Below are 144,179 nucleotides of genomic sequence, written 5' to 3'. Positions count from 1 at the left end.
GCCAAAATATCCATCGACATTCAGCTTGAAGTAGCATAGACTCTATATCACCGCCTCTAATGTCTGGTCTAATAACTTGTAATACACATATTTTCAGTTGTGGTTTTGTGCCATGTCAACATAGATAATGTCGTGCCACAGGAGTCAGCTTTTTATCATTCTTTTTGTCCGATTCGCAATTTTTGATGCTATTAACATGTTCTCCCACTCTTACCCGGAGTTCACGTGTTGTGATACCAATGTATCTTTTTCCACAAATACATAATAAACAGTACACTACATTTTTGGTTCTGCAGTTTGCAAAGCCTTACATGTACTTTAGTCCGGTTGTGGTATTAAACTCCCTTTCATTGTCGATATATTTGCAAAAACTGCATCCCCCACAGGGGTAAGTACCACATATATTTTTATTACTAGGTCTTTTTCTCACAAAATGACTTTGTATCAATTGGTTTCCAATAGTCGGTGCCCTTCTCCAGCTGGTTTTGATTTTACCACCAATGTAATTGGACAGTACAGTATCTGATTTTAGAACATCCACATGTCTATTGAGTATTTTATCAATTATATTGTGCTCCACATTAAACGTAGTGACAAATCTCACTGATTTTTCCATCCCTCTGGGTTTAATTTTTGGTGTTAGAAGTGTGTCACGAGATGTTCTCTTTGCTCTTTGGAATGCTGTACGTAATATCTTACGAGTATAACCTCTTTCTTTTAGTCGTTTCTTAAGCTCCTTTGCTCTCTTATAGAAAATAGTATCATCCGTACAGTTCCTTCTGGGCCTTAGAAATTCCCCAATAGGGATACCTCTCTTTGTTTGTTAAGTGTGACAGCTGTCAAATTGTAGTATGGAATTTGTGGTGGTGTCCTTCCTGTATAAATCGGTTTTTAGTTTGTACTCTTCATCCTTGTAAATGATCACATCAAGGAATTCAACCTGTTTGATACTTGTATTATAGGTTAATTTCAAATTTAGATCATTTGTGTTCAGGATTTTACATCACGTCTTTCCAATCTCAATACTACTACTAGTGTTATTTTGACATCAATAATCCTATATGAAATCATATATATTTCTGAACAGATTTCTCGCTTACCGAGATGAATTCTGAGTATCACACCATTTCGATTTGCATGTAGGCAGTCACTGCAGCGCATCCATGAGTAGTATATAATGAGATCCTAGAATGATATGCCATTTACTATCTGGCTGTTTCCTGTGTATTACGATATCGTATGGTTTGTTTATAGCCTGTGATATAATATTCTATGTAGGAGAATCGGGTATTTTATTCAGATGCCCTTTGCAGGGATAATATGTAACACCACCTTTTACCCCCAAACGATCCTGTGTCTGACATATGCTTACATGTAGCTAACCATATGTTGTTATCGTGGAAGTTTCAGTAGCAACGGACCATTTGTTTATTTCAGCCAATATGACAGGATGACGTTCCATCACATATGATGGTTCTTAACCAATGGGAAATAACCATATGCTGTGATCGTGGAGGTAGTAACGGACTATTTGTTTATTGTAGTCAATCTGACAGGATGACGTTCTATCACACATGACGATTGTTAACCAATGGGAAGCAAGTCAACCTGATAGGTTAAATTAGTGGGTGTATACTCATACTCCACTATGATTGGTTTAATAATCATTTAAAGGCTAGGAGTTGAACCCGGATCGGGTTAGCCTTTGAGGAAGCCGGGAGACGGCGAAATGCGCATCAGGCGTACCTAGGGGACAATATCCACTTTCATAGCTGTTATAATTTTGTTTCTTTGAGCTGATAATTTGGCCGCATTGTACCCACACAGACCGGTGCTTACTCTTTGCTCTGCACTGCCTTATTTAGTTAAACTTGTTGTTGGGGTCAATCCCCTTTATAGATTAATTTACTGCAGTTTTGAGCTACTCCAAGTTTGCACTGAGACTGTGTGGTATTTTGAATCTTAGACTAATTACGTATTATTGTGGATATTTGTCTCCTTCATACACTTTATAAGTTTTAGTAACACTACATACATTAACTTGTATATATTAACTTTATTGAATAAAAGTTACTTTTTATTTATACCCAGTCCAGGTGACTCTCCATACAATTCCTACTATCTACAATTGACACTTACAAGAGTGCTGATAATCTGTCACCTTTCCTCTTCCTTTTTTCTTTAGTTTAAATAAATTGCCTATGCAACCTAAACTTGTTTATTGAACGATAAATATACCCACAACTCATTTATGTTGAAAAATTGTACCATGTTTCATGTATATGGAATCATTGTTATTACACTGTTGCATATGTAACTGTTTCTATTCTGCATTGTATGCAGCGATTATATGTTATTTAATAAAGCTTTTGAAAACCAAAAAAAATAATAATAAAAAAAAAATGGCTGCAAGTAGAAATTCAAGTTGAATTTGTGGCAAATAAATATCCTGTTCTAGATAATGCTTGACTGCTTCAAGACCCAATGAATGTGTAATATTAGACTATATTGACGTAACTCTAATGCTCGTGGGATATCTCTCTATCAGACCAAACTTGGCCAGTAGTCTTCTTATTGCGGGGTCAAGTGGAATGATAGGAAATATCCCAGAGCAGAGTAAGTTAGTGAAATGAGGTAAGCAGTACTCACGGTAGACAAAATAGTCCTTCAGGGCAATAAGAAGAAGACAGAGAATGGTCAAGACAGGCTGAGTCCGGCAACAGGAAGGCAATCCAGCAGTAAAGCAGTTCAGGGGTGAACCAATAGAAAGAGCAGGAACAGGCGGGTATCACCATCAAAGGAAATCCAGCAGTGTAACAGTTCAGGGGTAAACCAATAGACTGGTCAGACAGGCAGAGTTCGGCAACAATATGGCAATCCAGTAGTTCAGGGGTTAAGCAAGCAGAGTGGTCAGACAGGCAGAGTTCAATAACATATACGAAATGGTAGACAATGTGCACTGTATATTAAAACATTTCTGTTTAAAAATGTTATCACCAGAATTACTGTAATGTATAAATGTTAATTAGATTTCATCTAAATGTCAAAATGATGGTATAAAATTAATTAATATGCATAAAATAAAATAGATTAAAAATGTGAGATTATCATACAAAAAATTTTTGCCGATAATTCTGCTAAGCGCGGAAATTTATTTTATTTTTATTCATATTTAATAGTATCTTTGAAAAAAAGAATGGATAAGATCATAATTAATTTTGGTATTATGAAATAATAATGCCCTTTACGGTTATTTCATCATTACATATAACTAGTATGGGATCATCATACAAAATATATAGCTGGTATTTCTGCTAATCAATGGTATTCAAAATTTTGGGGTCTCTCTGGAATGGAGAATAAATAGGATCATAATTAATAAATTGTTTTGATTAGTATAGGGAGCATTATACAGTAGTAAGACCCTTCATGCTTCTCTTAAACTTCACATGTATATGTGAGCTAATACGATGACACAGTTGTCCTATTGCCAACCAATATGTCCATTGGAACTGTACTCCAAAAGATGAAAAATATATATGACTATCTGTATGATACCAAATCCATTTTCATGTATCATATCTCGTACCATATTATTGATAATCATATAGTGTTGTTAGGAATAAAGGGGATCATGGTTAATGAATTATTCAGATTAGTATAGAGGACATTATTATATAGTAGAGTCCTTTACAGTTCTATTAATCATCACTCATATATGTGAGATAATAACATGACACAGTTATCTCATGGCTAAATAATATGTAAATAAGAACTATATGCCAAGGATGAAAAGTATACAGGACCATCAATATAATACCACATATGTATCATATCTCATAACCTAACATATAGTTAGTGCTGATACAATGTTGTCACGGTTTAGATTTTGTCAGAATTTTATAGGAATTAACCAAAACCATCTTGTTAATTTATTCCATGTGGTACAAGTGTATTTAGCCAAAATATCCATCGACATTCAGCTTGAAGTAGCATAGACTCTATATCACCGCCTCTAATGTCTGGTCTAATAACTTGTAATACACATATTTTCAGTTGTGGTTTTGTGCCATGTCAACATAGATAATGTCGTGCCACAGGAGTCAGCTTTTTATCATTCTTTTTGTCCGATTCGCAATTTTTGATGCTATTAACATGTTCTCCCACTCTTACCCGGAGTTCACGTGTTGTGATACCAATGTATCTTTTTCCACAAATACATAATAAACAGTACACTACATTTTTGGTTCTGCAGTTTGCAAAGCCTTACATGTACTTTAGTCCGGTTGTGGTATTAAACTCCCTTTCATTGTCGATATATTTGCAAAAACTGCATCCCCCACAGGGGTAAGTACCACATATATTTTTATTACTAGGTCTTTTTCTCACAAAATGACTTTGTATCAATTGGTTTCCAATAGTCGGTGCCCTTCTCCAGCTGGTTTTGATTTTACCACCAATGTAATTGGACAGTACAGTATCTGATTTTAGAACATCCACATGTCTATTGAGTATTTTATCAATTATATTGTGCTCCACATTAAACGTAGTGACAAATCTCACTGATTTTTCCATCCCTCTGGGTTTAATTTTTGGTGTTAGAAGTGTGTCACGAGATGTTCTCTTTGCTCTTTGGAATGCTGTACGTAATATCTTACGAGTATAACCTCTTTCTTTTAGTCGTTTCTTAAGCTCCTTTGCTCTCTTATAGAAAATAGTATCATCCGTACAGTTCCTTCTGGGCCTTAGAAATTCCCCAATAGGGATACCTCTCTTTGTTTGTTAAGTGTGACAGCTGTCAAATTGTAGTATGGAATTTGTGGTGGTGTCCTTCCTGTATAAATCGGTTTTTAGTTTGTACTCTTCATCCTTGTAAATGATCACATCAAGGAATTCAACCTGTTTGATACTTGTATTATAGGTTAATTTCAAATTTAGATCATTTGTGTTCAGGATTTTACATCACGTCTTTCCAATCTCAATACTACTACTAGTGTTATTTTGACATCAATAATCCTATATGAAATCATATATATTTCTGAACAGATTTCTCGTTTACCGAGATGAATTCTGAGTATCACACCATTTCGATTTGCATGTAGGCAGTCACTGCAGCCCATCCATGAGTAGTATATAATGAGATCCTAGAATGATATGCCATTTACTATCTGGCTGTTTCCTGTGTATTACGATATCGTATGGTTTGTTTATAGCCTGTGATATAATATTCTATGTAGGAGAATCGGGTATTTTATTCAGATGCCCTTTGCAGGGATAATATGTAACACCACCTTTTACCCCCAAACGATCCTGTGTCTGACATATGCTTACATGTAGCTAACCATATGTTGTTATCGTGGAAGTTTCAGTAGCAACGGACCATTTGTTTATTTCAGCCAATATGACAGGATGACGTTCCATCACATATGATGGTTCTTAACCAATGGGAAATAACCATATGCTGTGATCGTGGAGGTAGTAACGGACTATTTGTTTATTGTAGTCAATCTGACAGGATGACGTTCTATCACACATGACGATTGTTAACCAATGGGAAGCAAGTCAACCTGATAGGTTAAATTAGTGGGTGTATACTCATACTCCACTATGATTGGTTTAATAATCATTTAAAGGCTAGGAGTTGAACCCGGATCGGGTTAGCCTTTGAGGAAGCCGGGAGACGGCGAAATGCGCATCAGGCGTACCTAGGGGACAATATCCACTTTCATAGCTGTTATAATTTTGTTTCTTTGAGCTGATAATTTGGCCGCATTGTACCCACACAGACCGGTGCTTACTCTTTGCTCTGCACTGCCTTATTTAGTTAAACTTGTTGTTGGGGTCAATCCCCTTTATAGATTAATTTACTGCAGTTTTGAGCTACTCCAAGTTTGCACTGAGACTGTGTGGTATTTTGAATCTTAGACTAATTACGTATTATTGTGGATATTTGTCTCCTTCATACACTTTTAATCTAAGTTTTAGTAACACTACATACATTAACTTGTATATATTAACTTTATTGAATAAAAGTTACTTTTTATTTATACCCAGTCCAGGTGACTCTCCATACCATTCCTACTATCTACAATTGACACTTACAAGAGTGCTGATAATCTGTCACCTTTCCTCTTCCTTTTTTCTTTAGTTTAAATAAATTGCCTATGCAACCTAAACTTGTTTATTGAACGATAAATATACCCACAACTCATTTATGTTGAAAAATTGTACCATGTTTCATGTATATGGAATCATTGTTATTACACTGTTGCATATGTAACTGTTTCTATTCTGCATTGTATGCAGCGATTATATGTTATTTAATAAAGCTTTTGAAAACCAAAAAAAATAATAATAAAAAAAAAATGGCTGCAAGTAGAAATTCAAGTTGAATTTGTGGCAAATAAATATCCTGTTCTAGATAATGCTTGACTGCTTCAAGACCCAATGAATGTGTAATATTAGACTATATTGACGTAACTCTAATGCTCGTGGGATATCTCTCTATCAGACCAAACTTGGCCAGTAGTCTTCTTATCGCGGGGTCAAGTGGAATGATAGGAAATATCCCAGAGCAGAGTAAGTTAGTGAAATGAGGTAAGCAGTACTCACGGTAGACAAAATAGTCCTTCAGGGCAATAAGAAGAAGACAGAGAATGGTCAAGACAGGCTGAGTCCGGCAACAGGAAGGCAATCCAGCAGTAAAGCAGTTCAGGGGTGAACCAATAGAAAGAGCAGGAACAGGCGGGTATCACCATCAAAGGAAATCCAGCAGTGTAACAGTTCAGGGGTAAACCAATAGACTGGTCAGACAGGCAGAGTTCGGCAACAATATGGCAATCCAGTAGTTCAGGGGTTAAGCAAGCAGAGTGGTCAGACAGGCAGAGTTCAATAACATATACGAAATGGTATTAGCAGAATAAGTAAGCAGCGCTATTGAGATTTAATAAATGATAATATGAACAAAACAGTCTTACTGCTCTGTTGCCTCCTAACTAGCAGGAGGAGGATGCAAATACAAACAGTGGGCACATTGAGTAAGTTTCAAGTGCTGCTTCTTTAGCTCCCGAACAGTCCAGCTGCCGCCGTTCTCTGTCCCTGTGTGTTTCTCCCCACACCGGAAGTACAAAAATGGCCAAACAATCTGTGTGAAAGAGGACAGCGCAAAGGGACACGATTCAAGGTAGTTGTATTGACAAATGTAGCAGTTCAATACAAGTTCTACTTACAAACAGTTAGTGCATTCAGGCTTTTTTACAAATTATGCAAAACTTGAGGAAGAAACCTCACAAAAGACTGCACGTATAGCACTCTGTGCCTGGACTAAAGTGGAGAAATTGGGAATGATAAAATATAACTTTTATTACATTATTTTAAAATAAGAATCTCAAATTAAAAACAACCAAAAAACTGAGGGCCTTTTCCTTGATTTTGAATGAAATTCAAATTATGTTGTGAACATATGGGGTCTCTGTCCGCCGATACAGGTCACCACGGCTAACCGATAGTTCTGACAAGGGATGTTCTCCTCCCGAATTCAGCCTCCAGCAGCAGGGCACCTTCTCCGACAGCGGACTTGACCGGTAATCTCAACGCGTTTCCCCCCGGAGTATGCCCGGGCTTTTTCAAGAGCAGAATAACAGAGTTCAATAACAGTATAGAAATCCAGCAATTCAGGGGTTATGCAAGCAGAGTGGTCAGACAGACAGAGTTCAATAACAGTATAGCAATCCAACAATTCAGGGGTTAAGCAAGCAGAGTGGTCAGACAGGCAGAGTTCAATAACAGAATCCAGCATACAGTAACACAGCACCCAGGAGTACACAAAGCAACACCTATACTTGGGCAGTGTAAGTAAGCACTGCAGGTACTTACATAGGCGCCAATTTGCGCCAAGCAACTCAAAGGAACCGGCTTCAGAGGAAGAGACGTGCGGCGATGATGTCATTGCTGCATGCTCACAGGAACCGCTGCATCCCTGGCAACAGCCAGAGCAGCAACCGCCGCGTCCTTGGCAACAGCCAGGGTGGCACAGGAAGCGGCGTTACATAGCCCCCCCCTCATGGGTTCCCTCCGGGAACCAGAGTCGGCTTCAGAGGATGAGCAGCATGGAATCTGGAGACCAAAGATAGAGCATGCACATCACGGGCAGGAACCCAGGAACTATCTACCACAGAGTAACCCTTCCAATGCACATGGTACTGTAGTTGCCTACGCCTGTATCTAGAGTCTAGGATCTTAGCAACCTCATACTCAGGGTCACCATGAATCAAGAGCGGAGGAGGAGGTCGGAACTGAGTGTATCTGTTCTTGATGTAGGGCTTGAGTAGTGAGATGTGGAAGACTGGGTGTATGCGCAGGGTTCTGGGCAAGGCCACTTAGTATACAACAGGAGACAGTCTTTTAAGGACTTTGTAAGGGACGATAAACCTAGGCCCTAATTTGTGACTGGATTGACGTAGACAAATATGTCGAGTAGAGACCCAAACATGTTCACCTACTTAAAAGGCACAAACAGAAGCTCTATGATGATCAGCAAACCTCTTGTATCTGGAGACAGATGAACGTAACTGAGAGCGAATACGTTGTCAATGAGTAGTGAGGTTAGTAACGTGTCGGTCTGCAGCAGGAACCCCTGTGGACTGAGCGGAAAGAGGAAAGACACGAGGCTGGTAGCCTGCTGCAGCTTGAAATGGAGAACATCATAGAGAAGAGTGCCAATGAGTGTTCTTTGCCTAGTTCTTTGCTCAGCTAGGGGCAACAATTCAGACCAATTGGTATGAAGAGAGTTAACAAAAGCTCTAAGATAGGTTCTGAGATCTTGATTAACACTCTCTCTGTCAGCCCATAAGTCTGGGGATGGTAGCCAGAAGATAAGGAAACAGTGGTTCCAATCAATTTGTAAAAGGCTTTCCAAAAGGTAGAGATGAATTGAGGACCTCTGTCGGAAACAATGTTCCCGAGAATGCCATGAAGTCGTACAACATGTAACAGAAAAAGAGATGACAATTCTTGGGCAAATGGTAGTTTCTTTAAAGGGTATAAAATGAGCAAGTCTGGAGAATCGATCCACCACAACCCAGATGGCTGTATGATGGTCAGAAGGAGGGAGGTCTACAATGAAATCCATTGTAATGTGTTTGCAAGGTTATTTGGGAATGGACAATGGTTGGTGTAAGCCAGGAGGCAAGGATCAGGGAGTCTTATTGGCAGCACAAGTCATGCAGGCTTTTACATAATCCTGAGCGTCAGACTTCATGGTAGGCCACCATACATGTTGGGAAAGAAGCATAAAGGGATACTGAACCCAATTTTTTTCTTTCATGATCCAGATAGAGCATGACATTTTAAGCAACTTTCTAATTTACTCCTATTATCAATTTTTCTTTATTCTCTTGCAATCTTTATTTTAAAAGCAGAAATGTAAATCTTAGCAGCCAGTCCATTTTAGGTTCAGCACCAGGAATAGCGCATGCTTATTAGAGGTTTACATTTACCCACCAATAAGCAAGCATAACCCAGGTTCTCAACCAAAAATGGTCTGGCTCCTATGCATCACATTCCTGCTTTTTAAAATAAAGATAGCAAGAGAACGAAGAAAATTTGCTAATAGGAGTACATTAGAATGTTGCTAAAAATTGTATGCTCTATCTGAATCATGAAAGAAAAAAATTGGGTTTAGTGTCCCTTTACCAGTTCTTGTCAAACCAGGATGTCCTGATAAAAAAAAAAAAAAAAAAAAAGCAAAAACTTCCGGCGCACCCGGCAGCAGTGAGACTTAATCACAAATAAAACACCCAGCAAGGTAGAAGTAAGTAAATATTAATACCTGTTTATTTGGAAATTCCTTCACATATACAATTAGGCATAACAATATCCAACAGGTAGGATTGAAAAACAGCAATAGACAGGCCGCAAGGTAGAAAAATATAGAGACTGGTCAGACGCGTTTCCTTGTATTACATCCTCAGTGACCATACTTACTACCCATGATACACTGCCTTAAATACAGGTCAGCTGTTAACTCACAGCAATCAATTAGTTAATTAAAGTAAACTTAATCCTTTAAGGCAGGTTAGCATGAGCAAAGTATGTGTTTTTAACTACAAATTTTTGTCCTGACATAAATACTCAAACTAACACAAAAAATAAAAGACATAATAAACATCCTAAATGTAAAAATATGACACTATTAATTAAATACAAATGTAAATAATAAACTGAATAATAACAGTAATAAAAATAAATTATTTAATTATTAAATAATGTCTTTTAATCATTATCAAAAAATATAAAAAAATGTTTTTCAACAATTATGTTGAATTTAGTGAACACTGTAAAAATACACTTAAATTATACTATTGATCTACAAATAGTTTTACATCCCAATCAAAGTTTAAACCTGCTGGCACCCTAGTGCCCAACTGAAAAATCCAGTAAACTTCTCTTTTACTGAGAGCAATACCTCTATTGCCACCTCTTGGGTGCCTAGGAATCAGTTGGATCGCCTGGAATGTCAGCAGTGAACTGTCAGAGTGGTGATGTTTTTTGAAATGCAGGGAAATAGGCGTAGTGGACTCTGGATCATCAATTGAGCGTAAGTGCTCTAAAAAGCGATCTTTTAACGCACGAGTCGTTTGTCCTACATACTGCCTATAGCACCCCCTACAGGTCAAAAGGTATATAACGTAACAAGAATTGCACGTCATATGTTCCCGAATTTCAAATGTCTTTTGATAATTCGTAGATGTAAAAGTAGTGCCAAAAGATGCAAAAGCACAAGACTTACACCGTTTACTTCCACATTTGTAAAAACCAGGTTTAATAGAGAGCCAGTTTTTTTGAGTCTGTTGACGTGGTAACATAGAGGGAGACAACATGTTCCCTAAGGTTTGTGCCTTGTGGGACACGAAGCAAATGCCCTCCCTAACAATATCTACCAAACTTTCATCAGTGGTCAATATGGGGAGAGCTTTCCTGATTATGTCACAAATCTTACCATATTCCATACTGTAGGAAGTGATGAATTTTAATTTGTTAAATTTATCTGAAGCCTTAGATTTGCCTGACACAAATAAGTCTGTTCTGTCTAACTGATCAACATCACTTTTAGTTTGGAGTAAGGCTATGCGTGAATAACCTCTCATGACTAATCTGTCAGTCAAATCACTAGAATGTTTTTCATAACTTGTAGAGCTTGTACAGTTACGTTTAATTCTCATGTATTGACTTTTGGGAATGGATTTAATAGTATGATGTGGATGACATGATTTGGCATTCAAAATTGTATTTCCAGCCATTGGTTTTCTGAACAACTCAATTTCTATACAGGATTTTTGAACATTTGAATGTAATTCAATATCCAAAAAAGGAATTGAATGTGGATTAATTTCCATGGTAAACTGTAAATTAAGTGAGTTGTTCTGTAAGTAATTGAGAAACGGGTCAAGGAGGTCTCTAGGACCTTTCCAAATCAACAAAATATCGTCGATATAGCGACCAAAAAAATGTATATAATCTCTGAAGGGGTTTCCATCTCCATAGACGTGGGACAGCTCCCACCAACCCAAATATAGGTTGGCATAGGAGGGGGCAAATTTGGCCCCCATCGCCGTCCCACGCCTCTGGAGATAGAAATCCCCCTCAAACAGAAAATAATTATGGGTCAGCAAATAGTCAACTGAGACCTCAATGAACCGCTTCAATGCAATATCATATGTAGAAAAATTGTCCAAAAAGAATTTGATTGCCAAAGCTCCCTTGTCGTGAGGAATACAAGTATACAAAGAGACCACGTCAATTGTAACGAACATATAGTCCTCCTGCCAAACTAGTCTCTCAATTTGTCTGATAACATCAGACGTGTCTCTTATATAACTCATAAGGCTCAAGACCAAAGGTTTTAAATACCCATCTATCAATTCAGAAAGTGGCTCATTCAATGAGCCTATTCCTGCCACTATGGGTCTGCCAGGTGGACTGGTGGCGTGTTTGTGAACCTTCGGCAAATAATGAAATATAGCCGAAACTGGGTGCTCAGTATATAAGAAGTCAAAATTAGCCTGTTTAATAATGCCATCACTCATGGCTTGCTCCAAAATAATCTTCAATGCTGATTTAAAATAAAATACAGGATTACTTTTGAGTTTCTCATATACTGTGACATCCAAAAGTTGTCTGTAAGCTTCACTTAAATAATCTTGACGATTAAGAACCACCACCTTACCACCTTTATCAGAATTACGTATGACAAGTTTATGCTTATTTTTTAATTCTTGAATAGATTGAAATTGTGCTTTAGACAGATTAGCTCTATGATGTTGTTTATCACTTTCAGTTAAACTTAGTTTTTTCAATTCTTGTTCAACAGTTTTTTGAAAGACTTCTATGGAATTGGATCTAGATTTAACTGGATAAAACTTTGATTTACCCTTCATTTTTGTTATATCCTGGGTAACCCCAATAGGATAAGGGTTAAATTCCAAGTTTTCTCTATCCAATTCCATTAAATCCAAAATAGAACATTCCTCAGAAAATCTAAACCACATCTAATGGGAACTGGTCTTTCCTCGCCCACCACACCTTGACTATTTTCAGTCACTCCCAAAAAATGTTTTTTGAGAACAAGCGATCTCACAAATCTATTGAGATCTATTACTGTATTAAAAAGATCAAAGTGTGTGGTTGGAGAAAAACCTAGACCCAAAGATAAAACCTCAATTTGTGTTTTAGTTAGAACACAAGAAGAAAGATTAATAACATTATTAAGATTCATGCATATTTCTGGAACTGTGTTGCTCTCCTCCTCTGTGGGTAACGCCTGGGCTTGGGTATCTGATCCTGACTTAAACTTCCCTGATCTTCCTCGTCCCCCTCTGCGTATTTTTTTCGGCGTGCAGTGGACTTCTGTTGGCCCTTCCCGTTTTTTGACTGTGATAATTTGCTTGTATTTAATGCAAAAGATGATAGTCCTTCCGTAACAGTAGAGGTTTCAACAGATGTCTCAATGTCAGAGGAGTCATAGTCATATTCAGTGTCAGTATCTGCAAACCTCACTTTCTTATTATCAGAACCTCTGCCTTTATAGGAACTTCTGTATCTCCTTCTTGTGTTTGTCACTGTCCATTTGTATACTTTATTTAACTCATAGTCCTGTTTATCTCTCATGATTTTCTGTTTTTTAAAATTCCAAAGGTTAATCTTAAAATCAGAAATGACCTGTTGCAATTTGGTATCATATTTTGCAAAATCTGGATTATCAGAAAGTGGACGCAAATAAGACTGTAATTTCTGCTTTTCATCACTCAATTCTTGACGCAAAGATTTTTTATATTCTATGAGTAGATCAATGAGTGCTAAAGAACACTCTGTAAGAATATTATTCCATTTATCAATGAAACCTTGATCTGACACTTGGAAAGAGGGGAATTTTCTGATTCTAAGACCACGTGGTATTCACATTGCTTTTTTATACATCTGGAAGCTTTTAATATCCATCTGAATTCTTGTGTCATTTTTCAATAGAGAATCCATTTTGAAAAAAAGACTGTCCAGATTAGAATTTGCCTCCTTTTCCATAGTGTCAGAATTAAAAAGGTCTTCAGTGTCACTTATTTCTTCAGCAAATTGCTGCAAGACAAATCCCCCTGCTGCCATGTCTAGCTGTATAAATCCTTATATCATAAATATACTTGCTTAGTGTTTGTATATTTAAATCCTTCTTATGGTGTGCTGTTACTTATAGCATGAGCTCACATGAGATTATAAGCTGTAATGTCTGTATTAATGTACAAAGGCACTCGTAGACTGCTATGTGTAATGCAGCTAGTACTTGGGTGAACACCTCTTCAGTGTGTACTACGACTTAATGCGCTATTGGTACTTAATATTTTTATATTACCAGACAGTTAGGAAATAGCACAGTAAAATCCGTGCAGCTTACCCCTTAAAAGTGATGGAGATCCAAACCAGTTCAACTTGGGAAAGCGCTCAGACTGTATCTGTGTCCGTTCACACTCACGTGACACTCTTCACGCTCTTCACGTAGTAAACACACACTAGACGTCTGATGACGTATCCTCTTTCACTCACAATGCTCCGGTGCAAGGGAAGCTGAGCGCTCCATCAACGCTCAAATGACAATACAAAAAGCAAAAACTTCCGGCGCACCCGGCAGCAGTGAGACTTAATCACAAATAAAACACCCAGCAAGGTAGAAGTAAGTAAATATTAATACCTGTTTATTTGGAAATTCCTTCACATATACAATTAGGCATAACGATATCCAACAGGTAGGATTGAAAAACAGCAAATTCTAATCTGGACAGTCTTTTTTTCAAAATGGATTCTCTATTGAAAAATGACACAAGAATTCAGATGGATATTAAAAGCTTCCAGATGTATAAAAAAGCAATGCGAATACCACGTGGTCTTAGAATCAGAAAATTCCCCTCTTTCCAAGTGTCAGATCAAGGTTTCATTGATAAATGGAATAATATTCTTACAGAGTGTTCTTTAGCACTCATTGATCTACTCATAGAATATAAAAAATCTTTGCGTCAAGAATTGAGTGATGAAAAGCAGAAATTACAGTCTTATTTGCGTCCACTTTCTGATAATCCAGATTTTGCAAAATATGATACCAAATTGCAACAGGTCATTTCTGATTTTAAGATTAACCTTTGGAATTTTAAAAAACAGAAAATCATGAGAGATAAACAGGACTATGAGTTAAATAAAGTATACAAATGGACAGTGACAAACACAAGAAAGAGATACAGAAGTTCCTATAAAGGCAGAGGTTCTGATAATAAGAAAGTGAGGTTTGCAGATACTGACACTGAATATGACTATGACTCCTCTGACATTGAGACATCTGTTGAAACCTCTACTGTTACGGAAGGACTATCATCTTTTGCATTAAATACAAGCAATGTATCACAGTCAAAAAACGGGAAGGGCCAACAGAAGTCCACTGCACGCCGAAAAAAATACGCAGAGGGGGACGAGGAAGATCAGGGAAGTTTAAGTCAGGATCAGATACCCAAGCCCAGGCGTTACCCACAGAGGAGGAGAGCAACACAGTTCCAGAAATATGCATGAATCTTAATAATGTTATTAATCTTTCTTCTTGTGTTCTAACTAAAACACAAATTGAGGTTTTATCTTTGGGTCTAGGTTTTTCTCCAACCACACACTTTGATCTTTTTAATACAGTGATAGATCTCAATAGATTTGTGAGATCGCTTGTTCTCAAAAAACATTTTTTGGGAGTGACTGAAAATAGTCAAGGTGTGGTGGGCGAGGAAAGACCAGTTCCCATTAGATGTGGTTTAGATTTTCTGAGGAATGTTCTATTTTGGATTTAATGGAATTGGATAGAGAAAACTTGGAATGTAACCCTTATCCTATTGGGGTTACCCAGGATATAACAAAAATGAAGGGTAAATCAAAGTTTTATCCAGTTAAATCTAGATCCAATTCCATAGAAGTCTTTCAAAAAACTGTTGAACAAGAATTGAAAAAACTAAGTTTAACTGAAAGTGATAAACAACATCATAGAGCTAATCTGTCTAAAGCACAATTTCAATCTATTCAAGAATTAAAAAATAAGCATGAACTTGTCATACGTAATTCTGATAAAGGTGGTAAGGTGGTGGTTCTTAATCGTGAAGATTATTTAAGTGAAGCTTACAGACAACTTTTGGATGTCACAGTATATGAGAAACTCAAAAGTAATCCTGTATTTTATTTTAAATCAGCATTGAAGATTATTTTGGAGCAAGCCATGAGTGATGGCATTATTAAACAGGCTAATTTTGACTTCTTATATACTGAGCACCCAGTTTCGGCTATATTTCATTATTTGCCAAAGGTTCACAAACACGCCACCAGTCCACCTGGCAGACCCATAGTGGCAGGAATAGGCTCATTGAATGAGCCACTTTCTGAATTGATAGATGGGTATTTAAAACCTTTGGTCTTGAGCCTTATGAGTTATATAAGAGACACGTCTGATGTTATCAGACAAATTGAGAGACTAGTTTGGCAGGAGGACTATATGTTCGTTACAATTGACGTGGTCTCTTTGTATACTTGTATTCCTCACGACAAGGGAGCTTTGGCAATCAAATTCTTTTTGGACAATTTTTCTACATATGATATTGCATTGAAGCGGTTCATTGAGGTCTCAGTTGACTATTTGCTGACCCATAATTATTTTCTGTTTGAGGGGGATTTCTATCTCCAGAGGCGTGGGACGGCGATGGGGGCCAAATTTGCCCCCTCCTATGCCAACCTATATTTGGGTTGGTGGGAGCTGTCCCACGTCTATGGAGATGGAAACCCCTTCAGAGATTATATACATTTTTTTGGTCGCTATATCGACGATATTTTGTTGATTTGGAAAGGTCCTAGAGACCTCCTTGACCCGTTTCTCAAATACTTACAGAACAACTCACTTAATTTACAGTTTACCATGGAAATTAATCCACATTCAATTCCTTTTTTGGATATTGAATTACATTCAAATGTTCAAAAATCCTGTATAGAAATTGAGTTGTTCAGAAAACCAATGGCTGGAAATACAATTTTGAATGCCAAATCATGTCATCCACATCATACTATTAAATCCATTCCCAAAAGTCAATACATGAGAATTAAACGTAACTGTACAAGCTCTACAAGTTATGAAAAACATTCTAGTGATTTGACTGACAGATTAGTCATGAGAGGTTATTCACGCATAGCCTTACTCCAAACTAAAAGTGATGTTGATCAGTTAGACAGAACAGACTTATTTGTGTCAGGCAAATCTAAGGCTTCAGATAAATTTAACAAATTAAAATTCATCACTTCCTACAGTATGGAATATGGTAAGATTTGTGACATAATCAGGAAAGCTCTCCCCATATTGACCACTGATGAAAGTTTGGTAGATATTGTTAGGGAGGGCATTTGCTTCGTGTCCCGCAAGGCACAAACCTTAGGGAACATGTTGTCTCCCTCTATGTTACCACGTCAACAGACTCAAAAAAACTGGCTCTCTATTAAACCTGGTTTTTACAAATGTGGAAGTAAACGGTGTAAGTCTTGTGCTTTTGCATCTTTTGGCACTACTTTTACATCTACGAATTATCAAAAGACATTTGAAATTCGGGAACATATGACGTGCAATTCTTCTTACGTTATATACCTTTTGACCTGTAGGGGGTGCTATAGGCAGTATGTAGGACAAACGACTCGTGCGTTAAAAGATCGCTTTTTAGAGCACTTACGCTCAATTGATGATCCAGAGTCCACTACGCCTATTTCCCTGCATTTCAAAAAACATCACCACTCTGACAGTTCACTGCTGACATTCCAGGCGATCCAACTGATTCCTAGGCACCCAAGAGGTGGCAATAGAGGTATTGCTCTCAGTAAAAGAGAAGTTTACTGGATTTTTCAGTTGGGCACTAGGGTGCCAGCAGGTTTAAACTTTGATTGGGATGTAAAACTATTTGTAGATCAATAGTATAATTTAAGTGTATTTTTACAGTGTTCACTAAATTCAACATAATTGTTGAAAAACATTTTTTTATATTTTTTGATAATGATTAAAAGACATTATTTAATAATTAAATAATTTATTTTTATTACTGTTATTATTCAGTTTATTATTTACATTTGTATTTAATTAATAGTGTCATATTTTTACATTTAGGATGTTTATTATGTCTTTTATTTTTTGTGTTAGTTTGAGTATTTATGTCAGGACAAAAATTTGTAGTTAAAAACACATACTTTGCTCATGCTAACCTGCCTTAAAGGATTAAGTTTACTTTAATTAACTAATTGATTGCTGTGAGTTAACAGCTGACCTGTATTTAAGGCAGTGTATCATGGGTAGTAAGTATGGTCACTGAGGATGTAATACAAGGAAACGCGTCTGACCAGTCTCTATATTTTTCTACCTTGCGGCCTGTCTATTGCTGTTTTTCAATCCTACCTGTTGGATATCGTTATGCCTAATTGTATATGTGAAGGAATTTCCAAATAAACAGGTATTAATATTTACTTACTTCTACCTTGCTGGGTGTTTTATTTGTGATTAAGTCTCACTGCTGCCGGGTGCGCCGGAAGTTTTTGCTTTTTGTATTGTCATTTGAGCGTTGATGGAGCGCTCAGCTTCCCTTGCACCGGAGCATTGTGAGTGAAAGAGGATACATCATCAGACGTCTAGTGTGTGTTTACTACGTGAAGAGCGTGAAGAGTGTAATGTGAGTGTGAACGGACACAGATACAGTCTGAGCGCTTTCCCAAGTTGAACTGGTCAGGATGTCCTGATAGTTTGCTATCATGAGCGCAGGATAGCAAAGGGGTGCGCAGGTTCAGAGTTATAAAGAAGATATCAGGAGCCGTGCAGTATTTGAAGTAGAGAGGTGTTAAGTTGAGCAACCACACAGGAAGGGGGTATGATGTGTTCAATAGGAGCTTCAGAAGAGTAGGTAGACTGAGGAAACTGACGGGAAAGGGTGTCAGCTTTTTTATTTTTGGTCCCAGGAAGATAAGAGACCACAAAGACCACAAAGTTAAAACGGGAAAAGAATAAGGCCCACTTGGCCTGTCGAGGATTGATTTTTTTGCTCACTGTTGGTTTCACCTCTATTATCTGCTCTCCATTTTAACATACAAACAGGCCTTTCTAGTGATATATCCTATATGGATATATAAAATAACAATAAATATTAATTTAATAATTAAAAAATGTTCTACTAGTGGTAGTGTAGCTAAAGAAAAATACCTCCAAATAAATTCACTATGTTGTCCTGATTTTAGGAATAACCTATATGTCTGTTTCCAAGTAATTTATAGCAAATATAGGCCAATATCTACAAAGATTAAATTATTGGTTTAACAGTAAAATGTGCTTTTGCTGGCATTGTAAGCTAAATAGCGGTCATCCAGTTCAAAACTGCTACACAAAAGTATAAATTTCTAAAATTTAGACACCCCAGGGTATTTATCTAAAGGTATTTTTTTTTATTAGATATTTTTATTACATTTTAAGAAACAATAACAATAAATCAGAGAAGAGGAAAACAGGATAAGTCTATAATCATTAGCGAAAAACAAAGATACAAAACAATTACTAGATTACTCATTGTACAGTCTTACGTTGGCTCTCTCCCATTGGGGTAGGAAAGAAGGAGGGAAGGAAAAGAAAAACTTGTCAGATAAAGGATGGAATCTCGCACTGGTTACATGTTGGAATAATGGTAGGATATAAGGGTAGAGTAATGGTGTTAGTAGCGTTAGTTTCTGGCTATCTAAGGAAATTGGGTTTCATACCCAGGTAGGGGTGTTTGGGTTGTGTAATTTCCTATATGGGTGTTTTCTGTTCCCATTTAAATATTATATCTAGAATAAAATCTTGTTTTCCTGAGGTGTAGTGTATTTTTTCCATAGCTAGGACGTGATCAACCTCTCGCAACCATAAAGAGTATGTGGGAACCTCATTTTTTCCCCAATACCTTGGAATTAACCTTTGTAGCACAGTTCAGCATGCACTAGAGGAGTGTTAAATGAGTTCTTTGGGATATTGTTGAGTAGTATCATGGTAGGAGAGAGTTCAAGATTAACCCCTAATGAGTTTTTGATACATTTACAGATGTCCCTCCAGTAAGCTCGGCTCAGGGGGCAGGACCACCAAATGTGGACAAGGTACCTATCTTTACAGTGTCTCTAGCAGAGGGGGGGATGTATTTGGGGATATACTATGTAATCTTTGTGTGAAATACCATATTGAGAGAAGTTTGTAATTATTTTCCATAATGACCTGTGAAAATGATGATTTTTTGACTGTAGTAAAGGCCCTGCTCCATTGCTCGGTGAGTGTAGTGTTTAGTTCCCTATCCCCTTTCATGATATAAGTCAACCTTTTATCAGGGAAAGCGTTATTGAGCAGTTTGTGGATTAGGGAGACATGCAATCTAGTTATATTAGGATTCATACAGAGTTTCTCAAAAGATGTGAAGGATCTTGTAAGGTCCAATCTGACCGGACTGGTTAAAATTGCATGGTGAGTCTGAAAGTAGGGGTACCAGTTTTGGAAAGGTGGGCCTTTATCTTGGGAGATATCTGCTTGAGAGCAAATCTGACCTTCAAATAAGAATAAGTGTGCTGGAATATTCGTAGGTCTGTCATTTATGTTGAGTGTCTCTGGGAATTTGAGTTGGCCGAAGAGTTGATTGCCTAGAATGGTTGTAAGGGGGGGGGGGGGGAGAATGGGGTGGAAATGTTTGTAGTTGTAGATAGTAATTTGTCCCAAACTTCTAAGGTGCTTGCTATGTAGTAGTTTGTGGACATGTCTCTCTGTCTGCATTTAGCTGTATTTAGAGGTATTTTGACAGATATTTAAAGGGACACTGAACCCAAATTTTTTCGTTCGGGATTCAGATAGAGCATGCAATTATTTTTTTTATAATCATTTTTATTATATATTTCAACACGTTTATACATTTTCATATGATTTCAAAGGAACAAGTAAAAAGAATAAGCAAACAATTGAAAACCAGACATCCATACATATAAGCAAAAAGAAAAGAAAAAAAGCCCTCTGATATTTTATGAGCTTTTCCGATCCATATTAACCTGATTAATAAGTTTAAATCTGTTAATCCTTGATCTTTAAAGTTTTTCTGTTGAAATATTTTTATTTTTATTTTTTTCTTCCTCCTATGTTATCTCAAATTCAAAAAATTAGGGAAGTCAATTTTCCCCCTCTCTCCCCTTTCCCTCTTTAACATATATATACAATCAACAGGAACATTCTGATATATTATTTATATTCTAAACAGCCCAATAGTACTCCTGAATTATCTTCATGTTATTATGGTGTTAATACACTTAAGAACAATCTTCTTAGTAACTCCACATTAAATCAATTTTGTACTATCATTATTGCAGTTAATGTTCGCAGCTGTTACCTTTCAACATACCAACCAAGAGGAAAAAGAAGGAAAAAAAAAAAAAGGGGGGGGGGAAAGAAAAAAGAAGAAAGAAAGAAAGGGGGAATTTCCTCAATCTTCCTCTCTCTCCCCCCCCCCCCAACAGCTCCCCTGAGTCTTATCCAGTTACCATATCTCCAATAAAACCAGCTCTGTATTTTGAAAGGGAAATATAATATAGTCTATCTCTGTAGTCGGGAGGGATTTAATAAATGGTGCCCATTTACCAAAGAATTTTCTAATGTCAGATTCATTATTAATATTCGTGTCACGTTGTTCTAAGATACATTGTTTTTGAGGTAGTTTTTTATTTCTGCCACACTGGGTATTTCTTTCGTCTTCCATTTTTTAAATATTAAGTATCTAGCTGCCAAGATAGAGACACTTATTATCTTTTCATTTAATTGTTGTTCTATCTGATTGTCAAAACAAAATATAATTAAGCTTGCTGACAGCTACAGAGGGGAAATCTTAAGAGAAGTATTGATCCAAAATTCAAGTTTGCGCCAGAATTGCCTGATCAAGGGACAGTTAAACATCATGTGTGTAAGATCCGCCACGACCAAAGAACATTTAGGACATTTAAAAAAATTTGTGTTCTGAAGCTTATGGCCTTTTTCTGGTGTATAGTGAAATTTATGTAATAACTTAAGATGCGCTTCTCTCCATGTCGCTGAAAGAGTGGCCTGTGCCACTTTGTGAATAGATTTTTGGATAAATTTACAATCAATATGTTCCTGAGCCATAATTAGTCTCCAATCTTGGGCAATTTTCTCTAATGTGTGTTTCCCTTCTCCGGCTCCTAAAAGATAATAACAATAAGAAATAGACATACGACCCTTCTTAACTAACGTGAGCCAGTCCTCTAGATCTCCCAATTCCCATTGCCACTCTCCCTCCTTCATTAGCTCCAATGCATAATGCCTTACTTGCAGAAATGCAAAAAACTCCTTATTAGAGAGATTAAAACTATTTTTAATTTCTTCAAATGTTTTGATACATTTATTCTCTTTATCGATAAATTGTATAATCGTATTCAGTCCAGCTGATTGCTAGTTTTTAAAAATTGCAGAGTCTAATCCGGCTTGGAATAATGGGTTCCCCATTAGGGGGAGATATTTAGAGACCTTACAGTTGAAAGAAAGAAGCTTCCCTATCCTCCACCAAGCCTTTAATGGATTAAAGATCGTTTTAATTTTCTTGATTCTGGATGGCATACCTTTTGGATCGCAGTGCAGCAATGCACGTGGGAGATATGGATCGCAGATACTTTCTTCCAATGCATTGTTCAAGACATAATTGTTGCAGGAGATCCAGTCTGCCGCCATTCGTGCTAGAAAAGCGAGATTGTAAAGCCGCAGGTCAGGTAGTGCAAAACCTGCAAATATTTTGGCGTGTGTTCATTTATTCAGGGCTATCCTGGATTTTCTCTTCTGCCAAATGAAACTTCTAAGCCAGCTATTTAGGCCTCGGATGTCCCTATCATAAAGTATTAATGCTGTGTTTTGAAATATGTACAATAGTTTGGGAAGAAGGACCATTTTGAACCAGACTATCCATCCTGAAATAGAGAAGGGTAAGTTTTCCCAACATCTAAGTTTATCTTTAATTATTGTCAGAATTGGGGGGATATTAAAGTTATATAAATCAAGTGGGTTCGTAGGTATTGCTATGCCTAAATACTTAAATGACTCCTTGACTGTTCTAAAAGGGCTATTCAGAAAAGAATCTTTATTCTTTCGGAGCCAATAGATCTCTGATTTCGTAACATTTATTTTGTAGCCAGAAAATAACTTAAATTGGTTAATAATTTGTAAGAGCTTAGGTATATTAACCTTAGTATTTGACAGATAGACAAGGATGTCATCAGCGTATAAAGCTAATTTCATCTCCTGTCTACCTATCACAACACCTTCCAACTGTGACCTAATCCTGATGGCCAATGATTCGATACACAAATTAAAAAGGAGAGGAGAGAGGGGACACCCCTGCCTAGTTCCTCTACTGAGCACGATTTGTGAAGAGACAATGTTATTGACAATTATACTAGTAGAAGGAAGGTTGTACAGATTTAAGATAAATTTAGGAAAATTTCCTTTAAACCCAAATTGACCCAGAGAAGTGAAAAGATGATCATGCTGTATCGAATCAAATGCCTTCTCCGCGTCGATTGTCACAATGGCTAAGTCTGGAGTTTGTTCCCCTTCCCCCCTCTCCTTCCTTTCATCATTATAGAAATGTTCTGTTACCACTAAGACCTCTCTGATTTTTGCTGAGGAATTCCGTGAATTTAAGAAGCCTGCTTGATCTTTGTTTATAATATTCAGCAATATCCCCTGTAATCTTTTGGCCAGAATTGACATAAAAACCTTGTAGTCAACATTTAATAGGGCTATCGGTCTGTATGACTCCCTTTGCACTGGATCTTTTCCGCCTTTGAGAATGAGAGTTGTAAAGGAAGCTGAGAAAGCTTTCGGCACCAATTCTCCTTTAATATACATAGCATTATATAAATTATTAAGATGGGGCGCAATCTCTAATGACAAAATCTTATAAAATTCACTTGGTAAACCATCCGGCCCTGCGGCCTTATTAGTAGCAGATTCAGAAATCACTTTCTCTACTTCCTCCACCCTTATCGGAGCATTAAGAGTCTCTATTGCTTCTACAGATACCTTGGGGCAGCCAATTTTATTCCAGAAATCCTCTGCCTGCATTGAGTCAGATTTTCTCAGGGAGTATACCTCTTGATAATATTTGGCCATTTCCTTATGTATATCTGTAATCTCCGTAAGAAGCTTCCCGTCTACAAGAAGTTTTTCGATAAATGATAACTTTTTGTCATTCTTAACCAAGTTAGCGAGTAGTTTACCAGATTTATTTCCGTATCTGTATAGTTTAGATTGTAGTTTTAAATCTGACTGGGTTTCTCTATAAATTGCAAATGTGTCTTTGTCATTTTTAGCCCGAATATAGCTTGCCCAGTTGGCCGGATTTTTAGTCAGAAGAAGGCGATTATATGAGTTAATCACAGCATTATTTAATTATTTTTCTCTGGATCTTATTTTTTTGCTTATCATTGCACTATAAGCAATGATTTCACCTCTCATAACCGCTTTAGCCGCTTCCCAAAGAATCAAGGGGCGTTCCCAGTATTCCCTATTACACTGAATATATTCCTCAAATTTGATCTTCAACTGTGCTTTAAATTTTGTATCTGATGCTAAGAAGGAGGGAAAGTGAAACCGCAAGGAACCCGATCTAGAGACTGCCAATTGAAAGTTCAGAGAAATTGGTCCATGGTCGGAAAGAAAAATAGGTAATATCTTTGCTCTTACTTTGGCTGTGCACAGCCTTTCATCGATTAGAAAAAAGTCAATTATTGACATGGTCTTATGTGCTTTAGATAGGCACGTGAATTCCCGAACATCGGGATTCTGAATCCTCCATATATCTCTGATATTCAAATTTTGTTTAATTTTCGCCAGCAATTTAGATTCTAAATTATCCTTTTTATTCTTTTTATGTTTCCCATTTTCCCTTAATCTATCCAGAGGGCAATGAGGGGCCATGTTAAAATCTCCTCCGAGAATTAGATATCCTTCCCTAAAGGAGAGGATTTTAGCTTGTAGCTGGTTCCAGAATTCTAGATCAATAATATTGGGTGCATATATATTACAAAGTGAAAAAATAACCTTATCAATTTTTATCTTTAAAAATAGGTATCTCCCCTCTGGGTCTGCCAAGACCCGAAGAGTTTCTGCCTTTAACCTTTTCCCCATCAGTATGGCCACCCCTCTTCTCCTGCCAGTGCCTGGTGAGGCGTAGACTTCTTTTACCCATCCCTGTTTGAGCTTCAGGGTTTCCTCCAGAGTTAGGTGAGTTTCCTGTAGGAAGACTATATCAGATTCAAGCCGTCTTGCGTGAGTTGAGATCGCTTTCCTTTTGATGGGAGTTGAAATGCCCCCCACGTTCCAGGAAATTACCTTAAAATTGGCGACTGGATTGCTCATTCACCTGAAGGGGGGGAGATGAGAAAGGAGAACAAGAGAGGAGGGAGGGAGAGGAGAGAGACATGAAGAAAGGGAAGAGTAAGGAGAGAAAGGAAAAAAAAAAAAAAAAAAAGAAAAAAAAAAAGAAAAGGGGAAAAAGGAACAGAAAGGATTCTGCCCATTCTAACAAGCTCTTATATCTGTATTTGCAAACCTTATCCATAATAAATTTTTACAGGGAGTGCAGAATTATTAGGCAAATGAGTATTTTGACCACATCATCCTCTTTATGCATTGGGGCCAAATTTCTTCTTTTAGTGGCTGTTTCAGCTGAATAATCTTGGAATAGAAGGATTTTGTTTTCCTTATAGGTTATGGGCTGATTTTTGCGAAAATGCTGGAGTATTGTGACCTTATCTTGGAAGTTAAGTAGCTTCGCTATTATAGGTCTAGGTCTGCTATCTTCCTGTCTATCTGCTATTCGTCTCCCCATTCTGTGTATCCTCTCTACTACTATCTGTGGATGATTGGGAGGGATCTTAAGCAGCTGTGCTAATACTTCAGGAATGAATGTGTTTAGCTCTTCAGATTGGCCCCCCTCAGGAACCCCTATGATGCGAATATTATTGCGCCTGGAGCGGTTTTCCAGGTCTTCAATTTTATTCTGCATTTTAGAAATAATTGCATTATTAGATTCAAGATTAGACCCCTGGGCTGAGGTGAGATCTTCCAAGTCAGATACTCTCTGTTCGGCTTCTTCTAATCTGTTAGAAAATAATTTTATCTCATGTCTAAGAAAATTAATATCTTGTTTGATCTCAGACCTTAATGCATCAAATTTAGGGGTTAATGCCTCGGAGATACTAGATACTAGGGCCTGTACATTAGTTAATTCATTTATAGCCGGGATAAAAGCTGCGGATATAGATGACTCCGAAGGTACTTCAACAGTGGCCTTTGTCCTCCTTTCTCTCTGCTTAGCTGCCATGACTGGTGAGGGAGTCCGGGAAGGGAGTGAAGGAATTTATCCATGTGCCGTGAAAATTTGTGAATAGGCCAATTTCGTGAGCGCTTACACCACGTGCTTTATCATGCAATCTTAATAATATAAGTGGGAAAAAAAAAAAAAAGGAGGGGACCCAACACCCAATCGAGTGCTAGTGACGTGACCCTGAGGTAATAAAATTAAGCCCAGGGAAAATCAGCGTGAATAAGACCTGGAGCAAAAGAAAGAATAGGGAGAAATAACCATCAAGGAAATCAAGGAAACAGGAGAAGAAAGGGGAGAAAAAAATAAAGAGAGGAGTTTTTGCTCAAGGATTAATCCTTAAAGAAAGTGAATGGGAATCACTTGACCAGCCAAGGCGTAGCATCTGAGGAGGACAAAATCAAATGAGAAAAGTAACTAAGGCGTATCAAGAGGAGCCCAGCTCCAGACTCCAAAGATGGGCTAAGATTAAGCTATATATACACAATATCGGGGTGAGGGAGGACTCAGTCAATCAGTACAGGAGATGGAGAGGGGGGGAGAGACCCTATGTTTCACTCCCTTCTTCCCTTCTCCTCCCTACTAGGGCAAAAAAAAATACAACCTTTAATTTATAGTGAAGGTAAGACTATATAGAGACAAAGATATTTGGTTCTATTAATTCACCTTTTAGTCAGGGTTAATGTTAAGACTTCTGAAATCATCCACCATGAACAAATTGGCTTTATGTAGCTAATTCTCTAATACCCCCAGAAAGTTTTATTGAATCTTAATAATGTTAACGTTTTGTATTTGGGTTGCAGTAAATATAAATTTTATATCAGTCTTATTTTTTTCTTTTTTTTTTTCCTTCTCCTTTAAGATAAGCAGAAAAATATAGTGTGAGGGCCTTTAAGCCTAACGCATTTAGGTATTACTATCTGTAGATAATTTAGAATGAGCTATATCTTAGTTTAATATAGAACTTTTCCAGTAATAGATTCTACAACCCCTTCGTCATACTCAATGTACTAGGGAGAGGAAAAAAAAAAAAAGAGTAAGATACTAAGGAACCTTTAAATACTATATGCATATAAATCCTTGAGCAAAGAACAATTTAGCATGTTATAAGCACTTCTCTAAAGAGCCCAGAATATTATGTTAGACCATTTATACCTTGTTAAACATAACCTCTTGTATCCAAACATAAAATATAATTTATATCAATTTTGTAACATTCTCATATGTTGCTATTAAGAAGCGAATGATTCTGAGATGCACGGTTTTTAAACCAGTGGATTTTGCCCAATTTTTATGCAAAATCTCATAGGTTTATTTAAACCAATATTAAGCAAAGTTTTTTTTTTTCTCTCTCTCTTTTCCCCTTCAAATGAAAAGAGTGGAAGTCCAGGATCCGGGGAAAAAAGAAGATAGGTTTTCCCTGTTAAATTAAACAATAAACGTTGCACATTTAAAGACCTCTCTTCTTCTTTCTTGCCCCCTTCTTTCCCTTTCCTTTTATAAAACAGCTAAACAATGTTTGTCCCAGCTCTCTTCTATGTCTTTTGAAACAGATTTTTTCTTCTTTTATAACTCCTGTTATTGAGGGTAAGGTGCCCCAGTAATGGCCTTCAGGTAAAAAGTCTCTTCCTGTGCCCCTTCCCGAGACCAAGTCTCAGACTCACCTCCTCCTCCAGCTCGCCACTGTCAGGAATTTTGTCGCCTTTGGCCTCTGCGGTGAGACTTGCCTGGTTGCTAAGGGATTCCCCCATTCCGCTCTGTCTTGGCGTCTATACCTCAGCCACCAGCCTACCTTCTCTCACGCAGCATCGGTGGGAGAGAAGGAGGTGGGGCCCGAACAAGAGGTCCGTCAGACGGGTGCACAATCCAAGTCGTATTCCTCCGCTCAGCCCCCGGTCTTCTTCTCCCCTACACCCCCTTTCGCGCAGCACCGGTGGGAGGGGGGGGGAGCTCCGCCAGAAGCCGGGTCAGATTCCACAAGGATCCCGGAACAGGGGGAACCGGCTCTTCTCAGTCAGCTACAGCTTCGCAGCAGGGAGTCTCCGCCGTCGCTAGAGGTAGGAGGGAGGAGGCAAGTGGAGGAAGCCAAAGTCTCTCAGGTGTGAAAAAAACAGTGAGATTTTTCCAGGAATCACAGGGAGTGCCGTAACTTTCACCTCTGTGTCAGTCCACTTTAGACCAATTCTTTCTCTGCCTCTTTGTTATAAGGGAAAAAGGTAATCGCTGTATTACGAGTCCTTGAAATAGTTAGGTATAAAGGACAATGCTGATATCCCCATGTATATTCTGATTGTAGGGTATATCTAACAGCTTGTTTGCTTAAGCAGCGGGGTGTAATGCCGCTACATGGGTTCCGTGAGTGGTGAAATTAGCTATCCAGAGAGCAGCCTCCCAGGCTTGGGAGAGACGCGAGAATCACCGCCAACAGCTGTGGGACTGGAGATCAGAGCTCAGCTTCACCTGCTTGCTCCTCCTCCACCGGAACCAGAACCTAGAGCATGCAATTTTAAGCAACTTTCTAATGTACTCCTATTATCAAATTTTCTTCATTCTCTTGGTATGTTTATTTGAAAAGCAAGAATGTAAGTTTAGATGCCGGCCCATTTTTGGTGAACAACCTGGGTTGTCCTTGCTGATTGGACAGCACCAATAAACAAGTGCTGTCCATGGTCCTGAACCAAACATTTGCTGGCTCCTTAGCTTAGATGCCTTCTTTTTCAAATAAAGATAGCAAGAGAACGAAGAAAAATTGATAATAGAAGTAAATTAGAAAGTTGCTTAAAATTGCATGCTCTATTTGAATCATGAAAGAAAAAATTTGGGTTCAGTGTCCCTTTAACCCTTTTATCACCAAGGGCAGAAAATCAAATTTAGGGGCTAAAAAACATACAAAAAAAACACTTCATTAAAATAAAATTATAAAAAATAAACTTTATTAAAATTAAATGTATTAAAAAAACACATAAAAAACACTTTATTAAAATAGATATTAAACTTTTTTGACTGTATGTGTTTACTGGGAGAGGAAGGGCCAAGACAAGCTATTGTTAACATACACTCTTTCAGCAACAGCATGAGACACACATTGAAAGCAGCGTGTATCTCATGAATGGAGGCACCCCACTGACAGGCATGGGATCACAGGGACATGCTCTCATTGTGATCACTAGCCTAGGGTGTCCTCCATTATGCTATTTCTGCAATGCCTCACTACTGAGCAATGCAGAAATTGTGCAGTTGCGCCGACAGAGGAGAGACAGGCAAGCTATCAGGGTTACGGAGCTGGTCCTTAAGGACTAACCGACCAGGTTGTTAAGGGGTTAAAGGGACATTATACACTTATTTTTTCTTTGCATAAATGTTTTGTAGATGATCTATTTATATAGCCCATGAAGTTTTTTTTTTAAATAAATGTATAGTTTTGCTTATTTTTAAATAACATTGCTCTGATTTTCAGACTCCTAACCAAGCCCCAAAGTTTTATGAGAATACTGTCAGCTACCTTCTCCAGCTTGCTCCTGTTTGTGTAAAGGGTCTTTTCATATGCAAAAGAAGGGGGAGGGGGGGGGAGTGTCTTATTTGCCACTTGCAGTGGGCTTTCCAACTACCTTTTCAACAGAGCCAAACTGACAGCTTCTAAGTAAGTTTTTAAACATTTTTATACTGGACTTTTATATCAGTATCTGTGCATCTTATTCTTTATAGTAGTGTCTATTACATGCAGTTATATGAAAATGAGTGTATACTATCCCTTTAAGGCTAGCTCTGATTTTATCTGTTTCTAATTGGCTTTAACTGACAACAACTGAAAACAATTCAATCTATACTAACTTCATGACAGTGGTTAACCTTGTTGCCTGTAGACTAAAACACAGACTGGCTCCTCCAAATAAGGCAAATGGTGGGCGGAGTTTAGCTATTAAAAATAATTGCAGTAAAACGTATGTTAATTAATTTGTTTTAAAAACGTTAAGACATGGGTGATATATTATCCTATAGCAACACAACAGAAATGTATTTTAATTAGAAGGTGTTTAATGTCTCTTTAAAATGACTTTACTGTGCCTTTAACAATCTGGCATGAGCAATGATTATACATATAATATATGAATATGAATATAACAAAATCAGAAGTAATCTTCATAAAGTATACTTGTGTACCATCATAATAATCAATATGGTAAAATTAAATTAAAAAGAAAAACAATAAACCTTAAATAAATCAAAACAAATAAACCAAAAACATTCACATTCTCCACTAAAGTTTAAGTACTATAGGGACGATTTATCAAGTGTCTGGCGGACATGATCCGCTGTAGCGAATCATGTCCGCCAGACATCGATAAATGCTGACAGCATACGCTGTCGGCATTTATCAATGAACAACCAGTTCTGATAAATGCCCCCCTCCCCTGCAGATTTGCGGTCAATCGGCCAACCAGATTTGCGGTCAATCAGCCAATCAGATCATATGTGATATGGGCGGATTGATGCCTGCCGCCTCAGAGGAGGCGTATGAGTTAAGGAGCAGTGGTCTTAAGACCACTGCGTCTTAACTCCTGTTTCCGGCGAGCCTGAAGGCTCGCACGGAAACAGGGGTATACGTAGGGTTACCACCTCAGCCATGTTTTCCTGGACACTTATGAGTTACACATGCTGCAGGGTGTGCAGGGAGGAACATGTATTGTGTTTCTGGACAGCACTATTCATATTCCTCCCTGCACACCCTGCAGCATGTGTAACGTATACGTGTTCTGTATTTTAAGGGACGGGTGGCAACCCTAGGTATACGGCCCAATTTGGGCCATGATAAATCGGCCCCTATGTCTCTAATATCCTGGTAATATTAGTAGTGGGTTCTGGAGTCTAAAGAATATATTTATCTTTCCCGTATTTATTCTCCTTCTAGGTACATATTAGGCTTAGAAAGAGAAGGACCACCTCTCCCCTGAATGTTTTGGTCCCATACAAATCATAATTTATTTTACCAAAATAACCAAAACACAGATGACATTACAAATTTGGTTATGCTTGCAAGTAACAGTTGAAAACATTAAAAAAACTTCTGATTAGTTTTTGGACACTTTCCCAGAATCAGACTGTTGCAGCTGATGCACCCAGAGCATCTATTACAAACAGCTATTGGTTTACTTATGTCCTTGACATGATCATGTGTCCCTCAAATTCCTGCCACAATAACAACCCACTCTAGGAGGATCAGATTTAGCAAAATGCAGAGTAAGATCCGTTTAAAAAAATATGCCAATGCCAGCCAGTATTCCCTTCTCCCTACTCTATGTAATAGTAAATGTGAGTCTATTACTTTTATTACATTTTTTTTTCTTCCAGAAGCTCTTTCTGGATATGTAAAGTTACTTCACATTTCACTCTGTTTAGGTTGCCACATAGGGGCCGATTTATCAAATGTCAGGCGGAGCAGACATGATTTGCTGTAGCGAATCATGTCCGCCCAACATCGCTAAATGCCGACAGCATACACTGTCATTGCACAAGCATTTCTGGTGCAATACCACCCCTTGCACATTCACTGCCAATCGGCCTCTAGCAGGGGGTGTCAATCATTCTGAATGTTTCTGATTGGTATGATTGCAGTCCACTGCTTCTTAAATCCTGTTTCCACAACATCTGCTGCTTGATAAATCGGCGCCATACTCTCAACCTTTAATCTAAAACTACCCATTCAGTGTTTAGGATTAGCCCTAAGAAGGGCTGGTGGATGAGTATTTATTATATGCACAAGCATATTCTTGTCTGTGTCCTTCTTAAAAATCTTCCATCCCATTTGTAGATTATCATGCCTAGAATATTTATAGCGCCTATACTATAGTTCATTTTAAAGCGTAGGGTCCATGGCATACCATTAAAGGAACAGTTAAGTCAAAATTAAACTTCTATGATTCATATAGTGCATGCAATTTTAAACAACTTTCCAGTTTACTTCTGTTATTAAATTTGCTTTGTGCTCATGGTATCTTTGATTGAAGAGTAAAACTAGTTAGGCTCATAAGTGCTCAGGAGTGTGCACGTGTCTTTAGTACTCTATGGCAGCAGTGTTGTGCAACATTATTTGTAGCTTTGTTATACAATGTTGCAAAACACTGCTGCTATAGGTACTAAAGACACGTGCACTCTCCTGAGCCTACCTTATTTGATAACAGAAGAAGTAAATTGGAAATTAGTTTAAAATTGCATGCTCTATCTGAATCATGAAAGTTTAATTTCGAATGTACTGTCCCTTTCAATGAGGACATATGTAAGTGCTAGTAGTAGTACTCTTGAGTCTTTATATGGCACTAAAGATTGAAGCAGGGTTCCAACTACATATTGCAGTCTGCTGGATTCTTTAAATATGAAGCACAGGGAGTACATCGTAAACTGCTCAAGTAAATAGCGTTTTAATATTTGATATATGTCCTTAACCTAAGCAGAGATTTTTTCACCATTATACAACACGTAGATCATACGCAGCGTTTTAACAACACTTGCATTGCATGATACATTATTATCATTGATGACCAGGAACTACCAGCATTCTTTGCTTTTCTTTGGTGAAGTGAAGGCTTTTGGGAGTTGAAGTCAATTATTTTCTATAACCATTCCTTACTCCAAGTGCAGCGATCCAAAATAAACTACATTTCCCACCATTCGTTAGGTCCGCCTAAAGTGAGGTCACTGTTGTGTAATTCTGCCTTGGTAAATAAACCCGAAGTTCACTGCGATCAGCTGATTCGAGCTTTGGGAAGTCGGTAGGGAACCGGCTGGGCAGCGCAGTGACTGTATTTTATTTCCCTCCGATTGTCTGCCCGGTCTCCTGCTATGTCTTTTAGGGGCGCCGCGAGAGGTGACGTTGTAACCGGCTTCTAGGAGGAGCTGCTATTATTCCTGAGTCACTACCGGGTGCTGGGTTCAGTTTGTAAACAATAGGTCTCTACTGTGCTTACCGTGTCCTGGTCTCAATTAATCTATCCAAGACTCCGCTGGCTTTCTGTGTCTTTGCCTACTAGGCCCTGGGTCCAGGTCAACAGTCTTCCAGACTCCTACTGGAGCGATCAGTAGTCTCCGTATATGGGTTTGAGTACCTGCTATTAATTTGCTTTCGTTATATGCTTTCTCTGTTTAAATTTACCGATAACGAGACTATCCAACAAGTAGATGCTGTTTCAATATTTATAGCAACTTGAACGTATCTTTGTACAGATACTTTTTATACGTAATCTTCATTTAATAATGACATCACCTATCCAATGTCATGCCACTCCAATCTTATTTTAAAATTTATCTTATCACTTTATAATACACGTTTACCCCTAGTGACCCTAAGGGCACCTTACTGAAATAGAATGTTGTTTTTTGTAGGTAGATTCACCTAGATGGTTCCTTTTCCCTGGAATTGTTAGGACGATTTCTCCACATCAGTTGTCAACAGGATATAAATATCTCAGGTGGAAAGGCTTTTACACACTTTATTTTATTCGTCACAAATTACATTTGGCCTTCTAATAACAATATTTTGCATTATGTTTTAATCAAGTATATTTCTGCTACATACATTTTTATTAACCCCCTTATATTTTTATATGCATATTTAACAAACTTGCAAATGCAGCCCTTCTGTTAATATTTCCTTTAGGATATAATACTTTATTTTGAAAGGCAGCTGTTTGCTATTTTGTTATAGTCTGATAATCCAGTTTGCCTATTTATATTTCTATATAAATATATTTTTAGCTAAAAATTAAACTAGAGGATCTCCTATTCTGAGACGGTGTAAATCTATCATTATCTATCCACCTGTCCTTAATCTGCTTGTGTTTGTTCTCTTGATATATTTGTAAAATGAGTGCTCATGGGCCAGCAGCAAATAAATGTGGGGTCCCTGGCATTATGTGTCAGGAAAATTTTGCCTGTGGTGGTAATGAAGAAGCGGTTTTTGAATGTGATGAATGTAATAGTATGCAATGCCAGCAGTGTGAAGAAGGACTGCACAAACAAGAGAGGCTACAAAACCATGAAAGGACCCACATAACCCCCGGCTATGTCCCTTTCTGTGGAGCTTGCAAAGTCACTAGTGGGACTACAGGCAATAGACAGCGGGCATCTGTTAGGTGCTTGTCCTGCAAGATCAACCTCTGTACTGAATGCCAGAAGCGAACACACTCTGGGGGAAACAAGAGAAAACATCCACTGACAATATACCAAGTTCCAAAGAGCAGTGATTTACAAGATAGTGTAAAGGTAGATGAGGAGATGCAAAGAAAGAAATTGACGGAAAATGTTGTCAGTTTTCTACTTGTTGATGAAACTGAACAAATTCAGGTAGGTAAAACAGAGTTTGGAACTCATTGAGAAGTTGCTGAATTTGTGTCTATTTTAAAGGGAAACTAAACCCACATGTTTCAGATAGAGCATGCAATTTTAAGCATCTTTCTAATTTACTCCTATTATCAAATTTTCTTCATTCTCTTGGTGTCTTTATTTGAAAAAGCAGGAATGAAAGCTTAGGAGCTGGCCTATTTTGGGTTCAGCACCCTGGATAGTGCTTGCTGATTGGTGGCTACATTTAAGCAAAAAAAACAAAAAAAAACCCCCAAGAGAATGAAGAAAAATTGATACTAGGAGTAAATTAGAAAGATGCTAAAAATTGCTGCTCTATCTGAATCATAAAGGAAAAAAAAAATGTGTTTAGTGTCCCTTTAATGTATAGTGGGTTTTTGTGCGTACAACCGTATTCTATATAGATAGAAAAATTAAAATAGCTTTTGATGGTAGATCAGATCAGAACTTGAAGGTCCTTCAAGTTTACCCATATTTCCTTCTGAAATGTAGACTTAATTCACTCTCTTTATAGGCTTGTGTCATCACAGCAAGGGTATCTGGACACCCCTTTGATGTCCAATGTTTATCAAGGGTGTTAAACAGAAGTAGTTCAGTGGGAGAAGTTATAGCAAGCAAAATATGTGTGAGCATAAACAATGTAATGGTTGAAAGATACACATGATCCACTATTGTATATACATTAAATCCCAGCAACCATTGAGCAACTTTTCATTTTGCATTGTTTTTCATATATGTTTGTACAGTAAACCTTATCTGGCTCCTAGACATAAATAAATTGGCCAATCCCATGCTAGGCATAATTTTATAATATGTTGTTCTCTTTTAGCATTTTTAAAATAATGAATTTCTAAAGTACAAGTATCCCAAAGCAAAAACGGTTGGAAGTTACTGTTACACAAGTCTGTGAAGACAACCTTCAATTTTTACATTTTATTAAAGGTCCATAAAACCATTAGGTATTCTGGAAAATCCCATATTATTCTTTATCTTGACTAAAATATAAATTGCTTTGTACTTTCCACCATAACCTATTTCCATTATCTCTGTAGAATCAAACTGTTTTACACTGAGGACAAACCATTACTATTTACTATGGATTATGTGTCTTTCAAGCATTATTGTCTTAAAAGAGAAGTAAAATTAATTTTTTCATATTGCTTTTTATTTACTTGAAATTAAAGGTTGAGGATGAAGATGAATTTGTGAAAAAGTTGGACTGCAACCCAGATGATGTACTGAAAGTTGTTTCGATTTTTGGAAATACTGGAGATGGCAAATCACACACTCTCAACCACACTTTCTTTTACGGCCGTGAAGTATTTAAGACTTCTCCTGCCCAAGAATCATGCACTGTTGGTGTATGGGCAGCTTTTGATCCAGTTCATAAAGTAGTAGTAATTGACACTGAGGGTTTGCTTGGAGCCACTGTTAACCTAAGTCAGAGAACACGTTTGCTGCTAAAAGTCTTGGCCATTTCAGACACAGTCATCTACAGAACTCATGCCGATCGCTTGCACAATGACCTCTTCAAATTTCTTGGGGATGCTTCTGAAGCCTACTTGAAACATTTTACAAAAGAGCTAAAAGCCACAACTGCACGTTGTGGTCTGGATGTGCCACTATCTACTTTGGGTCCAGGAGTCGTTATCTTTCATGAAACCGTGCACACCAAGCTTCTGGGGTCAGGTACGTAATACACATAACTACATTAGAAACAGAAGTCATCCACCTATAATGCTCTTTCTATCCACAATTTTGTTTTGTTTTTTAAGAATTTTACTAAAGGCTAATATTACAATTCATCACAATTAGAAGGACAGCTGCTGTCCTGTAAGTTGTTTGTTTTTAAAGTGAGTATAGTTTGAAGAGAGTATTAAGATGAAATAGAGGATAGGAAGGAAGTGATAAATAGTAATATAATATAAATGATAGTTATAGATAATAAAATATGTTTAAAGAGTTTAGAAGTGGTCACTGTATAACAGGGTAGTAAGCCACCATAAGACAAATTGATATGGTAGCATTTGTGGACAATTTGTTTTTTAGAGTACATCTTTATTTTAGCCTAGAGGTTGTGCTTTGACCTTAAATAGATTGACTTTGGAATTAAACATACGATACTGTAAGGTGGCTATATGTGGGGACAAAATAATAATAAAAAAACAACTTTGACATTTGGTTCTGCACCAGTAATGCTCAACTATCCTCTGGTCAGTACTGGTGAACTCTTGGGACTTTAGCCCATAGTAATCCCACTCCAATACACCTGGTTTAGATGTAAAAATAAACTTCTTGCTACATTCAGTATATTTGATAAATCATGGTCACATCAGATCAATCATCTATGTACTACTTGATGTAAATGGTTTTTAATGTGTTTAGAGCAATTATTGTTCTAAATAGGAGTGAATTAAAAAAACAAAGTCCAGCTCTTATTTGCTCTCTAAAAAATAATTCACATAAGAATCTTTCTGTCCACAATTATTTTAAAGAGACACTAAACTGTATTTAAAAAGAGAGAAGAGCAGCACACACTACTTAAAGTGACAGTAAGCACCTTATAATTACAAGGCATTTCTGTTGTGTTTCTAAAGAATAACATATCAGCCAAGTCCAAACAGTTTTATAACCAATTCAAATCCTTTTTACTGTACTTATTTTTCAATAGCCAAAATCTATCCACCATTTGCCTTATTTGGAGGAACAAATGTTAGATTTAGTCTTCAGACCACAAGGCTCACCACTGTCGTAATGTTAGTATAAAGTGTACTGTTTTGCAGTTTTTATCTGAAAAATCCAAAAATGGATAGATATGTAACATAGTTAGCATTTCAAGTTCTGAGCATTAGCAAATACTCACTTTTCAGACCTAAATTACTTAGAAAGGGGTCTAAAAAAATAAAGTAGGTTAAATTATGCATAGCTAAAAATAAAGTAGTGGTTAAATTATGCATAGCTAAACATTTTATATTGAAATCTTAAGGTGTTTACTGTCCCTTTTTAAAAAGGTATTAAACACTAAAAAAAAATGCTATAATAAACCCTGTATTCAAAGTAAAGTTTAGCCAGAGAATAATGCAGATATTATTATTATATTTTTTTTTTTTTTTTTTTTTTTTTTTTTTTTTTAAAACCCTTTGAGTGCTAAGCCTTTTCCCACTTGAGTGCTAAGCCTTTTCCCACTTGAGTGCTAAGCTGGAATTTAGGATTTTTTTTTTTTTTTTTTTTTTTTTTTTAGGCGATTACCTTTTCAACAGTGGGTCTTGGGGGTCTGTAGCTGCTTAGATACCCAAGATAAAGGCAGCTAAGCAGAATGCCCCTTTCCCTATACTGTCTATTGTGAATTTTAAATAAAACTGCCCTGTGACATCATCATGTCATTGCGCTTGACGTCACCGCACAAAACGTGAAGCCCTGGCGATGCCAGGGGTAGGAGCGGGTGGGAGCCCTCAGATTTCCCTCAAGGTGGGAGAGTGCTAGCGACGGCTCTGAGCCGTCGTTGGCACCTGACTGAGACAATTTGCGATGGCTCAGAGCCATCGTTAGCACTCAAGGGGTTAATTTATATTAGTTGGCTTAATATTGAAAAATAAGTGTAACATTTTAATGTCCATAAAATCATGTACACCTAGATGTTGTTGTAACCAGGGTTTTCTTCTCTACTGAAGCCAGTTAGGGACAGGTATAAATAGGTGACTGGAATCTGGAACTAATGTTTGTGTGGAAAAGGGACAGTTTACTCAAAAAAATTCTCCCCTTAAATTTGTTCCCAAATATCCACTTTACCTGCTGGATTGTTAACAAGTATTTCCTTTACCCTTATATTGGCATTTGAAATAGTTGAATTAGCTTGTGGTATCTCCACCTATTCTGAACGTTTTTGGCCTCAGGTCCAAGCTATACATAAGATGTGTAAACACAGCCAGCAGAAGAAATTACACTCCCAGTGGGGTATAGAAGAAATAAGGTAATACAATGTTAGTTTTCCATTGTTCTCTCCAAGTATTGGTGATTGGTTTATAGACGGATATAAGATAAAGAAGCAGGTATATTTACACAATGTGATAAAGTAATGAGATCTGATTATACCTACAAGCTCAAATCATTTTATTAGGTTGTGGCTTCAAAACACAAAACCAGCTAATTCATATACACAAATAAACCTTAAAAGGCAAATCTCATACATTTTATACTCTGCAGCTGGTAAAAAAAGTAATTAGCAACACATTAAGGGAAAAACAATTTTACGGTATACTGTTCCTTTAAGTCTGGAGTTTGAGCTTCATTTTTAACAAGAATTGGAAATCCTACAACTTTCAAAGTTCTAGAAAAAAGGGACAACATAATTAGTTATTTTAATACTTTCTTTTTTCTTTTTACTACATATAGTTATAACATTATATTACAGTCTCAGTGTTAAATATCCCTTAAAGGGACATGACACCCACATTTTTTCTTTCATGATTTAGAAAGAGAATGCAATTTTAAACATCTTTCTAATTTACTTATATTATCTAATTTGTTTTATTCTCTTGATATTCTTTGCTGAAAAGCATATCTAGATATGCTCAGCAGCTGCTGATTGGTTGCTGCACATAGAAGCTTCGTGTGATTGGTTCACCATGTGCATTGCTTTTTCTTCAACTAAGGATATCTAAAAAATGAAGCAAAATAAATAATAGAAGTAAATTGTAATGTTGTTTAAATTTCTATTCTCTATCTGAATCCTGAAAGAAAGATTTTGGGTTTAGTGGTCCTTTAAACACTCCAGACCTTCTTACAATTTTCATAAGGTTACTTTTGCACCCTACCAACTAGACAAGAGTGCACAAACTGATCGGCGTGTAGGCTAAGAACCACAGAACAGCAGTCTCTTCAAAATAAACAAATAAGGGGCAGGTGGCATGGGCAAGTAATGGCTGTCGAATTGTGGGCCACATTACGAGTGGAGCGCTAACAGTTACGAGCGATAAGAGGTTTATCATGGGTGTTTTTGCGCATCAGAAGTTTGATCACTATTTATGGTGTAGCTTCCTTCTTACATTTTAGTGTCAATATGACTTATGTAAGAAACATTTTTCTGTTCACGTGTAAGTCAGAATATCTTACATTCCAATAATCTGCTGACTTCATTTAATATCAATTACAATTCATAGCTTCTTTATCATATCCTGTGTATATGTAGATGAAGTTACTGAAAAAATCAAATTAGTTCTATTCTCATGCGTAGTGTACAAACCAGGGTTGTAATAGTTTTACATTTTCAAACTTGTTTTCCAACATTGACTATACGTTTAAAGTGATAGTAATTCCTAGCGTTTGTGAAACGCTAGGATTTACCAGTGCAACAAATAAAGAGGACTTTCAGTCATGAAGTATAAAATAAAAGAAGTTTGTTGCGCTGAGCGCCTCAGGCCGCCCACGGCAGAACAATATTGATATTTTTCAGTGAGGTGCTCTTAGCCAATAGCGTGCTAGCTATCCGACATGATGCCAGCTGGCCCGCACGGCTATTGTCTAAGAGTTGGAAACGTCAACTCATTGACAAAATAGTGTTCTGCTGCGGACGGCCTGAGGGACTCAGCATGGCGAACTCTGCAGACAAAGGGGGGGGGGGGGGATCAGGGAGGTGGGAGGGCGAGGGGGATATAATAATAATAATAATAATAATAATTAAAAAAAAAAAAAAAAAACTAAACTGCAGACTGTCTGCCAGCACCTAAGATGGTGACCAATGGGGGTTTGGGGGGATTAGGGAGGGAGGCAAAAGAGCTGGGTGGGAGGGTAATTACTACACTGCTTCTAAAATTAACCTTACAAGCTACCTAATGCTACTTATGAACAAAGGGGATCCCAGAGAAACTTTTACAATCATTTGTGTCATGATTGCACAAGCAGTATATAAATAATTTAAGTGAGAAACCCAAAGTTTGTGAAAGTGTTTTTTTTTTTTTTTTTTTATAATCACATTTGGCGGTGAAATGGTGTCATGAAATATACCAAGATCAATATTTTGGATTGTCTAATTAAAATATATATATCGTTTTGACAGGTTAAAAATAAAGAGTAGTGAAAGAGTTAGTTAAGAGTAAAGTCATATGAAACATTCAGTTTTAACCAACTTTCAAATTTATGTTTACTGTCAAATTAGCTTTGTTTTCTTGGTATCCTTTTTTTGAAGAGTAAACCTAGGTGGGCTCAGGGGCAGCAATGCATTGTTGGGAGCTAGCTACTAATTGGTGACTGTTCATATATGCTTGTCATTGGCTCACCTTGTGTTCAGCTAGCTCCCAGTAGTACACTGCTGCTCCTGACCCTACTCTCAATGGATACCAAAAGTTCAAAGCTATTTTTTTTTTTTTTAAATTAAGTACACTGGAAAGTTGTTTAAAGATGTATGTTCTGCCTGACAGTTTAGTTTTTACTGTCCCTTTAATAGTTTAATTGCAGGTTTGTAAGTTCTCTGGGAAAAGGACATTTTTAATACTTTATGAATTTTCTTTATAGGAACTTTTTAATTTGCTATTAATTTTGATAGCACAGTTATTACAACTACTTAATAATTTTCTTTATGATACTTTCTGTATATACTTTGCATGGATCACGGAAACCATGTATACAGTGTCCCTTTAAGAAGGAACCATTGATCACAGCTTCCCATTGTGAAATCCACAGAGTGACTGCCTGTTGTGGACAAGCCCTTTTGTTGAAATGATTATATGTCTGTCATGTGCAAATTCTCTTGGCATGACTGTTTAATATTTGTATTATTATTCTTTCTAAATTGAATGCTCCACCTTCAGTTGTCAATTTATGTGTTCCCTTTTTGACATGATTTGTATAAATACTTTTTTTCATGAAGTTCTGCTTTAATTCCATATTATGTTTTTGAGCAATGCTGCTGTTGAGGTATCACCATATGATGCTAATGCTGAATATGCCCTTAAACATTACCTATACATATCAGTATGTGAACACATAAATACAGGCAATGTTTCCAAATATCTCAAACCATGTCAATAAAAAGCCAAAGCAGTGAACAAATGTATATCCTAAATCTATCAGACACAGAACAGAAAATGTCTGCATACTAACTCAACCAATCACACAGGAAGCCATAGTTTATCATATGCATCCTCTGTAATTGTTGGGTGACTCTTGAACCTTTTCACACCATGATTCAGATGCTTATGGTCAGTCCCAAGTTGTCCTGAACGTTAACTTATCAAAATTCACTCAAGTATAAAACAGAAGTGTAAACCAGTAACAGTCAGTTTCCTGGTGTACAAACAAAACTATAACAATTTAATACTGAAAAAACACAGAGAATGGAAAAAAATGCTTATGTGGCCCAATACAAAAGTGTTTCAAATTTCAAATTGTCATGCAATGTATAACATGTTAGTAATAGTGGTAACACAGTGTTGAAGCAAGTACTCACTCATGTAAAGTCCAAGATAATAGCAGGTGTAAAACATAGCATTTATTCCATGTTGCATTAAAAATCAAAATTGGACAGAGCGGTACTAGAGAGATAGAGAGTGATACCTCTGACCCTCCACATGCGTCACCTGAAGCGTTTCGCAGAGGCTTTCTCAAAGGTCACATGATATTGAACTGGAAGCGCCAGCTTTTAAATGTATGGCCGATTCCGTCACTGAGCTCAACAGCCACTGTCCAAACCAGAAGTGACGTATCGGCCGTGATTTAGCCAGTAACAAAATTCAGTCTTGTGTGTGTGTGTGTGTGTGTGTGTGTAAGGAGTTACTAGGTAGAATACATTAAACATATTTTACACAAACGGATACAATTGTTGCTCTTGTTACTTGACTGACATTTCCAGCGGTAGTCAGAATTTAAAGGCTCGTATTAGGCAACAAAAGTATCTTTGTAATGAACAGTGATATTTATGTTCCATAGATCTAAGGCATAAAAACTTAATATATTAAAAATAATACATGTATATGCACCAGAAAGACTGGAGAATTTCCGAGAATTCCAGGGGAAAAAATATATACAAATACATATTACGCTTAAATAATATGGTGTTTTATTGCCTATACATATACAGTCATAACTTCACACAATATAATATAACAAAATATAGTATAATATAGTTAATTTCATCATGGACTGTGATTAGACATAATGTGTTTGTAAATGTTTGGCCAAATGCCGTAACTAACCCTTCCATTTTTGCTTTTAATCTTAGCTGTGAGCTTGTAAGTGAGTGCTGGACTTTCTCTGGCCTAGATTTAGAGTTCGGCGGTAGCCGTCAAAACCAGCGTTAGAGGCTCCTAACGCTGGTTTTGGCCGCCCGCTGGTATTTGGAGTCAGTGATTAAAGGGTCTAACGCTCACTTTACAGCCGCGACTTTTCCATACCGCAGATCCCCCTACGCCATTTGCGTAGCCTATCTTTTCAATGGGATCTTTCTAACGCCGGTATTTAGAGTCGTTTCTGAAGTGAGCGTTAGAGCTCTAACGACAAGATTCCAGCCGCCTGAAAAAAGCAGGAGTTAAGAGCTTTCTGGCTAACGCCGGTTCATAAAGCTCTTAACTACTGTACCCTAAACTACACTAACACCCATAAACTACCTATGTACCCCTAAACCGAGGTCCCCCCACATCGCCGCCACTCGATTAAAATTTTTAACCCCTAATCTGCCGACCGCCACCTACGTTATACTTATGTACCCCTAATCTGCTGCCCCTAACCCCGCCGACCCCTATATTATATTTATTAACCCCTAACTTGCCCCACACAACGTCGCCGCAAGCTACTTAAAATAATTAACCCCTAATCTTCCGACCGCAAATCGCCGCCACCTACGTTATCCCTATGTACCCCTAATCTTCTGCCCCTAACATCGCCGACCCCTATGTTATATTTATTAACCCCTAATCTGCCCCCCACAACGTCGCCGACACCTACCTACACTTATTAACCCCTAATCTGCCGAGCGGACCTGAGCGCTACTATAATAAAGTTATTAACCCCTAATCCGCCTCACTAACCCTATCATAAATAGTATTAACCCCTAATCTGCCCTCCCTAACATCGCCGACACCTACCTTCAATTATTAACCCCTAATCTGCCGACCGGAGCTCACCGCTATTCTAATAAATGTATTAACCCCTAAAGCTAAGTCTAACCCTAACACTAACACCCCCCTAAGTTAAATATAATTTTTATCTAACGAAATAAATTAACTCTTATTAAATAAATGATTCCTATTTAAAGCTAAATACTTACCTGTAAAATAAATCCTAATATAGCTACAATATAAATTACATTTATATTATAGCTATTTTAGGATTAATATTTATTTTACAGGTAACTTTGTATTTATTTTAACCAGGTACAATAGCTATTAAATAGTTAAGAACTATTTAATAGTTACCTAGTTAAAATAATTACAAATTTACCTGTAAAATAAATCCTAACCTAAGATATAATTAAACCTAACACTACCCTATCAATAAAATAATTAAATAAACTACCTACAATTACCTACAATTAACCTAACACTACACTATCAATAAATTAATTAAACACAATTGCTACAAATAAATACAATTAAATAAACTATCTAAAGTACAAAAAATAAAAAAGAACTAAGTTACAGAAAATAAAAAAATATTTACAAACATAAGAAAAATATTACAACAATTTTAAACTAATTACACCTACTCTAAGCCCCCTAATAAAATAACAAAGACCCCCAAAATAAAAAATTCCCTACCCTATTCTAAAATACAAAAATTACAAGCTCTTTTACCTTACCAGCCCTGAACAGGGCCCTTTGCGGGGCATGCCCCAAGAATTTCAGCTCTTTTGCCTGTAAAAAAAAACATACAATACCCCCCCCCCAACATTACAACCCACCACCCACATACCCCTAATCTAACCCAAACCCCCTTAAATAAACCTAACACTAATCCCCTGAAGATCTTCCTACCTTGTCTTCACCATCCAGGTATCACCGATCCGTCCTGGCTCCAAGATCTTCATCCAACCCAAGCGGGGGTTGGCGATCCATAATCCGGTGCTCCAAAGTCTTCCTCCTATCCGGCAAGAAGAGGACATCCGGACCGGCAAACATCTTCTCCAAGCGGCATCTTCTATGTTCTTCCATCCGATGACGACCGGCTCCATCTTGAAGACCTCCAGCGCGGATCCATCCTCTTCTTCCGACGACTAGACGACGAATGACGGTTCCTTTAAGGGACGTCATCCAAGATGGCGTCCCTCGAATTCCGATTGGCTGATAGGATTCTATCAGCCAATCGGAATTAAGGTAGGAATTTTCTGATTGGCTGATGGAATCAGCCAATCAGAATCAAGTTCAATCCGATTGGCTGATCCAATCAGCCAATCAGATTGAGCTCGCATTCTATTGGCTGTTCCGATCAGCCAATACAATATCTTTTAACATGCGGCTTGAACACCTTACATATTGCTCATAACAAATTTTACAAGTTATTTGATATATGATGTACCGTGAGGTACAGTCTAGATGGTATTTTGATTTTATAATCCTTTTCTGTTTGATTTGATGAAAAAGTGTCTCCTGTTGTGATATATGTAAATGTAAGGCAGGGATGACGCCCACATTTATAACAACCTTTTCTACTGAGCCAACATTGTCTCGTTTTTGAGGTTTTACTGGTGAATACATATTCTGCCACTTTGTCTCCTATAGTGGGAGATCTTTTGGGTATATACCTACAACCATGGCATAAGATCTCCTTTAAGGTTGAATCAGTTTGAAGAATATTTAAATTTGATTTTATTATTTTGACAATCTGATTGTATTGCCTGCTGTATGCAGTAATAAAATGTATTCCCTTTTGTGTCTTGCTCATTCTTGTATTTTTCTTTTGGGGTTTTGTTTTTAACAACTTGTCCCTATTTCTTTCTCTGATGCCTAGTCTTATGGTTTCCAAATCATGTCTGTTATATCCTCTTAGTATGAGTCTTTGTACTAATTCCAATTAGTATGAGTGTGATCTCAAAATTGTGTTGCCACTAATTTTCTTTTCTGTATAATTCTATATCTATAAAAAAAATTTTTGGTGTGATCTCCTTTTAATTTCACATCCAAAAACTGAATACTGGGTGTATCAAAATTTGTAAGTGAAGTGTAGGTTAGAATCATTGTTGTTCATAAAGGAAACTAAATCCTTAGCTGAGTTTTGGGTCCCCATCCCATATGATCAACAAAACGTCAATATATCTGGTATAATGAATAATATTGGTGGAAAAAAACATTTCTATGTGAAAAAAATATAATGCGCTTCAAACCATGCAAGAAAGATATTCGCATATGAGGGGGTGATTTTCGCCCCCATGACTGACACATTTTTGTAAATAAAAAGAACCATTGAATTGAAAAAAATTGTGTCAAAAGAAAGTTTAGAACTTCTAGGATATATTATACTAGTTCATCTTGGAACTTAGCGTACAAATTCAAAATATGTCTCACTGCTTTGATACCCAGTGTGTGGGGACTACAGGAGTATAAAGAGCTTGCGTCTTATTAACCAAGCCCATGTGGGGTGCCATTGTGTATTCTTTAATTTAGTTGAGTAAGTGTGTAGCCAGGGAGCTGGGGGACAATAGTCTGTAGTAAATTGTCTACCCATTCCCCCAAGTGTTCCATTAGTGACCCCACTCCGGAGACAATGGGTCTCCCAGGGGGGTGTTGTGAGTCTTTATGTATTTTGGGGACCAATCTGAAGTTTGGTATTATTGGATTATCTTGCAATAGATATTCATCCAAGATGCCCAAAAATTTCCTTTGTCAATTTTATGTATCATTTCATTACTGAATTTTTCTGTTGGGTTATGTAATAATTTTGTGTATGTATCTGTATCAATTGGTTGTCTTGTTGCTTCAGTGTGATAGTCAATTTTGTTTTGTACTATTATAGACTAACCTTGTCTGCCATGGTTATAGAAATGTCATTGTTTAAAATTTTTTCTAATGCTTTTCTCTTTTAGTGACAAGTTGTTTTTGAAGTTATGTATGTTAGTTTTTTTGTAATATTCTCATTGAGTGCAATTATGTCACTGTATAGTTTCTCTTGAAACATGTCTAACTCTATCCCTGGTTTGTACTGGGTAGAAATTACTTTTATTCTTAAGGTGTTTATTGGCTGTTTTATATTTCTCAATATTGTCTATCTTTCTGTCAGATTCTAATTGTATTTCTAATAGGGATTGTACTGTACATACATCTACAAAGTTTAAACTAACTATAGAAAGTGAGGGGACTATATTTATTACATCGGAAAACTCATTTGGGGGATCATTGGAGAAGTCCTTTTCATGTTTAACCTAAAAAAAAATTTTTAGTATAATTTTCCTCAAAATTTGTTGATGTCCACACTGGTATAAAATAGGTTAAAATTCAAAGCTGGGGAGAAACCAAGTCCTTTTTCCAAAATGCTCTGCTCAGCTATACTTAGGGTATAATCAGATACATTGATCATAGTCCGTATTTCTTCTTCTGGTTGTCCCTCTTGTTCCTTAATACACATTGGTATCTGTTTGATGAATTTGCGTTGTCTTCTTCCATTGGTTTGTTCCCTCCTTCAGCTGCACCGTTTTTTGACTCCTCAAGATTAATGGATATGTTGGTAACATTACTTGCTCCCAATTCAGTGGATTCCAAAGATCTTGTAATGGGGGTTAATGCTGTATAATTTGATCCAGATAGAGTAGATTCAGAGAATCTAACTTCTGTTTATTTCTGTTTTTTTGTTTTTGTTACCATGTCCTTTGGGACCTGTGTTTTGTTTGTTATGTCAATAATTATTTTTATTATTTCTGGATCTCCTTATGGTCTGAGTACAGTTTTATAAACCACTTTCAATGAGTAGTCCTTTTCGTCCCTTGCGTACTTGGTGTTATTTTTAACTATTTGTTCATTCTCCACCTTCATCAACTCATTCCCAAGTTGTTCATCAAATTCTTGATACTTTTGATCCTTGGTGCATTGCACCATTTTCATTTTGTAATTCTTTGAATTCTCCAAGAGCTATATTTATATTTCTTTCTCTTGTTAAGTGTATCCAGTCCACGGATCATCCATTACTTATGGAATATATTCTCCTTCCCAACAGGAAGCTGCAAGAGTCCACCCACAGCAAAGCTGCTATATAGCTCCTCCCCTAACTGCCATATACAGTCATTCTCTTGCAAGCCTCAACATAGATAGGAGGTTGTGAGAGTCTGTGGTGCTTTCTACTTAGTTTATTCTTCAATCAAAAGTTTGTTATTTTTAAATGGCACCGGAGTGTGCTGTTTATCTCAGGCAGTATTTGGAAGAAGAATCTGCCTGCGTTTTTCTATGATCTTAGCAGACGTAACTAAGATCCATTTGCTGTTCTCACACATTCTGAGGAGTGAGGTACTTCAGAGGGGGAATGGCGTGCAGGTTTTCCTGCAGATAAGGTATGTGCAGTAAAATATTTTTCTAGGAATGGAATTGACTAAGAAAATACTGCTGATACCGAAGTAATGTAAGTAAAGCCTTAAATGCAGCGATAGCGACTGGTATCAGGCTTATTAATAGAGATACATACTCTTGTAAAAATGTGTTTTAAAACGTTTGCTGGCATGTTTAATCGTTTTTTAACATATGTTTGGTGATAAAACTTATTGGGGCCTAAGTTTTTTCCACATGGCTGGCTTAAATTTTGCATAGAAACAGTTTCCTGAGACTTTCCACTGTTATAGTATAAAAGTTACAGTTGGTGCAGTTAAAATTACAAACAGTGACATTCAGCTTCCCTCAGCAGTCCCCTGCATGCTATAGGACATCTCTGAAGGGCTCAAAAGGGCTTCAAAAGTAGGAGCTGTTATGACTGTTTAAAACATATTTTTCGTTTTGTTAATCTGTTTTTTGTATTAAGGGGTTAATCATCCATTTGCAAGTGGGTGCAATGCTCTGCTAACTTGTTACATACACTGTAAAAATTTTGTTAGTTTAACTGCCTTTTTTCACTGTTATTTCAAATTTTGGCAAAATTTGTTTCTCTTAAAGGCACAGTAACGTTTTATATATTTGCTTGTTAACTTGATTTAAAGTGTTTTCCAAGCTTACTAGTCTCATTATTAGTCTGTTCTAACATGTCTGACATAGAGGAAGCTCTGTGTTCATTATGTTTTAAAGCCATGGTGGAACCCCATCTTAGAATGTGTACCAGATGTACTGATTTCATGTTAAACAATAAAGATCATTTTTTGTCTTTAAAAACATTATCACCAGAGGATTCTGTCGTGGGGGTAGTTATGCCGACTAACTCTCCCCACGTGTCAGACCTTTTGACTCCCGCTTTAGGGACTCACGCTCAAATGGCGCCAAGTACATCAAGGGCACCCATAGCGTTTCTTTACCAGGGGATTCTGTCGAGGGGAAAGTTATGCCGACTAACTCTCCCCACGTGTCAGACCCTTCGACTCCCGCTTCAGGGACTCACGCTCAAATGGCGCCAAGTACATCAAGGGCGCCCATAGCGTTTATTTTACAAGACATGGCAAAGGTGGTGAATAATATTCTGGCAGCAGTATTAGTCAGACTACCTGAAATTAAAGGAAAGCAGTTAGCTCTGGGGGTAGATACAGAGCATACAGACGCTTTAAGAACCATGTATGATACTACCTCACAATATGCTTAGTCTGTGGGTGATTTTTTTTTTTTTTTTACTCAGGGAAGATGATTTAACCTGATTCTGATATTTCTACATTTAAAATTTATGCTTGAGAACCTCCACTTGTTGCTCAGGGAGGCTTTGGCTGCTCTGAATGAATGTGTACAATCGCAGGGCCAGAGAAATTGTGTAGACTGGATAAATAATATGCAGTGCCGGTGTGTACTGATGTTTTTCCAATACCTAAAGAGGTTTACTAAAAATTTTTTTTTTAATAAGGAATGGGATAGACCAGGTGTGCCGTTCTCTTCCCCTCCTATTTTTTAGAAGAATGTTTTCTAAAAGTTACCACCACACGGGACTTCTGGCAGACAGTTCCTAAGGTGGAGAGAAGAGTTTCTACTCTAGCTAAGCGTACCACTACCTCTGACGGGGACAGTTGTGCTTTTTAGATCCAATGGATAAAAAATGTTTATTCAACAGGGTTTTATCCTGCAGCCCCTTGCATACATTGCTTCTGTCACTGCTGCTGCGGCGTTCTGGGTTGAGTCTCTTGATGAGGCTTTACAGTTAAGCGACTCCATTGGATGAATATATTTGACAAGCTTATGCTAGCCAATTCCTTTGTTTTCTGATGCCTTGTTCATTTGACTAGACTAACGGCTAAGAATTCTGTTTTTTACTATACTAGTGCGCTATGGCTTATATCATGGTCAGCTGTCGTGACTTTAATAAATAAGCTACTTAACTTCCCTTCAAGGGGCAGACCCTATTCGGGCCTGGTTTGAAGGAGATTATTGCTTATATCACTGGAGGAAAAGGTCATGCCCTTCCTCAGGATAGGTCTAAATCAAGGGCAAAAAAAAAAAAAAAAGTCTAATTTTCGTACCTTTTAAAAACTTCAGGGCAGGTGTGGCATCCTCTTCCTCTAAGGCAAAACAAGAGGGAATTTTTGCTCTGTCCAAGGCGGTCTGGAGACAATCGGACCTGGAACAAAGATAAGCAGGCCAAGGAGCCTGCTGCTGCCTCTAAGGCAGCATGAAGGAACGGACCCCTATCCGGTAACGGATCCTATAGGGGGCAGACTTTCATTCTTTGCCCAGGCGTGGGCAAGAGATGCCCAGGATCCCTAGGCATTGGAATTTATATCCCAGAGATATCTTCTGGATTTCAAAGATTCCCCCCCAAAAAAAGGGGAGATTTCGCCTTTCACAATTATCTGCAAACCAGATAAAGAAGGAGGCATTCTTACATTGTGTACGAGATCCATCCAGTTCCAAGAGAGGAACAGGGACAGAGTTTTTACTCAAATCTGTTTGTGGTTCCCAAGGAGAGGGAACCTTCAGACCTATTTTGGATCTAAAGATCTTAAACAAATTCCTCAGAATTCCGTCATTTAAGATGGAAACTATTCGTACCATCTTAACTATGATCCAGGAGAGTCAATAGAGGACTACAATGGATTTGAAGGATGCTTATCCTCACATTGTGATGCATAAAGATCACCATCGTTTTTCAGGTTTGCCTTTCTAGACAGGCATTACCAGTTTGTAGCTCTTTCCTTTGGGATATCTACAGCCCCAAGAATCTTTATGGAGGTTCTGGGGTCGCTTTGGCGGTCCTTAGACCGCGGGGCATAGAAGTGGCCCCTTATTTAGACGACATCCTGATACAGGCGTCAAACATCCAAATTGCCCAGTCTCATATGGACGTAGTACTGGCATTTCTGAGATCACATGGGTGGAAAGTGAACAAGGAAAGAGTTCTCTATCCCCAATCTCAAGGGTTTCCCTCCTAGGGACTCTGATAGATTCTGTAGAAATGAAAATTTACCTGACGGAGTCCAGGTTGTCAAAGTTTCTAAATTTCTGCCGTGTTTTTTTCATCCCATCCGCGCCCTTCGGTGGCTCAGTACATGAATGAAATCGGCTTAATGGTAGCGGCAAGGGACATAGTACCGTTTGCACGTCTACATTTCAGACCGCTGCAACTATGCATGCTCAGTCAGAGGAACGGGGATTACACAGATTTGTCCCCCTGTTAAACCTGGACCAAGAGACCAGAGATTCTCTTCTCTGGTGACTATGTCGGGTCCATCTGTCCAAGGGTATGACCTTCCGCAGGTCAGATGGGACAATTGTTACAATAGATGCCAGCCTTTTAGGTTGGGATGCAGTCTGGAACTCCCTGAAGGCTCAGGGATAGTGGACTTAGGAGGAGACCCTCCTTCTAATAAATATTCTGGAACTGGGAGTGATATTCCATGCTCTTCAGACTTGGCCTCAGTTAGCAACTCTGAGGTACATCATACTCAGTCGGACAATATACACGACTGTGGCTTACATCAGCCATCAAGGGGGAACAGAAGTTCCCTAGCGATGTTAGAAGTCTTACAATAATTCACTGGACAGAGACTCACTCTTGTCTATCAGCTATCCATATCCCAGGTGTTGAGAACTGGGAGGTGGATTTTCTAAGTCGTCAGACTTTTCTTCCGGGGGAGTGGGATTTCCTCCGGAGGTCAAGACCAAGCAGGAGAGGGCTTTGGTGTTTTTGACAGCGCCTGCGTAGCCACGCAGGACCTGGTATGCAGATCTGGTGGACATGTCATCCTTTCCATCACGGTCTCTGCTTCAGAGACAGGTCCCTCTACCTCAGGGTCCTTTCAACCATCTAAATAGAATCAATCTGAGATGGACTGCCTGGAGACTGAACGCTTGATGTTATCAAAGCATGGCTTCTCCGAGTCAGTCATTGATACCTTAATACAGACATGAAAGCCTGTCTCTAGGAAAATTGAACATAGATATGGTGTAAATATCTGATTGTTATGAATCCAAGGGTTACTCATGGAGTAAAGTCTGGATTCCCAGGATATTATCTTTTCTCCAAGATGTTTTTGAGAAAAGGGTTGTCAGCTAATTCCTTAAAAGGGGACAGATTTTTACTCTGTCTATTTTTTTGCACAAGCGTCTGGCAGGTATTCTAGACGTTCAGGCATTTGGTCAGGCTTTGGTTAGATCCAAGCCTGTGTTTAAAACTGTTGCTCCGCCATGGAGCTTAAACCTGATTCTTAAGGTTCTTCAAGAAGTTCCGTTTGAACCTTTTTTGTTCCATAGATATCAATCTTTATCTTGGAAAGTTCCTTTTGGGTAGCTAATTCCTCGACTCGTAGAGTCTCCAAGTTATCTGTGTTACAATGTGATTCTCCTTATCTGGTCCTTCGTACGGATAAGGTAGTCCTGCGTACCAACCTGGGTTTTTTCCTAAGGTGGTATCTAACAAGTACATCACTCAAGAGATAGTTGTTCCATGCTTGTATCCTAATCCTTCCTCAAAGAAGGAACGTCTATTACACAATATTGGACGTGGTTTGTGCTTTAAAGTTTTACTTACAAGCTACTACAGTTTTCATCAAACGTTCACCTTGTTTGTTGTCTATTCTGGACAGAGGAGAGGTCAAAAGACTTCAGCAGCCTCTCTGTCTTTTTGGTTAAAAAGCATAATTCATTTAGCTTATGAGACTGCTGGACAGCAGCCTCCTGAAGGGATTACAGCTCATTCTACTAGAGCTGTGGTTTTCACTTGGGCCTTTTTTAAATGTGGCTTCTGTTGAACAGATTTACAAGACGGAGTCTTGGTCTGCGCTTCATACTTTTCAAATTTAACAAATTTGATACCTTGCTTCTTCGGAGGCTATTTTTGGGAGAAAGGTTTTTTTACAGGCAGTGGTAACTTCCGTTTAAGTACCTGCCTTGTCCCTCCCATCATCTGTGTACTTTAGCTTTGGTATTGGTATTCCATAAGTAATGGATGATCCGTGGACTGGATACACTTAACAAGAGAAAACATAATTTATGCTTACCTGATAAATTTATTTCTCTTGTAGTGTATCCAGTCCACGGCCCGCCCTGTCACTTTAAGGCAGGTAATTTTTTCATTTGAACTACAGTCACCACTGCACCCTATGGTTTTTCCTTTCTCTGCATGTTTTCGGTCGAATGACTGAATATGGCAGTTAGGGGAGGAGCTATATAGCAGCTTTGCTGTGGGTGGACTCTTGCAGCTTCCTGTTGGGAAGGAGAATATATTCCATAAGTAATGGATGATCCGTGGACTGGATACACTACAAGAGAAATAAATTTATCAGGTAAGCATAAATTATGTTTTTTTTGTGTTTCTGTTTAGCATTTGTGACATCAATTTTAAAGAACACTCAGTGAGTGTGGTATTCCATCATGAACTCTTCTTTATCTCTGTCTGCTATAGGGAACTTTTTCATGCGCATACTTCTAGGTATGATCTGATGTTTTATGTATTTATCCAGATATAGTATTTCATACCAGAGTTTTATTTCCCTGATTCTCAATTTCTCCATGTTCAAAAACAAGAATGTTAACGATCTGGCTAAGGGGGTCAGAAGTATTATCAATAGCATCACTTGTAAGTTTTCTTTGAAATATATCTTGTAAAGCTGTGCTTTTCTCCATTTTGGAGTGTAAAGATGCTTGAAATATTCTCTCTAATCACATAGATTTTAAGGCCAACTTTGGATCTATATAGTTAGAACTGATATAGTGAAAAAAGTCCTTGTTTTAGGGAGACACTAGAGTGTAATGAGGAGCAAAAAAACAGTGCAGCTGTATAATACTCTGTGTGTTTTTTTTGTTTGTTTTTGTAGCTTGTTTGCTTCTCATGTGACATGATTAGCAAAGGCTTGTGCAATTATCAGTCCAATCAGTATGCATACAGACTGATTGTTATACGGCTATTGGAGCCCAAATATATTCAAACAAGACATGATAGTAAGAGGATATAACGGACATGATTTGGAAACCATGAGACTAGACATCAGAGGTAAAAAAAAAGGGACAAGTTGTTAAAAACAAAACCCCCCCAAAAAAATACAAGAATGAGCAAGACGCAAAAGGGAATACATTTTTTTACTACATACAGCAGGTAATACAATCAAATTGTCAAATTAATAAAATAAAAAATAAAATAAATATTCTTCAAACTGATTCAACTTTTAAAAGAGATCTTATCCCATGGTTCTAGGTATATTCCCAAAAGATCTCCCACTATAGGAGACAAAGTGGCAGAATATGTATTCACCAGTAAAACCTAAAAAACGAGAGAAAGTTGACTCGGTAGAAAAGGTTGTTATAAATGTGGGCGTTATCCCTGCCTTACATGCCCAGAGACAGAACTTTTTTTCCCTTTCTGCGATGAGATTTTTTTAGTGAAAACTTTTCTGCAGGTCATTTTTAAATAAAATAAAATTTTAAATTTGTCAGTTACACTAAAGCACCAGATCAACTGCAATGTGTTGGTTAACTGGAGAATAAAGCAATATTTAAAGTTGTATAATCTAGTGAAGTAGTTGAAAATTGCATTGCAAATTAGCTGCAGACAAAAAAAGTAACTGTAAAATTTCTCTTGAATTAATTTGTTTCCTTTTCTCTTAGTCTAACATAGAAATGTCGTAATAAAAAAGGTGCATTGCTCATACGAACAGCTTACATTCAGAGAAAAACAGCTTCGCAGACTGTGAAAAGCTAGGGAACGAGCTTGCAAAAATCGCAGAGCCAGACAACATTCAATGCACTGCTGCTTTGCAGCACTACTGCATATTTGATTGTTGTCTTCAAACAGCACTTTGCTCTGGATGCACTGTGTTAAGGAAAACTTATACAATGCAGCCAGAGAACAGCTCTGTTTAAAAAGAACAGTCTAATTTGGAGCAGCACTGAAAAGTTACAAGTGCTAAGTTCCTGTTCTTTCTGCAGACATGCTGCATTTTCTGCGATGACATCTCAGATCACTCTATGTTCTGCTTTGGGGCTTACATGTACATATATCACAACAGGAGACACTTTTTTTTTTTTTTGTCAAGTCAAACAGAAAAGGAATATAAAATCAAATACTGTCTAGACTGTACCCCAAGGTACATCATATATCTAATAGCTTGTAAAAAATGTCATGAGCAATATGTAGGCTGTTCAAGCCGCATGTTAAGAGAACGAGAGAGCATTTAAATGACATTCAAACAGATCCTCCAAAGATTAGGGTAGCCAAACATTTTACAATGAATGACAATCCCACACAGGCATTTCAAATCCAAGCCATTGAGTTTATACCTAAGTCACTTAGAAGAGGGGACAGATTCAAAAAAACTATTGTTTAGGGAGGCTAAGTAGATTTTCTTCTTACAAACCAAAAGGTATTAATGCAAGAGTGAATCTGGAAAAAAGATTAATTTCCCCTGCTACAAGAGTAGTGTTCTTAGGGACCATAATAGATTCTCTATTGATAATGATTTTTCTGACAGAGGTCAGGAAAAACAAAATAATTTCCTCTTGCCTCTCTCTTCAGGCTACTGCTCATCCTTCGTGGCTCAATGTATTGAGGTAATTGGTCTGATGGTGGCTTCCATGGACATCATTCCTTTTGCTCAATTGCATTTGAGAGCTCTCCAGTTGTGCATGCTCAGACAATGGAATGGTGACCATGCAGGTCTATCTCAGAGAATAGAGTTAGATCAGTCATCAAGGGATTCTCTCCCATGGTGTATTTCTCATAAACATCTGTCTCAGGGCACATGCTTTCGGAGACCTTCCTGGATGATCGTGATTACGGACGCCAGCCTGCTGGGGAGTAGTCTGGAACTTGTTAAAAGCTCAGGGCCTTTGGACTCGGGAGGAGTCTGCTCTTCCCATTAACATCTTGGAGTTGAGGGCGATTTACAATGCTCTATTGACTTGACCTCAGTTGTCCTAAGCCCAGTTTATCAGGTTACAGTCAGACAACATAACCTCTGTGGCTTACATCAATCACCAGGGAGGAACTTGGGAGTTCCTTAGCCATGAAGGGGGTTACTGTGATTCTTCAGTGGGCAGAGACCCAAAATTGCTGTCTGCCATCCACATTCCATGAGTAGACAACTGGGAAGTGGATTTTCTGAGCAGACAGACTTTTCATCCTGGGGAGTGGCAAATGCAAGATAAGACAATACAATAGCATGTACTCTGAATTTCAAATGAGTAGTAGATTTTTTTTTTTCTTCTAACAAATTTCAAAGTTATCTATATTTCCACTCCCCCTGTACCTTGTGATAGCATTCAGCCAATATACATATATTCTGTGAATTCTTGCACATGCTCAGTAGGAGCTGGTGACTCAAAAAGTGTAAATATAAAAAGACTGTGCACATTTTTTTTTTTTTTAATGGAAGTAAATTGGAAAGTTGTTTAAAATTTACATGCTGTATCTGAATCATGAAAAGTTAATTTGACCTGAGTGTCCCTTTAAATTCTTCTTACAGATGACAAAGGATTTTCACCAGTTCTCTGCCCTCTTTGTCTGTTTCTCTGGGAAACGTAAAGGTCAGAAAGCTACTGCTACTACTCCTTTTTTTTTTTTGTTTTTTTGTTACAAAGTATAATTCGTTTGGCTTATGAGACTGCTGGACAGCAGCCTCCTGAGAGAATTATGGCTCATTCCACAAGAGCTGTTTCCTCTTTTTGGGCTTTCATAAATAAAATTAATTTCTGTGGAACAAATTTGCAAGGCTGCAACTTGGTCTTCTCTATATACTTTTTCCAAATTTGATACTTTTGCCTCGGCTGAGGCTTCTTTTGGGAGAGAGGTTTTTTTTTAAGTGATGGTGCCTTCTGTTTAGGACTGCCTGTCTTGTCCCTTCCTATTTATCCGTGTCCTCTAGCTTGAGTATTGGTTCCCAACAGAAATTACTCAAGCCGCGGACTCCCCATATCTAATGAAAGAAAAACAAAATTTATGCTTACCTGATAAATGTATTTATTTCCGGATATGGTGAGTCCACGGTCCTATCCTTTATTTTAAGACAGTTGTTCTTTTGACTATAACCTCAGGCACCTCTACACCTTGTGTTACTCATTTTTCTCCATTTCCTTCGGTCGAATGACTGTTGGTTGTGGATAAGGGATTAATACTTAGCAGTTTAACTGTGGTGCTCTTTGCCTCCTCCTGCTGGCCAGGAGTGATATTCCCAACAGTAATTACTCAAGCCATGGACTCACCATATCCGGAAATAAATACATTTATCAGGTAAGCATAAAGTTTGTTTTTTGCCTCTAAACTTTTCTCTCCTTTAAAGAGGTGACATTTACACCTCTAAACCAATAGCCGTGCATGTCAGCTGACAGTGTTCTGTATCCTAGCATGGCTACTGGTTATAGGTGCAAATGTCACCTCTTTGAAGGAGAGCGATGTGCTGTGGGTGGCCGGAGCCTCTGAGTTTTATTGCTAGGAATCTGAAAATTCCCTTTTGATGGTTGATATACACCACTGCTGTGACTGATAATGGTGATAAGTCTTTGATTTTAGATGAGGCCACGTCTGTAGAGCCATGAAGATTGTCAGTTTCAGAATGTTGATTGGTAACCTTGGCTCATGAGGAGACCAAATCCCTTGTGCTCTCCTAGACTAAGAGATTGCACTGCAACTTGAGGGACAAGGAAACAAGGGGTTAATCCAAAACCACTGTAACCAGCGTACAACACAGGGTTAACTAAACTTGTCGGTGATGGTCAATTTACTATAGGCAGTGCAAAATTTCCACCTCTGCCACACACAGAGCTACTTGCTAAGCTATGACAAAAGGGAGTGTGGGCATGAAGGGGTTCCCAAATCCTTACCAGGGCATAACAACCAACCCACATTATCCCCCAAATCCTACCTACACCACCCACAAAATTAATATTGACAAATATCCACCTCTGACAACAGGGTATGAAGGGGATAAGCTCACAGGGTCTCCAGCTGCCTTATCCCAAATCCTTACCAGGTAATAAGAGCCAACCCACATTTATAGGGGCAGTATACTGTAATTGTATTTTTCCATTTTAATGTGTTTCTTATGACTTGTTATATCAGCAACACACAATGTATGAGAAATTGCTTCTTTAGGTTTAATTTTGTATTAAAAATAGCAGTTTTTTTTTCTTTTTGCACCACAACCCATCAAAATGGGTTGAGTTTGCAGACCTTATTATGTTATCACTTTTTCTACACATAAATGGTTATCTCCATTTGAATACCAAATCACAATAGTTAAAGAGAACAATTGGAAATGAACATTGTATTACTTATCATCTAGTATCTCACCTACCTCCCACTGGGAGTGTAAATTCTTCTGCTGGCTCTGTTTACACATTTGTTTTATAGCCTTTACTTAAGTATATAAACTTTTAGTATAGGTAGATGTTAGGCAGGTAAATGGAAAATTAGATTTAATACGGGAAAATGCCAGGTTCTACATTTTGGAAGTAAAAATAAGCAGGCAACATATTATTTAATTGGGACAAGACTTGGCCAAATAGAGGAGGAAAGGGATTTGGGAGTAGTAATAGATAACAAGCTAAAGATGGGTGCACAATGTAGGGCAGCGGCTACAAAGGCTAATAATATACTAGCATGTATTAAGAGGCATTAAATCAAAGGGAGGAAAGCTTAATTCTGTCACTATATAAATCCCTGGTAAGACCTCACCTTGAGTATGGAGTGCAATTCTGGGGACCAATCACAAAAAAAGATATTGCAGAACTAGAAAAAGTTCAGAGAAGGGCCACAAAGCTAATAAGGGGAATGGAGAATTTAAAGGGACAGTTCACCCAAAAACTTTCTCCCCTTTAAATTATTCCCAATGATCCTTTTTACCTGCTAGAGTGTATTAAATTGGTTGCAAGTAGCTCCTTTACTCATATTTCAGCATTTGAAATAGCTGAATTAGCTTGTGGTTTCCCAACCTATACTGAAAGTTTTGATACTGGCGTATACACTATTGACAAGCCTAAGTAAACACAGCCAGCAGAAGAGATTACACCCTTAGTAGGGGGAATGATAGTTAAGTAATAAAATGATAATTTTCCATTGTTCTCTCTATGTATTGAGCTTTGGTGTTCCAGACAAATATAAGATAAGGAAGCAAGTCTGTGTACATAAAAGTGATAACATAATGAGATCTGATATTACCTGAAGCTCAACCCATTGTAATAGGCTGTGGTTTCAAAGCACAAAACCAGCTACTTCAGATATACAAATAAACCCAAAAATGCAATTTCTCAAATATTTTATACTCTGCAGTTGGTATAACAAGTAATTTAAAATACATTTATGGAAAAACAAATTTACAGTGTACTGTCCCTTTAAGCTATGAGAAGAGGCTAGCCAAACTGGGTCTGTTTCCTTTAGAAAAACGGTGCTTGAGAGGTGACATGATTACTTTATATAAATATATTCAAGGCCCATATACAGAGATGGCAGAAACTCTATTTATTCCAAGAAAATTGTTTGGGCTAAGAGGTCACAATTTAAGGCTGGAGGAAATAATATTGTGGAACTCGTTACCAAAGGAGGCAGTGAATGCCAATACTCTAGATACATTTTAAAAATTGTTTGGATACATTTCTGTCTAGAAACAAAATTTATGGATATGCTAGTATTAAAGGGACAATCAAGTCCCAAAAAAACCTTCATGATTTAAATAAAGCATGAAATTTTAAACAACTTCCCAGTTTACTTTTAGCACCAATTTTGCTTTGTTCTCTTGGTATTCTTAGTTGAAAGCTAAACCTAGGAGGTTCATATGCTAATTTCTTAGACCTTGAAGACTGCCTCTAATCTTAATTCATTTTGACCACTAAAGGGCATTAGTTCATGTGTTTCATATAGATAACATTGAGCTCATGCACGTGAAGTGACCTAGGAGTGAGCACTGATTGGCTAAAATGCAAGTCTGTCAAAAGAACTGAAATAAGGGGGCAGTCGGCAGAAGCTTAGACACAAGGTACTTACAGAGATAAAATGTGTATTATTATAACTGTGTTGGTTATGCAAAACTTTCTTTTTAAACAACAAATATTCTAGTGTTGACTGTCCCTTTTTAAAATAGGTCACCTTTTAGTGGGATTATTTAAGTTTAACTGGAGCTTTTTGTAAGTATTTTAGATTTGTATAGGTTGAACTTGATGGACTTCGGTCTTTTTTTCAACCTCATCTACTATGTTACTATGTAGGGCAAGTTCAGTTATTTCAAACGATTTAATATATTCCTGCAGGTAAAATGGATTATTGGGAACATATTAAATGGGAGACTGTCCTTTTTTTTTTTTAATCCCCAAAATCCTGCCTACCCCCCCCCCCCCCAAACATGAACATTATCTGCCACTACCCAAAAACAACTTATTCATGGCTTATTGGGTTACCCCTAAATTACAGTTGCATTAAAACATATTAAAATATATATATATATATATACACACACACACACACACACACACACACACACACACACACACACACACACACACACTCCCAAGCCTAAGGAACCCGTGAATTAAGTTTAATATTTTTCATGACCAAATTAGCACCAAAACATTATACCCCAGTTAAACTGATTGGCATTTTCCACGTTGCCCCTGCCCCTACCTAGTCATATTGGATTCTTTTCCCAGCACATAAAGTATGTGATTATGGATAGCTATATTGTGTTCTGCAAAGAGTTATATTCATATTTAATATTGCTGGCCTCACACCTTAAGTCTCCACCATGCTGGGTTTTAAGCCATAAACAATTGGATAGTGTCAAATAATTTTTCTGCATTAACCCCTGAAAATCTAAAAGAAAAAAATAGAATAAACAAACAAACATGCCTTTGCAGGACAAAATGACACCCCCAGAGAAATGGATTGGTGATTTATCCACCAGGACAGATCATCTCACAGTGAATCAAAAAATATTCTTTGAGATAGCCGATTGTAATCCTTGCACCATTGTTTTAGCATGTAATGGTAAAGAGGGGGCATTTGGAATCTTCGTGCAAAGGGAACAGCATACGATGCTGCAACTATCAAATCCAATACTTCCATACATTGAGCTGCTGATGGAAGAAATGTAGACAGAGGGGTTGAACATGCTGTTTGGATTTGCATTGATCCACAAGAGAAAAACACATGGTTACAGGTTCTGACTCCCTTATATTAAACCCTTATTTGAGGAGAAACGTAACTTTATTTTTTTTGAATAATGATTCTCCAACCATGTCTGTGTTGCAATTTTAAAATAAAGAGGCGGAGCTTGTTCTGGTGCAACACATTTATTTTGTGATTCTCCTCTGAAACAGATAAATAACTCTGCTTTACTCTGGGCACTCTGGTGCTATGTCTCTCTTGACAGCATTCAGTGCTTGCTTCAGGATTACTGAGGTGTTTCCATGGTAACAATTAGTTACTGTGACTGAGAACATAGTGATCACCACCTGCTGGTAGGAGGTTAAAATAGCAGCACAAGAACTATGAACAACAGTAATGAATTTATCAATGATAACAAATAAAACAAATGTTTAATAAAATTGCTTAATACTCAATTCTGCATACTGTATTCTTTTGGGGTGCAATGCATTTAATACCATTTTTAATACACAGAGTGCCACACTCTCCCCCACAAAATTAAATGTCATTAGACATTTCCTCTTTAGACATTAGATCTGTGTATTCTAAGAACTGGCCGTTTAGAAGTTCTTTAACAAAAAAAATAAAAATAAAATAATAATAATATATATATATATATATATATATATATATATATATATATATATATATATATATATATATATATATATATATATATATATATATATACATACATACATACACACACACCCTAAATCTGGTAGTTACACTTCTTACTGTCTACCAAGGGTCATGGATAAAGCTCATGGTGCACTATAAGCCTGGACCATAATGCTATTGCAATGTTCAGTTCCCAGTAGAGAATTGAAGAACAACTGTTCACTTAAACCAGTTTCTTTTCATTACTGTAGGTCCCGTCTCAGCACCCCTTTTAAGTATTCAGGCAGCTGTGTCTTTACTCTGTGTATCCCCGTGACAAGTGTCCTGTTCACAGCGAAAACAGTGAGTACATGTGGCTCCTGCTTTGTACATCCGGCATTCCTTACAACCTCTCTGTCTTCCTTGTGTCTGAGTCATTGGAAACTCTCTCTTGGTCGTGGTCGACTGCTTTATTTCAAACACACCTGCCTTGAGATCTTCAATCAGCTTATAGGGATCTGGACTAGATTCTTTGAGATTTTCTGGCATCTTCTTCAAGTCTCAAGCAGTTTCACCCCTTTCTGTTGCACATATCTCTTTTTAACTCTGTTGATACTCTAGACAAGGATTTGCTGTCATGGGAGTGTACTTCTGTGTGGAGTTCATTAAGTCGTGGACCTTTTTACATAAGTAGTTTTCTTTAACTTTTGTTTTCTTTCCACCTCTAAATTAGCTGCTTTCAATCAGTACTTCATCTGTGACAGTGATATCATTAAGGTAAGGTTTTACATGAAACTTTATGGCATCACTCAGGAGACCAGTTTTAATAGAACGAAGAAACTTCTGTTGCAATAGGTTTCTACTGTACTGGTCTTCAGTTTCTTTGTCACTTGACTTCCACCGTAGCTTTTCTTTCAACTCAATTGCTCTGAAGAAGAAGTTCTTAGCTGACTTTTTGGGTTCTTGAGAGATATTCATCAGCTTATGGAACATATCAGAGGAGGTCTCTTCCTTAAAGTGTCCCTTGAGGATAGTCTTCAACATGCTTAGAGTAAGTCCACTCTTAATCTCCAACATATCTCTGAGATGAAGTCTAGGGCTGACTACCAGTATCACTGCCTCAATAATCTCCACTTCAGAATGTTTCTTCCGGATTCCTGCTTCAATCTGGTGGGCCAGGCTTGTGTAGGACAGTTTATCTTTCTGTCCCCCTTCTCCAATCTGTCCACAAATTCTGAATTCCCGCCGGAGGGTTACTTCTGGCAACGGTACTGTCACTTTCCCCACTTTTCTCACACTTCCGCTGTTCACGCTGATTCTATTCTCTAATGTTCTCATCTCCTCTTCTAATGCTTTGCAAACTTCCTCCTGAGATTGTTGTAGTTGTAGGTATTTATCTCTTAGATCTCTCAACTGAGTGGGTTCCGCTACCATTGGTTCAGCCACACCCTGCTTACTTTCTGTAATAAACATCAGGAGGTCTTTCAAGTACTGACAAACTTCCTCTTGACTGCCTTCAATCTCCACCAAGACACTCTCTCTCTATCTCTATCATCTAGTCTGGACTTGGTGAGGAAACCTGCCCCGCTTTCATCCGGGCACTTTAGAAATTGGCAAACTTCAACAAGACTAGCTTTCTCTATCTGAAGTAGCATTGTGCTCGCTTCATCTTGCAATGGCTCCATTTTCTAACTTTATTTTCAAAGGATTTTCTAGTGACTTCTAGATTCGTCCCTGGTAAAAGGAGTAGTGTCTTTTTCTTGCATTAATTTACTCCTGCTGGCTGACTCACCAAAATATGTTGCAATTTTAGAATAAAGAGGCGGAGATTGTTCTGGTGTAACACATTTATTTTGTGATTCTCATCTGAAACAGATAAATTACTCTGGGCACTCTGGTGCTATGTCTCTTTACTGCATTCAGTGCTTGCTTCAGGATTACTGAACCACTGAGGCGTTTTCATGGTAACAATTAGTTACTGTGATGGAACATAGCGATTGCCACCTACTGGTAGGAGGTTAAAATAGGAGCACAAGTACTATGAACAATGCAGTAATGAATTTGTCAACAATAACAAATAAAAAAAATGTTTAATAAAATTGCTTAATACTCCATTCTCCATACTGTATTCTTTTGAGCTGCAATGAGTTTAATACCCTTTTAATACACAGAGTGCCACATCCGCAAAAGAACAGTAGTTTGTTTATATGAGATACAGGTAAAGATGGAGCCTGAACCAAAATATTGTCCACATATGGAATTTATCATTTTATATTACCATCTCAAAGTGTTTAATGTCCCTTTAAAGGGACAGTCTAGTCAAAATTTAAACTTTCATGATTCAGATAGGGCCTGCAATTTTAAACAACTTTCCAATTGACTTTTATCATTAAATTTGCTTTGTTCTTTTTGTAGTATTTTTGAAAAGCTAAACCTAGGTAGGCTCAAATTGATTTCTAAACCGTTGAAAACCCCCTCTTAGCTCAGAGCATTTTTTAAAGTTTTTCACAGTTAGACAGTACTAGTTCATGTGTGTCATATAGATACCATTGTGCTCCTGTGGAGTCATTTAGGAGTCTGCACTGATTGGCTAAACTGCATGTCTGTCAAAAGTGCTGAGATAAAGGGGCAGCCTGCAGAGGCTTAGATACAAGGTAATCACAGAGGTAAAACATATATTAATATAACTGTATTGGTTATGCAAAACTAGGGAATGAGTAATAAAGGGATTATCTATCTTTTTAAACAATAACAATTCTAGTGTAGACTATCCCTTTAAAGGAAAAGGGGGCGAAATGAATAATGAAAGTATAAAGCAAAGTTGTTTTAATATGTATAATTAAGCATTTTGTATTAGTCTCAAAATGTTTGTTTGGGCTCTGGTACATGATTATTAAACCAAATATACTAACCACCTTTATCTCCTTAGCTGTTCTATCTAAATAAGTTCTATAGCAGCTTTTACTCATATTAGAGGACTAGACACTTGTTTTATATTAGACACAAGTAACATGCATTTGATTTATATTTAAATGGCCTTCCTTGGTTGCATGGTGTAAGCATAAACAAATCTCAACCACTTTCTCAAATCTCTATATGTGATTTTAATTTAGCACAATCTGTCATGCCAGATCTCTAAAAAATAAATAAAAATAAAACCGCTCTAATAATAAATCTTATCAATGAAGCATAGCTTTTCATATGTTTATTTAAATCTCTGATCACTATTAGATGTTTTATTGGGCACTTGATGATTACCGTAGGAGATAACAGGGTTGGGTAATTCTGGACAATTACAGAAATAAGTTTCTATAATTTTTGGCACACTGGGCAAAATCACCAAAAGTCTACTAAGGTAAATCCATAGCATATTGATATTTTGACACACCATCACAAACTCCTAAATCTTAAAGTGAATGTTAAATTTCATTGCTTTGATGGCACCTACTTATTCCTTATGTGTCTATTAGTTAAACCGCCACTTTTTTTTTAAAATCAAAAATAAATTTGTTTTGATGATTTTATATCACCAATTTGCTGCCGTGATCGAGTCCAGCTCCTCCCAGCCGCTACTTCCTACTTTTCCTCCCTGTGACGTATAGAGCGGTCCCACCCGCTCTATACATATTGTCAAAGCACGCTCCCGTCTACTCCTGCAACAGCGCATGTGTGACAAGGCGATTTTGTAGACTAGCTATATAGTATTCAATGAATGATTACATTCATTGAATACTATTGTGGCATCGAGTGGAGCAGCATATCTCAGACCTGCTTACATTATGACTTACGAAATTGCTGTGTAAGTATTTTTCTAACACCAATAAAACGATATTCCACATGTGCGATGCGTGACCGCACATCTAAGCTGAATATAGGAATTGGTGGTGTTACGCAGGCACATAAAGAACAAGTGACGTATTTAAAAAGAGGTTGGTCCCCCAGAGGGGAATCAATGATTAGTAGACGCTATTTACCCTAATCTGTCACTCAAATGGCAAAGATGGCTGGAGGAGGAACAATAATTAGAACTAAGCAATATTACGGTAAAAAAAATGATCATATAAACGATTGCTGAGAAATTTTTTTTTTTCTTTTTTCAATAAGGATTAATATGGCGTTCCAGGGTGAGAGTGACTTTACATTCACTTTAAGCTTATTTTGTTTCTTTTCTTTACTTTTTATTAGGTCATAGAAAACTAAATCAGATACATATTTAAAATAAGGTTGATTAATTTTAACAATCTTTATTTATATAAAATGATTAACCTTTCAGTGACCTCTTCAGTAATAATCCTTTTTCAAAACCAAAAGCTTGTTTTATTTCAGTTTTGCAATTTGTAGTAACCTCTGGTTGTGAAAAGGTTACACCATGCATCAAGCAAGATGTATACTTGAACAGACAGGGCTGGGTTTTTCTATCCATATCAACTTTTGCCCTGTTGCAAAGCCTTATTTAATAACCAGTTATCCTCTGTCCTGCAGAAAAAGCCTCCGAAATCCCAGAGAAAGTGATACAGGACCGGTTCCGTAGGTTGGGTCGCTTTCCTGAAGCCTTCAGCTCTATCCATTACAAAGGGACAAGGACCTATAATCCACCAACTGACTTCTCAGGGCTAAGAAAAGCAGTGGAGCTGCAACTAGAGAACAACACCACCCGCTCCTCTCGTCATCCGGGGGTCATTTATAAGGCTCTGAAGGTAGAGACAATACCAGAAATGTTGAGCTTTTTGGTATATAACTCAATAATAAGAATCATAATGTTTCTTTCTGAATTTTCAGATAAAATGATCCCTGAATAGGTGTTAGGGAGTCTTACGCCCCTAAACTACTACATTATGACTTCACCCTCAACTCCTCATTATGTTTGAACACTCTAAATAGACCATTAGAGCATTTTTATATTTTTCTGTGAGAGGCAACATTTAAAGTGGCAATAATAAAATGCTCTGTTACAGGATTTAAAAGTTGCATCTACACGTTTAACCCAATAAGAGTTTAACAATACCTAGCTAGTGCATTAAGGTGAGCCAATCAGGATCTTTTAAACACATAGTTAAAGTGATATAAAACTTTCACTGTTGCAACAAAAAAGCACTAAGCAATAGAAATCAATGCAATATGTATTTATTCATTATTATTTTTTTAAAGGATTTTATCTTTTTTTTATTTCTTCTTTTTTGTAACTTCATTGTGCAGTGTCCATTATTTCCTGCAAAAGCCCAACACAAGAGGACTGTGGTCTCTACATGAAGGCTAGTGTTGCTAGGAAACATCTAATCTAGCTTTAATCACTTAAAGGGATACTAAACCCACATTTTTTCTTTCATGATTCAGATAGAGCATGCCATTTTAAGCAACATTCTAATGTATTCCTATTATGAATTTTTCTATATCTTGCTATCTTTATTTGAAAAAGCAGGAATCCAAGTTGTGTATGTGTGTATAATCGCACACAGTGAAGGGCGCCAGGTATACATTACCATACAATAGATAGGAACGTATAGATGAATGAGAAAATAAATATATAGTCTATATGTTAATAATAAAAAAACTAATTATATGTAATATTGATCATTCAGACTAGTAAGATCAGGAAAAAGTCCCATTAAAAGGCTTGTAGTCTATATGAGGCAAAGGTAGTAGTTTGTGTCTCGAAATGACCTCCCAGGCAGCTCTTCTAAATGTCAGGCCAGACACTAGGACATTTTGCAATACAAAAAAGGAGAGAAGGCACCTCATAGGGTAAACAAACAGCACCAAGTAGCTGTGAGCAGAAACAGTTGGAAAATTACTCGCATGTGGTGAAGCACAGAAATGTGCCAAACAAGCAGGCCGGATCCTCCAAGTCCCCGAGCAGACTCGCCTCCAGTGCTGGATCACAGTCTTCAGGCAAGTGCTGAATGCAGGCCTCCAAAGTATCAAGATTGTCAAGTTCCTAATAGGAAGGCAACAAAGCACAGGAAACTCCACACAGGAATAACGGGTTCCCAACGAGTTTCTCAGTGTATAATCACTGTTTTACCAGATAGCCTGATGAGAAACGCATTGCTATTGTTACTCTTTTTATAAATTGTATCCACTTTTTACCTCTGATGCGTTTGAACACCCGTTATTCCTGTGTGGAGTTTCCTGTGCTTTGTTGCCTTCCTATTAAGAACTTGACATTCTGGATCCTTTGGAGGCCTGTGTTCAGCACTTGCGATGTGAGGTGTCCCTTAACACGTGTCCAATAAAGAGTTTAAGGAGTTCCTAAGTAACGAAAAGAGCTAAGGCTTTCAAGCTAGAGAGGTTTAAAGCTTAGAGTGACCGTAAATCTGAAAAATCCAGCAGATTTTTTGTTTTTTTTTTGTTTAAACTGCATTAAAAACATACAGTTTTGTTGTGAGACCTGTTAGACGGTTTGCTTACTGTTTAGTGCACTTTGCATTCTGCCTACGACACAATAGTTTGAGCAATCTGATTGGCCATTGAGAAAAATGCGGTGAGGAGATGCTGGCATGGAAGGGTATAAATGTTCATCAAGCTGTTTGAAAAACTAATGCAGAGGAATATTTTAGCAAACATAGCATGTAATCTGATGAACTTATAAAAAGGAGAAAATATGATTATGCAAAAATAAATTTGGATTTTGTTTATGACCAGGTTTGAAGATGAGATTTGTTCTTTCAGGCCCTAAGTGACCGATTTAGTGGTGAGATCCCTGATGACCAGATGACACACAGCTGCTTTTTTCCAGATGAATATTTCACGTGTTCAGCTATTTGTCTTAGCTGTGGGTATGTTCTTATTACTCTTCCTTCCTTACTTTTTTTTATGGTGTTCTTGTTTCAAAAAAGATTAACACCTAGTTATTAGGAAAGGACTTTTTATCTTCACAATATGATATTATGCTTTTTGAAGCGTTCAACTATAATCTCTACATGGACAAAGTCATTTGGAAGAAAAATCTTGAAATATTTATGGAGGCCAGAAAATAATAATCAGGTGTCTCCTTTAACTTGTTACTGCCCTTTTCATGGTTTTACACCATACTATACATCTGCATGTACTGAATATGTACTTGCAACTATGTAAAGTAGAAAATATGTATGCCCTTTATTACAGTCGTAAAATACAAGTTCATGCAGTGGCGTATTTGGGTTTTTTGTTGCCTTAGGCATTTCAACTTCTGCTACCCTTACCCAACCCTTAAAGGAACATGAAACCCAATTTTTTTCTTTAATGATTTAGAAAGAGCATACAATTATAAACATCTTTGTAATTTACTTCTATTATCTATTTTGCTTCATTCTCTTGATATTCTTTGCTGAAAAGCATATCTAGATATGCTTAGTAGCTGCTGATTGGTAGCTGCACACAGATGCCTCCTGTGATTGGTTAACTGTGTGCATTGCTATTTCTTCATTAAAGTATATCTAAAGAATAAAGCAAATTAGGTAATAGAAGTAAATTGGAATGTTGTTTAAAATTATATTATCTACCTTAATCATGAAAGAAAATGTTTGGGTATAGGGTCCCTTTAAGGCCTTTTTTGACCATATGTTGTTGTTTTTTTGGCAGGGGTAATGTGAATTTTTTTTTCTTCATGGAATTTCCAAAACACTTGCTTTACACACATATCCATTGCTGCAATATATATAAACCCCTACATATTTCTTTATACAATGCTTCCCCAAAAATTAATATGAAGTGCTGAAAGCCAATAGAACTAAAGGCAATAGCTAGCTAAATAAATGAAAGGTTCAGAGTTACCTCTAACAAGTAAGCTCCATGGGCAGTCTCTTATTATAACCCCATAGAATGTAAGCTCCTTTGGCAAAATGTCTCCTTATATACCTGTATAATACTTCTAAAATAACTGTAAGCTTTTTACAAATATAGCCACAAAAAGTGCTGCCCCCTCTCCAATCTGCTGCCCTAGGCAAGTGCCTTGTTTGCCTAGGCCAAAATACGCCCTAACAAATTGGATTTATTTGCACAAAGTTCCAATGTAGTTCCACTGTAATTAATAAAGCCAACAATGTGACTTTATTTTGAATCTGACATTTGTTGGGTGGGAAGGGAAGTAAAATGTACACTTAGCAAGATTTTGTTTTGACAGAAATAGTTATTAGGTGTGCAGATGATGGATGGGTTGAGTTTTAAATCACATTAGTGGTGTTACATAGTTTTCAGTTGTCTGTCTTGCTTTAACTTCAGCCAATCAGTTCTGCAAAGGTTGTTTAACCACTGTTTCACCTTGATGCGCTTATGTTCTCTAGCGCAGGATGTAGGAACAGCATGAATCACTCAAAAGAAGGTCTTCCTCATGAAGCCATGAGCCGATGCAGATACTCCCACCAATACGATAATAGAGTATTTACATGCAAGGTGAGAAAGAGTTGAGGAACAGAATTTTTGTTTTGCTTTTATAACATTTATTCATGGAGTGCTATGTGCTGTTAATGAATCTGATATCAACAGTTAACTTCTAAATACAGGTGGTTTGCTACTGTCAAGCAGTAGTACATTTGTGGTAACTGGCATAACATTTCTTACTCTGCAAAAAAAAAACCATATTAGAAATATTACAAAATGTATTTTCCAGGGCTTTATCTTGCAAGAAACAAAATTTAGTCTTACAAATCTTGTGCTTTCTCTTAACTGAATAAACAGATTAAAATTCCTTTATTAGACTACTGAGAAATGTGGCTTTTATTCATTTTGATGAGTCAGATAGTCTAAACCATGGAATTGTTTGTCTTGAATTTGGAAGAAGCTTTTCCATTTTAAAACTGGCTTTTGGCAAAGAATATTTAAAATTACACTTGTAACTTTACTAATGAGAACCTTGTATACTGAGGTTAAGTAAATGCCACTTTGTCCCTAAATAACCCTTGATTTCTACGATTGGAGTTAACTGTGTTTTATTTTAGTATATAAAATGAAGCCTCTGTAAATAACTTGTCTGTAATTTTCAGGCCTGCTATGAAAGTGGGAAGGAGATAAATGTGGTGCCAAAAACTTCAGCTTCCACCGACTCTCCCTGGCTTGGCCTTGCCAAATACGCCTGGTCTGGGTAGGCATTTTGCTTCCTCAATTTCAGAATTCTCACAGAGTTCATATTGTAGTACTGGGCGTTTTACGTTTTTATTAGCCTCCTAAATTCCTATTTCATTTCTGCTTCCCAGATACGTTATTGAATGTCCTACTTGTGGAGTGGTCTACCGTAGTCGCCAATACTGGTTTGGGAACCAGGATCCAGTGGACACCGTCGTGAGGACAGAGATCCAGCATGTCTGGCCAGGAGTAAGCTATGTCGCATATACTGGGTCATAAACATACATTAGTTGGTATAGGCTCACTGGTTAATGGTGAGTTTGATGCCCTATATTTCACTGTTGTGCTCTACATAATCTAATGGAGTAGCACAAATGACGGATGGAAGAAATAACTTAAGAGAAATTGTAATTCACTCTTAGAGTTATAAAAATCTGTACAGCAGATCAGGTATTAAAGAGATCTAAAAATATTTATTTTTAACATTTGCTCTGTAATTTTCATTCTGTTAAGGCAGATGGGTTTGTAAAGGACAACAACAATGCTGCCCAGCGACTTCTAGATGGCGTTAATTTTATGGCGCAGTCTGTGACAGAGCTGAGTATTGGCCCCACTAAAGCAGTGACTTCCTGGCTGACTGATCAAATTGCCCCTGCATACTGGAAACCCAATTCCCAAATACTGGTACGTAAAAAAAGTTAAATCACGTGAGCATACTTTTCTTTTGTAAGATGAGTCTATAAGAGCTTAAATCCCTCCCCTCCCCACTCAGTTTTTTTTTTCTTGGTCTCCCAGGATTAATGTTGAAGATGGAGGTGGATCTCAGACCTACAGTGGGTATTGAAAAGAATCACCCCTCTTGAAAATAATCACATTTTGCTGCTTTGCAGCCTGAACAAAAAGACAGACACAGTTTCTGTTTATCCAGTTGTAATTACTCAATTGTGCAAAACATCCAAGTGAAAGATATAACACCAACATGTCAGAATCACTGAGTTGGAAAAAGGCTCACCCCTTGTGTCAGTATTTTGTTGAACCACCTTTTGCTTTTAATTGCAGCCTTTTAGTCTGTTGGGATATGTCTCTACTAACTTTGCACATCTAGACACTGCAATATTTGCCCACTCTTCTTTGCAGAACTGCATCAGTTCCGTTACATTTGATGGTAACCGTTTGTGGACTGCATTCTTCAAGTCATGCCACAGATATTTAATGGGGTTTAAGTCTGGGCTCTGACTAGGCCATGCAAGGACCTTCAACTACTGTGTGGTCATTTTTGCTATGTGCTTTTGGTCATTGTCATGTTGGAAGGTAAACCTTCTTCCCATTGACAACTTCCTGACAGAGGGTAGGAGATTTTCCTCAAGAATTTGACGGTATTTTGCCCCATCCATTATTCCCTCTATCCTGACAAGTGCTCCAGTGCCTGCTGCAGAGAAACACCCCCATAACAGGATATTACCACCTCCATGCTTTACTGTAGGTATAGTGTTATTTGGATGGTGAGCTTTATTGAATTTCCTCCAGACATATCGTTTGTTGTTGAGGCCAAATGATTCAAGTTTAGTCTCATCTGACCAGAACACCTTTTTCTATGTGGCCTCAGAATCTCCTAGGTGTGTTATGGCAAAGCTCAGTCATGACTGCATGTGGCCTTTCTTGAGGAGTGGCTTTTTTCTTGCAACCCTCCCATACAAGCCACATTTGTGGACAATTTGTGATATTATTGACACATGCACACAATGACCACTCTTAAATTCCTGCAACTGCTTCAGAGTTGCTGTGGGCCTCTTGGTAGCCTCTCTGACCAGTTTGCTCCTGGCTTTTTCATCCAGTTTGGATTGAGGTCCTGATCCAGAGAGGGTCTGTGTTGTACCAAATACCTTCCACTGCTTAATAATCGATTTCACTGTGATTCTAGGCATTGATAAAGCCTTTGATATTTTCTTGTATCCATCTCCTGACTTGTGCCTGTCCACAACATTATCTCAGTAATCTTTTGACAGTGTCTTGCCACCCATAGTTGACTGTTTGCTTCAGTTGCACTACCAGGGGCTGAGATGCTCTAGGAAAGCTTTTCATGCTGAGCTAATTAATATGCCCACAGCTGATCACAGTTGAAGAAGGTCACATGGCTTTGTGTGTGCCGTTGAGAAGGTGATTTGCTACACCTGGTTGAGTTTGCAAGTAATTTTAGGAGGGGGTGATCCTTTTTTCAACTCAGTGATTCTGTTTTTGAATTGTCTTTATTTTTGCCTGACATGTTAGTGTTATCTTTCACTTGGATGTTATAAGTTGCACTGAGTAATTACAACTGAATAAACAAAAACTGTGTCTGTCTTTGTCAGGCTGCAAAGCAACAAAATTTTAATATTTTCAAGGGGGGGGGGGGGTTATTCTTTTCAATACCCACTGTATTTGAGACCCAGCACTCCATATCTATTTTCAATCCAGTGAAGATTCCATAGGAAATTGTTCGATGGTCTGGATGAAACAGGGGTATAGGATTACCATTGTTATGTACGCAGTGTTACCCACATGGCTTTTTTTCAGCTATAACTGCCCTCAGGAGTCGCAGGGACTTGTCCCTTGTACTTCTCCTGAGGGAATACAGGTATATATTAGCTCCTTGGGGGTATTAGTTTATTCCTGCAGGTGTCTGGAGACTTATACACACACTTAAGACTCTCAGCACACTTAAGACTCTCAGTAGCCCTTCAATTTTAACTTAAGTAACCGTAAGCTGTCTCTGGCAGTTAGTGGTTTGCTTTCTGCATGAGTGGTTGGTGTGGGGGACCAGGGGGTCCATGTGGAGAGTGTTCTTTACTTTTTTTATGTATATTGCTGGGGTTTTTTTCTTACTATTTTTAATTTCTGTGTGTGAGGAACGTCGTTATGGTGGTAAGCTCTGCCCCCTCTGGTGCCCTTTTCCTCCACTACTACAAGTTGTTTGCAAGTAGTTTCTTTGTCAGGAAGTACCAGCTGCTTTTCTGAGGGAAGTGTCCTCATTCCTTGCCATTTTAATCATTTAAGAGTGTGGTGAGTACTCTCTCAAGAGCTGCTGAGGGGTGTAATAGGTTTTATTGTGTACATTTCTTTCTTACATATCATATTTAAAATGTCTAATGATTTTATTTGTGATGCTATCATGGATATTATCAAAATTGACATCCAAGAATATATCTATTGCTATTCTGTTAAGTAGGGGTCTTATGACTGAAAACTTGGTTAGCTGATATGGTCTCTTAAACAGATTAATGACCTTCTCTTTCCAAATTAGATTCCATTATTGAGAAAAGAAGCCTTTCTCCCTCAGAATAAGAAATCTAAAGGGACAAACTGACAAGGGAACAGTTTTTGTTCCTCCATTGATCAGAAATCTTCTCCCTCTCAGAAGCCTGAGTCCTCCAAGCCCTCCTGGAAACCCGGTTCATGGTCTAAGAAGAAAAAGACCAAGAAGTCCAACTTCAATAGTAAAATCAGCATGAAGGCATGGCCCCTATTCTAGATTCACATCTGTTAGGGGGCTGATTTAGTCTTTTTCACAAGGCCTGGTTCCATTGTGTTCAAGATTCTTGGGTCTTAAACATCATCTTCCAAGATTATCAAATAGTATTTTGTTCCAGGCCTTCATGGGAACGATTTCATTTGTCTCATGTCCCAAAGAACCCCCAGAAGGCGACAGCCTTCTTATAATGTGTTCAGGACCTAGAAGACATGAGTGATTGTTCCTGTTCTGATATCTCAGCAGGGACAGGGATTTCTTTCATGTAATTAGCAAGAGTCCATTAGCTAGTGACATATGGGATATACATTCCTACCAGGAGGGGCAAAGTTTCCCAAACCTTAAAATGCCTATAAATACACCCCTCACCACACCCACAAATCAGTTTTACAAACTTTGCCTCCTATGGAGGTGGTGAAGTAAGTTTGTGCTAGATTCTACGTTGATATGCGCTCCGCAACAGGTTGGAGCCCGGTTTTCCTCTCAGCGTGCAGTGAATGTCAGAGGGATGTGAGGAGAGTATTGCCTATTTGAATGCAATGATCTCCTTCTACGGGGTCTATTTCATAGGTTCTCTGTTATCGGTCGTAGAGATTCATCTCTTACCTCCCTTTTCAGATCGACGATATACTCTTATATATATATATATATATATATATATATATATATATATATATATATATATATATATATATATATATATATATATATATATATATATATATATATATATATATATATATATACCATTACCTCTGCTGATTTTCGTTTCAGTACTGGTTTGGCTTTCTACAGCATGTAGACGAGTGTCCTGGGGTAAGTAAGTCTTATTTTCTGTGACACTCTAAGCTATGGTTGGGCGCTTTTTTTATAAAGTTCTAAATATATGTATTCAAACATTTATTTGCCTTGACTCAGGATGTTCAACATTCCTTATTTTCAGACAGTCAGTTTCATATTTGGGATAATGCATTTTGAATCAATCATTTTTTCTTACCTTAAAAAATTTGACTTTTTCCCTGTGGGCTGTTAGGCTCGCGGGGGCTGAAAATGCTTCATTTTATTGCGTCATTCTTGGCGCAGACTTTTTTGGCGCAAAAAATCTTTTCTGGATGTGGCGTCATTTTTGGCGCCAAAAGCATTTAGGCGCCAAATAATGTGGGCGTCTTATTTGGCGCTAAAAAAAATATGGGCGTCGCTTTTGTCTCCACATTATTTAAGTCTCATTTTTCATTGCTTCTGGTTGCTAGAAGCTTGTTCTTTGGCATTTTTTCCCATTCCTGAAACTGTCATTTAAGGAATTTGATCAATTTTGCTTTATATGTTGTTTTTTCTCTTACATATTGCAAGATGTCTCATGTTGCATCTGAGTCAGAAGATACTTCAGGAAAATCGCTGCCTGGTGCTGGAACTACCAAAGCTAAGTGTATCTGCTGTAAACTTTTGGTAGCTGTTCCTCCAGCTGTTGTTTGTATTAAATGTCATGACAAACTTGTTAATGCAGAAAATATTTCCTTTAGTAAAATACCATTACCTGTTGCAGTTCCATCAACATCTAATGTTCAGAGTGTTCCTGATAACATAAGAGATTTTGTTTCTGAATCTATTAAGAAGGCTATGTCTGTTATTCCTCCTTCTAGTAAACATAAAAAGTCTTTTAAAACTTCTCTTTATCCAGATTAATTTTTAAATGAACATCATCATTCTGATTCTAATGATTCTTCTGGTTCAGAGGATTCTGTTTCAGAGGTTGATGCTGATAAATCTTCATATTTATTTAAAATTGAATTTATTCGTTCTTTACTTAAAGAAGTCCTAATTGCATTAGAAATTGAGGATTCTGGTCCTCTTGATACTAAATCTAAACGTTTAGACAAGGTCTTTAAATCTCCTGTAGTTATTCCAGAAGTTTTTCCTGTCCCTGGTGCTATTTCTGAAGTAATTTCCAGGGAATGGAATAATTTGGGTAATTCATTTACTCCTTCTAAACGTTTTAAGCAATTATATCCTGTGCCGTCTGACAGATTAGAGTTTTGGGACAAAATCCCTAAAGTTGATGGGGCTATCTCTACCCTTGCTAAACGTACTACTATTCCTACGGCAGATGGTACTTCCTTTAAGGGTCCTTTAGATAGGAAAATTGAATCCTTTCTAAGAAAATCTTATTTGTGTTCAGGTAATCTTCTTAGACCTGCTATATCTTTGGCGGATGTTGCTGCAGCTTCAACTTTTTGGTTGGAAACTTTAGCAACTAACAGATCATGATTCTCATAACATTATTATTCTTCTTCAACATGCTAATAATTTTATCTGTGATGCCATTTTTGATATTATCAGAGTTGATGTCAGGTTTATGTCTCTATCTATTTTAGCTAGAAGAGCTTTATGGCTTAAAACTTGGAATGCTGATATGTCCTCTAAATCGACTCTACTTTCCCTTTCTTTCCAGGGTAATAAATTATTTGGTTCTCAGTTGGATTCTATTATCTCAACTGTTACTGGTGGGAAAGGAACTTTTTTACCACAGGATAAAAAATCTAAGGGTAAAAACAGGGCTAATAATCGTTTTCGTTCCTTTCGTTTCAACAAAGAACAAAAGCCTGATCCTTCATCCTCAGGAGCAGTTTCAGTTTGGAAACCATCTCCAGTCTGGAATAAATCCAAGCCGTCTAGAAAAGCAAAGCCAGCTTCTAAGTCCACATGAAGGTGCGGCCCTCATTCCAGCTCAGCTGGTAGGGGGCAGATTACGTTTTTTCAAAGAAATTTGGATCAATTCTGTTCACAATCTTTGGATTCAGAACATTATTTCAGAAGGGTACAGAATTGGTTTCAAGATAAGACCTCCTGCAAAGAGATTCTTTCTTTCCCGTGTCCCAGTAAACCCAGCGAAAGCTCAAGCATTTCTGAAATGTGTTTCAGATCTAGAGTTGGCTGGAGTAATTATGCCAGTTCCAGTTCTGGAACAGGGGCTGGGGTTTTATTCGAATCTCTTCATTGTATCAAAGAAGGAGAATTCCTTCAGACCAGTTCTGGATCTAAAAATATTGAATCGTTATGTAAGGATACCAACATTCAAAATGGTAACTGTAAGGACTATCCTGCCTTTTGTTCAGCAAGGGCATTATATGTCTACAATAGATTTACAGGATGCATATCTGCATATTCCGATTCATCCAGCTCACTATCAGTTTCTGAGATTCTCTTTCCTAGACAAGCATTACCAGTTTGTGGCTCTGCCGTTTGGCTTAGCAACAGCTCCAAGAATTTTTACAAAGGTTCTCGGTGCCCTTCTATCTGTAATCAGAGAACAGGGTATTGTGGTATTTCCTTATTTGGACGATATCTTGGTACTTGCTCAGTCTTCACATTTAGCAGAATTTCGTACGAATCGACTTTTGTTGTTTCTTCAAAATCATGGTTGGAGGATCAAGTCACTAAAAAGTTAATTGATTCCTCAGACAAGGGTAACCTTTTTGGGTTTCCAGATAGATTCAGTGTCCATGACTCTGTCTTTGACAGACAAGAGACGTCTAAAATTGATTTCAGCTTGTCGAAACCTTCAGTCACAATCATTCCCTTCGGTAGCCTTATGCATGGAAATTCTAGGTCTTATGACTGCTGCATCGGACGCGATCCCCTTTGCTCGTTTTCACATGCGACCTCTTCAGCTCTGTATGCTGAACCAATGGTGCAGGGATTACACAAAGATATCTCAATTAATATCTTTAAAACCGATTGTGACGTGGTGGACAGATCACCATCGTTTAGTTCAGGGGGCTTCTTTTGTTCTTCCGACCTGGACTGTAATTTCAACAGATGCAAGTCTTACAGGTTGGGGAGCTGTGTGGGGGTCTCTGACAGCACAAGGGGTTTGGGAATCTCAGGAGGTGAGATTACCGATCAATATTTTGGAACTCCGTGCAATTTTCAGAGCTCTTCAGTCTTGGCCTCTTCTGAAGAGAGAATCGTTCATTTGTTTTCAGACAGACAATGTCACAACTGTGGCATACATCAATCATCAAGGAGGGACTCACAGTCCTCTGGCTATGAAAGAAGTATCTCGAATTCTGGTTTGGGCGGAATCCAGCTCCTGTCTAATCTCTGCGGTTCATATTCCAGGAATAGACAATTGGGAAGCGGATTATCTCAGTCGCCAAACGTTGCATCCGGGCGAATGGTCTCTTCACCCAGAGGTATTTCTTCAGATTGTTCAAATGTGGGAACTTCCAGAAATAGATCTGATGGCTTCTCATCTAAACAAGAAACTTCCCAGGTATCTGTCCAGATCCCGGGATCCTCAGGCGGAGGCAGTGGATGCATTATCACTTGGAAGTATCATCCTGCCTATATCTTTCCGCCTCTGGTTCTTCTTCCAAGAGTAATCTCCAAGATTCTGAAGGAATGCTCGTTTGTTCTGCTGGTAGCTCCAGCATGGCCTCACAGGTTTTGGTATGCGGATCTTGTCCGGATGGCCTCTTGCCAACCGTGGACTCTTCCGTTAAGACCAGACCTTCTGTCGCAAGGTCCTTTTTTCCATCAGGATCTCAAATCCTTAAATTTAAAGGTATGGAGATTGAACGCTTGATTCTTGGTCAAAGAGGTTTCTCTGACTCTGTGATTAATACTATGTTACAGGCTCGTAAATCTGTATCTAGAGAGATATATTATAGAGTCTGGAAGACTTATATTTCTTGGTGTCTTTCTCATCATTTTTCCTGGCATTCTTTTAGAATTCCGAGAATTTTACAGTTTCTTCAGGATGGTTTAGATAAAGGTTTGTCCGCAAGTTCCTTGAAAGGTCAAATCTCTGCTCTTTCTGTTCTTTTTCACAGAAAGATTGCCAATCTTCCTGATATTCATTGTTTTGTACAAGCCTTGGTTCGTATAAAACCTGTCATTAAGTCAATTTCTCCTCCTTGGAGTTTGAATTTGGTTCTGGGGGCTCTTCAAGCTCCTCCGTTTGAACCTATGCATTCATTGGACATTAAATTACTTTCTTGGAAAGTTTTGTTCCTTTTGGCCATCTCTTCTGCCAGAAGAGTCTCTGAATTGTCTGCTCTTTCTTGTGAGTCTCCTTTTCTGATTTTTCATCAGGATAAGGCAGTGTTGCGAACTTCTTTTGAATTTTTACCTAAGGTTGTGAATTCCAACAACATTAGTAGAGAAATTGTAGTTCCTTCATTATGCCCTAATCCTAAGAATTCTAAGGAGAAATCATTGCATTCTTTGGATGTTGTTAGAGCTTTGAAATATTATGTTGAAGCTACTAAGTCTTTCCGAAAGACTTCTAGTCTATTTGTCATCTTTTCCGGTTCTAGAAAAGGCCAGAAAGCTTCTGCCATTTCTTTGGCATCTTGGTTGAAATCTTTAATTCATCATGCCTATGTTGAGTCGGGTAAAACTCCGCCTCAGAGGATTACAGCTCATTCTACTAGGTCAGTTTCTACTTCCTGGGCGTTTAGGAATGAAGCTTCGGTTGATCAGATTTGCAAAGCAGCAACTTGGTCTTCTTTGCATACTTTTACTAAATTCTACCATTTTGATGTGTTTTCTTCTTCTGAAGCAGTTTTTGGTAGAAAAGTACTTCAGGCAGCTGTTTCAGTTTGAATCTTCTGCTTATGTTTTCATTTAAACTTTATTTTGGGTGTGGATTATTTTCAGCAGGAATTGGCTGTCTTTATTTTATCCCTCCCTCTCTAGTGACTCTTGCGTGGAAAGATCCACATCTTGGGTAGTCATTATCCCATACGTCACTAGCTCATGGACTCTTGCTAATTACATGAAAGAAAACATAATTTATGTAAGAACTTACCTGATAAATTCATTTCTTTCATATTAGCAAGAGACCATGAGGCCCACCCTTTTTTGTGGTGGTTATGATTTTTTTGTATAAAGCAAAATTATTCCAATTCCTTATTTTTTATGCTTTCGCACTTTTTTCTTATCACCCCACTTCTTGGCTATTCGTTAAACTGATTTGTGGGTGTGGTGAGGGGTGTATTTATAGGCATTTTAAGGTTTGGGAAACTTTGCCCCTCCTGGTAGGAATGTATATCCCATACGTCACTAGCTCATGGACTCTTGCTAATATGAAAGAAATGAATTTATCAGGTAAGTTCTTACATAAATTATGTTTTTCCTCCAACATTTTCATTGTTCCCAAGAAAGAAAAATCTTTCAGACCCATCTTGGATTTAAAGAAATCCAAGATGTTTGTGTTATAAAAAAGAAAAAGGGTGCCTCCTAGTGTAGCCAATAGTTAGAAAAGTAAGGTGCAATTTCAAGAAATATACTCACAATATGAGAAGGCAAAGATAATGCCTAGGAAAGCAGTCTGACAACTTTTCCGTGTCCCAGCAAACTGTGCACAAAATGGGCAGCTCCTTCTAGAATCGATTCAGGGATCTATAAAAAGGAGAAAAGAAGGGCGACTCCTAGTGCAGATCAATATGGTATTCTTAACCCCATATGGGTAACCCCAGGTATAAGGGTACTCACAATTAGCAGTGCACCCAGTGGTGCAGATGACACGGACTGGACTATTTTAGTGGCCCAGTGCACTTAACCATTAGGCTCCCAGGAAAATGATCTCCAAAAATCCTTTGTAGGCTACTGTATAAAAGAGACTCAAAAGTTCTTGGATAGATAAAGATACTTTATGAGATAAAAATATGCAATGCAGTAAAATGTTTAAAACAAACAGTATTGTACGCTACGTGTTTCTTGCCGTCTACCGCGCCGTTTCCTCAGGCTCATAATACTGGACGCACTCTGAGTCTCCTATATACCCACCCGTTCCCAATCATTAGCTGGATACCTCCCTCTTACACAGGTGGCCGATTGTGAGCCCTGTCACTAACCAAACATACATATACGTACTTGTGATGTTTTTTAGACACAATATAACCCATGCGATATAAACGCATAAAAAAACAATGTGTGCCAAATGCAAACGATTATATTAATAGTCATAATAATGACATTTGTGAGATGACGATAAATAGAATCCCAATTGATGTTGTACATTTTACCATTAGGTGAACCGGCATAGACAGATGTTGGATGCAATTATCTGCCAAAGCTATATAAACACAATGTTTACAATATTATGGCGATTTATAACCCAAATGATAATTAAAATTCTACAAGTATTTGGCTGCACCAATCGTATGCAAGTTATGTGTGATGTATGTTCGACGAGCCGACTTGGGCAGGTAATAGTCTCTAAAACGGTATCAGATATATTAACATGGCCCAATAATATATCACTGACGTAGAATATACGTCTTGAAGCGATCGTATATGGTGAGGGTGTATAGATTGAGCCAATCGTATCTTACTAGCATAAGGCATGTATCTCGAAACAGATATGGTCGGCAAGCCCACTCTGGCGGATGATGATCTCTATAGCGATGCTGGGTGTAATAATATGGACCAATTATATCTCTCTGACGTCAGATATACGTCAAGAAACAGTCTTCTATGTGTGTGTGTGGGGGGGTGATTAATAGAGCCAATCGTGTCTAACTAACGTGAGACTAGTGTCCCGATATAGATATCTAGTAAATGAATACTAGCGGTGTGAGTCTGATCTCTCAGGAACTATGTTTAATGAAACTATATGTGAACATATATAAAATAGAATTGGGACAAGAAATTATGAAAAAGTTATGAAAAAAGAACTAATATTCATTCCTGACTGGACTATAAAAGCAATAAATGCATAAAAGAATACAAATAGTAATAATAGTATTAATGAGTAATGTGTAATAAACATATGGGGCGAGATCCTATATATATTGTAGTTTGCTGCGCAAGCGAGGGAACCCCCGCCGCCCGTAGTTTCAGCTCGCAACTCGAGCTATCCAATATACCCTGCCGGCAATTGCTAAAGTGCCATAAGTCGGATAAACCAGCGATGTCCAGAAATCTGCGTAAGTACAAATTTCTGGAGTCGTCGGTGACTCACGGCACTTTAGAAACTGCCGGCGCCTACAAAACCAGACTAAGTTATTAAATCTCCCGTACTGTCTAACACGCCTCCCAAACATAGCCCGACACGTATACCCCTCTATCCGCTATCCCCCCTCACTCTCCTAATAATAAATATATTAACCCCTAAACCGCCACTCCCGGACCCCGCCGCACCTAATAAAGTTATTAACCCCTAAACCGCCGCTCCTGGACCCCGCCGCCACCTACATTAACTACCCCCTAATGTGAGCCCCTTACACCGCCGCCACCTACATTACCTACTCCCTAATGTGAGCTCCTACCCCGCTGCCAGCTATATTAAAATTATTAACCCCTAATCTAATCCCCCTATACCGCCACCAGCTATATTAAAATTATTAACCCCTCATCTAATCCCCCTATACCGCCGCCACCTATATTAAATTAATTAACCCCTAAAATAATAAAATATCTCTACCACTAAACCTAAGTCTAACCCTACAAATAGCCCTGAAAAGGGCTTTTTGCGTGGCATTACCCCAAAGTAAACCGCTCTATTGCCAGCCCTTAAAAGGGCTTTTTGCGGGGCATTGACACAAAGTAATCAGCTCTTTTGCCTCTAATCTAAATCCCCCTACACCGCCGCCACCTATAATAAATGTATTACCCCCAATCTAATCCCCCTACACCGCTGCCACCTATAATAAATGTATTACCCCCTATATTAACTATATTAACCCTAATTATATTAATTTTTAATTTAGAATAGGGTAGGGCATTTTTTTATTTTGGGGGGCTTTATTATTTTATTAGGGGGCTTAGAATAGGTGTAATTAGCTTAAAATTCTTGTAATCTTTTTTTTATTTTTTGTAATTTAGTTTAGTGTATTTAATTGTATTTTAGTTTAGATATTTGTAGTTTATTTAATTTATTGATAGTGTAGGTGTATTTGTAACTTAGGTTAGGATTTATTTTACAGGTAAATTGGTAATTATTTTAACAAGGTAGCTATTAAATAGTTATTAACTATTTAATAGCTATTGTACCTAGTTAAAATAAATACCAAGTTACCTGTAAAAGAAATATAAACCCTAAAATAGCTACAATGTAATTATTAATTATATTGTAGCTATCTTAGGGTTTATTTTATAGGTAAGTATTTATATTTAAATAGGAATATTTTAATTAATATTAATTAGATTTATTTTAATAAGAATTTAGTTAGGGGTGTTAGGGTTATTATACTTAATATATATATAATATAATTTAATGTAGGTGGCGGTGGGGTCCGGGAGCGGCGGTTTAGGGGTTAAATACTTTATTAGGGTTGCGGCGGGGGATCGCGGTTGACAGGTAGATAGACATTGCGCATGCGTTAGGTTTTATTTAGCAGCTAGTTTAGGGAGATACAGGGCTCCAATAGACAGCGTAAGGCTTACTACGCCTGCAATTTGTGGAGAGGTGAAGATGGAGTAGGATTTCTCCATTTTCGCCACGTAAGTCCTTACGCTGTATATTGGATACCAAACTGCGCTGGTTTGGTATACCTGTCTATGGGCCAAAAAACTACGGCCGAAGGCAGAAATATACGAGCGTAACTTCTATGTTACACCGTATATGTGATACCAAACCAGCGCAAAATTTGGCGTCGCCGGCTTTTGCGGGTGACGCTGCATATCGGATCAAGGCCATTAAGTGTTATTTTAGTGTGTGATACAAGTGGATATGTGAGCATAATAAGTCCACATGTTTAAGTGAGACATAATGCTATCACTTATGGGCATTATATCTGGAAAGAAACAATATCTAGAAGTGAAAATATATGATATATAGATTAATATTTGAATGGAGGATAAACCTAAATAAGGGTCTAAATAGACCAAAACAAAAAATAACTCCTGATGTATAAAAAAAAAAAAAGAATATGGGGGGGGAGGGGGTGTAATGAATGTGCATATGATGTTGAATATAATTGAGTGTAAGGACAATAATAGCTAATAAAAATAACCTAACAAATATTAGTACTATAGTGATACAATCTATCATTATATATAAAAAAATAGCTACTAGACAAAATAATTGCTAATATAGGACAGTGATGGAAAAAATATATTTATAAACAAACGTAAGTGCTGACTTACTGTTAGGTTATAGTGAACCCTAAATCACTATTGATCTATACGCATATAATAAGGTGACTGTAAAGAACATAGTGGAACAAAAAATGGAGGAAAATAGATACAAATATGATAAAGTAGAAAAGGTATTTATCACAAGTAAAATTAAATTAAAAGGCCCCAGTATCTATAGCTTCATTAAGGCCGTCAGAGAATAGGGATCCAAATTTATAGATCCAATATGTCTCACGCTGACGCAGCCTGGACATTCTATTTTGTGAATTATTAATAGGAATAGTTTCTAGAGGTGTGATATTCATTACACATTTTGTGGTGCCATGTACTTGGGTTTAGTGTCTAGAGGTACTATATTTATCTAAGCCTCTTTCAGTACATCTAAGATGTTCCGACCATCTTTATCATACCTTCCTACAGGTGCGGCCTATTTATTGTAGCCCGCAAAGACAAGATATACAATAAACTACATATGAAGAGTTACAGGTGATTTTTTTTTTTTTTGTGTGAACTGAAAAATTTCACCAGTACTGAATAATGTAATCAATGTAGACCCATTTGTTATATATTGGCACATGTGGTCCCAATATAGGTCACAATTTTTAATGTATTATGTTGATTATAGAGAGTTCCATAGGGGTTTTTTTTATAATTAAAACCACGTTTGCACATTACGACCTTACTGGGGACCAATTTTTCTTTCAAAGTCGGTGCCCTCCTGTGTTTCTTTTCCAAAATTTATTGGAATATGGGGTCCCTTAATAGTAAGTTCCAATGTTTTGAAAGAATTTCCTTTATTTCTCTATGACTATTATTATATCTTGTTATAAATGTTGTTTCATACTGTGAAAAACATAGCCTCTCTATTAAGAGACCGTGCTCTCGAAAACCCTGATTCAATAATTGCATCTGGATAATGTTTTTCCTTAAATCTGTTTTTCAGAATAAGGCTCTGTGTGTCATATGTTTCCAAATCTGTACAGTTTCTACGTATCAGTCTAAACTGACTATAAGGAATATTTAACTTCCAACTAGAATGATTACTATAGAAATCTAGGAAGTTTGTTGCTGTCCATCGACTTAAAAAAGGTGCATGATCTTATACAATTATTTTCGTCCCACATTAGGGATACATCTAAGAAGTCAATTTTATATTTTTGCACATTCCATGTGAATTGGATACCTATATCATTTTTATTGATAGCTTCTTTAAAGGATTCAAGGGATTCTAGAGGGCCCTTCCATATAAATAACAAATCATCAATATAACGGCCATAGTAGACCAGAGTTGTCACCCATTTTGGATTGTAAATGCACCTGTCTTCAAATACACCAATAAACAGGTTCGCAAAACTGGATGTAAATCTGGTCCCCATGGCCGTCCCCTTGATTTGGATGTAAAATTCATCCAGAAATTTAAAATAATTGTGTCAATATAAAACTAATCAATTTTAGCAGATAATTTTTTTTGTGTGTCTGACCTATAAGGATCTTCACTTAAATATTTATCTATTGACTGAAGGCCTATACTATGTGTGTAATATTTGGGTATAGTGCACTAACATCACAGGACACCCAAAGTAAATTTTCATCCTTTTCAATGTTAGAAAGCTTAAAAAGAAGGTCTGTGGTATCTTTTTAATATAAGATTGCAATTGTATAACATACCTCTGCAGAAAAAAATCTATGTAAGCAGACAAATTGTCGGTCATACTATTCATGCCGGCAATGATAGGTCTGCCAGGAGGGTTAGACACATCTTTGTGTATCTTAGGTAGATGGTGGTAGTATGGGATGTTTGGATTTCTAGGGGTAAGATAACTTTTCTCCTTATTATTGATAATCCCATTGTTGTAACCCAAAGAGATGAGAGTAATAAGCTCCTTCATAAATAAATCGGTTGCATCTTTATCCAGTTTTTTTATAATATTCTTTGTCTAATAATATTCTTTGGGCTTCAGCAATATAGTCATTATAATTTTGAATCACAATTCCTCCGCCTTTGTCGGCTTGGCTGATTATGATACTGTTATCACATGCTAAACTGTCAAGGGCCATCTTTTAATTCGGCCAAATATTTCCCTGCTTTATATTGGTTTTAGGAAGCTTCTCAAAATCTTCCATCACCAGACTTTGAAATAAGTCTAGATAAGCTACATCCTCTTTTTTTGGGATTGAAATTTGAAGGTAGTGCTAGATTGGTGTGAATAGACCCTTCAAATAATTCCTCAGACCCCATATTCTCTGTTAAGAGAGGGATTCCATTGATTCTTTGTGTTTTTAATTTTTTATTGGCTAAGTATCACTGTAGGGACAATTTTCTAGTAAATTTGTTCAAATCGACAAATAATTAAAAAAAATTTGTGTGGATTAAAGGGACAAAAACTAAGCTCCTTACCTAAGATCCTAATTTCGTCATTGCTTAAAGTCTTATCAGATAGATTAAATATACCTGTACTTAGTTGTTGTAGCTTCTTTTTCTAGGTGGCAATTCTCCTTCCCCGTTTGTGTGTGTGTGCGTTTGTTTCTGCCTGGTTGTTGGTACGGGGTATTTTGACCCTTTTCCTCCATAGTGGGGCTAAGGGTATATGTTCCTCTAAAAAAGAAGTTATGGGGCATTGGAGAACCTTGTGTTTGTGGGGCCTCCCTATTTTTGTTGGTGTAATCCCTAGAAGGTTTAGGGGAATTATTTGAGTGATCCCTAGAGTGATAAGAAGTCTGAGGATGTTCGTTTCTATGGTTATTATAAGTGGAGTTTTAGTATTGTTGAGGTTGTTCTCTATAAGCAGGGTATGATTTATTATTTTGCATGTGATTATGTTCATATAAAGGTGTATATCTATTGTTTTTAATAGTATTCCCTGTTGTTTAACTTCATTATGTTCTCTAAATTTATTGGTTAGACCATCTGTTCTATTTGGTCTATAAGTAGAATGGTTATTCTGATTTCTAGGGCCAACATGATTGTTCCTATTAAAGTTACCATCATTTCTATTTTTATTATAATTCACCTTTGTCCAAGGTTGTTCTTTAGGTTCATTTTTATCCACCTTGTACAGTTATATGAATAGACTAACCCTTTAGCATAATCCTCTTCATCCCTATCTTTCTTTTGATTTTTCCTTAGTATAATCTCATCCTGAAATTCGTCTGTAGCTTTAATTGTTCTATCATTAAGTGACTTGTATTCAGAATTATCCTTTATAACCCTCTAACATTTTCTGTGTGTTCTCTATTTTTTTAGCTATTTCATCTACTAGTTTTTCTCTATGGGTGATTAGAATATGAATCTATATATCACATATTTTCACTTCTAGATATTGTTTCTTTTCAGATATAATGTCCATAAGTGATAGCATTGTGTCTCACTTATACATGTGGACTTATTATGCTCACATATCCACTCATATCACACACTAAAATAACACTTCATATGTTTATTACACATTGCTCATTAATACTATTATTACTATTTGTATGTACGATCGCTTCAAGACGTATATTCTTATGTCCGTGATATATTATTGGGCCATGTTACTATATCTTATACCGTTTTAGAGACTATTACCTGCCCAAGTGGGCTCGTCGAACATACATCACACATGGTGCAGCCGAATACTTGTAGAATTTTAATTATCATTTGGGTTATAATCGCCATAATATTGTAAACATTGTGTTTATATAGCTTTGGCAGATAATTGCATCTTACATCTGTCTATGCCGGTTCACCTACTGGTAATATGTACAACATCAATTGGGATTCTATTTATCGTCATCTCACATATGTCGTTATTATGACTATAAATATAATCGTTTGCATTTGGCACACATTTTTTGTGTGTTTTATATCACATGGGTTATAATGTGTCTAAAAACATCACAAGTAATTTTATTACGTATATGTATGTTTTGTTAGTGACAGGGCTGTCAATCAGCCACCTGTGTAAGAGGGAGGTATCCAGCTAATGATTGGGAATGGGTGGGTATATAGGAGACTCAGAGTGCTTCCAGTATTATGAGCCTGAGGAAACGGCGCAGTAGACGCCGAGAAACGTGTAGCGTATAATACTGTTTGTATTAAACATTTTACTGCATTGCATTGTTTTATATTTTTATCTTATAAAGTATCTTTATCTATCCAAGCACTTTTGTTTTGTTTTTTATACGGTAGCCTACTAAGGATTATGTGCACCTTATGTGTGGGAGCCTAATGGTTATGTGCACCGGGCCACTATAGTAGTCCAGTCCATGTCATCTGTACCACTGGGTGCGCTGCTAATTGTGAGTACCCTTATACCTGGGGTTACCCATACGGGGTTAAGAATACCATATTGATCTGCACTACAAGATGTTTGAGTGCCCACTTTCAAGATGGAAACTATTTGCACAATGCAGGGCCAATTAAGGTGTATGCTAGATCACAAGGATTGCATACCTGCATATTACAATCCATAGAGATTGATTAGTTTTTGAGATTTCCTTAAACACTACCAGCTTGTGGTGCTTCCCTTTGGACTGGCCACAGCCCCCGCATTTTTTTTCCTTCTAACTCAAACGAACATCTTCTTAACAACTTGGATGCGGCTAGAACTTTACATTTTTTTTTTAATTTTTTTTAAAAATATTTTTGAGGTTTAATGTGTAAAATAACAGACAAATGATTTCACAAGTGTCAAAAGTATACCAAAGCAAAGAACATTCACATCAGATTATCACAATAAACAAACATATCTGTTTCATCACAGTTATGCAAAATATGTTAAAGAAAAAGTTCACATTTTCAACTTATTCTTTGATTCTGAAAGCAATAAACCTAGTAGCCAATTTTAGAAATAGCTTTCATGGCGTATGTTGAATATAATATAGAAATATCTCATATAGACTATCTATAGTCCAAGTATAGAAATAATAGCTTTTGAATAGTAGCTTTCATGACATATGTTGAATATAGTATAGATATATCTCAATTAGGCCATATATAATCTAATAATAGAAATAATAACTTTTGGATCATGTCATTTAAAAACTATGAGTATGATTAGGAACATAACTGAGACACCTAATGCATGAATAAAAGTATAACAATAAAGACAGGTAATTTCAAGAAGAACAGCAAAACAAGGCTCTGGTCACTTTTTAAGCGTAGGAGTACTATGGAAGGGGACAAGCAAAGATTAATTGGGCGAAAGAGCATGAAGCTTTTAACATCAGGAGATATAGTGGACTAATATTGGTTCATTGTGGCGTACTTAAATATATATTTGCAGCAACACCCTCAGGTGTAAGAGAAGTCTGTGTTTAATCTATCACATCCTAATAGGGAAATAAAAGCCAACTACGTGGAGTGATAACGTTAGTTATAACTTAAGGGCACTCATTAATTTAAATGCTACAAAAAAATTGGAGTTATGTTAAGAGTGGAACTAATAAATAGGTGAAATCCTAGCTGCGGACAAGATGGTTATATTACAGGCAGTTTTAAACAGAGGAAGTTCTATATCTAGATAAGCTTATGAATGGATACTAATGCCAAATACTACACAGCACCTAACTCTCAGCTGAAGCCAAGTTTTCACATACTTAGTTGTATAACAGTAAGACTATCTACAGCTTATGTAAATTGGGATAGCAACCGTTTGTCAGTGTAGGAGATGCTCTCATATCCATAGTAAAGCCCATCCCAAGCAGACCAAAATATAAGCAGTACTGACTGGGTCTGGATAAAGGCCCACTCCCAGTTGCTAGTCAGGTAGCTATGCTAGTGCCAGATTATGTCAGGGAATACAGTATCTAAATAAGCACACGAGTAGCATTACAGACTGATTCATTCCAAAAGAAATGCATAAAACATAGGGGATACAGTACATTTTAGAATATAAGCGTTAGTGTATAATTAGTACTTTGTGTGCTTTTAATTATCAATTGTTAAAGAAAAGCAAAAGCGTTTGCTGTATTGTGCTTAAACATTAACCCGTCAGAGCCACAACGCATAAGTACTGATCAATAGTCCCAATTTAACACAGCTCTAATGTCCAAGCTACCACAGGGGCACATCACTGTGTCCAAGGGCCATATGCAAGATATTGTTCAGATTGGCCCCCTGGGTCAAAAGTCCAATAGGAACTTCCTTCAAATCGTCCTGCCACCAGCCCCAAAAACTGGACAGACAGTGGGCGCATCAAAAAAAATCTCATGCATACTGGACTGAAGCACTTACTCTCCCAGCGTAGATCTTGGACTTCAAGGGTGTAGAGGTAGACCGTTACATTACTCACGGGACATAGCACTGCTGACATCCTGCGCTCTCATGCGCTTTTCATTTACCGGTAACAATGTCATTGTGCGCTCTATGTTTTGTGAAGTCCCCCAAATTGCCGGCTCGAGGAGGTCTATATCTTCTAGTAGTGGCAGCTTGTCCTCCTTAGCGAGACACATGTCTTCCTGCGTCCCGGTTCCTCCAACTCTCCTCCATGTTATTTGCTGGGGCTCTGTTAGGCATTCAGCTTCAGCCAAATCTGGCTGTTGGATCAGGGCATTTTCAGTTCGCCATGCTGCAGCCAAGTCCCTCTCAAGTCGGGAGAAATGCTCTTCCAAAAGCAGACTAATTATTTCCACGAGGTTTGTTTTGCTGATCTCCATCTGAGATATATGCATTACAGATCTCCGTAGTAAAGCTGTATAGTAGAATTATCCTATTATAGGATTTCTTAACCCCAGAGTTTGGGGGGGGGTAAATTTGCGGCAGCCACAGACCTATGCCACACGCCTCGCACGGGTACTATGTCTTGATATCCTCACGCTGCTCAGGCGCAGCAGGCAGAATAATGGCTTCTAGGCCCGTGGAGACGGATGCTGCATAGCTGTCTCAAAGAACATAGGAAAAGGCACAGTCGAACATCCACTCTGTTCACCTGTAGAGTCTCAATTGAACAGATCTCAATAGAAATGGAAAATAGTGTAGGTTTGCTGTATAAAACTCGTAAAATAGCTTTTAAGTTTCAAGAGCTTCACAGAGACGCGTCTTTCCGCGATGAAACCAGGCTCCGCCCCCCTTAAAATTTTATCTTCAAGCTACTTAAGATATTAGACAAAGTTATAGTTTATTTGTTAATGTCTCTGGTCCCAGGAAAGATCAGAAGGCCACTGCTATAACTTTGGCTTCCTGGCTCAAACAATCCATTCATAAGGCTTATTTGGTGGCAGCAGAATCGCCTCCTAAGCGGATTACTGCCCATTCTACTAGATCTGTTTCTACTTCTTGGGCTTTCAAAAATGATGCATATTTGCAAGGCTGCAATCTGGTCTTCTCTCTAACTTTTCTTAATGTTATCATCTTTTTTGATGTCTTTGCTTCTTCTGAAGCTGCATTTGACAGGAAAGTCCTCAAAGCCGCAGTGTCTGGCCTCTTTTTTTTTTTTTTTGTCCCACCCATCCCTAACATGTACTCTCAGCTTGTGTATTGTGTCCCAAATGCTATGGATCTTCTTATGGACTCTCATCTTATGAAAGAAAAAAAAAAACGTATGCTTACCTGATAAATTTGTTTCTTTCGGGATGATGAGAGTCCATAGGCCCAGCCCTTTTTTGTCCCTGGGCAACCGTTCTTATTTGCACCTCTCTCTTAACCCTGCTTTTGTCTTACTTTTTCGGTCTCTCTGCTCGGCTGTACATAAACTGAGTGGGGAGGGGAGGTGGGAGGGATTAAAGCTCTTGTGAGGGTTCTAGGCGGGAATTATATCACACATGTTATGGATCTTCCAATGGACTCTCATCATTCCGATAGACAAAAAAAATGATCAAGTAAGCATACATTTTTGTTTTTGGTAAGTGAAAGCCTTAACAGGACATAAAGGTATAAAAATAAAATGCTCAAATGTGTTAGATAATTTTATTATAATATTGCTGTGTTCCTGCACATATAATAAATACAATTTATTTTTACTGCTTTTTAGACATGTACAAAGTGCAGAATCCCTTTTAAAGACAATGACACCAAACACCACTGCCGGGCCTGTGGAGAGGGGTTCTGCGACACCTGTTCATCCAAGAGCCGCCCGGTCCCAGAGCGAGGTTGGGGTATCTCACCTGTTCGTGTCTGTGATAGCTGCTATGAGCAGAGAGGAACTCCAATAGGTAATCCTGATTTGTTAATCCTTTATATTCTATGTGATCGCTGTACTACATCTTAAAGGGTTAGAAAGGTCAAAAATGAAATGTGCATAGGTGCACTTCAAATTAAAATATAATCATTTTTGCTATATACTTCCATTAGTAATCACTTTTACTAGAAGCATGTTTGCTGTTTTTCAGCAGCATATGCACATATTCTGTGAGGGCCTGTACACCAGTATTTAAACATCCCGCCTGCTCAGAGAGGTCTGTATTGCTTCTGAAGATATAATTTGTGTCATTGATGACTGGTGCATGAGCCCTCACAAGACATAACTTTTATTAGAAGCATTTTATGTTTACTAATGTAAGTATATTGCAAAATGCTTATATTTCAAATTAAAATGCACCCATTTTTGACCTTTCTATTACTTTAATTACAGCTGTTTTTTATCCATTTTTAATGTTCATATTTTTAAAATATTCCAAACACTCATTTTTAAATATATTGATAGTATATATTGGCAATTAAACCTACTTAATACTATAAATACTGATTTGATTTTATTATTAAATGAATGACCTTCTTTTACTATGTGTGTGTAAGCCCTGCAAAGTTGCACTTTCATAACACCCCTTTGTTGCTCCAGATTAGGATGCAGCTGGTGAGTGGAACCTTCTGATGAGCTATAAGCAGTATATTCATCCTTGCAGTGGTTAAACATATGGTAAAAGAAAATAATTGGTCTAAAAATAAAATACTCTAAATCTAAACAAGCATTTCAATAAGAAAGGTGAAAAACATAATTTATGTAAGAACTTACCTGATACATTAATTTCTTTCATATTGGCAAGAGTCCATGAGCTAGTGACGTATGGGATATACAATCCTACCAGGAGGGGCAAAGTTTCCCAAACCTCAAAATGCATATAAATACACCCCTCACCACACCCACAAATCAGTTTAACGAATAGCCAAGTAGTGGGGTGATAAAAATAAGGAGTAAAAAAGCATACAAAAAGAGGAACTGGAAATAAAATTGCTTTTATACAAAATCATAACCACCAATAAAAGGGTGGGCCTCATGAACTCTTGCAAATATGAAAGAAACATAATTTATGCTTACCTGATAAATTCCTTTCTTCTGTTGTGTGATCAGTCCACGGGTCATCATTACTTCTGGGATATAACTCCTCCCCAACAGGAAATGCAAGAGGATTCACCCAGCAGAGCTGCATATAGCTCCTCCCCTCTACGTCACTCCCAGTCATTCGACCAAGAATCAACGAGAAAGGAGAAACCAAGGGTGAAGTGGTGACTGGAGTATAATTTAAAAGATATTTACCTGCCTTAAAAAACAGGGCGGGCCGTGGACTGATCACACAACAGAAGAAAGGAATTTATCAGGTAAGCATAAATTATGTTTTCTTCTGTTATGTGTGATCAGTCCACGGGTCATCATTACTTCTGGGATACCAATACCAAAGCAAAAGTACACGGATGACGGGAGGGATAGGCAGGCTCATTATACAGAAGGAACCACTGCCTGAAGAACCTTTCTCCCAAAAATAGCCTCCGAAGAAGCAAAAGTGTCAAATTTGTAAAATTTGGAAAAAGTATGAAGCGAAGACCAAGTTGCAGCCTTGCAAATCGGTTCAACAGAGGCCTCATTCTTAAAGGCCCAAGTGGAAGCCACAGCTCTAGTAGAATGAGCTGTAATTCTTTCAGGAGGCTGCTGTCCAGCAGTCTCATAGGCTAAACGAATTATGCTACGAAGCCAGAAGGAGAGAGAGGTAGCCGAAGCCTTATGACCTCTCCTCTGACCAGAGTACACGACAAACAGGGAAGACGTTTGTCGAAAATCCTTAGTTGCCTGCAAGTAGAACTTGAGGGCACGAACTACATCCAGATTGTGTAGAAGACGTTCCTTCTTTGAAGAAGGATTCGGGCACAGGGAAGGCACCACGATCTCTTGATTGATGTTCCTGTTAGTGACTACCTTAGGTAAGAACCCAGGTTTTGTACGCAGAACTACCTTATCTGAATGAAAAATCAAATAAGGAGAATCACAATGTAAAGCTGATAACTCAGAGACTCTCCGAGCCGAAGAAATAGCCATTAAAAATAACACTTTCCAAGATAACAACTTTATATCAATGGAATGAAGGGGTTCAAACGGAACTCCTTGTAGAACGTTAAGAACAAGGTTTAAACTCCATGGCGGAGCAACAGTTTTAAACACAGGCTTGATCCTAGCTAAAGCCTGACAAAAGGCCTGGACGTCTGGATTTTCTGACAGACGCCTGTGTAACAAGATGGACAGAGCTGAGATCTGTCCCTTTAATGAACTAGCCGATAAACCCTTTTCTAAACCTTCTTGTAGAAAGGACAATATCCTAGGAATCCTAACCTTACTCCAGGAGTAACCTTTGGATTCGCACCAGTATAGGTATTTACGCCATATCTTATGGTAAATCCTTCTGGTAACAGGCTTCCTAGCCTGTATCAGGGTATCAATAACCGACTCAGAAAAACCACGTTTTGATAAAATCAAGCGTTCAATTTCCAAGCAGTCAGCTTCAGAGAAGTTAGATTTTGATGTTTGAATGGACCCTGTATCAGAAGGTCCTGTCTTAGAGGTAGAGACCAAGGCGGACAGGATGACATGTCCACTAGATCTGCATACCAAGTCCTGCGTGGCCATGCAGGCGCTATTAGAATCACTGATGCTCTCTCCTGTTTGATTTTGGCAATCAATCGAGGAAGCAGCGGGAAGGGTGGAAACACATAAGCCATCCCGAAGTTCCAAGGTGCTGTCAAAGCATCTATCAGAACCGCTCCCGGATCCCTGGATCTGGACCCGTAGCGAGGAAGTTTGGCGTTCTGGCGAGACGCCATGAGATCTATCTCTGGTTTGCCCCAACTTCGAAGTATTTGGGCAAAGACCTCCGGATGAAGTTCCCACTCCCCCGGATGAAAAGTCTGGCGACTCAAGAAATCCACCTCCCAGTTCTCCACTCCCGGGATGTGGATTGCTGACAGGTGGCAAGAGTGAGACTCTGCCCAGCGAATTATCTTTGATACTTCCATCATTGCTAGGGAGCTTCTTGTCCCTCCTTGATGGTTGATGTAAGCTACAGTCGTGATGTTGTCCGACTGAAACCTGATGAACCCCCGAGTTTTTAACTGGGGCCAAGCCAGAAGGGCATTGAGAACTGCTCTCAATTCCAGAATGTTTATTGGCAGGAGACTTTCCTCCTGATTCCATTGTCCCTGAGCCTTCAGAGAATTCCAGACAGCGCCCCAACCTAGTAGGCTGGCGTCTGTTGTTACAATTGTCCAGTCCGGCCTGCTGAATGGCATCCCCCTGGACAGATGTGGCCGAGAAAGCCACCATAGAAGAGAGTTTCTGGTCTCTTGATCCAGATTCAGAGTAGGGGACAAGTCTGAGTAATCCCCATTCCACTGACTCAGCATGCACAATTGCAGCGGTCTGAGATGTAGACGTGCAAAGGGTACTATGTCCATTGCTGCTACCATTAAGCCGATCACCTCCATGCATTGAGCTACTGACGGGAGTTGAATGGAATGAAGGACACGGCATGCATTTAGAAGCTTTGTTAATCTGTCTTCTGTCAGATAAATCTTCATTTCTACAGAATCTATAAGAGTCCCCAAGAATGGAACTCTTGTGAGAGGAAAGAGAGAACTCTTCTTTTCGTTCACTTTCCATCCATGCGACCTTAGAAATGCCAGAACTAACTCTGTATGAGACTTGGCAGTTTGAAAGCTTGAAGCTTGTATCAGAATGTCGTCTAGGTACGGAGCTACCGAAATTCCTCGCGGTCTTAGTACCGCCAGAAGGGCACCCAGAACCTTTGTGAAGATTCTTGGAGCCGTAGCCAATCCGAATGGAAGAGCTACAAACTGGTAATGCCTGTCTAAGAAGGCAAACCTTAGATACCGGTAATGATCTTTGTGAATCGGTATGTGAAGGTAAGCATCCTTTAAATCCACTGTGGTCATGTACTGACCCTTTTGGATCATGGGTAAGATTGTCCGAATAGTTTCCATTTTGAACGATGGAACTCTTAGGAATTTGTTAAGGATCTTTAAATCCAAGATTGGCCTGAAAGTTCCCTCTTTTTTGGGAACCACAAACAGGTTTGAGTAAAACCCTTGTCCTTGTTCCGACCGCGGAACCGGATGGATCACTCCCATTAATAACAGATCTTGTACACAGCGTAGAAACGCTTCTTTCTTTATCTGGTTTGTTGACAACCTTGACAGATGAAATCTCCCTCTTGGGGGAGAGAATTTGAAGTCTAGAAGGTATCCCTGAGATATGATCTCTAGCGCCCAGGGATCCTGAACATCTCTTGCCCAAGCCTGGGCGAAGAGAGAGAGTCTGCCCCCCACTAGATCCGGTCCCGGATCGGGGGCCCTCGATTCATGCTGTCTTTGGGGCAGCAGCAGGTTTCCTGGCCTGCTTGCCCTTGTTCCAGGACTGGTTAGGTTTCCAGCCTTGTCTGTAACGAGCAACAGCTCCTTCCTGTTTTGGTGCAGTGGAAGTTGGTGCTGCTCCTGCTTTGAAATTCCGAAAGGGACGAAAATTAGACTGTCTAGCCTTAGCTTTGGCTTTGTCTTGAGGCAGGGCGTGGCCCTTACCTCCTGTAATGTCAGCGATAATTTCTTTCAAACCGGGCCCAAATAAAGTTTGCCCCTTGAAAGGTATATTAAGTAATTTGGACTTAGAAGTTACATCAGCTGACCAGGATTTTAGCCACAGCGCCCTACGTGCCTGAATGGCGAATCCTGAGTTCTTAGCCGTAAGTTTGGTTAAATGTACTACGGCCTCCGAAATGAATGAATTAGCTAGTTTAAGGACTCTAAGCCTGTCCGTAATGTCGTCCAGCGTAGCTGAACTAAGGTTCTCTTCCAGAGACTCAATCCAAAATGCTGCCGCAGCCGTAATCGGCGCGATGCATGCAAGGGGTTGTAATATAAAACCTTGTTGAACAAACATTTTCTTAAGGTAACCCTCTAATTTTTTATCCATTGGATCTGAAAAAGCACAGCTATCCTCCACCGGGATAGTGGTACGCTTAGCTAAAGTAGAAACTGCTCCCTCCACCTTAGGGACCGTTTGCCATAAGTCCCGTGTGGTGGCGTCTATTGGAAACATCTTTCTAAATATTGGAGGGGGTGAGAACGGCACACCGGGTCTATCCCACTCCTTAGTAACAATTTCAGTTAGTCTCTTAGGTATAGGAAAAAAGTCAGTACTCGCCGGTACCGCAAAGTATTTATCCAACCTACACAATTTCTCTGGTATTGCAACAGTGTTACAATCATTAAGAGCCGCTAAAACCTCCCCTAGTAATACACGGAGGTTCTCCAATTTAAATTTAAAATTTGAAATATCTGAAACCAATCTGTTTGGATCAGAACCGTCACCCACAGAATGAAGCTCTCCGTCCTCATGCTCTGCAAGCTGTGACGCAGTATCAGACATGGCCCTAGTATTATCAGCGCACTCTGTTCTCACCCCAGAGTGATCACGCTTGCCTCTTAGTTCTGGTAATTTAGCCAAAACTTCAGTCATAACAGTAGCCATATCTTGTAATGTTATCTGTAATGGCCGCCCAGATGTACTAGGCGCCACAATATCACGCACCTCCCGGGCGGGAGATGCAGGTACTGACACGTGAGGCGAGTTAGTCGGCATAACTCTCCCCTCGCTGTTTGGTGAAATTTGTTCAATTTGTACAGATTGGCTTTTATTTAAAGTAGCATCAATACAGTTAGTACATAAATTTCTATTGGGCTCCACCTTGGCATTGGAACAAATGACACAGGTATCTTCCTCTGAATCAGACATGTTTAACACACTAGCAATAAACTTGCAACTTGGTTAAAATCTTATTTAACAAAAACGTACTGTGCCTCAAAGAAGCACTAAACGATTAAATGACAGTTGAAATAATGAACTGAAAAACAGTTATCGCATCAATCCTTGAAAAACAACACAACTTTTAGCAAAGGTTTGTTCCCATTAGTAAAGTAACAATAATTAAATTTGAAACATAAAAATTACAGAGCAACGTCTTTTAATCACAGTCAATATATAAGTCTCACAGCTCTGCTGAGAGAATCTACCTCCCTCCAAAGAAGTTTGAAGACCCCTGATTTCTGTTAGAGATGAACCGGATCATGCAGGAAATACAAGAGTAACTGACTGGAAATTTTTGATGCGTAGCAAAGAGCGCCAAAAACGGCCCCTCCCCCTCACACACAGCAGTGAGAGAGAAACGAAACTGTCACAATTAAAACAAGCAAACTGCCAAGTGGAAAAATAATGCCCAAACATTTATTCACTCAGTACCTCAGAACATGCAAACGATTCTACATTCCAGCAAAAACGTTTAACATAATAAATACCTATTAAAAGGTTTAATGTACTTTTAACAGAGTAATTCCAGTGAAATACCATCCCCAGAATACTGAAGTGTAGAGTATACATACATGTCATTATAACGGTATGGCAGGATTTTCTCATCAATTCCATTCAGAAAATAAAAACTGCTACATACCTCAATGCAGATTCATCTGCCCGCTGTCCCCTGATCTGAAGCCTTTTACCTCCCTCAGATGGCCGAGAAACAGCAATATGATCTTAACTACTCCGGTTAAAATCATAGTAAAAAACTCTGGTAGATTCTTCTTCAAACTCTGCCAGAGAGGTAATAACACGCTCCGGTGCTATTGTAAAATAACAAACTTTTGATTGAAGATATAAAACTAAGTATAATCACCATAGTCCTCTCACACATCCTATCTAGTCGTTGGGTGCAAGAGAATGACTGGGAGTGACGTAGAGGGGAGGAGCTATATGCAGCTCTGCTGGGTGAATCCTCTTGCATTTCCTGTTGGGGAGGAGTTATATCCCAGAAGTAATGATGACCCGTGGACTGATCACACATAACAGAAGAAAATTAATTTATCAGGTAAGTTCTTACATAAATTATGTTTTCTTTCGTGTAATTGGCAAGAGTCCATGAGCTAGTGACGTATGGGATAGAAATACCCAAGATGTGGAAGACCACAGAAGAGTCACTAGAAAGAGATAAAATAAAAACAGCTGTTTCCGCTGAAAAATTAAATCCACAAAAAAATAAAATAAGTCTCTCATAAATTTCACGAAAAAAAATCATAAACAGAAGAATCAACCTGAGACAGCTGCCTGAAGAACTTTTCTACCAAAATTTTAGTAAATGTATGAAAAGAGCAAGTTGCTGCTTTGCAAATCTGATCAACCAAAGCTTCATTCTTAAAAGCCCAAGAAGTGGCGACTGATCTAGTAGAATGAGCTGTAATTCTCTGAGGCGGAGACTGTCCCACCTCCAAATAAGCCTTGTGAATCAAAAGTTTTAACCAAGATGCCAAAGAAAAGGCAGAGGCTTTCTGACCTTTCCTAGGACTGGAAAAAAACAACAAATAGACTAGAAGTCTTCCTGATACTTTAGTAGCTTCAACATATTTCAAAGCTCTTAGAACATCCAAAGAATGTAAAGATCTTTCAAGAGTATTCTTAGGATTAGGACACAAGGAAGGAACAACAATTTCCCTACTAATGTTGTTAGAATTCACAACCATAGGAAGAAATTTAAAGGGACAGTCAAGTCCAAAAAAAACTTTCATGTTTCAAATAGGGCATGTCATTTTAAACAACTTTTTAATTTACTTTTATCACCAATTTTGCTTTGTTCTCTTGGTATTTTTAGTTGAAAGCTTAACCTAGGAGGTTCATATGCTAATTTCTTAGACCTTGAAGGCCGCCTCTAATCTAAATGCATTTTGATAGTTTTTCACCATTAGAGGGCATTAGTTCACGTGTTTCATATAGATAACATTGAGCTCATGCACATGAATTTACCATGGAGACAGCTCTGATTGGCTCAAATGCAAGTCTGTCAAAAGAACTGAAATAAGTGGGCAGTCTGCTGAGGCTTAGATACAAGGTAATTTACAGAGGTAAAACTTGTATAATTATAACGGTGTTGGTTATGCAAAACTTGGGAATTGGTAATTAAGAGATTATCTATCTTTTAAAACAACAAAAATTCTGCTGTTGACTGTCCCTCTAAATGAAGTCCGCAAAACAGCCTTATCCTGATGGAAAATCGGAAAAGGAGACTCACAAGAGAGACAATTCAGAAATTCTTCTAGCTGAAGAGAGAGCCAAAAAAAACAACACTTTCCAAGAAAGTAGTTTAATATCCAAAGCATGCATAGGCTCAAAAGGAGGAGCCTGCAAAACCTTCAAAACCAAATTAAGACTCCAAGGAGGAGAGATTGATTTAATAACAGGCTTAATATGAACCAAAGACTGAACAAAACGGTGAATAAGTTTAGCAATCTTTCTATGAAATAAAACAGAGCAGAGATTTGTCCCTTCAAAGTACTTGCAGACAAACATTTATCCAAACCATCCTGAAGAATTTATGAGAAAAACCCCATGAAATATAGGTTTTCCAAACCCGATTAATAAATCTTCCTTGAAACAGACTTACGAGCATGTAGCATAGTATTAGTGCTTAGTCAATTTCCATACCTTCAAATTTAGCGATTTAAGATCCTGATGGAAAAACGGCCCTTGAGACAGATGGTCTGGCCTTAAAGGAAGTGGCCAAGGTTGGCAACTAGACATCCGGACAAGATCCACATACCAAAACCTGTGAGGCCATGTTGGTGCTATCAGAAACACCTGCGATTGTTCCATTATGACCTTGGAGATCAGATCACCCTTGGAAGAACTAGAGGCGGAAAAATGTAAGCAGGTTGGTAAAATCAAGGAACTGCTAATGCATCCACCATCTCCGCCTGAGGATCCCTGGACCTGGAAAGGTACCTAGAAAGCTTCTTGTTTAGATGGGAAGCCATCAGATCTATTACGGGAAGACCCCACATCTGTAAAATCTGACAAAATACATCTGGATGGAGAGACCACTCCCCTGGATGTAAAGACTGATGACTGAGATAATCCGCTTCCCAATTGTCTACACCTGGGATATGTATCGCAGAAATTAGACATGAGTTGGATTCCGCCCAATAAAGTATCAGAGATACTACTTTCATCGCTAAAGGACTGCGAGTCCCACCCTGATGATTGACATATGCCACAGTTGTGATATTGTCTGTCTGTCTGAAAACGAATTAATGATTCTCTCTTTAATAGAGGCCAAGCCTGAAGAGCCCTGAAAATAGCACAGAGTTCTAAAATATTGATTGGTAACCTCGCCTCTTGAGGATTCCAAACTACTTGTGCTGTCAGAGACCCCTAGACAGCCCCCTAACCTGTGAGACTTGCATCTGTTGAAATCACAGTCCAGGAAGGACGAACAAGAGAGGCCCCTTGAGTAATCCGATGATGGTCCAACCACCAGGACAGAGAGAGTTGAATGTTGGGATTTAAGTATATCAATTGTGATAGCCGAGTATAATCCCTGCACCATTGATTCAGCATGCAAAGCTGCAGAGGTCTCATATTAAAACAAGCAAAGGCGATCGTGTCCGATGCTGCAGTCATGAGACCTAAAACATCCATGCACATAGCCACTGAAGGGAATGACCGAGACTGAAGGTTTTGACAGGCTGAAACCAATTTCATTCGTCTCTTGTCTGTTAAAGACAGAATCATGGACACTGAATCTGGAAACATAAAAAGGTGACCCTTGTCTGAGGAATCAAGAAACTCTTGTAAATTGATCCTCCAACCATGTTTTTGAAGAAACACAAGTTGATTTTCTGCTGAATGAAAAGATTGAGCCAGTACCAAGATATTGTCCAAATAAGGAAACACTGCAATACCCTGCTCTCTGATTACAGATAGAAGGGCACCAAGAACCTTCAAAAAGATTCTTTGAGCTGTTGCTAGGCCAAATAGAGCAACAAATTGGTAATGCTTGTCTAGAAAAGAGAATCTCAGAAACTGATAGTGGTCTAGATGAATCGGAATGTGAAGATACACATCCTGTAAGTCAATTGAGGACATGTAATGACCTTGCTGAACAAAAGGCAGAATAGTCCTTCTTATAGTCACCATCTTGAAAGTGGGGACCCTTACAAATTGATTCCAAAACTGGTCTGAAAGAATTTTCCTTCTTCGGGACAATGAATAGATTTTGAATAAAAACCCAGACCCTGTTCCCGAAGTGGAACTGGTACAATTGGAATGTGAGAGAGAAAAAATCTTCTCCAGGAGGTCTTATTCTGAAACCTATTCAATACCCCTGAGAGACAATATTCTGAATCCAATGATTCTGAACGGAACCTTCCCAAACGTCTTAAAATAATTTCAATCTGCCCCCCACCAGCAGAGCTGGATTGAGGGCTGCACCTTCATGCAGTCTTGGGGGCTGGCTTTGGTTTCTTATAAGGCTTGGATTTATTCCAACTCAGAGATGGCTTCCAATTGGAGCCAAAGTCCTTTAGGTAGGGGAAGGAGTGGTTTTCTGTTCTCTATTCTGACGAAAGGAACAAAACCAATTAGAAGCTTTAGATTTACCCTTAGACTTTTTATCTTGGGGAAAAAAAAACTCCCTCCCCCAGTAATAGTGGAAATAATAGAATTCAACTGGGAACCAAACAAATTATTATCCTGGAATGATAGAGATAAAGCTCTTCTAGCTAAAATAGCCAAAGACATAGATTTAACATCAATCTTGATATCAGAAATAGCATCACAGATAAAATGATTAGCATGTTGAAGCAAACGAAAAATGCTATGCAAATCACAATCTTTTTCCCGATGTGCTAAGCTATCCAACCAAAAAGTTGATGCAGCCGCAACATCAGCCATAGAAATGGCAGGTCTGAGAATATAGCCAGAATGTAAATAAGCTTTCTTTCATGTAATTGGCAAGAGTCCATGAGCTAGTGACGTAAGGGATATACAATCCTACCAGGAGGGGCAAAGTTTCCCAAACCTCAAAATGCCTATAAATACACCCCTCACCACACCCACAATTCAGTTTTACAAACTTTGCCTCCTATGGAGTTAGTGAAGTAAGTTTGTGCTAAGATTTCTACGTTGACATGTGCTTCTCAGCATTTTGAAGCCTGATTCCTCTGAGTACAGCGAATGTCAGAGGGATGTGAAGGGAGTATCACCTATTGAATGCAATGGTTTTCCTCACGGGAGATCTATTTCATAGGTTCTCTGTTAACGGTCGTAGAGATTTATCTCCTACCTCCCTTTTCAGATCGACGATATACTCTCATATACCATTACCTCTACTGATAACTGTTTCAGTACTGGTTTGGCTATCTGCTATATGTGGATGGTTGTCTTTTTCGGTAAGTATGTTTTTTATTACTTAAGACACCCCAGCTATGGTTTGGCACTTTATGCATTTATATAAAGTCCTAAATATATGTATTGTACTTATATTTGCCATGAGTCAGGTTCATGTATTTCCTTGTGCAGACAGTCAGTTTTATATTTGGGGAAAATAAACATATTAAGAAATATTTTTTCTTACCTGGGGTTTAGTCTTCTTTTTTTTCAGATTGACTAAATTTTTCTTGCAAACTGCGGGCAGAACTAGGCCCGCGGGTGCGCCAAATGCTAGACTTTATTGCGTCATTCTTGGCGCGAGAATTTTTTGGCGCGAAAGTACGTCCGTTGACGCAAGTTCGTAATTTCCGGCGTCGTAGTTGACGCCGAGTCCTTACACAGGGCTATTTGCCTCTTGCCTTTTTCTATGTCAGAGGGCTATGCTATTTGCATTTTTTTGCCATTCCTGAAACTGTCATATAAGGAAATTGATAATTTTGCTTTATATGTTGTTTTTTCTTTTACATTTTGAAAGATGTCTCAATCTGATCCTGCCTCAGAAATATCTGTTGGAACTTTGCTGCCTGACATCGGTTCTACCAAAGCTAAGTGTATTTGTTGTAAGATTGTGGAAATTATATCTCCGAATGTCATTTGTAATAGTTGTCATGATAAACTTTTACATGCAGATAGTGTGTCCATCAGTAATAGTACATTGCCAGTTGCAGTTCCTTCAACTTCTAATGTACATGATATACCTATGAATTTTAAAGAATTTGTTACTGATTCTATTCAGAAGGCTTTGTCTGCATTTCCGCCTTCTAATAAACGTAAAAGGTCTTTTAAAACTTCTCATAAAGTTGATGAAATTTCAAATGACCGACAACATAATGATTTATCCTCCTCTGATGAGGATCTATCTGATTCAGAAGATCCTTCCTCAGATATTGACACTGACAAATCTACTTATTTATTTAAAATAGAGTATATTCGTTCTTTGTTAAAAGAAGTGTTAATTACTTTGGATATTGAGGAAGCCAGTCCTCTTGACGTTAAGACTACTAAACGTGTAAATGCTGTTTTTAAACCTCATGTGGTTACTCCAGAGGTTTTTCCTATTCCTGATGCTATTTTTGATATGATTTCAAAGGAATGGAATAAGCCAGGTACTCCTTTTATTCCTTCTTCAAGGTTTAAAAAAATGTATCCTTTATCAGCAATTTCTATAGAGTTTTGGGAAAAGATCCCCAAAGTTGATGGGGCTATTTCTACTCTTACTAAACGTACCACTATTCCTATGGAAGATAGTAGTACTTTTAAAGACCCTTTAGATAGGAAACTTGAATCTTATCTAAGGAAAGCCTATTTATATTCAGGTCATCTTCTTAGGCCTGCAATTTCTTTGGCTGATGTTGCGGCTGCATCAACTTTTTTGGTTTGAGAATTTAGCGCAACAAGAATTGGATTCTAACATATCTAGCATTGTTCGCTTACTGCAACATGCTAATCATTTTATTTGAGATGCCATTTTTGATATGATCAAAATTGATGTTAGATCTATGTCTCTAGCTATTTTAGCTAGAAGAGCTTTGTGGCTTACATCTTGAAATGCTGATATGACATCTAAGTCTAGATTATTATCTCTTTCTTTCCAAGGTAATAATTCTCAGTTGGATTCTATTATTTCACCTGTTACTGGGGGAAAGGGAGTTTTTCTGCCTCAGGATAAAAAACCTAAGGGTAAATCTAAGGCTTCTAATCGTTTTCTTCCTTTCTTCAAAATAAGGAACAAAAATCTAATCCTTCCCCCAAGGAATCTGTTTCCAATTGGAAGCCTTCATCAAATTGGAATAAATCCAAGCCTTTTAAAAAACCAAAGTCAGCCCCTAAGTCCGCATGAAGGTGCGGCCCTCATTCCAGCTCAGCTGGTAGGGGGCAGATTAGGGTTTTTCAAAGATATTTGGATAAATTCTGTCCAAAATCAATGGATTTAGAGCATTGTCTCTCAAGGGTATCGAATAGGATTCAGAGTAAGACCTCCTGTGAGAACATGTTTTCTCTCACGTATCCCAGCAAATCCAGTAAAAGCTCTGACTTTCCTGAAGTGTGTTTCAGACCTGGAGTCTTCAGGGGTAATCATGCCAGTTCCTTTTCAGGAACAAGGGTCTGGGGTTTTATTCAAATCTATTAATTGTCCCAAAGAAGGAAAATTCATTCAGACCAGTTCTGGATCTGAAAATTTTGAATCGTTATGTAAGAGTACCAACTTTCAAGATGGTGACTATAAGGACTATTCTGCCTTTTGTTCAGCAAGGACATTATATGTCTGCAATAGACTTGCAGGATGCATACCTTCATATTCCGATTCATCCAGAACATTATCAGTTCCTGAGATTCTCTTTTCTAGACAAGCATTACCAATTTGTTGCTCTTCCATTTGGCCGAGCAACAGCTCCAAGAATCTTTTCAAAGGTTCTAGGTGCCCTACTCTCTGTAATCAGAGAGCAGGGTATTGCGGTGTTTCCTTATTTGGTTAATATCTTGGTACTAGCTCAGTCTTCACGTTCTGCAGAATCTCACACAAATCAGCTAGTGTTGTTTCTTCAAAGACATGGTTGGAGGATAAGTTTACCAAAAAGTTTCTTGATTCCTCAGACAAGGGTCACCTTTTTAGGCTTCCAGATAGATTCAGTGTCCATGACTCTGTCTCTAACAGACAAGAGACGTTTGAAATTGGTTGCAGCCTGTCGGCACCTTCAGTCTCAGTCATTCCCTTCAGTGGCTATGTGCATGGATGTTTTAGGCTTTATGACTGCAGCATCGGACGCGATCCCTTTTGCTCGTTTTCACATGAGACCTCTCCACCTTTGTATGCTGAATCAATGATGCAGGGATTATACAAAGATATCACAATTAATATCCTTAAATCCCAATGTTCGACACTCTGACGTGGTGGTTAAATCACAGGCGTTTAGTTCAAGGGGCTTCCTTTGTTCGGCCAACCTGGACTGTGATCACTACAGATGCAAGTCTTTCAGGTTGGGGAGCTGTTTGGGGATCTCTGACAGTGCAAGGGGTTTGGAAATCTCAAGAGGCAAGATTACCAATCAATATTTTAGAACTCCGTGCAATTCTCAGCGCTCTTCAGTTTTGGCCTCTATTGAAGAGAGAACTGTTCATTTGCTTTCAGACAGACAATATCACAACTGTGGCATATCTCAATCATCAGGGTGGGACTCACAGTATCTTGGATACTTGCTTGGGCGGAATCCAGCTCCTGTCTAATCTCTGCGGTGCATATCCCAGGTGTAGACAATTGGGAGGCGGATTATCTCAGCCGTCAGACTTTACATCCAGGGGAGTGGTCCCTCCATCCAGATGTGTTTTCTCAGATTGTTCAGATGTGGGGTCTTCCAGAAATGGATCTGATGGCCTCTTATCTAAACAAGAAACTTCCCAGATACCTGTCAAGGTCCAGGGATGTTCAGGCAGAAGCAGTGGATGTGCTGACACTTCCTTGGTGTTATCATGCTGCTTACATTTTCCCGCCTCTAGTTCTCCTTCCAAGAGTGATCTCCAAAATCATCATGGAACAGTCTTTTGTGTTGCTGGTGGCTCCAGCATGGCCACACAGGTTTTGGTATGCGGATCTTGTTCGAATGTCCAGTTGCCAACCTTGGCCTCTTCGTTAAAGCCAGACCTACTATCTCAAGGTCCGTTTTTCAATCAGGATCTCAAATCATTAAATTTGAAGGTATGGAAATTGAACGCTTAGTGCTAAGTCATAGAGGTTTCTCTGACTCAGTGATTACTACTATGTTACAAGCTCGTAAATCTGTCTCTAGGAAGATTTATTATCGAGTTTGGAAGACCTACATTTCATGGTGTTCTTCTCATAAATTCTCTTGGCATTCTTTTATAATCCCTAGAATTTTACAGTTTCTTCAGGATGGTTTGGATAAGGGTTTGTCTGCAAGTTCATTGAAGGGACAAATCTCTGCTCTTTCTGTTTTATTTCACAGAAAGATTGCTAAACTTCCTGATGTTCACTGTTTTGTACAGGCTTTAGTTCGTATTAGGCCTGTCATTAAATCAATTTCTCCTCCTTGGAGTCTTAATTTTGTTTTGAAGGCGTTACAGGCTCCTCCATTTGAGCCTATGCATTCTTTGGACATTAAACTTCTTTCTTGGAAAGTGTTGTTCCTTTTGGCTATCTCTTCTGCTAGAGTTTCTGAGCTATCTGCTCTTTCTTGTGAATCTCCTTTTCTGATTTATCATCAGGATAAGGCGGTTTTGCGGACTTCATTTAAATTTTTACCTAAGGTTGTGAATTCTAACAACATTAGTAGAGAAATTATCTCTTCCTTATGTCCTAATCCTAAGAATTCTTTGGAAAGATCCTTACATTCTTTGGATGTGGTGAGAGCTTTGAAATATTATGTTGAAGCTACTAAATATTTCAGGAAGACTTCTAGTCTATTTGTTATATTTTCTGGTCCTAGGAACGGTCAGAAGGCTTCTGCTATTTCCTTGGCTTCTTGGTTAAAGCTTTTGATTAATCAAGCTTATTTGGAGTTGGGTTAGACCCCGCCTCAGAATTACAGCTCATTCTACTAGATCAGTCTCCACTTCGTGGGCTTTTAAGAATGAAGCTTCAGTTGATCAGATTTGCAAAGTGGCAACTTGGTCCTCTTTGCATACATTTACTAAATTCTACCGTTTTTATGTATTTTGCTTCTTCAGAAGCAGTTTTTGGTAGAAAAGTTCTTCAGGCAGCTGTTTCAGTTTGATTCTTCTGCTGATGTTTTAAGTTTTTCTTTTCTTCATAAGAATAACTTATATTTTGGGTTGTGGATTAATTTTTCAGCATATGGCTGTTGTTTATTTGTATCCCTCTCTCTCTAGTGACTCTTGCGTGGAGTTCCACATCTTGGGTATTTCTATCCCATACGTCACTAGCTCATGGACTCTTGCCAATTACATGAAAGAAAACATAATTTATGTAAGAACTTACCTGATAAATTCATTTCTTTCATATTGGCCAGAGTCCATGAGGCCACCCTTTTCTTATGGTGGTTATGATTTTTTTGTATAAAGCACAATTATCCAGATTCCTTTGTTGATGCTTTTTACTCCTTTCTTTATCACCCCACTACTTGGCTATTCGTTAAACTGAATTGTGGGTGTGGTGAGGGGTGTATTTATAGGCATTTTGAGGTTTGGGAAACTTTGCCCCTCCTGGTAGGATTGTATATCCCATATGTCACTAGCTCATAGACTCTTGCCAATTACATGAATGAAATGTGAGGTGCTTCTTCCAAGAAAGGTGCCAAAACTGTTGTGAGGCCCGTTATCCCCCTCAGGGAACCAATAAAAGGGCAGAGGGGTGTAGAGGAGTACCATAGGCAGTGAGAGTAATATTCCTGCGGGAGTGCAGGTGTTGCTGGGACTGGTCCTGCAGCTCCTTCTGTTGACTTTGCCGAGGTACCTCCTAAGATCTACAGTTGGTGTCTGCTAGCTTAGGTGGGCTCTTCTTCTGGACGCAGGATGTATACAGCTGGGTAAGCTTAGTGGAGTGAGTGTTCTGCTGGTATATGACCTACACTCACACAGGCTGCTTAGCAGGTACATTAGTCATTGTACATCAGGGCCAGGGGACACACATTTTATTTTAATTTGTACAGACATCTGACAGGTGTTATTGTGAGTTTATGGCTATACTGGTAGGGTGCCTTTATTCAGCTTGAGGTCACAGTGCTGAAATTTTTAGGCTTAATATCAATATTAGGGGCTAAATCAGAGTTTTAATACTTTAACAGTACAGCTTACATTTAGGGGCTAACGTGAGGATTAAACCTTTTTGCACTCTTCTGTTACTTAGTGCTCCGGAATCCTTCTTATTCCCTCAGAGCGGCGGTGGCCATTGCTGTGTGCCCTCTACCATGATGGGCTCCGGTTCTCAAGGAGGGGTAAAGAGGTTGAGGCTTTATACTGTGACATTTGCATGGACATAGGCATATTACTAGACTTACATTAATCACTATTAAGCATTCCCAAGAGTGTCTTAGTCATTGTGCATACATGGGGTACACAATTGTTATGTATAATCTGCATATTGGTTAATATTGTGCATATCTGTTAATATCATATTGTGTGTATTTAACTTTTCTGTTATTTGTAAATTATGGAGAACTGTCCCCTCGCCTAGTGTTCATTCTGACCCTTTAGTGGGGCTATCTGTAGATTTTTTTTTTTCCCATCTCAAACTAAGTCTGTGCTTTGCAATATTGTGCTTGTTTGTCCTCCTGTGCAACTTATGTGCTGGTTGTCTGGACAGTATTGCCAACTCTAAGCAAGTTTGTCACTCTGTACCTTTACAAGGTTAGTGTCCCTCTCCTTTGAGGGAGATAAGATGGTTTTTCTCCATGATTTTAAGAAATAACTTCGTTCTACTTTATTAGATGTATTGGGAGCTTTGTCATCTTCAAGTAAGTGCAAATGTACTCTACTAAAGAGTAATGTTTCTGCAGTAGCAGATCCTCCTACTGGACCGCTTAAAAATGAAGAGTATTACAGCTTCCTAATGTGCCAAATACTTCTCGCTTGGATTGTTCTTCAGAGGGAGAAATTTCCTCTGACAATCAGGAATCAGAATCTTCCTTTTTTTTTAATTGAAATTACAATCTCTTTTGCAAGGAGGTTTTGCTGACTCTGGGTGTCCAAGAATCCACTTCCTCTCAGAGTCAAACAACTGGATTTATTGTTTAAGCAGACTGCTAAACCTAAGGCAGTTTTTTTCAAGTAGCAGATGCCAATTTGTTGGTGCTCTCCAAACAATGGAACAAACCTGGTAGTCCATTTAATTCCTTCTCCAAAGTTCAAAAAGATTTGTGAACCAATTATGGATATTCATCTGAATGCAAAAAATGCTGTTTTGGTGATGATTTTAAGGAGGCTGGGCACACAGTGAGCCAACTTAGATCATTGAGCATGTACCAATTGACAGGTGAGGGGGCGACAGGGTTAAAAAATGAAAGCAGAGAGAGGCATTTAGATCTATCACCTAGAGACCAGGATGCCTCGAGGAATGAACAAAGATTGGGATATTTCTGTATTTTTGTAGATCTCTGTATAGATCCATTTGTACATGTATTGATGTATTTTCTTTATATAGTAACTACGTTTTCATAAATCTAATGGGTAATCTAATGACGTATAGATTATAGAAAATGCTGTTGTTACTGATGTAACTAATGAATATTGCAATACCTATTAGTAACCACCTGTGCTATCCTGATGATGTCATGGGGGTGGAGTTGTTTGCTAGGATATAAGAGTGAGCTTTGTAGGCACTTGTTTATGCATGATTAAGAACCTGTGTGGTTCGAAACGTTGAATTTTTATTATGCTTTTCTATTAAGCTAATAAAATTCATATTTATATTCATATTTGCGGCTGCTCTCTGGACTTTGTACTTACTTTGAGGGCTTAGAGTGTGAACCCTGCAGCAAGCACATATGACACTTGTGCTGAACTATTTTTGCTTTTGGTGATGCTGGCCAGGAGAGTCTTATGGTTGAGGTCTTGGTCTGTGGATATGGTATTAAAGAGTAGACTGTTACATCTTCCCTTTTTGGGAAAGGTTCTCTTTTTGGTCCAGGATTGGGTGTGATTATTTTGACTGTAACAGGTGGTAAGGGAGCTTTGTTAACTCCAGGACAAATGATCTAAGGATATGGCTAAAATATTACGTTTTTGTTCATTTTGTCAGTCTGGAAACCAAAAATCCTCCAAAATCCCATTCTTACATGTCCTTCTGGAAGTCAGAAAATACTTGGAACAAGTCCAAGCGGACAAAGAAATTGTCCACTTTCTCTAAGACAGCATGATGGTTCCGCCCCAATCCAGATATTTCTCTGGTATGGGACAGATTTTTGAGTCAGGCCACCTCGAGGACGGTTCCCTTTGTTCCAAGAATCCCTTAAAAGCAGGAGCCTTTTTTTCAATGTGTACAAGATCTGGAATGCATGGGAGTGATTGTCCTAGTTCCACAGTAAGGACATGGCCTAGGCTAGATATGTTCAGGCTGATTTTAGATCTCAAATCTCTTGAACAAATTTCCGAGGGTACCTTTGTTCAAAATGGAAACAATTGACAATTTTGCTGTTGGTCCAGCAAGGTCAGTTCATGACCATAATCGATCTGAAGCATGCATATCTACATATTCCCATTCACTGGGATCATCACACATTCCTCAGGTTTGCCTTTCAGCAGAAACCTTTTCAATTTGTGGGCCTTCCTTTTTCTCTGGTATGCAGATCGAATTCAGATGTCCAGCTCTCAGCCATGAACTCTTCTAATAAGAAGGGATCTTCTGTCTCAAAGTCCTTTTCTTGCATCCAGATCTAAAGGCTCTCTCAATTTTGAAGGCGTGGAATTTAAATGTCTAGTTCTATGCCAAAGAGGTTTTTTTTTTTAGACCGTCATATTCAGACGAGGAAACCTGTCACTAGAAACATGTAACATAAGGCATGGAAAGCCTTTATTTTCTGGTGTGACATGATTAAGGTCAGGTACTGACCGAAACGTTGTTTTTTTTTTTTTATGATGTCTTGAATTATACCAAGCGGTGCTGCTATTTCTTGTTCAGTGACTCTAGGAGCTTCTGTTTTTCAAATTTCTAGAATTTTACATTTTCTTAAGGATGGTTAGATAAGGGTTTATCAGCCAGTTCCTTGAAGGGTCGGATTTCGTCCCTTTCAGTGTTCCATAAAAAGCTTGCTAGATTGCCAGATATTCACTTTTAAGAAGGCCAGCTTCTCCTCTGTGGAGTCTAAATTTAGTTTTGAAAGTATTGCAAGAATCAGCCTTTTGGACCTATTTTTCTTTCTGTTGGCTAACTTTTGTCTTGGAAAGTTTTTTTGTTTCTGTTGGCTATTTCTTTGGCCAGAAGGGTTCCGGAACTTTCCGCATTGTCTAGTGAGACTCCTTATCTGGTGTTTACCAAAAGTTATCTCTGCTCAGAATATTAATCGGGAGATTGTTGTTCCTTCCTTCTTTGTGTCCTTCTTACAAAAACAGTAAGGAAAAAGAACTACATAATTTGGATGCTGTTTGAGCTTTAACATTTTATCTCCAAACCACTAAGGACTTTAAACAGTCTTCAGCTTTGTTTGTTTTATATTTCCAGACCGCGTAGTGGTCAGAAGGCTACTGCAATTACTTTGCCTTCTTGGCTAAAACAATTTATTCATAAACTTACTTGGAGGTGGGTAAATTTCCTCCACCTCATATTATGGCTCATTTTGCTAATTCCACGAGACCCTCTTAAAACATTTTTAAAAATATTAATTGGTGGTTCTAACATGCAACTCATTTACCTGCTTGTTCTTCTTGCCATTCTGGTTTCTCCTTTTTCTTGACTATGATAGACTGAGGGGAATCATGAAGTGGGAGGGATTGTGATGGGTAATTTTTGCCTGCCTCCTGGTGGAGAAGAATTTAATCCCATATGTCATGGCTTGGGGGTTCTCACCACCATAAAAAAAGGAACTTATCAGGTTAGCATAATTTAATTTAATTTTTTTATACATAAACATTTTGGGCTAGATTACAAGTGAATTGCTATTTTAATTTCCCCGTTATAAAGATGCCCATTTATGGGCGCAGGTTAAATAACCAGCCATTACAAGTGGCTAATTAATTCTACCGCAAGCTCGCAGTAGCACTTTGCGCTAGAATTCATTAACCAGAGGTCAGACTGGTTAATGAAATAAATTTCCCCCCAAATAAAGTGTTCTGTTCATTTTTTTTAAGCATCTTTGCTTGCAGTTAATAAATAAAAAATAAAAAAATAAGAAAAAAAAAATTAGTTATAAGGGGTTAAAGTGAGGGGTTGTAGGGTGTTAGAAAAAGGTTCCTTTACATTGTGGTTTATGGGGAGTGTGTTTTAAACTGTAAATATTCGTATATACATATATATCTGTGTAAATATTCATATAAATATATATATTTGAAATATGCTGCCCAACGCTATGTGACTTACCCCCTTTGCTGCGATAGGTTCTGTGCCGTATCTATCGGTATCAGAACATGGCTCCCATTGGAGTCTAAGGTCACGTTCGCATTGCGCTTTACTTTTAATACCAGCGCACATTTGCGTGCGCCGTATTACTGAGTGGAGTGCAAATTTCTTTCATGTAATTAGCAAGAGTCCATGAGCTAGTGACGTATGGGATATACATTCCTACCAGGAGGGGCAAAGTTTCCCAAACCTTAAAATGCCTATAAATACACCCCTCACCACACCCACAATTCAGTTTTACAAACTTTGCCTCCGATGGAGGTGGTGAAGTAAGTTTGTGCTAGATTCTACGTTGATATGCGCTCCGCAGCAAGTTGGAGCCCGGTTTTCCTCTCAGCGTGCAGTGAATGTCAGAGGGATGTGAGGAGAGTATTGCCTATTTGAATGCAGTGATCTCCTTCTAAGGGGTCTATTTCATAGGTTCTCTGTTATCGGTCGTAGAGATTCATCTCTTACCTCCCTTTTCAGATCGACGATATACTCTTATATATACCATTACCTCTGCTGATTCTCGTTTCAGTACTGGTTTGGCTATCTGCTATATGTAGATGAGTGTCCTGGGGTAAGTAAGTCTTATTTTCTGTGACACTCCTAGCTATGGTTGGGCACTTTGTTTATAAAGTTCTAAATATATGTATTCAAACATTTATTTGCCTTGACTCAGAATGTTCAACTTTCCTTATTTTTCAGACAGTCAGTTTCATATTTGGGATAATGCATTTTAATTTAACATTTTTTACCTTAAAATTTGACTTTTTCCCTGTGGGCTGTTAGGCTCGCGGGGGCTGAAAATGCTTCATTTTATTGCGTCATTCTTGGCGCAGACTTTTTTGGCGCAAAAATTCTATTTCCGTTTCCGGCGTCATACGTGTCGCCGGAAGTTGCGTCATTCTTTGACGTTATTTTGCGCCAAAAATGTCGGCGTTCCGGATGTGGCGTCATTTTTGGCGCCAAAAAGCATTTAGGCGCCAAATAATGTGGGCGTCTTATTTGGCGCGAAAAAATATGGGCGTCACTTTTGTCTCCACATTATTTAAGTCTCATTTTTTATTGCTTCTGGTTGCTAGAAGCTTGTTCTTTGGCATTTTTTCCCATTCCTGAAACTGTCATTTAAGGAATTTGATCAATTTTGCTTTATATGTTGTTTTTTTCTTTTACATATTGCAAGATGTTCCACGTTGCAACTGAGTCAGAAGATACTTCAGGAAAATCACTGCACAGTGCTGGAGTTACCAAGCTAAGTGTATCTGCTATAAACTTTTGGTATCTGTTTCTCCAGCTGTTATTTGTATTGCATGTCATGTCAAACTTATTAATGCAGATAAAATTTCCTTTAGTACTGTTACATTACCTGTTGCTGTTCCGTCAACATCTAATTTTCAGAGTGTTCCTGATAACATAAGAGATTTTATTTTTTAAATCCATTAAGAAGGCTATGTCTGTTATTTCTCCTTCTAGTATAAATAAAAGTCTTTTAAAACTTCTCTTTTTTTCAGATGAATTTTTAAATGAACATCATCATTCTGATACTGATAATGGTTCTTCTGGTTCAGAGGTTTCTGTCTCAGAGGTTGATGCTGATAAATCTTTGTATTTGTTCAAGATGGAATTTATTCGTTCTTTACTTAAAGAAGTATTATTTGCATTAGAAATAGAGGATTCTGGTCCTCTTGATTTTAAATGTAAACGTTTAAATAAGGTTTTTAGATCTCCTGTAGTTATTCCAGAAGTGTTTTATCTCCCTGATGCTATTTCTGAAGTAATTTCCAGGGAATGGAATAATTTGGGTAATTTATTTACTCCTTCTAGACGTTTAAGCAAATTATATCCTGTGCTATCTGACAGATTAGAGTTTTTTGAGACAAAAATCCCTAAGGTTATGGGGCTGTCTCTACTCCTGCTAATGTACTACTATTCCTACGGCAGATAGTACTTCATTTAAGGATCCTTTAGATAGGAAAATTGAATCCTTTCTAAGAAAAGCTTACTTATGTTCAGGTAATCTTCTTAGACCTGCTATATTTTTAGCGGATGTTGCTGCAGCTTCAACTTTTTGATTAGAAGCTTTAGCGCAACAAGTAACAGATCATAATTTTATAGCATTATTATTATTCTATAACATGCTAATAATTTTATTGGTGATACCATCTTTTGATATCATTAGAGTTGATGTCAGGTATATGTTTCTAGCTATTTTAGCTAGAAAAGCTTTATGGATTAAACTTGGAATGCTGACATGTCTTCTAAAGTCATCTTTGCTTTCCCTTTCTTTCCAGGGTAAATAATCATTTTAGTTCCTTTCCTCACAAGGAACAAAAGCCTGATCCTTCATCCTCAGGAGCGGTATCAGTTTGGAAACTATTTCCAGTTTGGAATATATCCAAGCCTTATAGAAACCTATAGCCAGCTCCTAAGTACCTATGAAGGTGCGGCCCTTATTCCAGCTCAGCTGGTATGGGGCAGATTACGTTTTCTTCAAAGAATTTTGGATCAATTCCGTTCTTAATCTCTGGTTTCAGAAACATTGTTTCAGAAAGGTACAGAATTGGCTTCAAGTTAAGGCCTCCTGCTAAGAGATTCTTTTCTTTTCCGTGTCCCAGTTAACACAGCAAAGGCTCAGCATTTATGTAATGTGTTTCAGATCTAGAGTTGGCTGGAGTATTTATGCCAGTTCCAGTTCTGGAACAGGGGCTGGGGTTTTATTTTATCTCTTCATTGTACCAAAGAAGGTCAATTCCTTCAGACCAGTTCCGGATCTGTCATTATTGAATCGTTATGTTAGGATACCAGCATTCAAGATGGTTATTGTAGGACTATCCTGCCTTTTGTTTAGCAAGGGCATTATATGTCTACAATAGATTACAGGATGTGTATCTGCATATTCCGATTCATCCAGATCACTTTTAGTGTCTGAGATTCTCTTTTTAGACAAGCATTACCAGTTTTGTGGCTCTACCGTTTGGCCTAGCCTCAGTTCCAAGAATTTTTTTCAAAGGTTCTCGGTGCCCCTTTTTTCTGTATTCAGAGAATAGGGTTTTGGTATTTCCTTATTTGGACGATATTTTGGTACTTGCTCAGTCTTCTCATTTTCGAAGAATCTCATACGAATCGACTTGTGTTGTTTCTTCAAATTCATGGTTGGAGGATCAATTTACCATTCAGTTCATTGATTCCTCAGACAAGGGTAACCTTTTTAGGTTTCTAGATAAATTCAGTGTCTATGACTCTGTCCTTGTCAGACAAGAGAAGTTTAACATTGATATCAGCTTGTCAAAACCTTCAGTCACAATCATTCCCTTTGGTAGCCTTATGCATGGAAATGTTGGGTCTTAGGACTGCCGCATCAGATGCGATCTCCTTTGCTCGTTTTCACATGCGACCTCTTCAGCTCTGTATGCTGAACCAATGGTGCAGGGATTACTCAAAGATATCTCAATTAATATCTTTAAACCGATTTTACAACACTCTCTGACATGGTGGACAGATCACCATCGTTTAGTTCAGGGGGCTTCTTTGTTCTTCCGACCTGGACTATAATCTCAACAGATGCAAGTCTTACAGGTTGGGGAGCTGTGTGGGGGTATCTGACGGCACAAGGGGTTTGGGAATCTCAGGAGGTGAGATTTCCGATCAATATTTTGGAACTCCGTGCAATTTTCAGAGCTCTTCAGTCTTGGCCTCTTCTCAAGAGAGAGTTGTTCATTTGTTTTCAGATAGACAATGTCACAACTGTGGCATACATCAATCATCAAGGAGGGACTCACAGTCCTCTGGCTATGAAAGAAGTATCTCGAATTTTGGTTTGGGCGGAATCCAGCTCCTGTCTAATCTCTGCGGTTCATATCCCAGGTATGGACAATTGGAAAGCGGATTATCTCAGTCGCCAAACGTTGCATCCGGGCGAATGGTCTCTTCACTCAGAGGTATTTCTTCGGATTGTTCAAATGTGGGAACTTCCAGAAATAGATCTGATGGCTTCTCATCTAAACAAGAAACTTCCCAGGTATCTGTCCAGATCCCGGGATCCTCAGGCGGAGGCAGTGGATGCATTATCACTTCCTTGGAAGTATCATCCTGCCTATATCTTTCCGCCTCTAGTTCTTCTTCCAAGAGTAATCTCCAAGATTCTGAAGGAATGCTCGTTTGTTCTGCTGGTAGCTCCGGCATGGCCTCACAGGTTTTGGTATGCGGATCTTGTCCGGATGGCCTCTTGCCAACCGTGGACTCTTCCGTTAAGACCAGACCTTCTGTCTCAAGGTCCTTTTTTCCATCAGGATCTGAAATCCTTAAGTTTAAAGGTATGGAGATTGAACTCTTGATTCTTGGTCAAAGAGGTTTCTCTGACTCTGTGATTAATACTATGTTACAGGCTCGTAAATCTGTATCCAGAGAGATATATTATAGAGTCTGGAAGACTTATATTTCTTGGTGTCTTTCTCATCATTTTTTCTTGGCATTCTTTTAGAATACCGAGAATATTACAGTTTCTTCAGGATGGTTTAGATAAGGGTTTGTCCGCAAGTTCCTTGAAAGGTCAAATCTCTGCTCTTTCTGTTCTTTTTCACAGACAGATTGCTATTCTTCCTGATATTCATTGTTTGGTACAAGCTTTGGTTCGTATAAAGCCTGTCATTAAGTCAATTTCTCCTCCTTGGAGTTTGAATTTGGTTCTGGGGGTTCTTCAAGCTCCTCCATTTGAACCTATGCATTCATTGGATATTAATTACTTTCTTGGAAAGTTTTGTTCCTTTTGGCCATCTCTTCTGCCAGAAGAGTTTCTGAATTATCTGCTCTTTCTTGTGAGTCTCCTTTTCTGATTTTTCATCAGGATAAGGCGGTGTTGCGAACTTCTTTTGAATTTTTACCTAAAGTTGTGAATTCCAACAACATTAGTAGAGACATTGTGGTTCCTTCATTATGTCTTAATCCTAAGAATTCTAAGGAGAAATCGTTGCATTCTTTGGATGTTATTAGAGCTTTGAAATATTATGTTGAAGCTACTAAGTCTTTCCGAAAGACTTCAAGTTTATTTGTTATCTTTTCCGGTTTTAGAAAGGCCAGAAAACTTCTGCCATTTCTTTGGCATCTTGGTTGAAATCTTTAATTCATCTTGCCTATGTTGAGTCGGGTAAGACTCCGCCTCATAGGATTACAGCTCATTCTACTAGGTCAGTTTCTACTTCCTGGGCGTTTAGGAATGAAGCTTCAGTTGATCAGATTTGCAAAGCGGCAACTTGGTCCTCTTTGCATACTTTTACCAAATTCTACCATTTTGTTGTATTTTCTTCTTCTGAAGCAGTTTTTGGTAGAAAAGTACTTCAGGCAGCGTTTTCAGTTTGAATCTTCTGCTTATGTTTTTCATTAAACTTTATTTTGGGTGTGGATTATTTTCAGCAGGAATTGGCTGTCTTTATTTTATCCCTCCCTCTCTAGTGACTCTTCTGTGGAAAGATCCACATCTTGGGTAGTCATTATCCCATACGTCACTAGCTCATGGACTCTTGCTAATTACATGAAAGAAAACATAATTTATGTAAGAACTTACCTGATAAATTCATTTCTTTCATATTAGCAAGAGTCCATGAGGCCCGCCCTTTTTTTGTGGTGGTTATGATTTTTTTGTATAAAGCACAATTATTCCAATTCCTTATTTTATATGCTTTCGCACTTTTTTCTTATCACCCCACTTCTTGGCTATTCGTTAAACTGAATTGTGGGTGTGGTGAGGGGTGTATTTATAGGCATTTTAAGGTTTGGGAAACTTTGCCCCTCCTGGTAGGAATGTATATCCCATACGTCACTAGCTCATGGACTCTTGCTAATATGAAAGAAATGAATTTATCAGGTAAGTTCTTACATAAATTATGTTATTGCGTTACACTCGTAATCTATCCCTTTATGGACAATTTTTACTTTCAATTTTCCTTGCCCTACTATAGTAGCTATTCAGCAGCCTTTTCCTTCAAATGGAAATGTTTCACCATGGCCTTTACACCTGATATTTAAAAGGGTATTTGTAAAATTCATTTTTTTTTTTGCAGTCGATTCTCATCTTATTTCATCTATTTTGATGTGACCATTTTCAAACAGAATAAATGTAATGCCCTGATCAAGCATTCACTATGTAGAAATTCTGAGGTCTGGGTAGGGTGTACTCTAGCTCTTCTGAGGGCAATGGGAGAGAAAAAAAATTCAGAGGGAAATTACAGGAAAAGCAAGCAAAATAAATAGATAATAGATGTTTGTCTCTTTAAGATACTACATGTGTGGCATTTCAGCTTTTAATCACATTTTACATTGTACTTTTGTTTACTATATAAAGTGAAAAGTTAGTACATCACCTCTGTTTGCAAACCACAACTCTTGATTCTATAGAAACGATTGACACAATGGAAGATGAAGAAGGAGGTACTTTGATTGCAAGAAAAGTTGGAGAGGCCGTGCAGAATACACTGGGAGCAGTTGTCACTGCTATTGACATTCCTCTAGGTAAAACAATGAATATTACATATCCTATATCTATACATCTGTGTTTTCAAATCACTAGTATCTTAAAGGGACATGAAACTATTTTTTTTTTAATTTGATGATTCAGATAGAACATACCATTTTAAACAACTTTCAAATTTACTTCTATTATCAAATTTGCTTCTTTGTCTTGATTATCCTTTGCTGAATGAGCAACAATTCGCTATTGAGAGCTAACTGAACACATCTAGTCAGCCAATCAAAAAAACAACAAATGTGTGCAGGCACCAATCACCAGCTAGCTCCCACTAGTGTAGGATGTGTAGATATTCTTTTTTTCAGCAATGCTCTATCTGAATCATGCAAGTTTAATTTTGACTTTCCTATCCCTTTAATGTCTATTTTGCAAGCTAAATCTAGTTATGCTGGGGATTTAAACAGACTGTAAACGTAAAGACAAAACCCTCTATTCAATTTCTTTACCACAGATCATATGTTTGATGCATAGCTGGCAATTTTTGTGAAAGTGTAAATCTGTTTGGAAAGGCAGCATTTTACATACGTTTTTTTAATCCAGTGATTGCCGACAAGAATCTTCAATTTTTTTTCTTGGTATCCTTTGTTGAAAAGCAGGAAGGTAAGCTTAGGAGTGTGCACGTGTCTTCAGCACTATATGACAGCAGTTTTGCAAGAATGTTATACATTAGCAAAAACACTAGATGGCAGCATTTTTTTTCCTGCTGTGCAGTGCTTTAGGCGTGCAAGCTACCTATCTAGATATCTCTTCAACAAAGCATAACATAATAAAGCAATTTTGATAATAGAAGTAAATTGGAATCTTTTTTAAAAAATCTGCTCTGTCTGAATCCTAAAAGAAAACGTTGATGTTTCATTTCCCTTTAAAAATGATTATATATAATTTATTTAGCAATAACTAATAACAGTGCAATATAGTAATGGTATTTAGTAGTTATATTACTAATACAAGAATATATTTAATATTAATGCAGTGAGACCCTTAGCTAAGAGGTAAATATGTTACTGCAAACGTACCGGGAGACCCACATCTCTAATCAGATACTTTTCTAAACCATCAGAACACTGTGCACTGCAGAAGCTTACAAAGTGTTTGTTTCTCTCTAGGGGCCCAATAAACGTAAAGCTCCCAGGTCTGGTGAGATTATCTAAGAAGTATCATCAGTTAAAGGGACACTGAACCCAATTTATTTATTTTATGATTCAGATAGAGCAGGCAATTTTAAGCAACTTTCTAATTTACTCCTATTATCAATTTTTCTTCATTTTCTTGCTATCTTTATTTGAAAAAGGACTCTGGACAGCACGTTTTGGTTGGTGGATGAATTTATCCACCAATTAGCAAGGACAACCCAGGTTGTTAACCAAAAATGGGCCGGCATCTAAACTTACATTCTTGCATTTCAAATAAAGATACCAAGAGAATGAAGAAAATTTGATAATAGGAGTAAATTAGAAAGTAGCTTAAAATGTCATGCTCTTTCTGAATCTCACAAAAAAATTTGGGTTCAGTGTCTCTTTAAGCAAGGCCCCTTTAGATTTAGAGCTGTTTATGTAGCTATGCAGGGTTTTGAATTTGATGGAGAGACACATGAATAGTAATATAAAGCTCATAAAAGCCCCCCCCCCAAAGATTTTGTATAATTCTTCTCTATGCTGGCAAGTAGATTGTTTGGTTTTTACTTATCAAAATAACATTCATATTTATTTATTTATAATCCGAATAAGCAGAATTCTTTAGTAAAAAGGAAGTGCATCATTGAGAAAACCCAACAGTAGATAAAGGGGGGAAAAAAAACTTAACAAGGGGAATATATATATATATATCTCAAAGAAGAGAGAGAACAGCACTCCTGAGATAGAACAAAAGCTAAAATAACTTCCATGCCTGTTCATTTCAATTACAACTCAGGGTGCGCGTTCTTTTAGCACACGTTGATGCCCTTCCACAGAGAAAAAATATCCTGTAGCATATCAGTCTGATCCTGTCCAAAGACAGTCCAGCACCTAAAAAAAATAAATATATATATATATATATATATATATATATATATATATATATATATGACATTGTCCACCAGTAAAGTTGGTATCCCACAGAAGAGCTGCGCACAGACATTTGCTTCCTCTATAATTCAAAATAATACTAAACTGTTTTTACATTTTATTTTCTGCTCCAATAAGTTTAACTTATTTACTAATAAACGAATGTTCAAGAGCATGCAAAATGCAGGGAAGTAAATGAATAATTTTCACTCTTTCAGGCCTCATGAAAGATGCGGCAAGACCTACATACTGGATCCCAGACCATGAGATCACAGACTGCCACAGCTGCAAAAAGGAATTTAATGTCAAACTGTCAAAACACCACTGTCGAGCATGTGGCCAGGGTTTTTGTGGCGAATGCTCAAATGATAGAAGACCAGTACCTTCTAGGGGTTGGGACCATCCTGTGCGTGTTTGCATTAACTGCAATAAAAAACCTGGTGACCTTTAACATCCTGTTTCCACTCCAATCCTTCACAATTCAGTATGTTCTCAGGGCTTGAAACAAGTGGAACCTCTTCCATTTTTAGGCTTGTTTACCAGTGCATGTTTAACTTGTCAACTGTGGTCGCTGTCATCAATCCATCTATCTAGTCACAGAATACATCTAAATAGCCTCCACCAGAGGACAAGAAGATAAAATCCGCACTTTTTAACATTGGAATTAATACTGAAGTTTCCCATGGGATCAAGAATAAATGATTTCATAAGCACTTTGCAAAATCATAGATGATTTAAACGGTTTCTTACTGGATCTAAAATTATTGAACATTTAGCATATTATGAAGTTTGAAACCTCATTTTAAAATTAGTGATAATCTCTGCTATTATGTATCCATTGCCAATAGGAGTTATGCACTTTATTTCAGCATGTCAAAGCTCAAAATCTTATTAATATGTTTCAAGCATTTGCTTACATTTATAGTTCCTGTAAAGTTGGCATCTAATCATTATTAGAACTTCTGTCCTAACACAACGGACAATGTAAAAGTCTGTGCTATAATGCAGATTCCACAAAAAAAAAAACTTTCATTATTTAGACAAAGCATGTGATTTTAACCCTTTTGTGCCAGGGTTAACGTACATCGGAACAACTGTTCCAATGTAAACAAATTGAAATCTTGCGATCGTGCGTGTGATCATGAGATTTCAATGATGGGATCGCATCAAGGGGGCGTCCCTATGATGCTAGGCACACCCTCCAGATCGGGATCCCATCAGGGAAGCGCCAGTGGCTTCAGGAAAGCCAAGCAGTTAGGACGTTGTATTTCCAAATATCTTGTTTAAATAAACAAGATTTTAATCCCCAAGATATATAAACAGTTTGTGATCTGCAAGAGTATTGCTCTTAACACACCTATGATAGCCAAAAAATTAAATGTCAGTTTTCTGATATACTGTGGCATCACAATTTGTTTGACAAAAATCTATTTATAATGTACATTATATCCATGTAATGCTGCTTTCATTCATTTTTTTTTTAACTCAGTATTTATTTATTTTTTAAATTAAGACACCAATGTTGTGCTTATTGCTACACAAATGACTCTGCTATAGTTGCCCAGTGTGTGCTGTATTTTCACCTAGAACAATAAAAAAGGGCACATTTAAGACATGACATTTCTTCTTGGCTACAGTTGATACTATTTTTGACAGATCTTACCTATGTTTTTTTTTTTTTTAAATCAAACTCCCATAATGTTATAATCTACATAACAAAACTAGTAATTTTATTTTGTTTTGTTATTTATGTATGTGCCTTTTTGTCATTGTTTTTAAAAATGAAAATAGATAATTCATTACCTTGGTTCACTTTTTTTAATATTATTATGCACAGAGGTATTTCAAAAGTTGTCAAATTTGAAAAGATAAATTACTACAAAGTTGTAGTACTATGAATTTGCACAACACCCTATATTCATATTAATGGAATCAATGAATCGCATATGTGTATATAATGTAGGTAGACATGTCTGAAACAAATGATCTAGATCCCAATTTCACAGCATTTTACAAACAATAAAATAGTTACTAACGTGAACATAGTACCACTTGACCCATTCTTAGAATTCTTGTTATTTATATGATTAATTTTTCATGATCCTTGTTAATCAAACAGCATGTAAGCCAAGATCATGTCTAAACCCACAAAGATATTGAGATTTAATCCTCTAGATATTAATGTTTGTTAACCAAATAAATTAAATCATCATAATAAACGCAATCTGAAACTTGAAGAAGGCACTTCCTTCGTGAGATGGGTAATGTAAGTGAAAAATGTTTTATATAACAGTGAGACAATTTTACAATCAATATACAATGAAAAAGTATGCAAAGAGAACTAAAAGGATGCCTACAAATCTGCCATATAGAAGCCTCAATATCAAAGGCCCAATAAGTGGAAACTGCTCTAGTGGAATGAGCAGTTAAGTGCTTCCCTGCAATTCAAGGCCAAGCAGCTAGGAAAAAGGAAATTTATGCTTACCGGATAAATGTATTTCTTCTACGATATGACGAGTCATACATTTATCCGGTAAGCATATATTTCCTTTTCTTCTACAAGATATGATGAGTCCACAGATTTCATCCTTACTTGTGGGATACAATACCAAAGCTACAGGACACGGATGAAAGGGAGGGACAAGACAGGAACCTAAACGGAAGGCACCCCTGCTTGAAGAACCTTTCTCCCAAAACCAGCCTCAGAAGAAGCAAAAGTATCAAATTTGGAAAAAGTTTGAAGAGACGACCAAGTTGCAGCCTTGCAAATCTGTTCAACAGAAGCATCATTTTTAAATGTCCATGAGGAAGTCACAGCCCTAGTAGAATGAGCTGTAATTCTTTCAGGAGGCTGCTGTCCAGCAGTCTCATACGCCAGACGGATTATACTCTTCAGCCAAAAAGGAGAGGTAGCCGTAGCTTTCTGACCCCCTATGCTTTCCAGAAAAAACAATGAATAATGAAGATGATTGACGGAAATCCATAGTCACCTGCAAGTAAAACTTCAAGGCACGGACCACGTCCAAGTTATGCAACATACGCTCCTTCTTAGAAGAAGGGTTAGGACATAATGAAAGAACAACAATTTCCTGATTAATATTCTTATTAGAAACAACCTTAGGAAGGAAACCAGGTTTGGCACATAAAACCACCTTATCAGAATGAAATATAAGATAAGGCGAATCACATTGTAACTCTGAAAGCTCCGAAACTCTACGAGCAGAAGAAATGGCAACCAAAAATAAAACTTTCCAAGATAACAACTTTATATCTATGGAATGCATGGGTTCAAACGGAAACCCTTGAAGAACTCTAAGAACTAAATTCAAACTCCAGGGTGGAGCAAATTGGTCTAAACACAGGCTTGATTCTGGTTAGAGCCTGACAAAAAGACTGAACGTCTGGAACATCTGCCAAACGTTTGTGTAGCAAAATTGACAAAGCAGAGATTTGTCCCTTTAAGGAACTCGCTGATAACCCTTTCTCCAATCCTTCTTGGAGAAAAGACAGAATCCTGGGAATCCTACTCCATGAGTAGCCCTTGGATTCGCACCAATAAAGATATTTACGTCATATCTTATGGTAGATCTTTCTAGTAACAGGCTTACGTGCCTGAATCAAAGTATCAATGACCGAATCAGAGAACTCCCGCTTAGATAAAATCAAGCATTCAATCTCCAAGCAGTCAGTTGCAGAGAAACTAGATTTTGGTGTTGGAAGGGTTCCTGAATGAGAAGGTCCTGTCTCAATGGAAGCTTCCACGGCGGCAGAGAGGACATGTCCACTAGATCGGCATACCAAGTCCTGAGAGGCCACGCAGGCGTGATTAAAATTACTGAAGCCCTCTCCTGTTTGATCCGAACAATCACCCGGGGCAGGAGAGCAAATGGTGGAAACACATAAGCTAGGTTGAACGACCAAGGCACTGCCAAGGCATCTATCAGTTTGGCCTGAGGATCCCTTGACCTGGATCCGTATCTTGGGAGCTTGGCATTCTGACGAGACGCCATCAGATCCAATTCCGGTCTGCCCCATCTGAGAATCAGGGTGGCAAAGACCTCCGGATGGAGTTCCTACTCCCCCGGATGAAACGTCTGTCTGCTTAAAAAGTCTGCTTCCCAGTTGTCCACTCCTGGGATGTAGATTGCTGACAGATAATTTGGTGGGCGGAGGCTCACTCTTGTTATCTTGGATACTTCTGTCATCGCTTAGGAACTCCTTGTTCCTCCTTGATGATTGATGTAAGCCACAGTCGTGATGTTGTCCGACTGAAAGCGAATGAATTTGGCCAAAGTCAACTGAGGCCATGCCTGAAGCGCATTGAATATTGCTCTCAATTCCAGAATATTGATTGGAAGAAGTGACTCCGTCTGAGTCCACACACCCTGAGCCTTCAAGGAATTCCAGACTGCACCCCAACCTAGAAGGCTGGCGTCCATCGTCACTATCACCCATGAGGGTCTGCGAGAGCACGTCCCTTGGGACAGATGATCCTGAGACAACCACCAAAGAAGAGAGTCTCTTGTCTCCTGATCCAGATCTATCTGAAGAGACAAATTTGCATAATCTCCATTCCACTGTCTGAGCATGCTCAGCTGTAGTGGTCTGAGATGAAAACGAGCAAACAAAATGATGTTCATTGCCGCCACCATCAATCCAATTACCTCCATGCACTGGGACACTGATGGCCGAGGATTGGACTGAAGGGCTCGGCACATATTCAGAACCTTTAACTTTCTGACCTCTGTCAAGAAAATTTTCATGGATATGGAATCTATTAGAGTTCCCAGGAAGGGAACCTTGGTCTGTGGAATTAATGAACTCTATTCTGGATTCACCTTCCACCTCTGAGTCCTCAGAAAGAACAGAACCATGTCTGTATGAGACTTTGTCAGATGGTAAGACAACGCCTGGATCAGAATATCGTCCAGATAAGGCGCCACTGCAATACCCCGTGGCCTGAAAACTGCCAGAAGGGACCCTAAAACCTTCGTGAAGATCCTGGGTGCTGTGGCCAACCCGAAGGGAAGAGCCACAAACTGAAAATGTTTGTCCAGGAAGGCAAACCTTAGGAACTGATGATGATCCTTGTGGATAGGAATATGAAGGTATGCATCCTTCAAGTCCATGGTAGTCCTATATTGACCCTCCTGGATCAATGGCAGAATTTTTTGAATAGTCTCCATTTTGAAGGATGGGACTCTGAGAAACTCTGAGACTCCTTAGATCTAAAATGGGTTGAAACGTGCCCTCTTTTTTGGTGACCACGAAAAGATTTGAGTAAAACCCCTGTCCCTGTTCCAGTCTTGGAACGGGACAAATTACTCCCATAGTAGAGAGGTCTTTTACACAACATAAGAACGCCTCTCTTTTTGTCTGGTCTGCAGACAATCGTGAAAGAAGAAACCTCCCCCTTGGGAGAGAACTTTTGAATTCCAGCTTATACCCTTGGGACACGATCTCCAGTGTCCAAGGATCCTGAACATCTCTTACCCAAGCCTGGGCAAAGAGAGAAAGTCTGCCCCCTACTAGATCCGGTCCCGGATTAGGGGCCACCCCTTCATGCTGTTTTGGTAGCAGCAGCGGGCTTCTTGGGTTGTTTACCCGTGTTCCAAGCCTGGTTGGGTCTCCAGACGGACTTGGCCTGAGAAAAATTCCCTTCCTGCTTGGCGGAAGAAGAGGGGACTCCTTTAAAGTTCCAAAAGGAACAAAAATTATTTTGTTTACCCCTCAGTTTAGCAGTTCTATCCTGAGGTAGGAGATGACCCTTACCTCCCGTAATGTCAGAAATTATTTCTTTCAAGTCAGGCCCGAATAGGGGTTTCCCCTTGAAAGGAATAGCGAAAAGCTTTGACTTAGATTACACATCAGCAGACCAAGATTTTAACCATAACGCTCTATGCGCTAAAATAGCCAATCCGGCATTCTTAGCCGCCAATTTTGCAATCTGAAAGGTGGCATCTGTAATAAAAGGATTAGCCAGCTTAAGAGCCTTAATTCTATCTAAAATATCCTCTAAAGGAGTCTCAGTTTTAAGAGACTCTTCTAAAGCATCAAACCAGAAGGCCCCCGCAGTGGTAACTGGTACAATGCAGGCCGTTGGTTGTAAAAGGAAACCTTGATGAATGATCAATTTCTTTAGAAGACCCTCCAATTTCTTATCCATAGGGTCTTTAAAAGCACAACTGTCCTCAATAGGAATAGTTGTACGCTTAGCCAGGGTAGATATAGCTCCTTCCACCTTAGGGACTGTTTGCCCAGAGTCCCGAACAGTGTCAGGTATGGGATACATTTTCTTGAAATTAGGAGAGGGTGAGAACGGGATACCCGGTTTGTCCCATTCCCTCTTAATAATCTCTGAGATTCTCTTAGGATCCGGAAAAACATCAGTGTAAGCAGGTATCTCTAAGTATTTGTCCATTTTATGCAATATCTCTGGCGGTACCACAATAGAGTCACAGTCATCCAGAGTCGCTAAAACCTCCCAAAGTAACAGGCGGAGGTGTTCAAGCTTAAATCTAAAGGACATGATGTCCGAATCCGTCTGAGGTAACGCACTTCCTGAATCGGAAAGTTGCCCCTCAGACAGAAGTTCCCTGACCCCCAATTCAGATCCCTGTGAGGGTACATCGGAAATAGCTAACAAAGCATCAGAGGACTCAGTATTCACATTGACTTCTGTCCTACTGCGTTTGCCCTGTAACATTGGCAACTTAGATAATAACTCTGTAAGGGTAGTTGACATAACTGCAGCCATATCCTGCAGAGTAAATGAATTAGACGCGGTTGAAGAACCAGGCGTCGCTTGAGTGGGCCTTAAAGGTTGTGACGCTTGGGGAGAAGTTAGCGGTATACCCTGATTCTCCTCAGACTGAGAATCATCCTTAGACACATTTTCTTTACATAAAATTTGTGCTTTACATTGTAAGGCCCTCTCAGTACACGAGGGACAAAAAGTCAGAGGGGGTTCCACAGTGGCATCTAAACACATAGAGCAAGGAGTCTCTTCCTCAGTGTCAGACATGTTAAACAGACTAGCAATATTAATAATAGTTGTACTTTTCTTAAAATATTGAGCTCTGAATTCAAATTATATGCAAAAATGTCAATGTAAAAAAAACGTACTGTGCCTTTAAATTTTAAAAGCGCAACTCTTTTTCTGAAATCTGCAAAAACGTGTTTGGGACAGAAAAAATTATTTTAAAGTGCCCAAAATACTCTATTAGTATTGCATCCACTTGCTGAAATATGTAAGAAACCAATATATATCGATTATAACAGTAATTTATTTATTAACTTAATTTGGCCCCTGCACTGTCCATGCCACAGCTCTGCTGTGGCGCCTACCTGCCCCCGGAATACACTTGCTGTAGCCTGATAAGCCTGAAAGACCCTTTGAAGGCCGAGACAACTTAGGCCCCACCTGAGCCCCAGCCTCTGCTTGCTATGCGATCCGGATGATACTGCGCGTCTGAGCGTGCAAAAATAGGCCCCGCCCACCGTGGGCATAACTCTAATCCTGACTAAGACCCGCATGGGTCGCAAAGTAAAACCCAACATGTCGACTTGTAAAATTATAAAAAAAAATAAAGCCATGTGCACTCTTGTATACACTGAAAACATAGTAACACAGCACTCCCTCAGGCCAGTGATAAAGTTAACAGCCCTTAAGCAAACCGCAGCTCCAAGCGTCCAGCCCTTGAATAAGCCTCAAAGATATATTTACATACTTTTACAAATAGTATAAAGGGATTCCTGGTACACCATTTCCTTTCATATAGTGCATACTGCATGCCCCTCCCCATATAGGGAAAAAGGCCGGCCTGTTCTGATGCATCAAGTCTCCCCAGAAACAAAAGACTGAACATACCTCAATGCTGCTTGTAGCAAGACACCGTTCTCCACACTGAAGATTTTCTTACACTACCTTCAGCTGTGCTGTGGGAACCATCATGGATCTTAGATAATGTTTGCTAAGATCATCAACATCAGGGCAGAAAATAAGATGTCTCCACTCCTCTTGGGAAGCAATAGACTGACAATTTCACCCTGAGAAAAATAGTACTCACTGGCACCATTTTAAAATAAAAAAACTTCTTGATTGAAGAATCTAAACTAACATCTCACTTTACCTCTTCCTATTACTAACACAGGCAAAGAGAATGACTGGAGGTGGAGGGAAGGGAGGAGCTATATATACAGCTCTGCTGCTTTTTGCCACTTCCTGCTAGCAGGAGGTTAAATCCCACAAGTAAGGATGAAATCCGTGGACTCGTCATATCTTGTAGAAGAAATAGCTTTCTGACCCTTGCAAGGTCCAGAAAATGAAAGAACAAAGAGGAAAGCCTAAAAAAAAAATATTAATGCTCTTACAACAAGTTTTCAAGAAGTCTCTCCTTTGAATTATTAGGAGCTAAACTTAAAAAGGAAACTACAATTTCCTGATTAATATTAGCTGAAGATGCTGCTTGGGAAGAAAGGAATAGTTGGTTTGAAAAACAGCCTTATCCTGATGGAAAAGTTGGAATGCAAGATGGACCTGAAAGCTCAGAACTCTCCTGGCTGAAGAAATAGAACATTCTAGGACAACAGCTGGAGGTCTGGATCATGCATAGGTTCAAAAGGCTTCTTCAAACCTGATTAAGATTTCACAAAGTAAAGTTCGATTTGTCTGATTAGGATTAAGTGCTGAGCAGGATGCTTGTCATGTGATACAATACTAAAAGGTTGATATCTGACCCTTAAATGGACAAGAAACCACAAAAAACAACTTTCATTATTTAGACAAAGCATTTGATTTTAACCCTTTCATGCCGCGGTTAACGTGTCTACATCGGAACAACTGTTCAGATGTAAACAAATTGAAATCTCACTATCGTGCATGTGATCATGAGATTTCAATGATGGGATTGCATCAAGGGGGCGTCCCTATGATGCTAGGCTCGCCCTCCAGACAGCGATCCCATCAGGGAAGTGCCAGTGGCTTTAGGAAAGCCAAGTGGTTAGGGTGTTGTATTTCGTCCTTCGTCACTAAAGCCCAGCAAAATTCGGACGAAATACATCCTAACGGCGTTAAAGGGTTAAACAAGTTTCTAGTTTACTGCTGTTATCAAATTTGCTTAATTGTCTTGTTATCCTTTGTTGAGGGAGCAGCAATGCACTACTGGGAGATAACTGAACACATCTGGGAACCAATGACGAGTCATTTATGTGTAGCCACAATCAACATCTAGCTCCCAGTAATGCATTGCTGCTCCTGAGCCTACCTAGGTATTTTCAAATAAGGATATCAAAAGAACTAAGCAAATTGTCTGAATCATGAAAGAAAAATTTGGGGTTTCATATCCCTTTAAGGGAACTGGCTAATAAGCAATTTCCTCTTTAACAGGCTTGTCAATGTCTCAAATAATACATTGCGAATCCTCAGTTAAAGCACAATATGCGTAGATAAAAAAGACGCTATGATGCAACGTTCAGATTAAACATCGAGTCACAAAATGCAATCTTTACTTGGTTCAGTCACACTCTGTCCTCTCCCTCATACACATCACTCTCAGCCCTCCCCTTCACCACCATGTCTTTATAAATGTAAATTCTCATTCTTCAATATTTCAAGTAAATACTGGCTAAGTAAGTTATGTAAATGCATATAAAAAAAATATAATTTTGTTTTCTAGTGCAACGATATTTGTCAAAATTGTGGCTATTACAAAACATCAACAGATAGAATGCACTTACTGGCACTGTTCCAAGTAAACAATCTATCGTTTAGGAATACTACACGATTCACTGTTTACACGCACGCGCAAAATAGCCTGTGGATTTAAGAGCTTCTGATTGGATGGTCGTATTGCGCATGCGCAAGTCAGATTGCATAGAAGTAAGCCTGTCTGGCGGCAGGCTTGCTGATTGATCGACAGAAATAAACAATGGATATGACGTCATAGAGGGGTGGCGATTTAACGGAACGGACAGATTATATATAAAAGAATTGTAAGTAAATGGCTATATAATGTATTATTAAATTTGCACACAAAATTTCAATTAAGATTGAACAAGATTAATCATATAATCTGTTAATACTGAGTTTACCATCCCTTTAATGTAACTATAAGAGGTTGTCCAGATATAAAATAAAATAATACAAATTGGACTGGGGAGTCTGTATAGGCTTTTGTGTGAATATCTGTGATCCTTTCCCTAGAATTGCCAACTTTAGGTTGGGTACAAAAAATTCATAAAAATCCATCTTTTCTCCCTGGGATGCTGATTGTCAACCATTTGTTAGAGATATAACAGGTTTTGTCAGAGATATGACTCATATCCTGCAAATACTGGATACCTTAGAGTAGGAACGAAAACACAAATGGCTGACAGTTGATGTATGTTCCTTGTACTTGTGCATTCCCCGTAACTTAGGTATTGAAGCTGTAAAATATCACCTTTTGCTAAAAAGTACTTTCAGGAATTAATTGAATTTATTTTATAAGTGTTAAAATTTTTATTGACACACAATTATTTCCTGTTTGACTCTAACTACAGATTTGTTTAGGCCATGGGGGTTAGATTTACCAACCTGTTTCTAGGGTGGTTTGAAGCTACCTATATTTTTGGACAGACAAATAGTTATGGTGATTATATCAAGATCTATGCACAGTACATGGATGATTTCATTGTAGCGTGAGATGGCAGTGCATGTCAAGCACAATAATTTGTAGTTTTTTTTTTTTTTTAATTATAATAATGTAAACTTAACTTTCACATGTGAGCTAAAGCACGACTAAGTCAAATATTTGGATATTCTCCTACAAAGAGGAACAACATTGAGAGCACAGATCTACAGAAAATACATTATGGGAAACAGTATATTACATGCAGACTCTTGTCACCCTATATACATAAAAAAGCTATTTCTAGGGGACAACTTATGAGTAAAATAAATAAGCTAAATGATAAACATTCACTAGATATTGATAGAAAGATAAAGAAGATCAACTTTACTGAATATTGGTATTTTTAGGCTGGATCCCAAATTAGATCAGGTTTTAATGAAAGGCTGAAGATTTATTCCAAAAAGAGCTACAATAGCGTCCAAAATTGTTAATTATGTTTATAAATCAACACCAAATAATTGTTAGTCCTGGCTTTCCAAGAAAAGGATTTAATAGATGTGGAAAATATCCCTGCAATGTCTGTATACATGCAAAAGTAGGCAAATAATTTAGTTAAACTACAAATAATACCATATACAGTCATGTGAAAAACAAGTACACCCTCTTTGAATTCTATAGTTTTACGTATCAGGACAATAAAAATCCTCTAGTTCTTAGCAGGTCTTAAAATTATGTAAATTCAACCTCAGATGAACAACAACACATGACGTATTACTTTGTCATGATTTAACAAAAATAAAGCCAAAATGGAGAAGCTATGTGTGAAATCTAAGTACACCTTATTATTCAGTAGTTTGTAGAACCATCTTTAGCAGCAATAACTTGAAGTAATCATTTTTTGTATGACTTTATAAGTCTCTCACAGTGTTGTGGTGGAATTTTGGCCCACTCTTCTTGACAACATTGCTTCAGTTCATTGAGGTTTGCGGTCATTCATTTATGCACAGCTCTCTTAAGGTCCCACCACAGCTTTTCAATGAAGTTGAGGTCTAGACTTTGACTGGGTCATTGCAACACCTTGATTCTTTTCTTTTTCAGCCATTCTGTTGTAGAATTGCTGGTGTGCTTGGGATCATTGTCCTGTTGCATAACCCAATTTCAGTCAAGCTTTAGCTGTCAGACAGATGGCCTCACATTTGACTCTAGAATACTTTGGTAAACAGAGAAGTTCATGGTCGACACAATAACTGCAAGTTGCCCAGGTCCTGTGGGTGTAAAACGAGCCCAAATCATCACTCCTCCACCACCATGCTTGACAGTTGGTATGAGGTGTTTGTTCTGATATGCTGTGTTTGGTTTTTGGCAAATATCTCCACTTTGGTCTTGTCTGTCCAAATAACAATATTCTAGAAGTATTGTGGTTTCTTTTGATGCAACTTTGCGAAATTAAGCCATGCTACCGTGTTCTTTTTAGAGAAAATAGGCTTTTTCCTGGCAACCCTTCCATACAAACCATACTTGTTCAGTCTTTTTCTAATTGTACTGTCATGAACTTTAACATTTAACATGCTGAGGCCTGTAGAGTCTGAGATGTAACTCTTGTTTTTTTTGCAATTCCTCTGAGAAATGCATGGTCTGACCGTGGGGTGAATTAGCTGGGACGTCTACTACTGGGAAGATTGGCAACTGTCTTGAATGTTTTCCACTTGTGAATAATCTTTTTCACTGTAGAATGATGTACTTTAAATGGACAGTCTACAATAGAATTTGTATTGGTTTAAAAGATAGATAATCCCTTTATTACCCATTCCTGAGTTTTGCACAACCAACACAGTTATATTAATATACTTTTTACTTTGTATCTAAGCACCTTCTGACAGCCTCCTGATCACATGACTGTGACTATTTAAAATCTATTGAGTTGCATTTAGTTCTGTGTTGTGATAACTCTTAAATAACTTCCCGGGTGTGAACACATTGTTATTTATATAGCCCACATAAACTATCAGTCTCCTGCAAATACAAAAACATGTAATTAAGAGGCTGTCTATAGAGCCTTTTATAAAATTTAAACCTCTAAATGTATGCCTGTTTCAAAGTATATTAATCTAACAATGTTGGTTGTGCAAAGCTGGTGAATGGGTAGTAATGGCATTATCTATCTTATTAAATAATAACGATTTTTGTGTAGACTGACTTTAAATTGTTTGGAAATGGCCTTATAACTCTTCCCAAATTGATGGGCAGAAACGATTGTTTCTCTAAAATCAGCACTGATGTCTTTCCTCTTTGGCATTGTGTTAACACACCTGAATGCTCCAGACCAGCAAACTGCTAAAACTTCAGCTTTTATAGAGGTGGTCACATTTGCTGATGATCAATTAATCAAGGGCATTTGATTAGCAACACCTGGCTGCTACTTAGCCTCTTAATTCCCATGGAAGCAGTAAGGGTGTACTTCATTTTTCACACATGGCTTTTCCATTTTGGCTTTATTTTTGTTAAACAAATCATGACACAGGATAATATATCATGTATTGTTCATATGAGGTTGTATTTACCTAATTTTAAGACCTGCTAACGGCTTCTGAGAGGACAATATCTGACATCATGCAAAGATTGCATTCTGCCCAAGTGAAAATGCACTTCCTACATCACCATGGAACTGGGAGTTCTGCCTAGGTGATAAAATGTAAGCCATTGCCAGGGCCGCCATCAGGGGGTGACAGGGGTGACTCCTGTCAGGGGCCCATGAGGCAAGAACAACTATTATTAAAAAAAATACTATTGAGCGTGGGAAATGTTATTACAAGGAATAAAGCATTAGGATTTGAGAGGATTTCTGAGTGTGCACTAAACCACTATGCACAGTGCAAGACAGACTTGGTACTTCAGTTTGTACAGTGTGTGCCTGAGTCAGACGGTGGGGCCAGGGGTCCATAAAAACATTTTTTTAGCAATATGCAGCAGTGTATTTATGATTATTTGACAATGCTGTAGAAATTCTATATTTAAAGCCATGCAGAAGTGTTTCCTCCTCAATACACAAATGGTAGATGCCCTTTTTGCCCAGATGAGTTTTTTTAAATTTATATATATTTCTCCAACATTGGTGTGTCCGGTCCACGGCGTCATCCATAACTTGTGGAAATATTCTCTTCCCCAACAGGAAATGGCAAAGAGCACAGCAAAAGCTGTCCATATAGTCCCTCCTAGGCTCCACCCACCCCAGTCATTCTCTTTGCCGCTGAACAAGCAGCATCTCCACGGAGATGGTGAAGAGTATGTGGTGATTAGAATATTAACCAGGAAATAGTTGTGCCTTCTTTGTGTCCGAATCCAGTTTCAAAGAAGGAACGTTTGTTACACAATTTAGATGTAGTTCGTGCTTTAAAGTTCTATTTAGAAGCAACAAAGGATTTCAGACAAACGTCTTCTCTGTTTGTCGTTTATTCTGGCAAGAGGAGAGGTCAAAAAGCTACTGCTACCTCTCTTTCCTTTTGGCTGAAAAGCATCATCCGATTGGCTTATGAGACTGCCGGACGGCAGCCTCCCGAACGCATCACAGCTCACTCTACTAGGGCTGTGGCTTCCACATGGGCCTTCAAGAACGAGGCTTCTGTTGATCAGATATGTAAGGCAGCGACTTGGTCTTCCCTGCACACTTTTGCCAAATTCTACAAATTTGATACTTTTGCTTCTTCGGAGGCTATTTTTGGGAGAAAGGTTTTGCAAGCCGTGGTACCTTCCGTTTAGGTAACCTGATTGGCTCCCTCCCTTCATCCGTGTCCTAAAGCTTTGGTATTGGTTCCCACAAGTTATGGATGACGCCGTGGACCGGACACACCAATGTTGGAGAAAACAGAATTTATACTTACCTGATAAATTACTTTCTCCAACAGTGTGTCCGGTCCACGGCCCGCCCTGGTTTTTTAATCAGGTTTGATGAATTTCTTTCTTTAACTACAGTCACCACGGCACCCTATGGTTTCTCCTGTTTTTCTCCTGTCCGTCGGTCGAATGACTGGGGTGGGCGGAGCCTAGGAGGGACTATATGGACAGCTTTTGCTGTGCTCTTTGCCATTTCCTGTTGGGGAAGAGAATATTCCCACAAGTTATGGATGACGCCGTGGACCGGACACACCGTTGGAGAAAGTAATTTATCAGGTAAGCATAAATTCTGTTTTATTAGATTCTAGTTTACTGCCCCTTTATGCAAGGACTTTCCAGATGCAAGGAGGGATTTTATCTAAGATTTTTACATCTGCATAAAATGTTATACTCTCAGACTAAGATTGCTCAGTGTTTGAAATGAGACAGGTTAACTTAACACTGTTCAGTTTACACTACAGCTGACTTAATTTTGAAATACATACAAAGAAGCCTAAATCCTGCATTTAACCAGATCTAATGGTATGAGATTGAGTACCACAGCTTATGGTTCCACCAAGACCATATAGAGTACAGCATTTTCAAAATCCATAAGTACAGCTGACAGATGGGAACATTTGTACACCATATTTGAAGTGGTGCTCTTGGTTGAGGAAAATGGGGGGGGGGGGGAAGCAAACATATGTCAACCTTTCAAAAGTACTTTTCTTCATCAAGCCATCTACCCAGATCATTAATGTACAAGATTGAATTCACAGAATTATTTTTGTTTGCACATTTACAAATATGATTTTTTTTTATCATGCATGTCACACATGTTGATTTAGGGGATGCAATGTGCAGAAATTTTACTTCCTGTGAGTGTTTCTTTGGGTCTCTGTGTTTATGTCTTTGTGCTTTTGTCTCTGAGTGTGTATGTATTTTTTTTTCTGTGGGTCTCTCTGTGAGGGTGTGTATATATGTTTTTGTGCTTTTTCTATGGGTGTCTTTGTGAGGGTGAGTGTATATATATGTCTTTGTGTATTTTCTCTGGATACCTCTGAGGGTGGATGTGTATGTCTTTGTGTGTTTTCTGTGGATGTCTCTGTGAGGGTGTGTGTGTGTATGTCTTTGTGTGTTTTCTGTGGATGTCTTAGTGAGGGTGTATGAATGTCTTTGTGTGTTTTCAGTGGCTGTCTCTGTCGTCGTTTCCTTGGGTGTATGTGTGTCCATTGTCTGTTCCTTTTTAGGACGTTTTGACCTTACTGCTGATTATTCACATCTTTCTACAGACTTTGAGACTGAGACCTTTCCGGAAGTCACCAATCCACCATTTAACCTTTAAATTATTGTTTAGGCAGTTCAGGGCCCTTCCTTTCAGCCACTGCATGCTGTTGTCATCATTTAGTTGGCATCTTCCTTGACAAAAAGATAATCAGAACTACATATTTTGTTTTGTAAATCTCCTCCTTTTTTGACAAAACTGTAGTCTACCTCATTACTTGTCAGGTCAATGTAAACAATTGCTGAGTGTCTGTGTCCGAGTGTGTTTCTTTGCGTGTCTTCTAGAATGTATATATGTGAATCCTTATGTGTTAGTGTGTGTTTCAGTGTATGAGTGTGTCTGTGTGTTACTACCTTTACAACATTTCTTACATTTTTTTACACCTAAGAATAAAGTGCATATACGTTTTAGTCACTTACAATAGCGTCCAAAATTGTTAATTATGTTTATAAATCAACACCAAATAATTGTTAGTCCTGACTTTCCAAGAAAAGGATTTAATAGATGTGGAAAATATCCCTGTAATGTCTGTATACATGCAAAAGTAGGCAAATAATTTAAACTACAAATAATACCATATACAGTCATGTGAAAAACAAGTACACCCTCTTTGAATTCTATAGTTTTACGTATCAGAACATAATAAAAATCCTCTAGTTCTTAGCAGGTCTTCTTAAAATGATGTAAATTCAACCTCAGATGAGCAACACATGACGTATTACTTTGTTATCATTTAAGTAAAATAATGCCAAAATGGAGAAACCATGTGTGAAATCTAAGTACACCTTATTATTCAGTAGTTTGTAGAACCACCTTTAGCAGCAATAACTTGAAGTAATCGTTTTCTGTATGACTTTATCAGTGTCTCTCTGTCGTCGTTTCCTTGGGTGTATGTGCAAGTTTGTGTTTGTGTGTCCATTGTCTGTTCCCTTTTAGGATGTTTTGACCTTACTGCTGATTATTCACATCTTTCTACAGACTTTGAGACCTTTACAGAAGTCACCAATCCACCATTTAAGTTTGTGCTTAGATTCTACGTTGATATGCGCTTCTCAGCATTTTGAAGCCCGATTCCTCTCAAGAGTACAGTGAATGTCAGAGGAATGTGAAGGTAGTATCACCTATTGAATGCAATGGTTTTCCTCACGGGAGATCTACTTCATAGGTTCTCTGTTATCGGTCGTAGAGATTCATCTCCTACCTCCCTTATTCAGATCGACGATATACTCTTCCATTACCTCTACTGATAACTGTTTCAGTACTGTTTTGGCTATCTGCTATATGTGGATAGGTGTCTTTTGGTAAGTATGTTTTCATTACTTAAGACATTCTAAGCTATGGTTTGGCACTTTATGTATTAATATAAAGTTCTAAATATATGTATTGTACTTATATTTACCATGAGTCAGGTTTATGTATATTTCCTTTTGCAGGCTGTCAGTTTCATATTTAGGAAAAGCATTTTTTAGGAAACATTTTTCTTACCTAGGGTATAGTCTTTTTTTCAAATTGACTGTTTTCATTAAATTTCACGGGTAAAATTAGGCTCATGAGGGCGCAAAATACCAAAGTATATTGTGTCATTCTTGGGGCGAGATTTTTTGGCGCGAACCTCTTAGGTTAAGCTTTCAACTAAGAATATCAAGCGAACAAAGCAAAATTGGTGATAAAAGTAAATTGGAAAATTGTTTAAAATGACATGCTCTATCTGAATCATGAAAGTTTATTTTGGCCTAGACTGTCCCTTTAAGGCTAGACCTTATATCTCAAGGTCCGTTTTTCCATCAGGATCTCAAATCATTAAATTTGAAGGTATGGAAATTGAACGCCTAGTGCTTAGTCATAGAGGTTTCTCTGACTCAGTGATTAATACTATGTTACAGGCTCGTAAATCTGTTTCTAGGAAGATTTATTATCGAATTTGAAAGACTTATATTTCATGGTGTTCTCATAAATTCTCTTGGCATTCTTTTAGAATTCCTAGAATTTTACAGTTTCTTAAGGATGGTTTGGATAAGGGTTTGTCTGCAAGTTCCTTGAAGGGACAAATCTCTGCTCTTTCTGTTTTATTTCACAAAAAGATTGCGAAGCTTCCTAATATTCACTGTTTTGTACAGGCTTTGGTCTGTATCAAGCCTGTCATTAAATCAATCTCTCCTTCTTGGAATCTTAATTTGGTTTTGAAGGCTTTACAGGTTCCTCCGTTTGATCCTATGCATTCTTTGGACATTAAATTACTTTCTTGGAAAGTGTTGTTCCTTTTGGCCATCTCTTCTGCTAGAAGAGTTTCTGAATTATCTGCTCTTTCTTGTGAATCTCCTTTTCTGATTTTTCATCAGAATAAGGCGGTTTTGCAGACTTCATTTAAATTCTTACCTAAGGTTATGAATTCTAACAACATTAGTAGAGAAATTGTTGTCCCTTCTTTGTGTCCTAATCCTAAGAATTCTTTGGAGAAATCCTTACATTCTTTGGATGTGGTAAGAGCTTTTAAATATTATGTCGAAGCTACTAAAGATTTCAGGAAGACTTCTAGTCTATTTGTTATCTTTTCTGGTTCCAGGAAAGGTCAGAAGGCTTCTGCAGTTTCCTTGGCATCTTGGTTAAAGGGACACTTAACACCTAAAAGCTAAATTCCTTAAATCTAACTCCTGATTAACGAAACGCAAGTAATCACAGATGGCTATGCGATCTTGGAAGCTGACCCAAATTGTTTTATAAAAAGTGTTTTCAATTACAATGTTGTACTTGTGCTTGATATTTTATTTATTTATTTATAAAATATTTTACCAGGAAGGATACATTGAGATTTCTCTCGTTTTCAAGTATGTCCTGGGTCCACAAGACATTGCATTGATAACATAGGGTACAATAAAATACAAAAAACAATAATAATACACAATATATGAAAAAAAAAAAAAATTAACATAGAACAGGTATTTAATCAACCATGACAGATGCATTCTGTTTTGAGATATGTAGAGAGGGATCTCTTAAAGGATATTAGGCTTGGGGAAGGTTTGAAAGTGTGCGGGAGGTTGTTCCATAATTGTGGTGCTCTGTAGGAAAAGGAGGATCGAGCTGCTTTCTTTTTGTATTGAGGCAAGCTAAATAATGTGCTGGTATTGGATCGGAGGTTATAGGAGGTGGGAATAGCCGGGGAGAGCATTCTGCTCAGGTAGGGTGGGAGCTTCCCAGAAATGCTCTTAAACACAAGGCAAGAAAGATGGAGGGAGCGTCTGGATTCCAGCGACAGCCAGTTTAGTTCTTTTAGCATGTCACAATGGTGGGTCCTGTAGTTACATTGTAGCACAAAGCAGCAGAACGAGTTATATAACGTATTTAGTTTATTAAGGTGAGTTTGCGGTGCAGGTGCATATACTACGTCCCCGTAATCCATGATAGGCATCAGCATTTGCTGTACAATCTTTTCCTTTACTGTAGGGCTGAGGCAAGATTTGTTTCTGTACAGGGCACCTAGTTTTGGATAAAGTTTAGAGGCAAGTTTTTCTATGTGGAGGCCAAAAGATAGATTGGGGTCTAACAACATACCCAAGTATTTGAAAGAGTGGACTGCAGTCAGTGTGCAATTGGATTTTGTTTTGATGCGTAGATGGGAATTTTGTAATTTGTGTAATTTAGGCCCTGTTCCAAAGATCATTGTGACAGTTTTGTCAGTGTTTAGGAAGAGTTTGTTTTTTGATATCCACTTTTCTACCTCTGTGAATTGGTCTTGGAGCACTGCTTCAAGCTGCGGCAGATCGGAATTGTTTACATAGATTACCGTGTCGTCTGCGTACACGTGTACAGTTGAGGATTTGCAGACATTAGGCAGATCATTTATAAATAATGTGAATAGCAGGGGGCCGAGAATGGATCCTTGGGGAACACCACACGTGACCGGGAGAGGGAGGGAGTCACTGTCAGAAATGGAGACATATTGTGATCGATCCGATACATATGATCGAAACCAGGTTAGCGGACGATCACCAATACCTGAGTTTTTTAGTTTGAGCAGTAGTATATCGTGGTCTACTGTGTCAAAGGCCTTTGCAAAGTCAAGGAAAATAGCTCCAGTTAGGTCTCCTTGTTCCATGCCAGTTTGGATGTCGTTGCAAACTTTTAGGAGGGCAGTTGTAGTGGAGTGATTCGGGCGAAAACCTGATTGATCAGGGGTCAGATAGTTAGATTGTTGGTAATACTCACAAAGTTGCGTATGGACGCATTTTTCTAAAATTTTTGACAATACTGGGAGCAAAGATATGGGACGATAATTAGAAACCAAGGTTAACTCCCCACTTTTATGGATAGGCACTACTCTTGCAGTTTTCCAAAGTTTGGGTATGTATCCAGACACCAAGGATTCGTTAATTAGGGTTGTGATGGGTTTAGCAATTGCCGGCGCACTGATCTTCAACAGCATTGCTGGGATTTGATCAGGTCCAGACTGGTTTTTCATTTTTAGATTATTAAGGTGTTTCTTAATTACATTGATGGGTACAGGTCTAAAATTGAACTTCTGTATATTGGGTCTTTGCTGATTTAGTGGGGCCTGATCCACATTTGTAGTTTCAGGATGCGCGTCATTTATTAGTTTGTCAATCAGGGTGGTGGAGCATCCGACAAAATAACTATTAAAGGCATTTGCTACTTCTAAGGGGAGTTGCAGGGTTTGGTTGTCCACATTGACAGTGCGGGGTTGGGAGTGGATTGGTGGATTTTGTAAGTTGTTTATGATTTTCCAAAACTTTCTAGGGTTTGATATGTTATTGTTCAGATTTTCACAGAAATATTGGGCCTTGGCCAATTTTGTTTGTTTAGTGCATATATTTCGCCATTGTCTATATACACAGTGATCGTTCATAGAGCCTGTATGCCTTAACTTTGACCACAATGAATCCCGAAACTGGTACATTTGAATGAGGTCAGCTGTGATCCAATTTAAGTGTGCTCCTTTTACTCTCACCTTACGCAGTGGGGCATGCATATTCCAAACTTGTAGGAGTTCAGACTGGAAGAATTCTACTGCAGAATCTAGATCTGGGATTAGGTTTAATCTGTGCCAGGGGAGGTTCTTAATGTCATTTAGAAATGATTGAAGATTAAATTTTTTGAAGGACCTGGTGATTTTAACCGTGGGAGAGGATTTAGTTGCCTTTATTTTGCGCACGCAGTACACTAGGCAGTGGTCACTGAAATTGTTAGGGAGAACACCTGCCTCCTGGATTCGGTTGGGAGAAGTGGAGAGAATCCAGTCAAGCAGGGTGTGATTATGGCTTTTGATGTTTATGCGAGTTGGGGAGGAGATTAATTGCGTTAGCTGCAAAGATTTAAACAGTGAGCGACAACTATTATTTTTTAGATTCAGCCAATCAATATTAAAATCTCCAAAAACCAAAATTTCACTTTTTGGGTTTTGAGCTATGGTTTCACTAAGGAGATGTGCTATGTCAGAAAGGGAATGTACAGGGGAGCTAGGTGGGCGGTAGATCCCTGCAACAATTATTGATTTACTGCATGGGATTTCAATTTTGCCAGAAAGGAAATCAAAGGTGGCAGGAGAGCTAGATTTTTGTAAGGGGGTGAACTTTGTGGAATTGTCAACATAAATTACAATGCCGCCTCCTCTCTTTGCTCTATCATTTCTATGGCATGAATATCCATGTATTGCAATGGCAGAGTCAGGTATTTTTGCGGTTAGCCACGATTCAGAGATCACAATGATTTTGGGTTTGTATTGTAAACACCAAGCTTGCAGTGCATCAATTTTCGGTAGTAAGCTGCGGATATTACAGTGCACAAAGGAGAGGCCTTTCTTAGCTGGAAGGCTAGGAATGGAATTTGTTAGGGGACCAGGGTTAGACTCTACGTCATTTGCAAGGGCAAGTAACATAAGGAATAGGAATTTGGAAATCATTTTTGATTGGCCATATAGTGAATGTGATACTTTATAATTTTGTGAGGTGGGGGTAGGAGGGTTATTTTTTATAACCCTCCACCAGCACTCAGCAGATAAGTTACAGCAACAGAGCAGGCCATGATGTATGATAATTTGTTTTCCAGTTTGAGGTGTGTGCTTATGGCGGTTATTATGTGAACCAAATTGGAGTGAGAAAAGG

General features: G+C 38.1%; 1 protein-coding gene across 1 annotated transcript; it reads left to right on the top strand.

Moving 5' to 3' along the window:
- The first annotated feature begins 32,693 nt into the window (after window positions 1-32,693).
- Window positions 32,694-124,532, top strand: ZFYVE1 (zinc finger FYVE-type containing 1). The gene is made up of 11 exons (XM_053697775.1): window positions 32,694-34,307; window positions 35,510-36,014; window positions 66,063-66,277; window positions 68,250-68,356; window positions 69,842-69,950; window positions 70,541-70,638; window positions 70,751-70,868; window positions 71,133-71,303; window positions 92,163-92,343; window positions 120,118-120,231; window positions 122,511-124,532. The coding sequence occupies exons 1-11, from the start codon at window positions 33,828-33,830 to the stop codon at window positions 122,741-122,743; spliced, it is 2,331 nt and encodes a 776-aa protein (XP_053553750.1). The 5' UTR covers window positions 32,694-33,827; the 3' UTR covers window positions 122,744-124,532.
- Window positions 124,533-144,179: the final 19,647 nt, after the last annotated feature.

Source organism: Bombina bombina, chromosome 1 (genome assembly GCF_027579735.1).
Source record: "Bombina bombina isolate aBomBom1 chromosome 1, aBomBom1.pri, whole genome shotgun sequence".
Taxonomy (NCBI): domain Eukaryota; kingdom Metazoa; phylum Chordata; class Amphibia; order Anura; family Bombinatoridae; genus Bombina; species Bombina bombina.
This window is presented reverse-complemented; position numbering and strand designations above follow the sequence as displayed.

Bases quoted from the DNA above. Each gene is read 5' to 3' on its own strand.
- ZFYVE1 (XM_053697775.1), top strand. From the start codon at position 33,828: ATGAGTGCTCATGGGCCAGCAGCAAATAAATGTGGGGTCCCTGGCATT. The intron at 71,304-92,162 runs GTACGTAAAAAA...ACTGCTTTTTAG, and splicing joins AACCCAATTCCCAAATACTG to ACATGTACAAAGTGCAGAAT. The intron at 92,344-120,117 runs GTAATCCTGATT...TTGATTCTATAG, and splicing joins GCAGAGAGGAACTCCAATAG to AAACGATTGACACAATGGAA.